Source organism: Tachyglossus aculeatus, chromosome 5 (assembly GCF_015852505.1).
Source record: "Tachyglossus aculeatus isolate mTacAcu1 chromosome 5, mTacAcu1.pri, whole genome shotgun sequence".
Taxonomy (NCBI): Eukaryota; Metazoa; Chordata; class Mammalia; order Monotremata; family Tachyglossidae; genus Tachyglossus; species Tachyglossus aculeatus.
Window position 1 is genome coordinate 92,804,153 of NC_052070.1, and position 144,179 is coordinate 92,948,331.

General features: G+C 41.5%; 1 pseudogene; it reads left to right on the forward strand.

Annotated features, from left to right (window-relative positions):
* Positions 1 to 18,878: 18,878 nt before the first annotated feature.
* On the forward strand, positions 18,879 to 95,092 carry LOC119928837 (annotated as a pseudogene).
* The last annotated feature ends 49,087 nt before the right edge of the window (positions 95,093 to 144,179 follow it).

Here is a 144,179-nt window from a genome sequence, read left to right on the forward strand (position 1 = left end):
GCTTAAAAGGCACTGATGCAGAGATGATTACAGACACTTCATCTTAAAGAATGTATATAAGGAAGGAATTGATTAGATTACTGAGACTGGGAATTGTAGTCCATCAAGTATTCAGTCTGGATCACTTTGCAAGAAGTAAGACTCACTGTTTAATTCAAAAATATAACCAAGAATACAAAACTTCAGGTGCACCTGAGGAGTCACTGCCTTTGAAAACATCCTATTCTCTGATGCCTGGAGCCTTGAAATCTAAAGCTTTCTAGAACTGCCAAGTTAGTAAGAAGGAGAATGTCTTGATGTGAGGATGGTGAAATGTAAAAAAATGGGAGAGAAGCGTCCAGCATATTATGTACAAATGTTGCTTACGGTCTTTCACATTCATCAGTTTCTTTTCCAAGAGCAAAGGACAAAATGTGAATGTTAAGAGCATTGAGTTGAAGGAAAATACTTTGGATTAAATCCTGAATCCAACAATCAATCAATCACAATCAATCTGCATCACTCTTGCACTCGGATTTGCCCTGTTTATTCACCCCACCATTAGCCCCCACAGTACTTATATGCTTATCCGTAACTTATTTAATGTCCATCTAGATGAGAATCTAGACTGTAGCTAACCTGTGGGCAGGGAATACATCAACTCTGTTATATTGTACTCTCCCAGGTCTTAGTACAGTGTTCTGCGTGCAGTAAGCACACAATAAATACCATTGATTTATTAATAGATTGAGCAATTACTATGTGCAGATTACTATACTAAGCACACCAGAAAGAAGCTTGGGAAAATCGGGCTTTGTGGCTGGTGTGACTGGTGTATACTTAAATCTTTCTACATCTGGATTTTCACTGGTAAAATGGACATGTGTTATGCAGTATTGCTGCTCTTTATTTATTTTTAGAGCATAGGAACAGATCTTATGACTCCTCAGAAACTTTCACTTATGATAACATAGCCCCAGTAGGCAAACCTGGGACTCACACCCGGTCTTCTGACTTTCAGATTCAAGTTCTGTCAGAAGGAGAACATCTGCTGAGACCATGCTATCAGTGGTGGTGTTTGACCACAGAACCACCAAAGGGGTTCCTTGAGATGGACAAGTCTGGGAGAAATCCTGAAAAATAAAAGTTAATATTAACTGCTGTCAAATACTTCAGAAACTTCAGCTATTTGCTGCCTTATGTTGTATAGCACTGGTACTCTGCTGCAATCAGTTGTTAATGGGCCCTGCCTGTACAAAAATGTTCACGTACACATTGAGAAATGGTGAGTCTCATCCCACTCCACTTGGTCACTCACCGTACTTGTGCCTAAGCATACTTGTGCCTCAGCAGCATGTCCTAGTTAGAAAGAGCATGGGCCTGGAAGTCAAAGGACTTTTTGGTGTCTTCCAACTCTGTTGTATTGTACTCTCCCAAGCACTTTGTACAGTGTTCTGCACACAGTAAATGCTCAATAAATACCATTGATTGATTGATTTTAATCCCAACTTTTCCACTTGCCTACTCTGTGACCTTGAGCAAGTCACTTTACTTGTCTGGATCTCAGTTTCTTCATCTCTAAAATGGACATTCCACACCTATTATCCTACCTACTAAGACTATGAGCCCCAGGTAGAACGGGGACTGTGTCCAACCTGATTATCTTGTACCTACCCAATTTTTAGTACAGTGCTTGGTTATTTTGTTAAAGATGTGTATATATCTTTAATTCTATTTGTTCTGATGATTTTGACACCTGTCTACATGTTTTGTTTCGTTGTCTGTCTCCACCTTCTAGACTGTGAGCCCGTTGTTGGGTAGGGACCACCTCTATAGGTTGCTGACTTGTACTTCCCAAGTGCTTAGTACAGTGCTCTGCACATAGTAAGTGCTCAATACATTCTACTGAATGAATCAATGAATTTAACAGATATTATTATTATCACATGCTGTCGAGTTGTTTCCTATTCATACTGGATACAGACACACCACAATCATTATAAATTACATGATTGGCAGCATCTAGAGCTAGAAAATGGTGAGGTGCAAACCACTGTCAATATGATCTATTCCTTTTACACATGCTGTAGGTCCTGAACTCTTCTTGACTGATTCTTCTGATAACCCATGCCTATCTGGATAGAACACAACATAATGTTAGAAGTACTGGTTGTAGTCATCTTGAGTGGCATCAGCCAAGAAGTGAGCACTATACTGAGAGTTTTCCTTAACATGGAGAAGCTGTGTGGTTTAATGGTTAGAGCACAGGCCTGGAACACAGAAGCCTGTGTTCTAATCCCAGCTCCACCACATGTCTGCTGTGTGACCTTGGGCAAGTCACTTAACTTCTCTGGGCTTCAGTTTCCTCATCTGTAAAATGGGGATTAAGAGTTGAGCCCCTTATGGCACAGGGACTTTGTCCAACCTAATTAACTTGTATCTACCCCAGAACTTAGAACGTGCTTGGCACAAAGTGCTTAACAAGTAATAATAATAATAATGATGATGGCATTTGTTAAGCACTTACTATGTGCAAAGCACTGTTCTAGGTGCTGAATTAGTGCTTAGCACTGAATAAGTACTAAGAGCTAAGCACTGCTGTAATTATTATATTATTGTTTGGCAAGAATGTAAGGATGTGCCATATGAAAATTGATTATATAGAGTTCTTGGTTTTTGGCTGGAGCACTATGGGAAATTCCAAAAAAAATATATACTTTTTGCATTCTAGGAGTTTAGAAGCTAAATTCATAAAAGTAGATTTTTCACTGGCTCATACCAAGCTTGCACAGTTCACACCTAGGTAATTTACTTCTGGATCCGGAAGATGCAGTGCTTGAATAGTTTTTTGTTCAGACCCCGGGACATATACTCCCTGGACCTGGAGTGCAAATGAGCTTTTTAGGCCCCATGTGTTCCACTGCCTGCTCTGAATTCATTTTAGCTGGCTTCTGACAGCCCATGCCTGAGAATCAGTATGGCCTCATAGATAAAGTACAGGCCTGTGAGTCTACCATGTCTACCAACTCTGTGTATTGGACAGAGCATGGACCTGGGAATCAAAAGGACCTTTGTTCTAAATTGGCTCTGAAATTTGTTTTCTGTGTGACCTTGGGCAAATCACTTCACTTCTCTGGCCTCAGTTACCTCACCTGTGAAATGGAGATTAAGACTGAGCCCCATGGGGGACAGAGACTGTGTCCAAGCTGATTACCTTGTATCTAGCCCAGAGCTTAGAACAGTGCTTGGTGCATAGTAAACACTTAACAAATATGATTATTATTATTGTTATTATTGTATTATACTCTCCCAAATGCTCTGCAGACAGTAAGCATTCAACAATAATGACAATAATAATAATTGTGTGGTATTTGTTAAGCACTATGTGCCAGGCATGTACTCAGTGCTGTGATGGGTACAAGCAAATAGGGTTGGACACAGTCCCTGTCCCACCTGGAGCTCACAGTCTTAATCCCCATTTTACAAATGAAGAAACTGAGGCACAGAGAAGTTAAGCAGCTTCCCCAAAGTCACACAGCTGGCTAGTGCCAGAGCCAGGATTAGAACTAAGCACTAGGGTAGATACAAGATAATCATGGCCCACATGTTACTTGCAGTCCAACTAGGTACTGAATCCTCATTTTGCAAATGAGGGAACTGAGGCATATGGAAATTAAATGGCTCGCCTAAGGTCACACGGCAGTTATGTGGCTGAGATGGCCCATGCTCCTTCCACTAGACCCCACTGCTTCCCCACCCTGGAGAATCACACTGGCAGGTTCCATGCCCCCTTAATTCTGCACCATGTCCTCTCAGGTTTTCTAGAAAATGTATTTGAAAGAATAGCTAGATGTGCTTAATGGAAAATGAATTATTGTTCCAGATAAACCACCAGATCATATCCACTTACGTTGCTGGTCACAGAGGAGGACTAGCTCCTGGTGAGAAATGGGCAATCTTCATAATGTCAAAGCAACAAGAAACAGGACCTGGCAGATTACCTGTTCCACCAAATTCATGTATTTTATTGTTAAAACATCACACAACTTTCTAGGCCACTGTCAAAAACAATGTATACCCTTGTGCTATTTTTGAGGCCAATGCAGCTATTAGCCAGTTGAAGTGGCTATCATGATCCTAGTAAGATGATCTAAGATGTTACTTTAAAATAACATTCAGCCTTCGTGAAAAACCCATACCAGTGTTTAATTTTGTGAGGTAATAGGTTCAAGGGAAACACAGCTGAGGCCTGGAGGTTCCACCCACTGTGTTGCAAGTCTTGCATTTTAGACCGAACCTATCAATAATACAAATTTCACAGTCCTCCATTTCAGTAGTTCTCTTTGATAAGTGGAATTAACATTCCCACATGAACTGGAAATGCTAAATTGTTAATAGCCTCCCTGGGGTTTTCAGCTTGCAATAACGCTTTCAATGATTCCATCATAGTTGAGGCATAGCAAAATCCCATAATTTAGGTTCATAAGCATGACACCCTTGAGCTTGAATCTGCCATTTATAAATTCCAAGTATTTGGCTATATGGAGCAAGAGGATGCTTAACTAGAATAAAGTCATGAAAGGTATGAGTTTACAACACATTTCCCCCTTGCAATCCCTTAGATGGAAAATATTTTATCTTTATCAAAGAGTTGACTCATTTAGATATTCATCCATAATCAAATCATGCTAATAAAAAGTTGGTCAAATTTAAAGTCACTATTTCATAGTCTTCCAATTTATGTTTATCAAGATGTTAATTATGTCACATCAATTGATTATTAAAATTCTTCTATTGTGGGGAATAGTAGATAAATGATATATCTTTTTCATGTCCATAGTTGTTCAAACTAATTATATTTTAAATAATTATCAATTCATATTTAATGCACTCAGCAGCCTTATTAAGCTGAAATTGTAGTTAAATTCTTATTAAGAAACCAACTTAGTGTTAACCAAGATATCTTAACATTGTCCTATGAATCTGAATAAGTAATTCATCTAAATGCTTCAAACTTTAAATAAGCCTATTCTCTCTCTACCTCCTTCCCTTTGTTAAGACCTTTACATTATAAACAACAGATCCCACTTTCTAATTAACCATATTCTACAATAACTGAATTACCAAATGCAGCAGGCTTAAATATAACTCATTTGGTTGTAGAAAATGTTAAAAAAGAGCATTCATAATGGTATGTTTTCTGAACCATCATCCCCTTATGCCCTCAATTTTAAATCTGCACCCTTTGTGCAGGCCTTGGCAGTTAATATTAGTGTGACTAATATGTTTTTTCTTGTCTCAATGCAATGTTTTTCTTATGAGCATACCTATGCTATTCAGTGTTAATATCTTCTAAAGTGCTTATGAATGGACTTTGGGGACAAAAACAATTCTAGTAAAATAATGTTTCTTTTCAAATGACATTTCTTATTTTTAAGCAAGTGCCTGCTCACAGCATTTCCATCCAAGAAATGCTTTTTCTGTTTGTGTGAGCCACAGGTTTCTCTGGGCACCAGCTGCAACAAATGAAACTAATTATCACCCCAGACACTAGAAGTTAGATAAGGTAGTGGCAGATATTTGGGGTAAGAATGAATGATGAAAAAGGGAAACTTCTCAAAGAAACCTCTGGAGGGAGAGGACATAAAAAGGGAAGGAGGAAGGAAGGGAAATAGGGAGAGAAGGAGAGGGATGGAGATTAAAAAAACAATGGAAGGAGATCAAGAGGGAAAGAGGGAAGGAAGGTGGGAGGAAGAGGACAGATGAAAAAGGGGAGGAGAAAAGGGGGCAGGATTGGTATGTGGCCAAAGTGAACTGTAAATATTTGATAACCAGTTGGTAACTTTAGAAAAAATCACAGCTACCTAGGAAATAAATGCATCTGAAAACAAGGTTTTTCCTCCTCACAATCCAAAGTGAATGCTACGATCAGCCCAATGTAGCTAGTTTGTTTAATTGAGTAAATAAATAGTGACACAATGAAATTGGGAAAATAAAGCAGACTTGTCACTTTTTGCAAAAAAAAAAAAAGCAAACTATGAATTGTGATCCTCTGCATCAGAGGTCTGGGAAGAGAATATAGGCTGTAGTCACTTTAGCACAGGCAAATTCCCAAGACATATCAGAGTACTGTGATACATTCTTGAATAGCGAGGAGGGGAAAAAGGAGAGGGGAGGGGAGGATCCAATTAAAAGAGCTGCCTGAAAGAAAGAAAACATCCTGCTTCCTGGGGATAAGAAGGATGAAGTGACTTTATGCTTTAGAAAGGTCAGATTTTAAACCCTCTGCAAAAGGTCTAATTTAATATGAATTTGCCATACTTTTACAAGAAAGCTTATTTGTGGAGCTGGACATGGGTAAATAAATAATGACATGAGAAGAATCTATCATGTATAAAGTTGAACATTCAAACTGTCCTGACCTTAAATGAGTATGATTATACGACCCTAAAGTAAGTACTGAACACTATGCACGTATGATATAGCTCTCCTGGCTCCCAAAGGAGTGATATGTTTTCATTAGAAGCTCTGAGGGAGAGCCAAAAAATACCATAAACTTCCTGGCATAGACCTCTGATGTTACATTTTCAAGTTTGGGATATTAAATTTTCCCAGTATCAGATTAGTATGAAGAGGGATTGCTGTTTTAGACAGGTCACAAACTTCATAATTACCCTAACAGTTCCCTACTGACTGGTCATCAGAGAGAGTTCTATGACACCCTCACAACGTTTACCTGCTGATGGCATGAGATGGATGTAATTTTATTTGATGATCCTACCTGCTACCCAGGTAAGACTTTTATATATATATATATATATATATATATATATATATATATATATACATATATATATATATATATATATATATATATATATATATATTTAACTTGTTCCCCTGTCTCACCTGCTCTTAATTAATTAATTGCATTTAGTGAGTGTTTATTGTGTGCAGAACACTGTATCAAGCACTTAGGAGAGTATGATACAATAGAGTTTGTAGACATGTTCCCTGCCCACAAGGAGCTTACAGTCTAGAAGAGGATCTTACAGTCTTTTGGCACCCACTTCTCTCCTCACTTCCTTGTCCAATCATCCCAAGCCTTTCCCAAAGCTCTAATGGTCCCTCTCCTCCCCAACTCATCCCCTTTGACTCCTTTCCTCTAAAGTCCTCCTGAGCCCCATCCACTCCCCAGTCAATCTGATCCTGAACCCTGTTAACTGAACCAGCATGACCCAGTTGTTTCATCTGATCTTGTCAGCCATTACTCCCATGCCCTTCCCATGACATGCAGCTTCCTAACGACCCCTGCCGGGGGCCTCATAGCAGCCATGGAACGGACATAAATGGGGGAAGAAGTCATGGAGGAGCCCATCACTGAGTTTCTGACTTCACCTTACCCTGGATCATCCCATCTCCACCATTCTGTGGCTTAAAGGAATCAGGGAAGGAACTGGGGTGGCCACAATGAGACAATTTAAAAAATAAAAATAAAAACAAGCTGAGCTGCTCAAATCTGGGACACATGGCTCAAGACAGGAGCAGAAGGCACAGGTGAACTGTGGGAAAATGGGATGACATTAAAGGATGTCTGGAAGAATGAGTGTAGAGGATGAAGATGGAATAGGGTGAGCATGGGCAATTAAATAGGAAAAATCATGAAAGAATGTACCTGGATGGCAGATAGAGCCATAGACTTATGCTCAGCTCAGGTCATCAGCAAGTAAATGTTACTTCTCTATGCCTCAGTATCACCATCTTTGAAATGGGGAATTAAATACTGTATCTCCCTCCTACTAAGACTTCAAGCCCCTTATAGGCCAGGAATTGTGTCTGACCTGATTCTCTTATATCTGTTCCAGTACTTATTACAGTATTTGTCACATAGGAAGCATGTAGCAAATACTATTCTATTATTTGTATTATTATTAACAACAATAATAAGTAAATATCCCCAAACCACTCTTCCAAGGAATTCAACTTCTACCCTTGAACATCCTTTTATAGCACCCAAATCTTGCCACTACATATTCAAAATATTACCTTCTGCTCATTTAGGAATGCCATAAATGAAAATCTCATACAAGTGAACTAATTATTTTGCATTTTTAGGCATCTTGGTGGTAATAATAATAATTCTGGTGTTTGTTAAGTGCTTTACTTACTATGTGCCAGACAATGTACTAAGTGCTGGGGTGGATACAAGCAAATCGGGTTGGACACAGTCCCTATGCCACATGGGGCTCATAGTCTTAATTCTCATTTTACAGATGAGATAACAAGCACAGAGAATTGAAGTGACTTACCCAAGGCAACACAGCAGACAAGTAGCTGGGATTAGAACCCATGACTTTCTGGCTCTCAGGCTGATGCTCTATACACTACACCATGTTGCTTCCTCTTAATCACTAGATAAATGGGGAACTCCCCTTTCATGATTTCACCTGAAGAGTTTCCAGTATGCTACCAGCTTTGGCAGTGGCTAGTGAGCAGAAGAAGGCAATCTGCTACAAGTCCAAATTCCTCTATCCTGGGCAACAGCGGCAGGGGAGAGAATTGTGGGTAGAGACTCAAGTTTACTGAGCGAGAGGGGGCAAGGGTAAACCACTTCTGTATTTTTTACCAAGAAAACTCTATGGATACACTACCAGAAAAACTGCATATGGAGGTGGGGGATTCTGTGAGAAATGTGTCCATGGAGTTGCTATGGGTCAGAGAAGACTTGATAGCATTAGACAAAACAAACTGGGAGCTAAGTTGAAAAATCAACATCATTAGGAAATTTGTCAGAGGACTCCATAGGTTCCAGAAAAATTTTACTAGTCCAGCCAGAGTAGTTATCGTATCACATACAAAGGACAGGACACAATTTTAGAAGTCTCAGCAATGCAGAACAGTCACTTTCAAAAAAAAAGAACTGAATTGTGTTATGCTATAAAATCCTAGTTCTTGCTAATTAGTCTGATTCTAAGTAACCATTTTTTCTGAATCTGTCACATTATGTCTAATCCAAGGAAACTCAGTAATACTACATGTACTTTCAACCCATGGTATCAGTTTTTCTCAAAACTAAAATAGGTGACAAGTCTCCAGCTTTTTTGGATGCTGAAGACTGTACATTCCCCTGTTATACTTTAAACTCCTTAAGGTCAGGGCCTAAGTCTCTTATGCTATTGCATTCTCCCAAGTACAGTAGTACCTCGATCAGTACTCACAATTGACTGATAATTCAGCTCACCATTATTTGGCTCTCAGGAAACTGTACTGACTCACTAAAGAGCTGGTGACTGGGTGGTGATTAGGTGAAAAGAGTCATAATTCTTCAGCAATCTTAGTGGCTCTTGTACCCAGTAGGAATCATCCTGTTCTATCATTGGTAAGCTGACTTGATCAAACATCCAGGTAGGGAATCACAGGCACTCTATGTGGAGCTAAATTGAAGAAATGGGGAAAACACACAGACCTGACTCCAGCCCAACAGGTGACACTTTGCACTAAATGTAATAGGATTGTCTGTAGCAACACTGAACTGTGGAGATGTTAGATTTGATCACAACCACCACCCCCATAATAATTTTCTTTACTGCCACCCCAGCTCTTGAGGAGAACTTTTAGATGAGTGAATACCAAACTAGGAGGAATTTTCTTTGTCTTTTCCTTTTCTAATGATTGACAGGAGAGAGACAAAGCAAGTACTGAGAAAATAAAACCATTCCTACATCACTGTCTTTTCCAAGATTTGGTAGGGGATCATTTCTACCATGCCCTAAGTCAGAGAAAATAGATTTGCTCAAATTGAATATTTCATGGTAGGTACCTGATCTGTCCACTACTGTAAACAGAGAGATGATTCAAGGAGAGAATTTAGCTATTATCTAGTTTGTCTTCAGTAACACTCTTGGTGCATACAGGCTCTGTCGAAGTAGAAAAACAATCCAATGGGCTTGCTCTGAATGAAACATCAGTTGAATCAGTAAATAGGGTTGATATGTTCTTTGTTGACAGGGAACATGTTTAGCAACTCTGGTATATAGTACTCTCCTAAGTGCTTAGTACAGTGCTCTGCACACACATAGTAAGCTCTCAATAAATATGATTGAATGCTTGATTGATTCTTGTAATAATGTGCCTATCTGTACTTTCTCCCAAACCACCTCACAGCATTTCAGGACAAGAGGAAAAGCATTGCCTAGGAGCAGAATACTTTATCAGTGCCTGGATCTGAGTTAATGGCATGATCAATGGACAGACTGATGTCAGTGAAGGCACCATTTTGCTGAGTGCATCCCAAGCCTTGATTTATGATGGTCACCTGTAAAGTTGAATGCATTTCCTGTATGCTCAAAATCAAGTTCCAGCAGTTCCTGAGTATAAGAATCTTAGGAGAAAAAAAAAACTTAGATCCCCTAAAGTGAATAGACAAATTCCTCTGGGAAGACATTGCCATGGCTTTAATATAGCAGAGGCTGCTTCCTCCAGGGGAATAAGCTTCTGGACACCCATTTTTCTTTCTCTAAGGTCGGTCTCTCTCTCTCTCTCTCTCTCTCTCTCTCTCTCTCTCTCTCTCTCTCTCTCCACAATCTCTTCCTTAACTATATTTTGTGATGTATGGGTGTCCATCCCCCAACTCTCCAACATGTTATCAGAGTTGAGTTCTTTCTGCTGCCTGTGCCTCCCCTCCCTTACCTCAGACATGGCCCTGGCTGAAAGGGCAAATCCTGGAGTGATGGGGAGTGAGAGACTTGTCTCACCTATCATCATCATCATCAATCGTATTTATTGAGCACTTACTGTGTGCAGAGTACTGTACTAAGCGCTTGGGAAGTACAAGTTGGCAACATATAGAGACAGTCCCTAACCAACAGTGGGCTCACAGTCTAAAAGACTCACCAATGTCTCAGTGTACCTTCCTGAACTTGAAAAGAAACATTGACCCAACTCATCTTTCATCCTGCATTCAGTTAAAATGACTCTCTTGGAATACGTGATTTGATCTTCCACCACAGGGTCTGTCTAATTCAATTTCATCAAGAAATTTAGCTATTCACAGACATCTCCATCTGGATGTCTGTCCGCCACCTAAAACTCAACATGTCCAAGACTGAACTCCTTGTCTTCCCTCCCAAACCCTGCCCTCTTCCTGACTTTCCCATCACTGTTGATGGCACTACCATCCTTCCCATCTCACAAGTCCACAACCTTGGTGTCATCCTCAACTCCGCTCTCTCATTCACCCCTCACATCCAAGCGGTCACCAAAACCTGCTAGTCTCAGCTCCGCAACATTGCCAAGATCTGCCCTTTCCTCTCCATTTAAACCGCTACCCTGCTCGTTCAAGCTCTCATCCTATCCCATCTGGACTACTGCATCAGCCTCCTCTCTGATCTCCCATCCTCCTCTCTGATCTCCCATCCTCGTGTCTCTCCCCACTTCAATCCATACTTCATGCTGCTGCCCAGATTGTCCTTGTTCAGAAATGCTCTGGGCATGTTACTCCCCTCCTCAAAAATCTCCAGTGGCTACCAATCAATCTGCACATCAGCAGAAACTCCTCACCCTCGGCTTCAAGGCTCTCCATCACCTCGCCCCCTCCTACCTCTCCTCCCTTCTCTCCTTTTACAGCCCAGCCCGCACCCTCCGCTCCTCTGCCACTAATCTCCTCACCGTGCCTCGTTCTCACCCATCCCGCCGTCGACCCCCAGCGCAAGTCATCCCCCTGGCCTGGATGCCCTCCCTCCCCAGATCCACCAAGCTAGCTCTCTTCCTCCCTTCAAGGCCCTACTGAGAGCTCACCTCCTCCAGGAGGCCTTCCCAGACTGAGCCCCCTCCTTCCTCTCCCCGTCGTCCCCGTCTCCATCCCCACCGTCTTACCTCCTTCCCTTCCCCACAGCACCAGTATATATGTATATATGTTTGTACATATTTATTACTCTATTTTGTATTTATTTTACTTGTACATATCTATTCTATTTATTTTACTTTGTTAATATATTTGGTTTTGTTCTCTGTCTCCCCCTTCTAGACTGTGAGCCCACTGTTGGGTAGGGACTGTCTCTATATTTTGCCAACTTGTACTTCCCAAGCGCTTAGTACAGTGCTCTGCACACACACAGTAAGCGCTCAATAAATATGATTGATTGATTGATTGATTGATTGAAAACAAGTAACCACTCGGCATCATTTGTGCTTTAGGGGTTCTAGGGATGTTTCCCTGGTTTAGGATGCTGCATAATCCATCTGTCTACTTTCCTGATGCTATCTAGATCTGCCCAGTAGAATGAAAGAACTCTGTGGGCAGGGAATGTGTCACTTTTTTATTCTGTATTTACACACTTTTCCCCCTTCAAAGCCCTCCTGAAAGCTCACTCCCTCCAGGACTTCCCAGACTGAGCCCCCCCTTTTCCTCTGTTCCTCCTCCCCTCCCCATCACCCCTACTCCTTCCCTCTGCTCTACCTGTCCCACAGCAACTGTGTATATGTACATATTTATTATTCTATTTATTTTATTAATGATGTGTATATATCTATAATTCTATTTGTTTATATTCATGGTATTGATGCCTGTCTACTTGTTTTATTTTGTTGCCTGTCACTCCCCTTCTAGACTGTGATCATGTTGTAGGGTAGGGATTGTCTCTGTTGCTGAGTTGTACTTTCCAAGTGCTTAGTACAAGTGCTCTGCACACAGTAATTTCTCAGTCAATATGAATGAATGAATGAATGCACCCAGAACAGTGCACTACACCAAGTGGGTGTTCAATAAATACTACTATTTCTACTACTACTACTACTACTACTACTACTACTACTACTACTACTACTACTACTATTATTTTGGCCATACTGCAGGTTTTCAATAAACATTTTGTCAGGAAAGTAATTTTAAAAATTAGGGACCATTCTTCAATCAATCAGTGGTATTTATTGAGTGCCTACTGAGTGCAAAGCATTGTACTATGCGCTTGGAAGAAAACAACAGAGTTGGTAGACACATTCCCTGCCCACAACGATCTTACAGCCTTCTGCAGCCGAGTCTGTTAGCTCTGGCCTTGCCACGTTATTGTGCCCAAGCATTGTGGTACTGAAATGGAGATTATAAGATTATGCAAGGACACAACTCTCACATTATAGGAGAACTGAATGTTCTCTTCTCTGGGGCAATAGTCCAAGCATGCTTATATGAAAATGCTGTCTTGGTTTTCTGAAATTCCCTTCATTTCCAAGGGAGTCATTTGAATAACATCAATGATTAAACATTTATTTAATAAAATACCTGCCAGGCTTTCCAAAAGAAAATTCAGAATAGATGACACTTCTTAAATATCATCCAATGACATTCTTCACCATTCCAAAAATGATAACACGTTCTGGTTCTAACAAGTCTAAGACATTTAGATTATTATATTATATCCTTAGGAAAAAAAGTCATATGCCATTAACTCTCCATGGGAAAAATAAACCTTGGGACAAAATTCCTTCATTTGTACATATGACTTAATCATTCACCATTGGTTCAGAGATAATACAATCATTTTCTTCTCAGCAACAGAATATTTCCGCTCTGGAAAATTTTCAAAGGAAATAGTTCAAAACCTTGTCAGACTAAAGCTTAAGAAATAATAATCACAGATTCTTCTTTTTCAGCCATTTGTCCTCTTGCTCCTGATTTTCATCCATTCTGTTGTAATTTTCATCCACTCTGTCTCAGGATCATGAGTTATCATTCGTTGCCACTGGAACACTGCAGTGCAATTTGTCTTATTGAAACATGGTCTAGCCCCATGGCTGTGAACAATCATTCACTTTCTAATATATCAAACATTCACTAAAATTCTCTCTTCCTCCTGACACAAAAGGGAAAGCAGATAATAATGTCCTATGGGCTGAAGAGGACATAAAGTAATTGTTTCCTTGTGACTTGAAAATGACCATACTCTGTTCTGACAAATTCATTTTTAAACTTTGCATCCATTCAGAGGGCATTTCCTGAAAAGTCAAGTGGTCCATACACATCTTCACTGGTTCAAAAGGAAACGAAGGACCCTTTGAGTTATCCCCAGTTTCTGAGTCCCATTCCTGCTGTCCATTTTTAAATGCCTTTGGAAAAAACTCAAGAATCTGAGCCATTTTAAGGTAGAAAATGAGAAGCTGTCAATACAGCAAATCCAACTTGTTTTTGGCTTCGGATAGATCTGCTGAGAATTTGTTGAGTAACTGTGGATCTGTTGATTTTGAGCAGGCACAATAGAGAGTTTTTAACTGCCATTATTGGATTTCTGACCAACTGGTCACTTAGCAGTGATACTTACTAGTCAGCTGTAATATGAAAGGGCTGTATTTACTTTTACTTATGGATATTTTGGAACCTCTGTTGGGTCCGACAGAGGTTACAGGCCTAAGAAGACTATTAGAGATAGAGGAGAGACTTGCTAAGTTTAGAGCCTTCTTGCATCTCATGGTTCCTGGGAGTCAAACCAAACTTAAAATACTTAGGATTTCTTTTGGATTCATTTACACACAGGTGAAGATGAGATTTTTAAAGAGGCACTGTGGATAGAGATTTCACAAAACCCTATGCTCATCAAAATAGCTCTTCTAAAGGCTACATTTTGATGCCTGCAATGCAAATGAATCCCAAACATATGGATTAACTTTTCCTTAAAATACACATGGGTTTAAACATGATGGGAGTAAGGGCACAACAAGGTTTTGCCAAACAACAAAAGAAACCCACTGGAAATCTAGTTTCTGATATTCCCTCAATGTCAAATGAAGTCAGACTTTCCCAGGTAACAATACTACTTGTGATATTTGTTAAGCACTTACTCTGTGCCAATCATTTTGTAGTAGATACAAGACAGTCAGATGGACACAGCCCCTCTCCCACAGTCTAAGAAAGAAGTAGACCAGATATTGAATCCCTATTAAACAGATGAGGAAACTGAGACCCAGAGAAGTTAAGTGATTTGCCCAAGGTCAAACAGCAGACAAGCAGCAGACCTGGGTTTAGAACCCAGGACTTTTAACTTCCAGGCCTGTGCTCTTCCCACTAGGCCACATTGCTTCTCAATCCATTATCCAACAATCATGGCAATGTCACACTTCTTTACCATTACACAGTCTCCAAATTGATCATGGATAGTGCAAGCTAATTTGGTTTTAAAGCCACCACTCTGTAACCTTGCACCTACCACAGTGTCAAAAAAAAAGTAGGGCAAAGAGCAACTCTTACAAGTTTAATGAAAACACAACCACAAAATAATTCCTCCATTCCCCTCATTTTCATTGCCTCCAAGGAAGGGTTTAAAACTCAAGCTCATCTGAGACTGCTACTTCACATCATTGCAGTCTTTGGGACCAATTATGGAAAGGAAAAGCAGCAAGGGAATGACTGTAGGGTGTGCAGTTATCCAGCCCTTCCCTCTCTGATCAGCTGTGAGCAAGGGGAAGCTGCCAGTGTTTATGTGTTTCTGTTGGCATCAAGGATTCCTCTTCAAGGTCCTTTTTTAATGTTGACTAATTGATCAATTAATCCACATGGCAACATAGGGAGGTAAAAAACAAACAAAAAAAGGACTCCAGAACCAGAATGTTTGAAACTTTGCACACTGAACAAATTACTTGGAAAAATCATCCTGTGTGAGAAGAAACTACAGTCAATGTGGTGATGCTCGTAAGATTAGCCCCACCTCTGCTGGCTACTGGTATCCTGATTTTTTGTGGAAATAGAAGAGAACATCCAAATTTGACCTGATTCTGAATTTCAAGTTTCACCAAGTTGTGTTCCACTACAAACTTGGACCAGATCTTGTGAAATAGGATAAGACCACCTAAGTGGAAACCAGAAGCTTAGACTTCACAAGTCATCTCATCCCAGTTGTACACTTTTTATGCTGTGTAGTGATGGCTATTTACCCTAGAAGAGTACTAATACAATACCTTAGTAACCTTAGCAACAATGTGTAGTGTTTGGTATCTTTCTGACACCAAAGAGGATCCCGACCTGTTCTCCTCCACTTTTTGGATCACATGAAAATGTCCCAAGGACATTTGAGAGGCTCAGGTTAGCTGAAACTGCTTTCAAAACAATGCTCCATTTGCCCCAGTAAACAATAACCTTTAACCCAAGCACTTAGGACACTGCTCTGTAGACAGTAAGCATTCAGTAAGTACACCAATGGGTAGATTCTTTATAACCTAAGTGAGGCTGCGGTGGTCTTCATAGGGGAAACCTTGTAGAGCTGAAATGGTTCTGGCATGTTCCGCAGGATTTAGCCAAGACATACAGAGGAGCAGTGTTCCTTAGTGAGAGGCAGGAAACCTCTCTCCTCCCCCCTGCCTGCTGTGTGACATTGGGAAAGTCAAATGACTTATCTGTGACTCAGTTCCCTAATTTGTTAAATGGCAACTAAATACCTGTTTTTCTCCCTTAGGCTGTGAGCCCACCAGGGCAGGGGCTGAATCCTATGTGATTATCCTGAATATGCTCCAGCATTTTGCATATAATAAATGCATAACAAATACCATTATTATTATTATTATTACTGTCTTCTCCCTACTCTATGACTTTCATTTCATTCCAATGAGTTCTTCATTGAAATGGAATGGCACCCTGAAATCACATCGTTCTTATGGGAGGGTCTCTAAACTGGAAATGTTTCCACCCTGGTCTGCCATGCCCCTCACCTTCCTGGCCCCCAGAACACTTGCAGTTCTTCCTGAATAGATCAATCCTCTGAGCTTCCATTCAGGGTATCCCCAAATGCCAGAGGTTGGAGGAGGTCTCTTCCTGATACATGCTTACTAAACTGAATACTCTGCATCTACAGTTGTGTTTTAATTTTGCCTCCTCCCATTTCACTTATTTTCTGCAGCTATAAGGTGGAAGTGCCATGTTTTTGAACTTGGTATGCTAGCCACTATACTATTCAAGTTTAAACATAGTAAATTAGGTTAGAAACAACCCTGACATTATTTGGAGGACAGTTAAAATACTTAAATCTGCCAGAAAAACTCCACTCAGGATTTGACTGGAAATGATCTGTCAGTTGCTTCTGAATTATGTCAGGTTCTGCTTTTCTGGTCTCAAGTCCTTAGCTCCAGAGCAAATTTTTTTTAGTTTATGGGTCAAAAAATATCTGAAGTGAAAAAGCAACAACTCAATTTTTCTCAGATTTTTGGCCCCCATTAGGACGTGGGCCAAAATGTGGGTTGCAATTTAATTGCATACACAAACGAATCCAGCCTAACGGGATTGATGGGAGCCTTTTTTTTTCTTTACAAAAATGTGTCTTGGTGTATTGAAAACCTTTTAGTGCAAGGTAGGGGTTCTTAGTCTTTTTCAAACCATGACACTACATTCAGACACACACAAGCAGCCCTCTTCAGATGTGCCGCAGAATCTTTTGTTCTCCTTCTGCTTCGAAAGACATGCCAGCTGAATCCTACCGCGATACACAGAGGGTGTCATGGGAATTAGTAAAAAGGTTATGGGGTGCTCCTGGCACATCGAGAAGACCTAGCTGCAAGTGACTGAACAAATCCACTTCAACAGAAGGCAGGTCAGAGACGGGGAATAGGTGTCAGCCTAGTGACACCTCACGCCCCAGAAAAGCGTAGAAGGGAAACCCTCAGATCGCAAATCACCATGTTAGTGCACATCAGCTCTGTGGCTCTACCTCCTTACCATGGTTTCCCAGCATGTGTTTAATTACTGGTAGTGAAACACTTTGCAGCTGGCAATGTTAAGTGTCAGGGATAGTTCTCAGTACATGGTCTCTTCTGGTCTGAAGAGAAGAAGATTTAAGTCTTAAGACTAAGATCCTCTCAGTGTTGTTTGCATCTGATGCAAACGTTTCAGAACCATGTGCTTTAGTTTCCTACAATTGTTTATTAAATAGGATTTTGCCTATGTAAGCGGTCTAGGGCCTGGGGAGTATCATTAGCTCGCTATTTCACTGTGCTGGGTGGAGGCACATGGGGAAGAGGGAAGGGAGTTGAGGGGGTGACATGTTGGCCCCTTATAATTTTCCTGGAAATGTGGGGGACACTTACTATCACCCTCTGATTGCATCTAAGCAGAGCATATCTCCAACAATCATTTTCTTTTTGGAAATGCTAGCAATATTTATAGAAGTGTTAAAAGCCAGCTTCTGATGTAAGCGGGTGGGTTGGCAAAAAAACAGACTTTGATTTGTTCTATTTATATTCAATACCATGCATCACTCAGTTTCTAATTCAAACAACTTGCTTTCACATGCTTTAGATTGGAGAACTCCCGCATTTGCAATCACTTTTAAAAATGTAAACTGAAACTTTTATCTCCCCTGCTGCAAGTAGGGACCAAATCCCTCTTCATTCAAAATATGTTCTTAAGAGATTCCCTAATCCTAAAAAGTTTGCATTTAGGATTATGAATTTAGAGAGACAGAGTGAAGAAATGATGGAAGGTAGCACTGCGGAAAACTGCTCACCCTTTGCATTTGAGAGGCATAAAAGCAGATTTTAAAAACATGCTGGGCATATTTACATATTAATACTCAAAATGCTTTTTCTAGCTCTGAATTATATCATTACAAGACTGAATTACTTGGGCATCTCTGTGCATAGGATATTCTTCTTCTCTCTCCCTCTGTCTCTCTGTCTCTCTCTTTTTCTCAACCACATGAAGGGATGAGAGTTCAGTGCATTTTTCCCCTCCCAGGAAACAGCTTTGGGGGTAGGAGTATTTCATCTACTTATTCAATCAATCAATCAATTGTACTTTATTCAGTGAACATCTAAAAAATTCACACTCATGGATTCAATGTCAGTCTTCGCAGTGTCATATCCTTGTCTTCAAAATCCTAATCATATCACATCTCCTCCAGGAAGCCTTCCCTGACTATGCCCTGACTATGGGAGGCCCAGAGGCGGAGGTGGCTATGATGCTTCCCCGGCCTGGCCCTGGCAGCGGTAGAGCTCCGGGGTCGAAGAGATATTCAACACCGCCACACCTTCATCGTCTGATGATGGTCATTCCCAAATCCTTCAGCCATGTGTTGGCAGAATTGGAGTCCCTGGACCCCTTGTTCTCTGCTCTCAGGTTGGATTCCAGTTGCCTGAAGTGCACATGTGTAGCTGTGTCATGGAAATGACTGGCTCTAGGAAGCTCGGGAGGAGGCCTCCAACTCGTCCAGAGAGAAGGCTGGAAACAGAGGCTCTATCTGACCCATAAGGAAGGTGCTGTTTCCCAGGTGGCCTGGTGCCCCCATGATGAGGATTACATTGCTGTGGCAACCAGCCAGGGCCTCATGGTAGCCTGGGAGCTGAATCGGGAACATCAGGGGAAGTCCGAATGGATCTGTGTGTCATCTGAACACACAGGGTGGACCGTTACGGCCCTCTGCTGGGACACAGCTGCTTTCCGAGTCTTCGCGGGCAATCACGTGGGGAAAGTGTCCACCATGAAGATCAACACATCCAAACAAGGAAAGGCCGTGGCTGCCTTTGTGATGTTCCTGGTCCAGGTTATAACCACAGCTGACTTGCAAATTGTGCAGCTTGATTACTTGGAGGGGAGACTGCTGATATCGTCACTTACTCGTTCCTTCTTATGCGATACTGAGAGGGCAAAGTTCTGGAAAATTGAGAACAAGGAATGAGACAGTGACTATGGAGCATGTTTCTTCCCGGGCCGGAGTAGCGCGGGCTAGGAGTCGCTCATCTACTACGACCGCCCTGGCTCACACATGTGGGAGATGAACCTGGAGGGCAAGGTTCTCAGCATGCACCAGTTCAAGCAGCTGCTCACATCCCCTTCTCTTCCCGTGGTTTCACTCAGGACTGACCTTCAGTGTTACAACATTCCCGGATCGCCCCAGTCTCTGTCCTTTGCCAAATTCTTGTACTTGAGTGAGCATTGTGTGATGACCTGGACTGAAAGGGGCATTTACATCGTCGTGCCTCAGAGCATCCATGTTCTGCTGTGGAGCGAAGTCAAAGATATTCAAGACGTGGCCGTTCACAGGAACGAGCTGTTCTGCCTCATACAACTTGGAAAATGTCACATTTGTCATTGCTGTCTGTGGAGTGGTGCATGGACCACCTGCTCAGGAAAGGCTTCTGGGGCCTGCCACCCGCGGTCTGCTGGCTCTTCCAGAACTCCATCCTTCCCTGCAGAGTACGGAAAACTTTACCTGTCAACAAGCTGGAGCACTTGAAATCCCAACTCGACACATCCACCCAAGGCAATCTCATCGCTCAACTGGATGAAATGATTTCCAAGCTGGAACCTCTAGGTTCTGCCTGCGGCAGCAGAAGGAGCTCCATTTCATCACATGTAAGTTTCAGCATCCTGGACTCTGGAATCTATCATCATCATCATTAATCGTATTTATTGAGCACTTACTGTGTGCAGAGCACTGTACTAAGCGCTTGGGAAGTACAAGTTGGCAACATATAGAGACAGTCCCTACCCAATAGTGGGCTCACAGTCTAAAATCGGGTCATTAGTTGAAAAGGCAGCCAGTCCGACAACAACTCGCTCCCTACACAGCCAAACACTTTTGGAACATGAGTGACTTAAAGAGTTTACCTGCCATCAGGAAGAAGACCAAGCCGACCAGGACCATGTTTCATGCTTCAGCGCTGGCCAAGACCGATTGGAACGAAACTTTCCTCCCATTCAGTATTCCATTGTCATTTCGTTCTCCATCTCCTCTCGTCTCCCTCCAGGCTGTCAAGGAAAGGAGCCAGAGTTGGTGTTTGCACTGGTCCTTTGTGTTTGAAGAATCCAAAGTAGAGGCTGAACTTCCCATCTCTGACTGACCATTTTGATGCTAGCAATGGCTGTCTACTTCTTTTGTTTTTTATCTGTCTCCCCCTTCTAGACTGTGAGCCTGTTGTTTAGTAGGGACTGTCTCTAACTGTTGCCGACTTGTACTTCCCCAGCGCTTAGTACAGTGCTCTGCACACAGTAAGTGATCAATAGATATGATTGAATGAATGCCCTCATTCCCTGCATTGCATTTCCCCCCACAACTGCTTCTCTCCCATGCACTTCGTCACACCAATAAGAATTTAGATTATTCCTGCCATCCTCTCCCCTATGGCCCTTATTTACAAATCCTTATACTTGGTTTGCTTGCTTACATGTAATTCCTCTTAACGTCTGTCTCCCCCACTAGACTGTAAGCTATTTGAGAGTAGGGATCATGCTTAATACAGCATTCTACACGAAGTAAACACTCAATAAATACCACTGATTTATTTGTGGACTGAAACTCTATCTCTGGGTACAGGAAATGGATCTAAGTGCCTGGGACGGTGCCATAGAGGTAAAACAGACAATTGTCAACCTCAAAGAGCAGATCATCTAGTGGATGAGATAGACACACAATGATTTAAAGCTAGGAGGAAAAAGAGACTAGAAAGATGGTAAGTGTAATAATTCCTGAAAGAGTAGAAAATGTAAATAGATATGAGCACAAGTGCTATCAGTGACTGCAAAGACAAATCTGCTGAAATGGTAGTAGATACAGTATGACTTGGGTAGGAAATTAATTAGGAAAAGCTTCCTGGAGGAGGTAAGACTTCAGGAGAGCTTTGAATATGGGCAGTGTTGTTATCTATGAAGACAATTAATAAGGAACTGCTATAAACCATTTGTTTACCAAGTCATCTTGAAGTATTTCACCTGGTTAAAGGACTGTAGTGCAAAATGTGTCAATCCATCATGGGACTGCATGAGTCAGGAGGCACCAAAGGCCAGAGGTGGGAGGGGCGAGAGACAGTGAGAAGATTCATTAGGTAGGGCATAGAAAATGAGCTGGAGAGTATTAGGTGTATCAATGGTAAGGAATTTTTGCTTGATGAAAAGGGAAAGGTAGATTTTTGAGGAGAGGGGTGAAATAGAAGTGGCTACACTGTACATAAAAACAGTAGTGAAAATATAGTAATCCAGCTAATTTCTTGAATCTTGAAAACTCAAGGAACTCACTACATATCCAATTGGTTATCAGGGGAAGTAAAATAGCCAGTGAACCACTATGTAACATTTCATAGATAAGTGAGAAAAAATATGCCACTTTGTTTCTATGAAATTGGTTTTTTGTTAGCAAAATCCCACACAACCAGGTGAAGCTGCAGGATATCAATTTTTTATTAGGTGCCTTGGCTGGCAATTTCACTTGGAGTTTCAATAACGTTAGACATTTATAATCATGAAACTGGATTCATATTTTCTTTCACTCCCATTCATAATTTTCAATACTCCAATTCAGTAAATATCACCCTACATAGACTTACTTATTTTGTGGATTTGAAGTAAATGAGGTTGTGGATAAAGTTAGCTGAAACATTCTTATTATAAGACCTACAAGAAGGAATTTAGTTTTCTCTAGTTACAGAGATGCTAGGTTGAAGATAAAAATAATAGGATTCACCCATACAGGATACCCACACTGCAAAGGGCCCAAAACAGAATGTTCCAAAGATTCTGGCCCTATCTCTGGGCACTAAGAATCTAGGGAGGAGCTTGCAATTCAGTTACTTTTAATGCAATGAGGAGTGCATGTTTATAAACGTTAAATCAAAGGTATCTACACATTCATCGAAGATTACAATACCTTGAAGAGTATTCCCTATGTATACTTTTATACTCTCAGCACAGATTTCAGAATTAAACACTGCCATACCGATGGGGCCCCTTATTTAGCTTTTACATCAAGAGTGTAAAATAATTTTCCCACAGTAGAAGCCTGGCCACTACCAAACAAGGATGCATTATTGTTGGCAAATTACAACAAGTAGTCCTGGATATAGAAATTTATGAGGGAGAAGATTCATTTTTCCCTGTTGGAACTAACATCACCATCATTTCCACAAGGGATTGTCAAAATTTTGAACTACAGAATTGTAGATCTGGTGAAGTCCTCCAAGATGAGCATGCAAGCTCACACGGTTTCTCACTGCCTCATGCATAGTCTAAGTGGTTTAAATTTATTTTCCAGTTTAGCATCAAGAGGGCGAGATGGGAGAAGGAAGGTGGGACCACTTTCTATCCTTCCCAGAGTGGCTTCTCTGGAGCCCCTCCCAGAGCACCCCTCCACTTTCTCCCTGTCCCCCTCCACTGACACACACCTACAGAGCACCCCTCTACCTGCTCTTTATCCTTGAGAGGGTTGGCAGTCATAGGGGCCAGGGGTTATGAAGGCAAATAGCCTGGGTGTGCATGCCCCCTTCTGAGGAACCAGGACAGGGATGCCTTGTTTATTCCTTTGCTTCCTCTCTGTCCAGAGTGGTGGAGGCATATATGAACTTCCCTATCCCCCAAGGGTGAGTCCAGTGTTGTGAAGTTTGGGGGAAGAATACTGACTTTGATTTTTCTTTCAGTATCTTTTTCAGTCTGTGACCCACTATGATTTCATTGCATCAGAACACTGGTACATTTCCCTACAGAAACCAGTCAGGGGCACAGCTTAATCAACACCTTCAACTGGGTGGAGAATGAGCAAATAGGAGTGCCATCATCCATTCAAATGTTGTTTAGGCAGTTCGCACCTGTATCCTATATCCTCCTTATCCATTAGATTTTTAAAAATTCATTCCTCATCCACACCTCATAATTCTACAATTATCACCAAATAACACTTAATCTTCATGAATCCTACTGAATCTTAGAATAACTCTGAGAGAGCTATTTCATGGAGGAACAGGAAGCCTGACTACCCAACTTAGATTCCCTTATAAATGATTAAATCCTATATAAAAACATTGTATCTGTTTAATAAAACATTCAGTGCCTGTATTGCTTCCAGAGGAAGGTACACAAAAATGAGAAACTTCTTTAAAGTGACCATCCTTTTACTGTGCATTTAATCTGATTCAACCGTTCACAATTCAACATAATACAGCTCAACTCACCCAGATGCCTGAAGGCATTGACACACTTTTAAGAACGTTTTAAGACAACATTTTTAAGAACTGAGTGACCCAAGTGATATTACCATCACCTACAATAAACATGGATTGCATACACGTGTGTATGCAATGTGTATGATTGCATATGTGTATATACAAATATCTTCGGCATAAAATGCCTAAATATTGTATATCAATACAAAATAATAAATGAATGTACATATATAAAATAAGATATTTTCAAAGTGATAGGTAAACCTCAGGTAATAATCTAAAACTGAGTGTAAATAACTGACTCTAGGCTGACACTTCATGTTTTTTTCTTACCTTGAACTAGCTATTAGTCTTAGCATTAACTTTAGCATTCCCTCTAGACTGTAAGCTCCTTGTGGGCAGAAATAGTTTCTACTAACTCTATTTATTATGCTTGCCCAAATTTTTGGTACAGTGCTCTGTACACAGTAAATGCTCAATAAATAAATATCACTGATTGACTGATAGATTGATAAATTGAAGCACCTTTCTATTCATAGAGGTCAGAGCAGAAAAAGTGAGTTACTCCACTGCCCCTTTACCTTGGCTTGTTTTAGCTGTCATCTAGCTCAGAAATGATGGCAAGAATCAAAAGCAGAGGTGGACAATTATCAAAGGCACCAATGTCTTAAAGAATATTGTTTTTCACATTTCATCCTAACACTGTTAGTTCTATTGTTCAGTTTGAAGAACTTCCACAGATCAAATCTTGGTATCCCTCTGGAGAAAAGGAGTGAAAGTAATATTTAATCTTACTGTTATCCAATGGCATGACAAATTAGCAAGCCAAAAATTGTGAACTCTCCCTCAATGTATGGTAAATAAACAAATATGCCTCTTTATCAGTAGGGTATGGACTTTCACCAGTGCAAAATCTCCTAATAAATCCCCGGCCTGTTCTGCATCATCTATACATTTGGATCTGTGACCTCAGGGCATCTGATATTTACCCCACCCTCATCCCCACAGTACTTATGTACCTATCTTTAAATTAAATACTACAAATCATCCATTTATATTAATATCTGTCTACCCCTCTAGACTAGAAGAAGCAGCATGGTATAGTGGATAGAGCACAGGCCTGGGAGTCAGGTCATGGATTCTAATCCCCACTCCAGCACTTGTCTGCTGTGTGACCTTGGGCAAGTCACTTCATTTATCTGGGCCTCAGTTACCCCATCTGTAAAATGGGGATTGAGAATATGAGCCCCATGTGAGGCAAGGCCTGTTCCCAATCCAATTTGTTTGCATCCACCTCAGCGCTTATTATAGTGCCTGGCACAGGGTAAGTGCTTAACAAATATCACTATTATTATTATTATTATTATTACTATTATTATTTTATTATTAGCAGGGAACATGTCTGCCAATTCTGTTGTACTCTCCCAAGCATTTAGTATAGTGCTCTGCACATAGTACTGCATAAATATCATTGATTGATTGACTGATTGACAAGTGTGCATTTGAAAAACAATCCAACTAAAGCATCATAATGAGGCTCATTTACAATTATTTGGCTAAACCCTTTCCAAGAATGTAGTCTTGTGACAAGATGTGTGAATACATATGAGATGAAGATTTATTTAAGATTATTGGTCCAGCTATATTTTCTGAAGGTATTATAAGTCTACAGATGTATAATAATTTACTTGAGAATATTGTGCCTTGGTCTTAATTTTAAAGATCCTGAAACATTCTTTATGCAAATTTGATTTAAGAAAATATTTAGGTTAAGTCTACAGTTGTAAAATGAAGAAGGGAGTTAAGACAATTTTACATATAACATAGGAGTTGTTTGGACCTAAGTACTTTGAATATTTCAAGAAAAAAGGTTTTGGCTTGAATCATCAAGATTCCCCAAATTATCCACTTAACTTTGCAATATGGACCTGACCTTAGTATTCTTTTCTTCAACAAAAAAGTAGCTAAAGACTTCCTTGCTGAATGCTAAATTCTTCTTTTTTTTCAACTTTGCTTCTCTCTTCCTCCATTTTGAAAGTCAATATTTGTGACAGATTTAGTGCAGTGCTCTGCACACAGTAAGCGCTCAATAAATACGACTGAATGAATATAAAAATGCTGCTCTTTATTCAAGTGTGTGCGTGTGTTTCTCTTGATTGCTTACACAATTTAGTAACATTTAGAACAGTGTGTGGAATCAAAGCTTTTTTCTCCCTCTTTAGATCTGGGTCTTTAACAATGCTTCCTACTTTGGGACTTGGGGAGTTCCTGGCCGGTTGCAAGGGTTCTCTGCCTCTCTCACTCCAGGGAGTTTTGAAATGTCAAAATCTTCTGTCATCTCAATTGTCAAATTCAATCCTACAACCAACATGAAAACTGGGAGATGTGCTACTGCTTATTGCCATGAAAGCCCAAATACATTCACTCTCCATAAAAGCATATACCCAATTAAAGGCCTCTTTGCCCAGTCTGATCATTTTCAGACATAAGTATTGATTAATTCACCTATGGGTACTGCATAGAAACATCCCTTAATGAGAATTATAGCAACCTCTGAACTCTGCTCTTTAACCTTGTAATACACTCTCTCAATTTTCTTTTAAGTGGTCTATGGTGCATCGGCCGAGATGGAAAGACACTCTGTTTCTTTAGTGTCAACACCAGAATGAACAAAGGAAATGTTCAAATCTTCGCTGTAATTTGGAGTGGTGAATAAAAAGGTCACTTAAAGAGAGCTTGTTTGACAAGACTATTTTAATGAGGAAAGGATTGTTGGGGTACACATGATTTTAGAATGGCTCAAGCAGGTAGAAGACACACAACCAACTAAACCAAACCTAAATTGAGCTCCTGTTTTTGCAATTCTTTCAGGAATGTTATATTGCAGTATTGCTGAATTTGAATTTATTTCACATCTCTCCCCAACTCAAATAGTCCCCAATAATGGTAAAAGTAAACTTTAATTTTAGTCTGTTCAGAAACATGAATATGTAGCACTACATTTCTACTCTTGTCTTAGCTTGACAATTAAGTCAGTACATCACTCCAGTACAGTCTGCACTTGCACTCATCCGTCTTTCAAGTTTGTCATTTGATACACAGCACTTTGCTGACACAGGTTACTATGATGCCCCTTATGAAACAGATTACAAATTTTGTTCAGAGTGTATACATGATTCTTCCAAGATAAATGCACACAAGAGAAAATCCTAACAGCTTTTAATTTCCATGCTTTACAGTTTTATTGTTGTAAATGCAACTGTTTATAGAACTAATGACCCAGGCTGGCTCTGTTGAGTCAATTACACCAGTAGGTACTTGGATCAGATACTTTGCCTATGTTCCATTTTCACTGTTTAGATGCCTGATATTTGACTAAATTGAATTGCCCCACAGTGCCTTGGCACTTTCTGTACATTGCATTTTAAAGCACTTTATGGAACCATGAAAAACACACACACACACACGCATGCACACACATATACACACAATGTAGTCCAGCGATTGTATGCAAGCAGATGTGATGACCGCTCCACGTTGAACAATATTCATCTAGGGCTGGGCTTGTTATATAGATTCTCATCTCATCTATGGTAGCGCAAAATGAGTAGACATTTTGGCAAGGGGACAAAGTACATTTATTTCTTTACCTCAAATACTGAGCTTAGGTTTTAGTTGGTTTTCTGGAGGGGAGGGCAGGATTGTGTGAGGAGAGGGACAAGAGATTCAGTGACTTTTAGTGCTCATGAAAGTGAAAGAATAATAGTACCATCTGGTCTCTGGCATAGTGCAGGCAGATGCTGTGTGTGTGAGCTTCCCCCACATATATATATATGCCAATGTACTTCTAGCATGACCCAAAACCAACCCTGCAATTCCAGTAATGAGGCACCCATTGTGCAGAGACCATCAATTGTTCTCATTTATGCTAAATTGTGAGATGGTGTATAATGCGTAGAACCATCCACTAGGTGTAGCCTATAGCCCTCAAACTCATTTCATCTGTGACCTCTGAGCCAGTTTGTTTTCAGAGACTTAGTGTGAGTCGAGCCAATCAGCTTCATTTTGGTGAAATCTACATCCCTCTCAGAAAAGAAAGTGAGCTACGGCCCCTAAACCTCCCACCCAAGGAGGGCTTGGGTTAGCGTCTTTCCCTTGCAAACAGTAGCAGCGAACAGTCTGATCTGATGTTAGTGGAAAAGAACCATTCCAATAGTGGATTTAAAAAGAAGGCTGAAGGCAGATCAAAGCACGCATTGCAAACTTAGATGTTTCATTAACATTGCAAAAAATATTAGTGCTCTTCATTCCCCCTGAAATATGTGTGAATTTCCAACAGAGTATCTAAAACCCAAGCTAAGATTTCACTGCAGTATTCGTTCATTCGTATTTACTGAGGGCTTACTGTGTGCAGAGTACACAGTACTCCCCCTCCCTCCAGGCTCGCATCTCCTCCTGCCTTCAGGACATCTCCATCTGGATGTCTGCCCGGCACCTAAAGCTCAACATGTCGAAGACTGAGCTCCTTGTCTTCCCTCCCAAACCTTGTCCTCTCCCTGACTTTCCCATCTCTGTTGACGGCACTACCATCCTTCCCGTCTCACAAGCCCGCAAACTTGGTGTCATCCTCGACTCCGCTCTCTCATTCACCCCTCACATCCAAGCCGTCACCAAAACCTGCCGGTCTCAGCTCCGCAACATTGCCAAGATCCGCCCTTTCCTCTCCATCCAAACTGCTACCCTGCTCATTCAAGCTCTCATCCTATCCCGTCTGGACTACTGCACCAGCCTTCTCTCTGATCTCCCATCCTCGTGTATCTCTCCACTTCAATCCATACTTCATGCTGCTGCCCGGATTATCTTTGTCCAGAAACGCTCTGGGCATATTACTCCCTTCCTCAAAAATCTCCAGTGGCTACCAATCAATCTGCGCATCAGGCAGAAACTCCTCACCCTGGGCTTCAAGGCTCTCCATCACCTCGCCACCTCCTACCTCACCTCCCTTCTCTCCTTCTACTGCCCAGCCTGCAACCTCCGCTCCTCCACCGCTAATCTCCTCACTGTACCTCGTTCTCGCCTGTCCCGCCATCGACCCCCGGCCCACGTCATCCCCCGGGCCTGGAATGCCCTCCCTCTGCCCCTCTGCCAAGCTAGCTCTCTTCCTCCCTTCAAGGCCCTGCTGAGAGCTCACCTCCTCCAGGAGGCCTTCCCAGACTGAGCCCCTTCCTTCCTCTCCCCCTCGTCCCCCTCTCCATCCCCCCATTTTACCTCCTTCCCTTCCCCACAGCACCTGTATATATGTATATATGGTTGTACATATTTATTACTCTATTTATTTATTTATTTATTTTACTTGTACATTTCTATCCTATTTATTTTATTTTGTTGGTATGTTTGGTTCTGTTCTCTGTCTCCCCCTTTTAGACTGTGAGCCCACTGTTGGGTAGGGATTGTCTCTATGTGTTGCCAATTTGTACTTCCCAAGCGCTTAGTACAGTGCTCTGCACATAGTAAGCACTCAATAAATACGATTGATTGATTGATTGATTGCAGAGCACACTTGGGAGAGTACAATACAACAATTGACACATTGCCTGCCCCCAATGAGTTTACAGTCAGTATGCATCGTCAACATTAAAAATATCTCATTCTTTTAATAAAATGCCTGAAACATGTGGATGGATACTTCATGGGAACAGAATAACCCCAGTAGTATGGCTTAGTGGCAAGAGCATGGGTTTGGGAGTCAGAGGTCATGGGTTCTAATCCTTGGTCTGCCACTTGTCAGCTGTGAGACTTTGAGCAAGTCACTTCGCTTCTCTATGCCTCAGTTCCCTCATCTGTAAAATGGGATTATGATTACCTTGTATTTACCCCAGCACTTAGAACAGTGCTTGGCACAGAGTAAGTGCTTAACAAATACCATCATCATCAATAAGAAAGCAATCATTCAGTAGTATTTATAGAGTGCCTACTGTGTGCCAAACACTGTACTAAGTGCCCGGGAGAGTACTGTTAAGTAAAAAACCTGATTCCCCCAACCTCAAGGAACTTATAACTGTACATGATAATGAATTCTTTGAGTTAAAAACCATAAAATAATAAAGTCAGACCTCAAGAGATCAACTACTCCAGCCTCCTGCCTCCATAAAAGTAGTTGTGTTTGCCTTTCTCAAAATTCCCCAAGGAAGAGAACTGCATGACCTCCCTTGAAAACGTATTTCAGCAAAACTCCTCAAAGCTCTCCATCACCTTGCCCGCTCCTACCTCACCTCCCTTCTCTTCTTCTACAACCCAGCCCACACATTCCACTCCTCTGGTGCTAACCTTCTCAATGTGCCTCGTTTTTGCCTGCCCCGCCATCAACCCCTGGCCCACATCCTACCTCTGGCTTGGAATGCCCTCCCTCCGCACATCCGCCAAACTAGCACACTTCCCCCCTTCAAAGCCCTACTGAAAGCTCAACTCCTCCAGCAGGCCTTCTCAGACTAAGCCCCGCTTTTCCTCTGCTCCTCCTCACCTCCCTATCGCCCAGACTCCCTCCCTCTGCTCCACCACCCTCCCTGCCTCATACCACTTGTATATATATGTGCATATTTATTATTCTATTTACTTTATTAATGATGTGCATATATCTATAATTCTATTTATTCATATTGATGTTATTGATGCCTGTATACTTGTTTTGTTTTGCTTTGCTGTCTGTCTCCCCTCTTCCAGACTGTGAGCCTGTTGTTAGGTAGGGATCGTCTCTATTTGCTGCTGAATTGTACTTTCCACTTGCTTAGTACAGTGCTCTGCACACAGTAAGCACTCAATAAATATGATCGAATGAATGAATTAATGAATTTCAGGACTTTCTACTTCACTTGTAGATATACAGTGGGGAAAGTGCATATTGTGATGCTTGATCCTTGATTTTTAACTCTTACTTCAATAACTAATGTACCAGTTGTCATAACTGTTTCATGACAGCTGTGGATAACTAGGTCATTAATGTAAATGAACAAGATATCACTGACTAATTCTGTAAGGTGGCTTTATGTCATCATTTATCTGGCACTCTTCATTATCATTTTGACTATTTAAGTGAGTAAAATTTTGATTATTAAAAATATGACTAACAAGGAAGAAAGTAGAATGTCCTTATTAATCTCCCCTTCCCCCCCGACCTCACCCCATCTCCCAGTAAAAATAACTGGAATATTCTTATCAACTTCCCTCCTTGCTTCAGATCCAAGGTTCCTTGTGAACTTTAGTTTCTCTAGTTCCTTTAACCTCTTACTTAAAACCATGGCAGTGCTATCCGAGGTTTAACCAGCCAAGAAGAGCAGACTCATTTAAATCTGTCTTTTCCAGCTCTTTTTGATATTTATTCTCCTAGACTGTAAACCATATAGGAGGTGTGGAAAATACTACGAATCTTGTATCTACTGCAATGCTTCTCTCAGTGCTTTCATACATAGCAGGTGATTAATAAATGGCATGATTATTAACTTACACCATCCCTCCCCACACAGGGCTTATAGACTGTAATATATTTTGGGTTGTATTTGAAATTCACTTCAATGCAGCTAAATCCCCCATTTTTTAATTTTCTGACAGTTCAACAGTTGTGGGGTTTATTTTTAAAAAATGTCATATTTCTCCCAGTCCTCACAATTTGAATCACCCTGTTGAGAGCAGCAATGGGCACTGGGGAAGGTAGAAAAAGTGAAATTGCAAGGAAGTGTGGAGATTATTCCGAGTTTCGTTAGGCTATAATACCCTGAACAATGTCTTCACAATTTTCAAAGTTATCTCATTTTTACTTTAAAATATGTAATAGAAATATTTGACAATTAAACCAATAATTTTCTTTGACAATCTTAAAATTCTTCCTTTCAGCTTGAGAGATAGGCAGAGAAAAGGAAGTAGTGGCCTGTTTAATAGATGGTAAATTATATCTTTCTATGGTTCATGGTAAATAACAGAATTGGATTAGAAAATGTAGGCTAAAATAGCTAATGAGTATAGATATTAGAAAGATGAAATAATTTGTTAAAATTAAAGGAATTGGGTAGAAATTTAGAATAAAGAGGAAATGTCATCGGATAACTAATGAGGGTTATAGAGTATAATGCAACACTTTGACTGAAATCCTGAAACGTTCCAACTCATAAGACCCCGAGAGGCAAAGGTAGAATTGGGGGAAGGAATAGTGTCATGGGAACTGAAAAATATTTTGTAATAAATCCCATCCCGAGGACAGGGTGTAGATCACATTCGAGTAGTGGGGTCACCTGTGGGATCACAGCTGGGTTGCCATACAAAGCCAGGTCCCTTGATATTTCTTCTCTACAAGTGGTTGCCACTTCTTCACTATGATCACTTACGATATTTTCTACTTTAAACCATAAGATTCAGTATCAGTCCAAAGAGACTGGAAATGACAGGTTGAGGAAAACTACTATTTTGATATCTCACATGCACTCTTATGCTCCTATTGGGATACAAGGTGAGTAAATTGCCTCTTTCAAGGAACCAAGATATTATTTGGCATATTATCTCTTCCAGAACATTATATGGTGCCCTGTACACTGGGCAAGATCATTTATCTCTCGCAACTTAGCAATATGTTCCCAGAAGTTATTTCACTCACCTGGTTCACTATTTGGATGATCCAAGACAGAACATTTTGGGGGGAGCTAGATATAATGCAAGAGAGAGTAGAAGCCAAGGTAAAGAATAAGATATCTTGTGAAAATGCAAAGCATTGATGATCAGCGCATAGAACAGTGCTTTGAACATAGTGAGCGCCTAACAAATGCCATCATTATTATTATTATATTAGGGAAAAAAGTAATGCCTTCTTTTTGCTTATTTTAAGGACAGTCTCTTTTTCAAGAGTAGAGTAGGATTTACATTTGCACTAGGACAACTATGGTGAAAAAATGTAAAATAACAGGGGGCGTTTCTAAGTTTTATTATACATTTGTAAGAATAAGCTGCACAGAACATCCATGGACATGATAATTAACTAAGAAAGGGATTTTATTTAAAAACTAGGATTTCACATTTGGCTCATTCTACACAAAACTGACCAAATACATTTCCAGGAATATGTCAATTAAAATGTTGCCCTTTGAGGAAGGGGAGAGTAACATGAATTCCAGGCTATTAGACACTGGGAAAAAAATCAGAATGCTGACTTCCAGCTGGCATGGTAAAGGAGGTTATAATTTACAAAAGAAAAAAAATGGAATTAGGCAGTAGTTCAGTGTAGGCAAGCTGCTACTGGCCCTCTACTACACATTAATGTATCCCAATCAGCTGTTCTATATTTGTAGCAGTTAGGGTTGGTGTCATCTCTCAAAAAAAGGTGCCTCATCAGGTGAATTATTAATTACTGCAGCCTTATCAGTCTTATGGATACTAATTGTAGTCATTTCAAAACAATGATAAAACCTAAGTTCAGTATATGATATGGAAATAGTTCTAAGTGTGCATTAATGCATAAAATAATGCACCATATTAAATCCTAAAATTGGGATCATAGGGAACAAGAACATGGTAGGGCCAGACACAGAATCAAGTTTGGGCATTTGGATTTAATGATTTAAATTTGCACTTCTTTTACTTTAATTTTCATCAATCCAATTGAGACAGGATTTTGAATAAAATTGTTTTGAGGGTAAGTCTTCTTAACCCATTAAGAATTCTTACTTTGAAGGTGTTTTTTAGCTGTTTGGGTTAAAATGGCACTTACCCTTCCCACCTCTACCTTTTTAACCTTACCATCTGTTGGCAGGATTTTTAAGAGTATTTCATTTGGAATTTGAATTCTACTCACCCACATTGCAAATTTCCATTTTATTTTATAGGCAAGAATAAAAGTTAAATTCCACATTAGCCTCTGCTACCATTAATTCAATTGGAGCTTAACTGTAACAAAGCATCTGGCCAGCCTGAAGAGACTACAGTAGCATCTTACTTCAAAATTCCTCTATTACAGAGGAATTAAATCCTTGCTGTAGATTTCACTGATGAAAGTCTTTCCACAAAATCGTCACCATTCTTAACATTCTGTTTTATGTAATACTGCATAATCTCAGTTCCACCACTTGTCTGCTGTGTCACCTCAAGCAAGTCATTTCACTTCTCCGTGCGTCAGTTACTTCATCTGTAAAATGGGGAATAAGACTGTGAGCCCTATGCAGAACAGGGACTGTGCCCAAACCAATTTCCTTGCATCCACCCTAGCACTTAGTATAGTGCCTGGCACAAAGGAAGCACTTAACAAATGCCATAATTATTATTATTATTATAAGACCTCTTTCCACTGTATATATTAATTCAGAAAAAAACTACAAAAGCTCAGTTGAGGAAACAGAAACTCTGGAAGGCTGAAGAACCTGATATTTCACTGTGTCAATAAGAAACTCTAAATTGGATCAATTGCAAAATTATATGATTTCTTTCTACATCTACATTTATAGCACCATATTTTTTTAATCAAAATGCCTTTGTCTTCTAAATATGTCATATTCTTTTTTTTCCTCTTTCCTTTCATCTGGTGGCAGCTGTTTCCTCTGACCTCTTACATCTAAAACTGCTGGGCTGTGCAGTTCCAGAATACCTCATGGGGCTTCTGTAGAAATTGTGATGTCTGCTATCTCAAAGAAACCCTGGTTTGTCAATAGATCACGTATAATGATAATAGTTGGGAGCTTACATGCACTGATCATCTTGATTCTAAATTCAGAAGACAATTGAAGATACAATTTTTTTTGGTCATAAGTGTTGTATAATGTCAATTCCATTCACAACCCAACTAGCTACACTTTTTCTTCAGCACCACTTTTCTCAGTCCTGAAACTTGGTTCATTTATTGTCTGTGAAGATTGCTTTGCAATGGGGACCATTTGTGTTTATGGATGCTGTGGAAGAGAAGAGCTAGCCCTTCTTTGAAGAAGAGTCCTGAATTGGAACAGTATACTAGTAAAGTGGCAGGATGCTTATTGTGCAGGTGCTGGACTCAGAAATGCCTCCAAGCAGCATAACAGGGTCAAACTCCAGTGTATATGAGATGAGCTCTTCTCTGTAACAAGATAAGGTAGCCAAACTGTATCGTTTAAGGCACATTTTATTTTTGTTTCAGCTGCCCTCTCACCTCACCGATGTCACCATCGGCTCCAGTCCCAAATGACTTCCCAAAAAGTATGGGAGGTCTCTGTTAGCTTCCTTTCCCTGACTTATAGCAGCTTTAATGCCTCAAACGGGGTGGGGGGGGGGGAGAGAGAGAGAGAGAGAGGATGAAAAATCAGGGCTAGCCTGCATTCCTGAGCATTATTCACCTCTTCATTATGTAAAGTGAGTTTATTTGGCTTGAGGCATTTTAGAACATTATTGTTACTACTGACTCAAAGAGTAAAAAGAGGAAACATTTGATTAATAACATTAATTGCAAGGAGTTTCTGAGCTTATATTTTCATTCAACTCTTTCAATGATTAAATCCATTCTTTCTTCCTTTCAAAATTTTAGGCATACTATAGATTAATTCTTCAAATACTTTCCCACTAGCACTGCTAGTCCTCATCTCTAGAAATCTTCCCTGAATTAGTACTATTTCAAGCTTTTCAGAATGGAAGCCAATTGCTCATTTTAACCACCTTGACCAAACTGATAAAAACAAAAAATGAAAAAAAAGTGAAAAAGATTTGCACGAATATGGTTTGGAAAATATCATGGAAAAGAAGGTCATTCAAATGTACATCTAGGGCTGGGGGTATGGGAGAGGGGAGAGGGGTGGAGAAAGATTCCCAAAGGCATTTTTTGGTTTTTATCCCAAATTCATGGCTCCTTTTATAGTGGGTTTTTGTGCTTGTTCATTCATCAAAAGAATAGATCAATTCAATCTAGTTTTAATTTCAGATATCTGAGGAACAGGAATAACTAAGTGAGCTTATGGGGATTTGAGGATTTTGACCAGAAGACTAGGTGATTATTGTAGGTGGTCTCTTATGATAATAAACCAGACAAAAACACCAAATTGTACATCTTGGCCTTCCCATATTTCTCTGTAAAACTCTATTACTATATCCTCAAAGGGTTAATGGTACTCTTGGCCTGGGGACAATTCATTCTACTGCTAAATGCAATGACAAATAACCATTATTCTTTCCAACTGCACTGATAATCGGGACAGCTTAAACATTTTCGCCAGTATAAGTGAAACCATTAATCCTCTTGGATTTCACGATAAGTGGTGACTGTGAAATAATGACTGTGTCATTGCAGGGAAGAAAAAATGTTAACAATTAAAACAAGTTAGCCATTATCTTACAGAGTACTGAATCGCTTTCACATTTCATTAGCAATATTGTAAGTGATATGTACCTTATTAAAAAGCTCTTATTATCCAAGAAACCTAATTAGTCAAAATCTTTCAGTCACTGGTTTAATTTTGTAATGATGTAAATGCAATGGTGGGAACTCTGATGTGGATAAAGTATCTGTTTGTCCAAATGAAAGACTGGCAATATATAATTCTAGTCTCTGTAACATACTTAGTGATGTCCAAGGGAGAAACACCTCTGGTTTGCCTTGGAGCAAAAGGATTTTTGAAGCATTCCACCTGGACATCACTAAAACAAAAATGTTTACCTTCTTCATTTACAATTTGTTTTTGCCAAACTTTAAGCACTTTGCCAAAATATGTAAAGTGCAGAAAAATGCAACTTTTTCCAGCAGGCTTAAGGGACATTTTTATTCTCCTCACATTCAAACCTGAAGCTTCCTATAAATGAAACTGATGAACTGACACCTGAGGCACATCTACACCTGGAAACCTAGGAGATGATGGCCCTTGATTGCTCCGTAGGAATGCCAAGGATCACAATTTGAAAGCCTTTAGCCTTTAAAGTCCACAGAAAAGGAAAAAATGTATATACTGCTTTAAAATATATACAATCTACTATACACCCTATGGAAAAATCACACATCCTCTCTCTTTAGAATGTATCATGCCTAAACTGGGCTCTGCCACTTGTCTGTTGAGTGACCTTGGGTAAGTTACTTAACTTCTCTGTGCTTCAATTACCTCACCTGTAAAATGGAGATTAAGACTGTGAGCCCCATGTGGGACCGGGACTGTGCCCAACCTGGTTATCTTGCATATCTGTCCCAATGCTTAGTACAGTGCATGGCTCATAGTAAGAGCTTAAGAAACACCATGTAAAAAAGCAAAAAGAAAAGATAACTAGATTGCCTATTGTATGTAACTGTTTAGTACAGTGCTCTGCACACAGTAAGTGCTCAATAAATTTGACTGAAGATGTGAATAAATATGTACTGGTTAAAGGCCAATGGTAAATTATTTGTCTTTAACATGTTCTCATCTACATTTATTATGTTCCCACATGAAATATCCCTTTGTGTAATCCCTACAATAATACTGGGGATACAAAATCAGTGATCAAGATTTGTGACCATGCATTCTGACACTTTCTCTAAGCGTTTTCTCCTGCCATTGTAAAGAATTTTAAAATGATCTCTTTCCCAAACCCTCATTTTTATCCTTACTTATTTTTCCTCTTCTACACCAGCCTTTGGTTCCTTCCAATAGTTCAGGTTATAAAGAATATTATATGTTTTCAAAGTCTTTGTTCAGAACTTCAGACCCTTCAGAAGTAAGGTGCTGTTTGAATTTAATTAGGAAATAAATGATCATTTTAAAAGTCTACGTTAACACTTCAAAAATACATTTTAAAGGGCAAATTTGAATCATTTTGTATGACATGGTATGTGATTCTCCACATTATCATCACAATTGCTCCTAATCAGAAGATGAACCTATTCAACTAGCAACTAAATCTAACTGATTGTAATAAAGGTACTTAGTTTTGGTAATCTAGCATCCCCAAATGCACATTCTCTTGGTATTGAAAAAAGCAAACTAGACTCTGTTGACAAAGAAAGCAAGGGGAATTGTCTCCAGGAGAAATACAATTGTGTGTTGGTTCATAGAGATTTTGACTATTCAAAATGTTGAGGTTCACCAGGGCAGTCTTTTTCTGGGGATACTTTCTTTAAATTTAAGTAGCATTGGAAACTCGGTGAATTTCGGGAAGTGTGCTAATGCCTCCCTCCCCTGAGTTTCTATCAAATATTCTTCTGGAAACATTTCCTCTTTAACTTTCCACTAATGCCTCACATCACGTCTGTGTGTCCCCGCTGCCGAGAAGACTGGCAGCAATTCATTTCAAATGTTACAATCTCTACTACTCTAGATCTGGCTCCAGGGGCTTCTGTTGGCTTCTGTTGGCTTCCCTAGGATTTGCATCGCTGCCGGACCTGGGGTGCAGAGATCACAGCAATCTAAAGCCCATGATATTCACCCTCAGCCCCACAGCACTTAGGTATAAATCTTTACCTCTGTCATTTCACTTTTCTGTAATTCATTTAATGTCTTCCTTACCCTCTAGTCTATAAGCTCCTTATAGACCAGGATTGTGTCATCTTTCAACCCTATTGTAATGTATTTTTCCAAGCACTTAGTATAGTACTCTTCATTCATTCAATCATATTTATTGAGTGCTTACTGTGTGCAGAGCACTGTACTAAGGGCTTGGGAAGTACAAGTCGGCAACACATAGAGATGGTCCCTACCCAACAATAGACTCACAGTCTAGAAGACACACAGTAAGTGCTCAATTAACACCACTGATTGATCCAACTCCCAATAACGTTCATTACCTGTGTAAATGTACAATACATGAGACAGTAGGATTTATACACTAAGTCCTTTTTTGTTTAAGAAATGATCTTGAGTAAAACTAATAGAAAGCAACCCCTTCTTGGGAACATCCTGGGAGAACCCTTTGAACCAGGGACACTTGATGCCATCCTTACCTTTGCCTTTCAAATTCACACATGGGTTGAAGTGACTTCACATTCTATTTCAAATGCATCTTTAGCAAATGCAAGATGAAAAACCAGTAGGTGTTAAACACATGAAGGGAAAAAAACTGCAAGGGGAAAACTGGTCAGGATTTCTGAGAAATGTCGGCTTGGCTTTTTTGCATAGCATCATTTGCAGGAGGCTTTTAAAATTAAGAAATAATTGCTCTTTTTGCTTATTTGATTACTTGCTTACCAAGCTATCAATTAGTCTGTGCTTCTTACAGCTCCTCACTCTGATGTTGAAAAGGAAACATCAAATCTATAGTCTTCTTGCCAAATCAGTGTCACTTTTCCTCTTGATAGAAGAGCTCTGTGTTCATATGCTACAATCACAGACAATACAGTGTCACTATAAGATTAGACAGGCCCACAAGTAGAAACAACAGAAAAAAATGCATGAACTAATCAACTCTAATGTACCAGGAGCACTGCACTAATAAACTTTAACCTACACTTTAAGCAGTTTTCATTTGGGTATTTTCAGCCCTACTGTAACCCTTTCATATTTGTAATATCCTTTATGCCAAAAGGAAAGATTCTCAAGGGTTTTTGGGGTTTTTTTTTTTTTTTTAGATCTGAACCTTATTCAATTCAATTTACTTTGGCCCTTCCAAGTTGCTAGGGGAAAGTAATATATATATATATATATATTTTCCCCTTTGGGCTGGACTGTTCTTAAACACAACCAGGGCTTCCTGAAAAAACTAACCACATCTCAGGCAAATGCTTCCAGGAGAGGAAATTTAAGTCTATTCCGTTGCGTGGCAAGTTGTCAACTGAAATGTTGCTTCAGGATGGGTCAGAGCAGTTGAAAGTCGGACCCTGGCTTTGTCAATGAGTCACAACTTCATCAGGCTCTGCCTCTAGCTATTATTCCTGCAGTGGCCATCTTGTAACTAAGGAAATGCTACTGGAAAACCTAGCCTGTCTTGTTCTATATAATCTCCAGTCCTCAGCCTGTGTCTGCAGGTGTTGCTCTGTATTGAATCTCCCTGGGGAATCCTCGGCTTCACAGCAAAAGCCAGCTGAAGTGAAAGTGATTTGATTTGGATCCTATTACAGGCACTTTACCTCTTCTATTTCCGTGATAATAGCAGATTGGAGTCGATTATTGTACCGGGAGGGAAGTTAATGTGATGTCGAGAAACACTGGTAAAACTGGCACAGGAAAAGGAGGATAATACAAAGTTGAGAGAAAAGTGAAAGGAATGAATGAATGAATGAAGTGAAAAGAGAATGTCCAGTATAGTGCTGAGTGGAGTTTTCCACAATGCTCCAGATGACTTCCCTTGTTTATTCTGGTTAAGGAAAAGAGAAGATGACCGTTTGGCTGAAATGAACCAAGGTTTCATGCCCTCGTAGAGCTCTGACCTATCTCTCCTTCACCTCCCCCTCCTTCAAGGGACATTTCTCTGAGCCAGAGGTGTTGCAAGCCCCAAAAGCTGATCAATTGCCTTGCTTTGTATTCTCAGGAGTCCAAAGTTTGCCAGCCTTAACTAATTCACCTCTGAGAGCCACACAAGCAAGCAAGAAATCTGAGCTGGGTTTAAAAGAAGCACTTTATGTTCTTTCACAAAAGAAAAGAAAAACATTGAAAATTTTCCAAGAACTCCTGCTAGGTAACAAAGTAGCATGTGCAGGGATGCCATTCAATCTCCTTCACTTGATGCCCAAGCCTTTTTGTTCAGCTTGAGATGGAAGTGATACTGGGTTAGAAAATCGTGTACATTGAACAAGGCACTACTAATAAGGTGTTCTGTTTGATTCTGGGTTTACTTAATATGGGTCAATTTATCATTAGAACTTTCACACACATTCATTTAAATATGATCCACTATTAAACAAATCCATTTATCTGGTTGTAGATTTGAATTCTCATTTTGGAGTACTGCTTTTTTTTTCTTGTTTGTTTTTGGTATTTGTTAAGCACCTACTACTATGTATCAGGCCCTTTGCTAAGCCCTGGCCAAGATGGAAGATAATCTGGTTGGACACAGTCCCTGATGGGGCTCACAGCCTAAATTGGAGGGAGGAGGATTTAATCCCCATTTTACAGATGAATTAACTGAGGCACAGATAAGTTAAATAACTTGTCCAAGGTCACACTGCAGACAAATGGCAGACCCAGGATCCCAGGTCCTCTGATTCCTAGGCCTGTGCTTATTCCACTAGGTCACACTGCTTCCCCACTTGCATTTCAGCTTTTGAGGAGTGCTTTTATGAATGACTTGGGCTGCACATATTAAGATTTGCATTCCTGGGAATTCTATATCTGTCTAGTCTACTTGTCTAGCTATAGTGATAAGAGAACAACTTACAAAAGCATTGCGCATTTTCAAATAGGCTTAAAATAGAAATGCATACTGACAAACACCGGTATTTGGTAAATGGTTGGAATATGAAATCTGCTGTAGTACAGTCCAACTACTAGTAATAGTAATAGTAGTTTTTAAGTGCTTACTGAGTGCAGAGCACTATAGTGAGTGCTGAGAGAGAATACACAGTTCCAACTCAAATGATGGGAAAGGAGATGGGAACTTAAAAAAAATGAAAATAGAAGTGTTAGGTGAAACGCCTTAGAAACGCAGCAGACCAGTAGCAATGGAAAAAATACTATTTCTGAATTAGGGCTAACGTTGTAGAAATCCATTTGCATTAGTAAGAGTAGCAGCACTGTTGGGTAGGGACTGTCTCTATATGTTGCCAATTTGTACTTCCCAAGCGCTTAGTACAGTGCTCTGCACACAGTAAACGCTCAATAAATACGATTGATGATGATGATGATGATGAGTAGTTGTAGTAGCAAGAGCATTTATTGAGTGACCACTTAGTGCAGAGCAATTATCCCACAGAACAGGATAATGAAGCAACATAGTCCCTGCCCACAAAGAACTTTCATTCCAAAGGAAATAAACATAAACATGTGTACAATAATAATAATAATAATAATGGCATTTATTAAGCACAAAGAGATCAAACATATATAAATTGAGATGTATATGTTTGGGTTAAGGAAGGTATAAATAATGTCATAATTGATATAGTTGGCTAAAGTGATGATAAGGTTCAGAGTAATAGGAAATAAATTGAGAAAAGTTTGATGGAGGAGGTACAATATAAGGAGGGATTTGAATGAGGGATTTAAATGGGAAGCAGCTTGGCTCAGTGGAAAGAGCTTGGGCTTGGGAGTCAGTGGTCATGAGTTCGAATCCCACCTCAGCCACTTATCAGCTGTGTGACCTTGGGCAAGCAACTTAACTTCTCTGTGCCTCAGTTACCTCATCTGTAAAATGGAGATGAAGACTGTGAGCCCCACATGGGACAATCTGATCACCTTGTGTCCCCCCCAGTGTTTATAACAGTGCTTTGCACATAGTAAGTGCTTAACAAATGCCATTATTATTATTATTAATGTGGGAGAGATGTAGTCAGTATGATGTGGAGAGGAAGGGAGTTCCAAGCCAGGGGAACAGTGTGAGTGAGGGAATGGAAGTGGGAGATCTGAGAATGAGATAGAGCTCTATGATTGGCTTGTGGGGAACAAAGGCAGTGAGTTGGGGAATAGTGAATCAAGAGAGTAGATAGGTAAGGTAGGAACAAACAGTGAAGAACTTTGATGCCAATTACCAGTTGTTTTCTTTTATGTGAAAAGACACAAATTTATGTGAAAAGGCCCACAAGGCCATGCTGCTCTGCACATAGTAGGCATTCAATAAATACTACTGATGATTGCTTGATTGCTTCTCCATAAGTCATTACCTCACAACACATTTCAATGCTACAGAAAGGAGAACAACAAAAGAGGAATTATGGAGGATAATTAGAGAGAAGTTTGGCCTAGTGGAGAGAACATGGGCCTAGGAGTCAGAAGGACCTGGATTCTAATCTTGATCCACTTGCCTGTTGTGTGACCTTGGGAAAATAATTTTGCTTCTTTGTGTCTAAGTCAATTTATCTGTAAAATGGAGATTAAGACTGAGTCCCATGTGGGACAGGGGCTGTGTCTAACCTGATTATCTTGTATCTACCCCAGCACTTAGACCAGTGTTTGGCACATAGTAACCACTTAACAAATACATTGAAAAAGGGAATAAATTAAAGTAGGCATGTTTTTGAATCATGCAAATGTAAACACAGAAATCCCATTCTCACAAGTTGTATGGGATTCAGTGGAGGATTTTAAGAAGAGAGATGGGTTGATGCTTCAGGAAGATGATCTTTAGTACAGATTGGAGGGCAGGGGAGGTTAGAAGCCAGGAGATCAGTGAAGAGGGCAATGCAATAGTCTGGCCATAGAAAGATCAGTGCTTCTACCAGGATGATAGCAGTTTTGAGGGAGAGGAAGGGGAGGATCATAAAGATATTGTGCAGGGGCTGGATGTGAAAGTTGAACTGTACATCAGCTGTAGATTCAAGGAGGACACCAAGATGTCGGCTTCTGAGACAGGGAAGATGGTGGGGTTATAGATTGAAATGGGAAAGTCAAGAATGTTGAAGTGGGGTTAGGGGGAAAATTGAGGAGTTTGGTTTTTGACAATGCTGACTTTACGATGCCAGCAGTTCATAATAATAATAATAATAATGACAATATTTGTTAAGCACTTACTATGTACCAAGCACTGTTCTAAGCACTGAGGTAGATACAAGGTAATCAGGTTGTCCCACGTGGGGCTCACAGACTTAATACCCATTTTACAGATGAGGAATTGAGGCCCAGAGAAGTGAAGTGACTTGCCCAAAGTATCGGCATAGATGTTAGCCAAAGTCATGCTAATGGATGAGCTTCTTAAGAGAGGGTGTAAAGCCCGAAGAGTAGAGGACCTAGAACTGAGCTCAAAGTGAGAGGTGAGAGAAAAAGGAGGAGAGAGAGAGGGAGGGAAAGAGAGAGAGAGAGAGAGAGAGGGAGAGAGAGAGAGAGGGAGAGAGAGAGAGAGAGGGAGAGAGAGAGAGAGAGAGAGAGAGAGAGAGAGAGAGAGAGAGAGAGAGAGCGAGAGAGAAACCTGTTTGTATGGAAGATCTCTTTTGGGACTGAAGACTGAGCCCCACGTGGGACAGCCTGATTACCTTGCATCTACCCAAGCACTTAGAACAGCACTGGACACATAGCAGGCACTTCACCAATACCATAATTATCATTCTGATTATTATTAAGAGAACCTGCTTATCTTGTATCTACCCCAGGGCTTAGAATAGTGCTTGGCACATAGTAAGCACTTAATCAATCAATCAATCAATCATATTTATTGAGCGCTTACTGTGTGCAGAGCACTGTACTAAGCACTTGGGAAGTACAAGTTGGCAACATATAGAGACAGTCCCTACCCAACAGTGGGCTCACAGTCTAGAAGGGGGAGACAGAGAACAAAACCAAATACACTAACAAAATAAAATAAATAGAATAGATATGTACAAGTAAAATAAATAGAGTAATAAATATGTACAAACATATATACATATATACAGGTGCTGTGGGGAAGGGAAGGAGGTAAGATGGGGGGTTGGAGAGGGGGGCAAGGGAGAGAGGAAGGAAGGGGTTCAGTCTTGGAAGGCCTCCTGGAGGAGGTGAGCTCTCAGTAGGGCCTTGAAGGGAGGAAGACAGCTAGCTTGGCAGATGGGCAGAGGGAGGGCATTCCAGGCCCGGGGGGTGACGTGGGCCGGGGGTCGATGGCGGGACAGGCAAGAATGAGGCACGGTGAGGAGATTAGCGGCAGAGGAGCAGAGGGTGCGGGGTGGGCTGTAGAAGGAGAGAAGGGAGGTGAGGTAGGAGGGGGCGAGGTGATGGACAGCCTTGAAGCCGTGGGTGAGGAGTTTCTGCCTGAAGCGCAGATTGACTGGTAGCCACTGGAGATTTTTGAGGAGGGGAGTAACATGCCCAGAGCATTTCTGGACAAAGACAATCCAGGCAGCAGCATGAAGTATGGATTGAAGAGGGGAGAGACACGAGTATGGGAGATCAGAGAGGAGGCTGATGCAGTAGTCCAGATGGGATAGGATGAGAGCTTGAACGAGCAGGGTAGCGGTTTGGATGGAGAGGAAAGTGCGAATCTTGGCAATGTTGCGGAGCCGAGATCGGCAGGTTTTGGTGACGGTTTGGATGTGAGGGGTGGATGAGAGAGCGGAGTCGAGGATGACACTAAGTTTGCGGGCTTGTGAGACGGGAAGGATGGTAGTGCCGTTAACAGAGATGGGAAAGTCGGGGGGAGGGCAGGGTTTGGGAGGGAAGACGAGGAGTTCAGTCTTGGACATGTTGAGTTTTAGGTGGCGGGCAGACATACAGATGGAGATGTCCTGAAGGCAGGAGGAGATGCGAGCCTGGAGAGTGGGGGAGAGAGCAGGGGCAGAGATGTAGATCAGGGTGTCATCAGTGTAGAGATGATAGTTGAAGCCGATCGCCCCATATCCCTCCTACCATTCCTTTCCAAACTCCTTGAACGAGTTGTCTACACACCCTGCCTCGAATTCCTCAACAACAACTCTCTCCTCGACCCCCTCCAGTCTGGCTTCCGTCCCCTACATTCCACGGAAACTGCCCACTCAAAGGTCACCAATGACCTCCTGCTTGCCAAATCCAACGGCTCATACTCTGTCCTAATCCTCCTTGACCTCTCAGCTGCCTTCGACATTGTGGACCATCCCCTTCTCCTCAACACGCTATCTGACCTTGGTTTCACAGACTCCGTCTTCTCCTGGTTCTCCTCTTATCTCTCCGGTCGTTCATTCTCAGTTTCTTTTGCAGGCTCCTTTTCCCTCACCCATCCCCTTACTATGGGGGTTCCCCAAGGTTCAGTGCTTGGTCCCCTTCTGTTCTCAATCTACACTCAGTCCCTTGGTGACTTAACAAATACCATCATCAGTATCATTATTATTATTCCTGCAAACTACGAGAGAACGAACCTTGAGGAAAATTGAGATAAAGAGTATTCTGCAGCCTTAAGAATACACAGATTGTAAGCCCCTTGTAAGATTCTTACATCTTGAGATATTCTAAGATTGGAAGTCCTTTGAGGGCCAGGAACTATGTACTTTACCACACTGCCTCCCTGGGAATTGGCACCAGCTCTCCTCCATGTCACCGAGGAGACCCCATCCCTTCCTGCCTTCCAATACCCCACAGGAAAGAAGAAAGCACTCACAGTATGAGGCCTCCACAAAACCCCAGGAAGACTGCTGCTGTAGTGGTTGCTGTAGCTACATGTAGGTCCTAAACTCTGATTCCTGAGGAACCTGAAATTCTGCTCTGCAAGTCAGAGCAGATTTTGTTTTTATTTTTTCATTTGTCTGTGATGTTTTTTAATGTGTTTTCAATCCTGATGTCTTTCCATTCCCTTCTCCCCACTTATACTCTTAGCTGTGATCCTCCAGTGGGCAAGGACCATAACTAATTCCCACCTATGTATTCTCTCCCACTGCTTAGTCCTATGTATTCTCTCCCACTGCTCATGAAAGGCCTTAATAAATACTGTCACTATTACTACTTGCTTCTTTTATACTCCCAAATACAGAACGCTGGGCTTCACTTTACTTCCCTGTACCTCAGTTACCTCATCTGTAAAATGGGAACTAAGACTGTGTGCCCCTTATGGGATAGGGACTCTGTCCAACCTAATCAACTTGTCTCTACTCCAGCACTTAGTACAGTGCCTGACACATAGTAAGTGCTTCACAAATACCATTATTATTATTATTATTATACAATGTTTTGAAAACTATTTCTAAAAAGAAGCAAAATTTGACAATAATCATATTCATTCATTCATTCAATTGTATTTATTGAGCACTTACTGTGTGCAGAGCACTGTATTAAGCGCTTGGGAAGTACAAATCGGCAACATATAGAGAAGGTCCCTACCCAACAATGGGCTCACAGTCTAGAAGCAGGGGAGACAGACAAAAAAACCAAAACAAGTAGATAGGTGTCAATACCATCAGAATAAACAGAATTATTGCTATATACACATAATTAATAAAATGAATATAAAAATATGTACAAATGAAATAGAGTAATAAATATGTACAAATATATACAAGTGAGGAGGGGAAGGGGGAGGAGAGGAAAAAAGGGGGGGCTCAGTCAGGGAAGGCCTCCTGGAGGAGGTGAGCTCTCAGTAGGGCTTTGAAAGGAGGAAGAGAGCTAGTTTGAAGTGAACTAATATAACCATGAACTAATTATGATTGGCATGTATTTATGCCCCAAATATTTAAAATATTCTGAAGCAATGTTTTCCCTCTCAAGTGTAAGGATGCTTCCTTCTTGGACCAGGCAATGGAGAGAGATTAGAAGTGGTCATTCATTAATGGATTTTAACCTCAAATACTTTGCCATTTCACATGCTACACCATTTTATAGCAATTTAAGAAGAGAAATCACATCCACTGCATTGAGATCATACACTTCCAATACTGAAGATCATTCATCCTGGAGCAGGAGTGGACTGCTGGCACTCTCTCCTACGTTCTTCAGGTGGAGAATAAGGAAGACATTGGGACAAAGTGGAGAAGGATGGCTTTCTGATGTGGTTAAAAATAAAGAAGCTCCTCCTACAAAGTCACAGAGGAGCAAATGTAGCTTAATTTGTTGAAAGGAAACATGGTATGCCAATTGGATGGAACTGGTTTACTGACCTATTGGAAAGTGAAAAGCACTTCCAAACATGAAAATAATTTTTTTCCTTTGGAAGTAAATGGGGGAGGAAGAGTCAGAAGGAAGGAATGGGATGTTCCCTATTGGCTCACATGTACAAATTAATTACTGATTACAAAAGTGATAAGCATAATGTACAGCACAACATCCAGGAGGATGCACAGGTTTTGACAAATACAATAAAAACATTTTCAATGTGCATTTTTACCTCCTTCTCTATGGCACATTTTCTGTCTCATCTCACTGGCCTTTCCTCCTGTGCTCCTCTCCACAAAATTTACTAGGTAGATTTCTACCCCAGGGAGCAACCCCCTTTCAATTTTCCATACTGACTGCTGTTCCTTTTTTAATATCCCTCTTCAAAATCCCTTTCTATTATGGAATTGTTAGACATCATCCACATTACTCAAGCAACTCCTATTGTTTTGTTTCACTGAAAGATCACCTTAGTTTCACATAGGTTACATCCCAGCTGGGAATGAATGCTGAATTTCCATCCAAAACTATTAAATAGCAATGTTCTAGTTTATAGGGTTTTTTTTTAGTTTTCAGGTGGGAGTAAAACAGTTCCAGAGAATGCACAGATAAAAGCTAATTTCATTCATACAAAGACTTCATATGCCCCACTGGGACCCCATTATAGCCTTCAAGAGACTTTAAATATTTAGTAATATATTTATTAAAAAATTCATTAAAACAATGAAGGATTATAAATCCATGTCTATTCATAACATGAGCATCTGGACTGTCCCAAGTGGGATCATCACAAATGTTACCCCACCCAGCTAAAGCCAGAGCACTGGAAACAATATTGTTTTCAATCATGGCAGTGGCAAAAATTCCAAGGAACCCAGCCCAGAGTTAGCCAGCAATGATAGAAGAAGCTAAACACTGATGCCACAAAAGACCCTGAGGCTCCAATAAAAACAAAGATGGATGACCATGACAGGAACTCTGGAAGTGGTGGCTGCTTCATTGCTACTGTCTTTTATCTCTACCTACCCCAGTGCTTAGAACAGTAAATTTTACACTTATATTTGTAAGTGCTTAACAAATACCATTTAAAATGTGTCAAAAAATTCAGTAGGGTTGAGTATGTGAGAGACTGAGTGTGAATGTGTGTATGTGTGAGTGTGCATATGTGTAAATGGGTGTGTGTGATTGTTTTTGTTTATCTGGGTGGGTATGGATGTGTGCTTCTCTGGCCTGTGTCTGTGTCTCATTTTCTCTGTCACTTTCTTCTTCTCTGTATCACATCTTTCTAGCTTGACCTCTCTGGTTCTGTCTCCCTGTTGAACTTTTTCTCTTCCTTCCATTCCTTTCTCCAAATGCTCAGTTATTGGCTCTGACTCAAGAGAGGTCCATCTCTCATCACAATTTGAACTTTGAAAGCTATGGCCACTTTTGTCTACCTAGCCAAAGTAAAATATTTATCTAGTGAATTCAGACAGGGAAATAGAAACTAAAAGTCCATCTTGAGGACAGAAAAATATAACGAAACTATCCACAATCATACTGATAAGCCAGATAATAATAATCAGTGCCTAGTATAGTGTCTGACACGCAGTAAGTGCTTAACAAATACCATTAAAAAAAGATAATTGTTCAATGGTCAACTGTCCACTTTCCTTTGGGTATGGACCAGGCCTAAAAGTGAGCCTGTTGAAGTTCAAAGCAATTCCCTGGTTGTCCTGTGAAATAATAGCCTATAGACTCTTGGCAGACCTACAGGACTCACAATTTTCCCATAGAAGAGATTCAACTAGTTGCAAGGAGAGGATACTTTAGGATCAGAGTATTGGTCTGCAGAAATGTTCTCCAGTTCTGAGCATCTGGGGCCTTTTCCCATATGAATGCCTATACAGAGCTGTTTAAATACAACATTTAAAGATGCTATCACATGTTTTGCAAGACTATGGATTTGCCCTGAAATCACACTTTTTCTTTTCCATAGCACGTTAGCACAACTGGAGAGCATGCAGGGAAAAGAAGAACAAAAAATTCATTTCAGGATAACCATGTGGCTAAATTTAGGGGAGAAATATCTAGACTATATCAGACAGGTCCCAGTTATCCTGCTTAATAAACTGATTGTAAATCTGAAAAAAAAATCCCACATCAAACCCTCTCAACAAATGCTTTGGTTAAACACCCTCTCTTGTGATCTGAATACCAACTACTGGGTTGTGTATTCATTTATAAAAGGATTTGAAGGGGAGGGGTCATTAATTTCAGCCCACCCAGAAAGGTGTTAACTATGCCCATCCTTCTGGCTAGAGATAATTAATCCTGTTCTTTTGTGCTTCTCCAGGGGAGGCCTATGTACTGTATTATTATACAACAAAGTTCGTACAGTACAATCGTAGCAAATCAAATCTTGTCTATCCTAAAAATGGTACATTGTCTTTGTTATGGGCCTTAACTTTAATTGGGCTTCTCATTTAAGTAAGACCTCTTATCTGAATATTTTCCATGTTCCCAGGACATATTTGGTTAACTCTTTGCCTGCCAGCTCCCATCACATTTTCTCAATACCCTAATCATTGTTTGATAGAACATTAGTTGATCATTTCCTCCTTCCATTCATTCATTCATTCAATCATATTTACTGAGTGCTTACTGTGTGCAGAGCACTGTATTACGTGCTTGGGAGAGTACAATACAACAATAAACAGACACAGTCCCTGCCCTCAATGAACTTACATTCTAGAGGCTTCACTATTGGCTTCAAAGCTCTCCATCACAATGCCCCCTCCTACCTCACCACCCTTCTCTCCTTCTACAACACACATTCTGCTCCTTTGGTGCTAATCTTCTCACTGTGCCTCGCTCTCACCTGTTCCACAGTCGACCCCTGGCCCACATCCTACCTCTGGCCTGGGACACCCTCCCTCCTCAAATCTGCCAAACACTTCCCCCCGTTGAAAGCCCTACTGAAGGCTCATTCATTCATTCATTCATTCATTCAATTGTATTTATTGAGCACTTACTGTGTGCAGAGCACTGTACTAAGCATTTAGGAAGTACAAGTTTGCAACATATAGAGGTGGTCCCTACCCAACAGTGGGCTCACAGTATAGAAGAGGAAGACAGACAACAAAACAAAACATATAAACCAAATAAAATAAATAGAATAAATATGTACAAGCAAAATAAATAGAGTAATAAATATGTACAAACATATATACATATATATAGGTGCTGTGCAGAGAGGAAGGAGGTAAGGCTGGGGGGGTGGGGAGAGGAAGGAGGAGGCTCAGTCTGGGAAGGACTCCTGGAGGAGGTGAGCTTTCAGTAGGGCTTTGAAGGGAGGAAGAGAGCTAGCTTGGCGGATAATAATAATAATGATGATGATGATGGCATTTATTAAGCATTTACTATGTGCAAAGCACTGTTCTAAGCGCTGGGGAGGTTACAAGGTGATCAGGTTGTCCCACGGGGGGCTCACAGTCTTCATCCCCATTTTACAGATGAGGGAACTGAGGCCCAGAGAAGTCAAGTGACTTGCCCAAAGTCACACAGCTGACAATTGGCGGAGCAGGGATTTGAACCCATGACCTCTGACTCCAAAGCCCAGGCTCTTTCCCCTGAGCCACGCTGCTTCTCCTACTGTCGTAGCCCCTTCAGCCCTCCTGCTCTGGAAGGGGGACAGTGAGGAGAGCGCACATTTGTGGCGAAAACGTTGTCAGGTCCTTTCTCCTCTTAACCAAGGTCACTAAAGAGTCAAACCTCAAACCCCCTCCGAGATCCGGTCAGATACGGAGAATCCTCCGGACCTTAAGCTCCTTGTGGGCAGGGGACATCCCTACCAATTCTGCAATCCTGAACTCTCCTAAGCTCTTAGTACAGTGCTGTGCACCCAGTGGAAGGGACAAAGAAGGCTGGCTGGAGACCTTCTTTTTGGGACTACTGTCATTCTGTCTCATTTCCATCCCCAATAAAATAAATATTTATTTATTTTACTTGTACATATCTATTCTATTAATTTTATTTTGTTAATATGTTTTGTTTTGTTCTCTGTCTCCCCCTTCTAGACTGTGAGGTGTGTAGAGGGAGGGCATTCCAGGCCAGGGGGAGGACGTGGGCCGGGGGTCGACGGCGGGACAGATGAGAATGAGGCACAGTGAGGATATTAGCAGCAGAGGAGCAGAGGGTGTGGGCTGGGCTGTAGAAGGAGAGAAGGGAGATGAGGTAGGAGGGGGCAGGGTGATGGAGAGCCTTGAAGCTGAGGGTGAGGAGTTTTTGCCTGATGTGCAGGTTGATTGGTAGCCACTGGAGATTTTTGAGGAGGGGAGTAACATGCCCAGAGTGTTTCTGCACAAAGACGATCCAGGCAGCGGCATGAAGTATGGATTGGAATGGATACAGAAGGATGGGAGATCGGAGAGGAGGCTGATGCAGTAATCCAGTCGGGATAGAATGAAAGGTTGAACGAGTAGGGTAGTGGTTTGGATGGAGAGGAAAGGGCGGATCTTGGCGATGTTGCGGAGGTGAGACCGGCAGAATTTGGTGACGGATTGGATGTGAGGGGTGAATGAGAGATCGGAGTTGCGGGTGACACCAAGGTTGTGGGCTTGTGAGACGGGAAGGATGGTAGTGCCATCAACAGTGATGGGGAAGTCAGGGAGAGGGCAGGGTTTGGGAGGGAAGATAAGGAGTTCAGTCTTGGACATGTTGAGTTTTAGATGGCGGGCAGACATCCAGATGGAGATGTCCTGAAGGCAGAAGGAGATATGAGCCTGGAGGGAGGGAGAGAGAGCAGGGGCAGAGATGTAGATTTGAGTGTCATCAGCGTAGAGATGATAGTTGAAGCCATGGGAGTGAATGAGTTCACCAAGGGAGTGAGTGTAGATAGAGAACAGAAGGGAAGGGCTCACCTCCTCCAAGAGGCCTTCCCAGTCTAAGCACCCCGTTTCCTCAGCTCCCCCTCCCTTCTGCATCACCTAAACTTGCTTTCTTTGCTCTGCCACCCTCTCCCCGCCCCACAGCACTTGTGTATATATGTACATATCTATAGTTCTATTTATTTATATTAATGCCTGTTTACTTGTTTTGTTGTGTATATATCTATAATTCTCTTTATTTATATTGATGCCTGTTTACTTGTTCTGATGTCTGTCTCTCCCCTTGTAGACTGTAATCCTGGTGTGGGCAGGGATTGTCTCTATTGCTGAATTGTACTTTCCAAGCACTTAGTACAGTGCTCTGCACACAGTAAGTGCTCAATAAATATGACTGAGTGAATGAATAGAGGGGGAGACAGACTTTAATATAAATGAATAAATCAGAGAATTGTACATAATTGTTGTGGGGCTCCCTTCACTATTCATTCACTCAAACAGAAAAAGGAAAAGAAGGAACCATGGCAACATTCCTTGACAAGTATCGTGTCACTCTGGGGTATTTTGTTGGGCAAACAGCAAGCAGGAGACATAGATAAAGATGAGACATAAAGGCTCACAGGAGCTGAAACGCTATTTAGGACATCTTTTGGAGGTAATGGGTAAGGGTATCTTTTTGTTAGGTGTGATCCCTAAGGGATAAGACCTTCCCCTCTGCTTTCCCTTTCCTCTTGCCCTCTCACCTCTTCTCAGCCCCCTTCCCAAGCCCATGGTTACCTTAAGGAGCTGGAATCCCTTCTGAGACTCCTCTTTCCACCTTTGGGCATCCCTTCAGAATTGTTTTCCCACTGAAGACCTTAGCCCAGAAAGCTTTCATTGTACTTAAGGCCTAGGTTTGAGCTTCTCATATAAACTGAAATTTCTATCCAGGCTTTTTCTTTAGAAAAATTCAAAACAATCCACAACTCACAACATTTATGTATATAGCCATAATTCATTTGTTAAAATAGGCCTGGTGGGAAGAGCATGGGCTTGGGAGTTAGAGGATGTGGGTTCTAATCCCAGGTCCGCCATTTGCCTGCTGCTTGACCTTGAGCAAGTCACAACTTCTCTGTGCCTCAATTACCTCATCTGTTAGATGGGGATTAAGACTGTGATCGCCCTCATGGGACAACCTGATTACCTTGTATTTACCCCAGTGCTTAGAACAGTGCTTGGCACATAGTAAGTGCTTAACAAATATCATTATTATTACTATTATTATTATTATCTGTTTCTCCCCATAGACTGTATGCTCATCTTGGGCAGGGAACATGCATACCAACTCTGATATATTGTTGTACACTCCCAAGTGCTCTGCAAACAGTAAATGCTCAATAAATACAACTGATTGATTAACTGATTGGTTAACTGATTGACCTCATTTGGTCTTGGAAAACCACTACACAGGGCACATAATCTCCATTTAACAGATAAGGAAACTGAGGAAACTGAGGCTCAGAGAGGTTCATCGGCATACCCAATGTGATTTGGTAAAAAGTAAGAAGGAGGTATAGCTTAGGAGCTCATTCACTAGTTAAACTGGATAGATGTCTCTGCCTCATCTTGTTATAAGTGTTGATTGGGGGTTTGGTATCTAGTCAGTCATTCATATTCATTGAGTGCTTAATGTGTGCAGAGCACTGTACTAAGTGCTTGGGAGACTACAATACAACAATAAAAAGAAACATTCCCTTCCCACAAAGAGCTTATAGTCTAGAGGGGAAACAGACATTAATATAAATATACATCTGAACACCTACCGCATAATAGCTACAGAGCCCTGACATAATGATGGTAGATGCTTTGTATACATGATTCCATGAGAGACCATATTCAGAGCTGTGGAGTTCCTGTGTCATAAACCCATGGCATTCCCTAACCCTTGGGAGTTAACAGCAAATAAATGGAGAGTGCTGGGTCATATTTTTTCAAACTAGGAAAAATGGAGAAACCGGCTCTTTGAATAATCCCAGATACTGTAACATCAATCTAATCAATCAGGAGAAGGAAAGTGTGGGGTGGATGATGAACTGTGTGACTAATAGCCTAAGTCAAGTGTGGATGTGGTCATTCATAGGATGAAGGCAGTGTAATGAATCTGCTCCAGGGCTTATGGGGTTAAGTGGCTTGCCTGAAGACAAGTTAATGATGTACTGCTTCATTCAATGAAGACTGATTGAGAATGGTATCAATGGGCAGTGGGCAAGGACAAAGGGGCTGACTTTTAGGGATAAAGCAGAGTGGGTTGGGGAAAGACAGATTAGTATTATAGGTGGTGGGGATGGAGAGAGGAGGGAGGAAAAGTTAGAGAGAGAGAGAGAGAGAGTGAGAGAGAGAGAGAGAGGGAGAGAAAGAAAATGAATGTGTGCTTTCCCTCATGTTTAGTGTGCAATGCTTTTGTACTGTTTCCTTGTCTTATATAGTCAGTTGATGAGGGGAGAGATGGGAGCCTCTTGACATAGGAAGCTACTGGTAAAATAGTCATTTATTAAACAAGGACAAAAAAGGAACAATTACCTTCCCTTAGAAACTGCAAACTCCCCTAGTGACCATCTTCAAACCCTTAAGCCTAGCTGCAGATCTCAACATATGCATGCAACTTAAAGCAAATGTATGAGAAACAGGAGCAAGCAGAGCAACTGTGAAAAGCAAGGCAGGACTCCCCTTTGACAAAAGGGTTTTGCTAGGGTCTTGTACCAAACACCAGTTATGTTTCAGAAATTAGGGAAAGGCACTTGCAAAATTGCAACCCAGAGATTCCCTCAGCCAGTGGAACAGCTATTAGAGAAGGAGGTACTTGGAAAAGTGAATGGTATTCTCAGAAGCAAATTCAACAGGTAACTGACCTAAAGATACAGAAAAGATCAGTAGAATTTAGCTACAGAAGACTTTTCAGAGATGAAAGAATCAGAATTTTCATTTCTGGTTCTAATATATCCCCAGGCTCATCAAAACTCTTCCTAAAGACAATGCACTCACATTTTTTAATGGATATAGTTAACACCATGCCTTGTATAAATTACAGTGAGAAAAGTATTTCAAGTCAGTGAATAAAAAACAAAATAAAATCAATCTGTAGGAGATATCACAGGATATGGACAAATGGGTAAAATACCTAGCTGAGTGGGATGTGACTTAATAGATGTCTCAAAGTTATAATTTTTATTTCCCCATATGATAATTTAATTTAAAATATTTCTGTATTCCACCTGCCTGCTCATCCCTCTCCTATACCCAACATATTTATTCTTATTGTTTTGGGGTCTTCCCTTTGCATGCAGATAGCAAACTTTTTTTTCTTTTGTCCAAATGTCACTCAACCTGATGGATATTTGCAAAGGAAGAGATGAGAATGTCAATTTTATAAGACTATAGTGTCCAGAGAAACATATCTAGGGTGTTTATACAAGTAGTTTTATTGGGACAGACCCTCCAATTGTACTCCTCCCTACCTTTCTGTTTGATCTCAATGAATATCATACAATTGGTAATGTGTACTTGAACCTGGCATCCTCAGTTTTGTAACAAATCATATGCTTGAGAACCCTGCATTAAGGAAAACTCACATTGTAGTACTCACACTTTGATGCACTGCACATTCACAAACTGCACTAGGTGCTTGGGAGAGTACAATATAACAATAAACAGACATATTCCCTGCCCACAATGGGCATCTAGTCAGAAGGGTTAGCTCTGGATGACATCTTTCACTCATTCATTCATTCAATCACATTTATTGAGATCATTTGTTTAATCACAAACCCATCTCAACTGACATGACATTATATTCCATAGAAACAGGAGCTTGCTGTAGGAAGAAAATTCCCTAAGTCTGGGGTCACTTTCTAGCCAATATGCATAGCAAAAATAGAGAAGCAGCATGGCCCAATGGGAAGAGCATGGATCTGGGAATCAGAGGACATAAATTCTAATCCTGGCTCCACCAATTTATTCAATTGTATTTATTGAGCACTTACTATTTGCAAAGCACTGTGCTGAGGGCTTAGCACTGTCCTAAGTGCTTAGCATCATACTAAGTGCCTAGCACTTGTCTGCTGTGTGATCTTGGGCAAGTCACTTCATTTCTTTGTGCCTCAATTACCTCATCCGTAAAATATGGATTAAAGCTGTAAACCTCATGTGGGACATACACTGTGTCCAACCTGATTAACTTGTAAGATGATGATGATGGTATATGTTAAATGCTTACTATGTGCCAAGCACTGTTCTAAGTGCTGGGGTAGAAACAAGGTAATCAGGTTGTCCCACGTGGGGCTCGGTCTTAATCACCATTTTACAGATGAGGTAACTGAGGAACAGAGAAGTTAAATGACTTGCCCAAAGTCACACAGCTGATAAATGGCAGAGCTGGAATTAGAACCCATGACCTGGGACTCCCAAGCCCGTGCTCTTTCCACCCTACTGCTTAATTCAGTGCCCAGTACATAATAAGCACTTAACACATCTTAATAAAATAAAATTAAAATAAAATATGTGCAAAGCCGAACTAACCATACTTCATTTCAGCAATCAGAAATTTCTTTATGAGTACCTATTCATTTCAGTCACTGACACTTATTGAGGTCTTACTGTGTGTAGAGCAATATACTAAGTGCTTGGGAGAGTACAACAGATTTGGTAGATATGTTCTCTGTCCACAAGGAATTATCAGTCTAGCAGGGTGTTCATAGGAATACATAGTCTTTGTCTGTTTACAGGTTTACATGTACCCACATGCATCTACAGATATATTCCCATATCCTTACACAATTGCACAAATTATCATATACACACATGTTCCAATTCACATAAATTACATGTACTCTCTCTCTCTCTCTCTCTCTCTCTCTCTCTCTCTCTCTCTCTCTATCTTTCTTTCTTTCTCTCTCTCTCTCTCTCTCTCGCCAGGCTGAGCTGGGCTGAGTCAAGTAGGGGGAACACACTGTTGCTGTCAACAGGTGAATCACCTGGAAGAAATTCAAGTAGAGAGATAGAACATCTCGAGACTCTGGTCATGGACTTGAGGGGAAGATTCAGCAAAACTGAGGCATTGGAATCCTCTTCTACAGGTAAAATCAATCAACCAACCAATTGTATTTACTGAGTGCTTAATGTGGGCAGAGCACTGGACTACAAACTTGAGAAAGTATAACAGAATTGGTAGACACATTCTCTGCCCATAATCAGCTGAGGTCTCAGTTAAATGCCTCAAACCCTTTGGTTTCATGTCTCTTCCCCAACATTGCCCTGATTTAATTCCTCTTTGGCTCCCATGTGTTGTAAGTACACTGACAAGTGCTACACAGGGATATTCCTAAATCTGTAGTCAATTTCCTAGGAAGCTGGGAATTTAGTTAATTATTTATCTGACAAAATGTCTTACTTGCCAAGGAGACTAAAGAAGAAACAGGAAAGCACCCCAGTAGTTATCAGGTTGGGTCCAGACTTGGACAAAGGGAGCCTTGTGGTGTCTTACAGAAGGGAAAGATGTGACCCATGTGGAATGATGATGGAAGGTCCAATTCATTCATTCATTCAATTGTATTTATTGAGCGCTTACTGTGTGCAGAGCACTGTACTAAGTGCTTAGGAAGTACAAGTTTGCAACATACAGAGATGGTCCCTACCCAACGGTGAGCTCACAGTCTAGAAGGGGGAGACAGACAACAAAACAAAACATATAAACCAAATAAAATAAATATGTACCAGTAAAATAAATAGAGTAATAAATATGTACAAACATATATACATATATACAGGTGCTGGGGGGATGGGGAGGGGGAGTAGGGGGAAGTAGGGGGCGAGGAAAGAGGGGGCTCAGTCTGGGAAGGCCTCCTGGAGGAGGTGAGCTCTCAGTAGGGCCTTGAAGGGAGGAAGGGAGCTAGTTTAGTGGATGTGCAGAGGGAGGGCATTCCAGGCAAGGGGGAGGACATGGGCCAGGGGTCGACAGTGGGACAGGCGAGAACGAGGCACAGTGAAGAGATTAGCGGCAGAGGAGTGGAGGGTGTGGGCTGGGCTGTAGAAGGAGACAAGGGAGGTGAGGTAGGAGGGAGTGAGGTGATGGAGAGCCTTGCAGCCAAGGGTGAGGAGTTTTTGCCTGATGATTGCCCATTCCCTTCTACAGTAGAAACTCCTGACCATTGACATTAAAGCACTCAATCAGTCAGTCAATCATATTTACTGGGTGTTTACTGTGTGCAGAACACTGTACTAAGCATTTGGGAGAGTACAATAGAACAATGAGCAGACACATTCCCAGCCCACAACAAGTACCTCAATCTGTCCACTGTGCAGCGTGGCTTAGGGGAAAGAACACAGATCTGGGTTTCAGAGGACCTGGGTTTTAATCCCAGCTCTGCTGTGTGATTTTGGGAAAGTCACTTAATTTCTCTGTGCCTAGTTTCCCCAACTATAAAATGGGGATTCAATGCCTACTTTCCCTCCTATTTAAACTGAGAGCTCTATGTGGGATGGGAACTGTGACTGAACTGATCAATCATATCTACCCCAGCACTCAGAACAGTGCTAGACACATAGATCTTAACAACTGTCACCATAAGCTATCATCTCTCTTCTCCGACTACACCCCAGCTCACATTCTTCATTTCTCTGAACCTGAACCTAGGCATTTGTTCTTCATTCTCGCCTCTCCCAACACCAGCCTCATGTTCATGCCCTCCCATCTGCCTGAAACTCCCTCCTTTTCACAGCCAACACACCTCAGCTCTCCCCATTTTCAAAGTCTCTGAAATTACTTCTCCTCCTGGAGGCCTTCCCAGAGTAACCATTAGTCTACCACTTTCTAACTCCAAACTACTGGTTCATTCATTCAGTCATATTTATTGAGTGCTTATTGTGTGCAGAACACTGTACTAAGCACTTCAGCATCACCTAGCACTTAAAGTACTCACAACCAACCACAGCACTTGTATACTCTATTTCTATCAATCTGTACTTCATTTTAGTGTCTGTCTCCCCCTCTAGACTGTAAACTCCTTGAGATATTATCTAGTAATTGTACTGTATTCTCCCAAGGTCTTAGGACAGTGATCAGTAAGTGCTTAACAAGTATTATGCACTGTTTGGTTGATTGACTGGAATCTCCATGATGGAACTGGGCGGAGGAGTGGGAAGATGGCAGCTCCCTACACTGGCACATCGAGGTCAGGCAGCTATTGTTGGAGCTTTGTTCTATCAGCCATTCTCCAGGAAAGTGTGGGAGAGCACATGCATTGACTCTGTGATCTCCCAACTCCCACTGTCTTCACCATAAGGGAGAGGAGAAAGTGTGGAGGTAGGGTGGCTCAGAGGTCCATTGTCATGCCTGACAGTCTGATTTTCAGTGGCCTGCCCCCTCCTCCAGCAGCATCAGGGAGAGACTCCAATTTGATACAGCACTACAGGGACCAATCACATTTGGAAGAAGCTGCTCCTTCCCCCTGCCCCACCTAGGCTTACAAGGACTCCCATTGGCCTTGATCCAGAAGCAGCATGGTATAGTGGATACAGCACAAGCCTGGGAGTCACAAGGTCATAGGTTCTAATTCCAGCTCCATCACTCATCTGCTGTGTGACCTGGAGCAAGTCACATCACTTCTCTGTGCCTCAGTTACCTGTAAAATGGGGATTGAGACTGTGAGCCACATCGGGACAGGGACTGTGTCCAACTTGATTTACTTGTATCCATCGCAGTGCTTAGTACAGTGTCTGGCACATAGTAAATGCTTAACAAATACCATCATTATTATCCAGCCTGGGAAGGACTGAAACACTTACAACAGGGTGGGCTGGAAAGCAATTCCCAAATAAACTACATAGGGGAGAAGCTGACTCTGCCCCATGCCTCCTGGATGCCCATTGTCCCCTATTCCAGCCCAGGAAGGGCTGAATCACTGGCAGTAGGGTGAGCCAACAAGTGGTCTCCTAGTAGACAAGGAGTTAGACCAAGTGGAAGAGAAGCTGACCTTGCCCCATACCCCCTGAACTCCAATCAGCCCTTGGTTCAATCCAGAAAGGACTTGAACAATGGCAGCATGTGAACTCATGGAGAATCAATCAATCAATCAATCAATCGTATTTATTGAGTGCTTACTATGTGCAGAGCACTGTACTAAGCGCTTGGGAAGTACAAATTGGCAACACATAGAGACAGTCCCTACCCAACAGTGGGCTCACAGTCTAAAAGGGGGAGGCAGAGAACAGAACCAAACATACCAACAAAATAAAATAAATAGGATAGAAGTGTACAAGTAAAATAAATCAATAAATAAATAAATAAATAGAGTAATAAATATGTACAACCATATATACATATATACAGGTGCTGTGGGGAAGGGAAGGAGGTAAGATGGGGGATGGAGAGGGGGACGAGGGGGAGAGGAAGGAAGGGGCTCAGTCTGGGAAGGCCTCCTGGAGGAGGTGAGCTCTCAGCAGGGCCTTGAAGGGAGGAAGAGAGCTAGCTTGGCGGAGGGGCAGAGGGAGGGCATTCCAGGCCCGGGGGATGACGTGGGCCGGGGGTCGACGGCAGGACAGGCGAGAACGAGGTACAGTGAGGAGATTAGTGGTGGAGGAGTGGAGGGTGCGGGCTGGGCAGTAGAAGGAGAGAAGGGAGGTGAGGTAGGAGGGGGCGAGGTGATGGACAGCCTTGAAGCCCAGGGTGAGGAGTTTCTGCCTGATGCGCAGATTGATTGGTAGCCATTGGAGATTTTTGAGGAGGGGAGTAATATGCCCAGAGCGTTTCTGGACAAAGATAATTCGGGCAGCAGCATGAAGTATGGATTGAAGTGGGGAGAGACACGAGGATGGGAGATCAGAGAGAAGGTTGATGCAGTAGTCCAGATGGGATAGGATGAGAGCTTGAATGAGCAGGGTAGCGGTTTGGATGGAGAGGAAAGGGCGGATCTTGGCAATGTTGCGGAGCTGAGACTGGCAGGTTTTGGTGACGGCTTGGATGTGAGGGGTGAATGAGAGAGCGGAGTCAAGGATGACACCAAGGTTGCGGGCTTGTGAGACGGGAAGGATGGTAGTGCCGTCAACAGAGATGGGAAAGTCAGGGAGAGGACAAGGTTTGGGTGGGAAGACAAGGAGCTCAGTCTTCGACATGTTGAGCTTTAGGTGGCGGGCGGACATCCAGATGGAGATGTCCTGAAGGCAGGAGGAGATGCGAGCCTGGAGGGAGGGGGAGAGAGCAGGGGCAGAGATGTAGATCTGGGTGTCATCAGCGTAGAGATGATAGTTGAAGCCGTGGGAGCGAATGAGGTCACCAAGGGAGTGAGTGTAGATTGAGAACAGAAGGGGACCAAGCACTGAACCTTGGGGAACCCCCACAGTAAGAGGATGGGAGGGGGAGAAGGAGCCCGCAAAAGAAACTGAGAAAGAATGACCGAAGAGATAAGAGGAGAACCAGGAGAGGACGGAGTCTGTGAAGCCAAGGTCAGATAGCGTGTTGAGGAGAAGGGGGTGGTCCACAGTGTCAAAGGCAGCTGAGAGGTCGAGGAGGATTAGGACAGAGTATGAGCCGTTGGATTTGGCAAGCAGGAGGTCATTGGTGACCTTTGAGAGGGCAGTTTCCATGGAATGAAGGGGACGGAAGCCAGACTGGAGGGGGTCGAGGAGAGAGTTGTTGTTGAGGAATTCTAGGCAGCGCATATAGACAACTCGTTCAAGGAGTTTGGAAAGGAATGGTAGGAGGGATATGGGACGATAACTAGAAGGTGAGGTGGGGTCAAGAGAGGGTTTTTTTAGGATGGGAGAGACATGGGCATGTTTGAAGGCAGAGGGGAAGGAACCAGTGGAGAGTGAGTGGTTGAAGATGGAAGTTAAGGAGGGGAGAAGGGATGGAGCGAGAGATTTCATAAGATGAGAGGGAATGGGGTCAGAAGCACAGGTGGCCAGAGTAGCACTTGAGAGGAGGGAGGAGAGTTCCTCTGAGGATACCGCTGGGAAGGATGGGAGAGTAGCAGAGAGTGTTGAGAGCCGGGGGGTTGGAGAAAGGGGGGAAGAGACTTTGGGGAGGTCGGACCTGATGGATTTAATTTTGTTAATGAAGTAGGAGGCCAGATCGTTGGGGGTGAGGGAAGGAGGAGGGGGAGGAACCGGGGCCTGAGAAAGGAGTTGAATGTATGGAAGAGCTGGCGGGGGTGATGGGCATGGGTGTCAATAAGGGAGGAGAAATAGTTTTATCTGGCAGAAGAGAGGGCTGAGTTAAGGCAGGAAAGGATAAACTTGAAGTGAACGAGGTTGGCATGGTGTTTAGACTTTCGCCAGCAGTGTTCGGCAGCTCGAGCATAAGAGCGAAGGAGGCGGACAGTGGCAGTGATCCAGGGCTGTGGGTTAGTGGTGCGAAAGCGGCGAAGGGAAAGGGGAGCGAGTGAGTCTAGCTGAGTAGAAAGGGTAGAGTTGAAAGGGTTGAAAGGGTAGGGTAGAAAGGGAGAACTCATTCACTCCCATGCCTTCACCTACCGCTACATCTCCAGCCCTGATTTTTCTCCTTCTCTGCAGTCTCTCATTTCCTCCTGTCTTCAAGACATCTCTACTTGGATGTCTTCCCATCACCTCAAACTTAACATATCTAAAACAGAACTTTGCATCTTCCCACCCAAACCCTGTCCTTCCCCTGAGTTTTCCATCACTGTAGACAACACCACCTTCCTTCCTGTCTCACAAGCCCGTAAGCTTGGCACTATCCTTGACTGCTCTCTCTCATTCAACACACACATTCAATCTGTAAATCCTGTCAGTTCAACCTTTACAACATCCTTAAAAATCTGCCCTTTCCTCTCTATCCAACTGCTACTGCATTTATCTAAGCATTTATCCTAACTCTCCTTGATTACTATATCAGCCGCCTTGTTGACCTCCCTGCCTCCTGTCTCTCCCCTCTCCAGTCCATACATCACTCTGCTGCCTGGATCATTTTGCTACAGAAACATTCATCCCATGTTTCCTCACTCCTCAAGACCTCCAGTGGTTGTCAATTCACCTCCACATCAAACAGTAACTCCTTATCATTGGCTTTGAAGCATTCAACCAATTTGCCCCCTCCTATCTCACCTTGCTACTCTCTTGCTATAATAATAATAATAATGACGATGATGGCATTTATTAAGTGCTTACTATGTGAAAAGCACTGTTCTAAGTTGCTGGGGAGGTTACAAGGTGATCAGGGTGTCCCACGGGGGGCTCACAGTCTTAATCCCCATTTTACAGATGAGGTAAGTGAGGCACAGAGAAGTTGAGTGACTTGCCCAAAGTCACACAAAGACAATTGGCAGAGCTGGGATTTGAACCCATGACCTCTGACTCCAAAGCCCGTGTTCTTTCTACTGAGCCATGCTACTATGACCCAGCCTGCACAGTTACCTCCTATAATGCCAACCTACTCACTGAAACTTGATCTCTTCTACCTCGCTGCCAACCTCTCTCCCACATCCTGCCTCTGGTCTGGAACACCCTCCCTTTTCATCCTGAAAGACAATTACTCTCCCCATGTTGAAAGCCTTATTGAAGGCACATCTCCTCCAGGAGGCCTTCTCTGATTAAGCCCTGATTTCCTCTTTTCCCACTCCCATCTGCACTGTATTGACTTGTTCCCTTAATAACCACCACTGCCCTCAGACCCACAGCAATTATGTGCCTATCCCTAATTCATTTCTTCATGTTAATGTCTGTCTCCCTCTTTTGAATATGAGCTTGTTGTGGGCAGGGATGTGCCTGTTGCACTGATGTGTTGTACTCTCCCAAGTGCTTAGAAGAGTGCTCTACCCACAGTAAGTACTGATTGATTGATATGACTTTCTCAACTTTAATAATGTTGGGAAGTACATGATCGTGCCTTAATTTCCTTGACTATTCAACTGAGACAAGAGTATCCTGAAATCTACTCCTCTAGTCACAAGGTCCTACTGCTCTTGTTTTACGCATCATTATTCTAGAACACTCACTGTGTATATACTGAGGACTTACTATGAGCAGAGCACTGTACTAAGCATTTGGAAGAATACACTACAACAGAATTGGTAGACACATTCTCCACCCACAACAAGTTTACAGTCTAGAGGGCTCCAACAACATCTCTACACAGATGACTCTTATTTACCTCTCCAGCCAACCTCTTTGCTTCACTGCAGGCTTACATTTCCTCCTACCTTCAGGACATCTCCACTTGGATGTCCTACCAACACCTCAATCTGTCCAAAACAGAATTTCTTTTCATCCTATCCAACCCCTCTCTTCTACCTGCAATTTCCCCAGAACTGTTGACAATACCACGATCCCCCTTGTCTCACACACTAAGTAACTTGGCATCATCTTCAACTTATCTCTTTCGTTCCACCTGCATAGTCAGACTGTCACCAAAACTTATAGGTTCTCCCCTCACAGCATCTTTAAAATTCACCCCTTCCTCACAAACCAAACTTCTACTACACTGGTCCAAGCACTTGCCATATCCTACCTTGCCTCTGGACTCTCCCTGATCCAATCCATACTTCATTTTGTTGCCTGGATCATTTTTCTGAAAAATCATTCTGTGCATGTCTCCCCGGTACTCCAAAACTTCCTACGGTTGCTCATTCATCTCATCAAACAGAAACTCCTTTCCTCTTGATTCAAGGCATTCAATCAACTCTCCCCCTCCTACCTAAACTTTGTCCATCTCCCATTACCAGCTCAGCACACTCTACTCATCTAACACCAATCTATTTACTGTACCTTGATCTCACCTTACTGTTGACCCCTTGCTCATGTTCTCCCCCTGCCTGGAATTCCTTCCCCCTTCATATCAAAGAGACCACAGCTTTCCCCATCTTCAGAGCCTTACTAAAAGCATGTCTGTCCCAAAACGCCTTCCCTGCCTAACCACCACCCGACCCATTTACCCTTTCTGCATCACCTACGCACTTGGGTATGTACACTTAAAAAGTTTATTCACCCCAGCTAAGACCCACAGCACTTAAGTACAAATCTTTTTACTCTGCCATTTCCCATATCTGTAATTTATTTTAATATCTGTGTTCCTAGCCATGTTGTAGGTTCCTTCGAGGCCCGGATCCTCTCTATCAGCTCTATTGTACTTTACTCTCTCAAACACTTATTACAGTACTTGGCACACAGAAATGCTTAACAAATGCCAATGATTATTTGATTGGCTGATTGATTGATTGTCAGCTAACCCTTAGACACTTGAGCAATGCAAACAGCCTATAAATGAAATGTAAATCTAAAGATACACTGTTTTTTCAACGTTCTCCAGTTTTTGTGGGAATGCTCACGTCAAGATCAGGGCAAGGCCACACCTAGTAGACTAAGAAGCAAATAATAATGATTACATTTATTAAGCGCTTACTATGTGCAAAGCACTGTTCTAAGACTGTCCAGTGTTCGATGGCTGGTTTTGCAGTGATCTCCTCCTAAGGAAACCTAAGTATTGACCTGCCTCAATGACCAGATTCTTAGAAAAATGCCCATTTTGCCTACCGACGGGAGTAATGGGTGTTTCACAATCTTCCAATGTAGGGTATTAGATGTGCAAAGCAGATCTTATCATTATGACATCAATAGCAACCTCTTTCCTGACAGCTCTGTGCCTTTGCTAGATAAAGCATTTCCTATTTCCCTAGCATGTGAGAGGTTAACCCTTGCCCTGCTCAGAGGCACATCACAATCACAGCCAAAGAAATCCTTTCTCAGGGAAAGGAGCAAGGACAAGCTGTTTTTCTTGATCTCTGAGGCCAGTTATGGAGGGCTGCTCCACCTGAATCAGAAGGAAAGGGGTTTTTTTTACAGGTGAAAGTCCCTGAGGAAAAAATGCAATTGGTGTCATACAGATTCTTTTAGTAACCTTGGCTGATCCACAGAATGTTGAAAAAATGTGGGTTCCTTTTCTCTTTCTACCCTTATTTGGGGACTGTAGCCTTTCAGACTATTATTACCTGCAAGAATATATGGAAAATCATCACACAAATAATTTTGCTTCCCTGCTTGCCAATCTCACCTTCCAATCTCTCCCTTCCTTCCATTCAGCAAATGAAATACATTTTTGTGTACTGGACTTGACTTCATGATTTTGATTTTCTTTTTGTTTCTAAATACCTAGGTGTTTCAAGCTAATAGGTTGAGGGCTCATCTTTTTTTAATGTGTTCACAAAACTACAGAAATTACACCATTTTTTTTCCCCAGTGAGCTGCTTTCTCTTCTGTATCCTCCTAATTAGTGAACACTCACTAATTAGGCTAACTGGAATCTAAACATCTCAGATCATCCTCTATAAAAAAAACAACAACAATAAAAAAAATTGGGATTGGGAGGTGGAGGGAGAGGTGAGCCAGAGGGCAATTTGTAATGTTCAGCTCAGTCCAGGTGAGGACCTGAGGTCTGTGGATTGTGTGTATGCATGAGTATGTGTGTGTGAGAAAGAACCTTTCCTGAATTTTGTTTTCTGTTGCAGTTCATTTTAATATTTGAAATAAAATATTCAGTTATTTGGGGGCTGGAGGGGGGACTCCTCTGCAGAAGGGCTTAATTCAGTAATTGCAGAAATAAAAGATGCCTTTCAAACATGGCATTAAAAATCTCTAATAAAATGGGGAAAATGAAGGTCTAAGATGACAGTCCTTATCAAAGTGTATATAGAGACATTATATGTTCCAGTAATTGTTTAGGCCAGTGAATTAATGAATCCGAGCTGTAAGTCTCCATTTGAAATGATTTCAGTGGTGTCTGCTGCTCTGCTGCTTTGGAAAAGCCTGTTGTCTGAAGCTGTAGAGAAGGGCCTTGAACCCTGCCATTCAATCCCTTTCAGCCCATCAGCTGAGTCTAATTGCCAGAAAGCACACGAGACCCCTAAGCCTGATTGTTCCTCGACCTCCTTTGAGGTTTTGAGGCATGAAAAGCTAAAGGGAAAAAAAAAGCTCCCTTTTGATCTTCTGTTTCTCTCTCTCTTTCTCTCCCTCTCTCTCTCTCTCTCTTTTTGTCTGCCCACTCCTACTTTAAGAATGACACATTTCTTTATATGGCTTCTTCTTCTTTAAAGACAATAATTAATAAGGCCTTTATAAAATGAGGCTTGAATTGGTGTCACCTCAAGGGTGGTCTAGGTTTCTGAAGTGAAGCCACGGTGGGCCTAGCCATTGCTTGGCCTTTGCACGGGTCAGGTTTAAATACCCTGACCCCAATTTTCTGTCTCTTTCCCTAATGAGCCGATTCACACAAGGATACAAAATTATTCAGGAAAAAAAGAGACAAAGGCGGCAAGGTATAGTTGACACCACACTAGCCAAATTTCTTTATTGTCTTTGTGCCTATGACATCACAGCTGTGAATGTTCTCAAAGCAATAAAATCTCTTTTTTGTTCCAGCCATAAGCTTGATAATAATTACTCTCCCAAACCCACACCCTCTGCCTGATATTTGTTCAAGCATTAGGAAGGAATGGCATGAGGTGGGAGTAGCTACTGGTTGCCACACTTTTCAGAGGCGACAACAGACAAAACTGAGGTGCCTTTTGGAGGGCCTGCTTATCCGCCTCACTGTCACTTGTAAAGCCAAAGTGGCATTATTTCTAGCCTTTCGATTTCACAGACTTATCATGTTGACATCAAAAGTTTAAACAATTCCACCATGGACACTATGTGTAGTGAGCACCCACCTGAAAAAAACAAACAAAAACCCTCCAACTCTGAATGAAGAAATAAATGCAGCAGACTGTAGCCTTTGCCTCTTTAACAAGATGGTCAGATAACTGATTAGCCTTACATAAACAACTTCATTCATTACAGAGTTTTCCACCAGGAGAAAATGAGAACACTAGACACATCCTGTAAGCAGAATTATCAACATTTTAGTTTACTTTTAAACATAAAAGGAAAGGAGAAATTGGAGGAAAGGCCATCTTAAATTAGTGGAATTTTTGTTCCCCTCTATGGACTATATTTTCTCTTTGATGCATCGCTATTGGCTATCACTATGTCTGAAAAAGATTCACAGGAAATAAATATATAGGGAGGGGAGATGAACAGAATCTGACTGACATAACCCAGCAGTTCTCTGCATCACAATAGAACAGGATCTTGTAACAAGCACTTGGAATATATCATGTCTATGAATCTAATTATAAAACTCCAGAGATCAGAATGCCATAAAAACCTGAACACTCTTGGGCATCTGTCCAATTTAAGAACATCCTTCTCCTTTTAGCTCATGTGCAGATCAATTTTATTTCTAGTTTATGAGGGAATGGCTTGGAGAATTTGAATATGAGTGTTTTTTCTAATTAGGTTATCACTTATCGCCTCATCCTGTATAGGTGCTCAAGTGATGAGCACTGAAACTTCAAAAATGTGTATAATTTAAATAAGGCTAAATGATTTTTTCTGAGGAATCAAGGAAATCATTTAGGAGCTGTGTGAAGAAAATGGGGTGGGATTATTGTGATTTGGGCTTTGCATTGTATAAAATGAGAACTCTTAATAAAGTCCTATATAATGATTCCTACCTCATCATTTTCTCAGCTTTGTGCAAAAGAGTTCCAAGAATAATTTTGAGGGTTGAAAAATCCACATTGCTATGACAGAATGAAAATTAGAAAGATTAGCAAATATTGAAGAAGATACAAAGGCTAGGTTATACATCTATATATAGATATATGTGTATGTGTATGTATAATATATACACACACAGATAACTTTTATCTACCCCAGCACTTAGAACGGTGCTTTAGACATAGTAAGCACCTAATAAATACTACTACTATTATTATTATTATCATGTTAATAGATGCTATAATTTCCCACAGTGGGATAGAACACCACTCTCTCCACCTTCAAAGCCTTACTAAAATCACATTTCCTCCAAGACGCCTTACTTGACTAAGCCTTCATTTCCCCTGTTCTCTCTCCCTTCTGCATCACCTATGTTCTACTGGATCTGTACCCTTTGAGCACTTGATATTCACCCCACCCTTAGCCCTGCAGAACTTTTGTACATATCTATATTTCTTTTTAAATGTCTGTCTCTCCTTATAATAATAATAATAGCATTTATTAAGCGCTTACTATGTGCAAAGCACTGTTCTAAGCACTGGGGAGGTTACAAGGTGATCAGGTTGTCCCTTGGGGGGCTCACAGTTTTAATCCCCATTTTACAGATGAGGTCACTGAGGCACAGAGAAGTTAAATGACTTGCCCGAAGTCACACAGCTGACAGTTCGCAGAATCAGGATTTGAACCCATGACCTCTGACTCCAAAACTCAGGCTCTTTCCACTGAGCCACGCTCCTTATAGTTCATAAGCTCCTTGAGGAAAGGGAAAATGCCTTCCAACTTTGTTGTATTGTATTCACCCAAGTGCTTAGTACAGTGCTTTGCACATAGTAAGTGCTCAATAAACAAGTGCTTAGTTCAGTGCTCTGCACACTGTAAGCACTCAATAAATACGATTGAATGAACACCACTGATTAATTGATATGTCAGTTGAGAAGTAGCATTGCCTAATGGGTAGAGCACAAGCCTGGGAGTCAGAGGATGTGGGTTTAGTCCCGGCTCCACCACTTGTCTGTTGTGTGGCCTTGCACAAGTCACTTCACTTCTCTATGCCTCAGTTACCTCATCTGTAAATTGGGGATTAAGACTAGGAGCCTGATGTGGGACAGGGACTGTGTCCAACCTTATTTGCATGTATCCCTCTCAGTGCTTAGTTCACTGCCTGGCATATAGTAAATGCATAACAAATACCATAAATATTATTATTATTATATATTAGTATTAGAAACTATTAAGTCTGTCAAGACTAGGAGAACATCAGTTTATCCAACCACTTGCATGTTAGTGGTATATAATATGAATCGTAGGTCCAGGACTAAGCCAAAATGTATTTTAAAATCTGCCTCATGCTTTAGACTGTGAGGTCCTTGAGGGTAGGGATCATGTATATCAATTCTATTGTATTGTACTCTCCCAAGCACTTAGTGATAATAATGTTGGTATTTGTTAAGTGCTTACTATATGTTAAGCATTCATTCATTCAATCATATTTATTGAGTGCTTACTGTGTGCAGAGCACTGTACTAAGCACTTGGGAAGTACAAGTTGGCAACATATAGAAACGGTCCCTACCTAACAGCGGGTTCACAGTCTAGAAGGGGGAGACAGGCAACAAAACAAAAAATATTAACAAAATAAAATAAATAGAATAAATATGTACAAATAAAATAAATAAATAGAGTAATAAATATGTATGAACATATATACATAATACAGGTGCTGTGGGGAGGGGAAGGAGGTAAGGTGGAGGGGATGGGGAGGGGGAGGAGGGGGAGAGGAAGGAGGGGGCTCAGTCTGGGAAGGCCTCCTGGAGGAGGTGAGCTCTCAGTAGGGCTTTGAAGGGAGGAAGAGAGCTAGCTTGGTGGATATGCAGAGGGAGGGCATTCCAGGCCAGGGAGATGACATGGGCCGGGGGTCGACGGTGGGACAGGTGAGAACGAGGCACAGTGAGGAGATTAGCGGCAGAGGAGCGGAGGGTGCAGGCTGGGCTGTAGAAGGAGAGAAGGGAGGTGAGGCAGGAGGGGGCGAGGTGATGGAGAGCCTTGAAGCTGAGGGTGAGGAGCACTGTTCTAAGCACTGGGGTAGATATAAAGCAATTAGGTCGTCCCACATGGGGCTCACAGTCTTAATCCCCATTTTACAGATGAGGTAACAGGCACAGAGAAGTTAAGTGACTTGCCCAAAGTCACACAGCTAACAAGTGGCAGAGCAGGGATTAGAACCCACAACCTCTGACTCCCAAACCTGTGCTCTTTTCTACTAAGTTACGCTGCTTCGCTAGTAGAGTGCTCTACAGAAAGTAAGCAAGCAGTAAATACCATTAATTGATTTGATAGTTGAAACACTAAAATTTGATAAGTGAAAATTATGCATTCATTAAGTTACCTGTCTTCGAAGGGCTGAGACTATCCATATTTATTGAAGAAATAGTGACCAACAAAAATTATAATAAAAACACAGATTAAAATAATCTATGAAAAATATCCTACATGTTAAGCGGGTGCTATTCAATCAGTGAGGCACTCAATTAGTTCTTCCCATCCTACTTATCCTTACTCATGTGCAACTAGAAGCAGTGTGGCCTAGAGGAAAGTGCATGGGCCTGAGAGTCAGGGTACTTGGGCTGTAATCCAGGCTCTGCCACTTGCCTACTATGTAACCTTGGGAACGTCACTTCACCTCTCTGGGCCTCAGTTTACTCATCTGAAAAATGGAAATTTAATTTCTGTTCTCCTTCTTACTTGGACTGTGAGCTTCATATGGGACAGGGACCATGTCCAACCTGACAATCTTGGATTTGCACCAGTGCTTAGTATAGTTCTTAGTACAGTTCTTAATGCTGCTGCTTAGAGAAGCAGCGTGGCTCAGTGGAAAGAGCATGGGCTTTGGAGTCAGAGGTCATGGGTTCAAATCCCGGCTCCGCCAATTGTCAGCTGTGTGACTTTGGGCAAGTCACTTAGCTTCTCTGTGCCTCAGTGACCTCATCTGTAAAATGGGGGTTAAGACTGTGAGTCTCCCGTGGGACAACCTGATCACCTTGTAACCTCCCCAGTGCTTAGAACAGTGCTTTGCACATAGTAAGCACTTAATAAATACCATTATTATTGTTATTATTACAGAGCTCAGGACATAGTAAGTGCTTAGCAAATGTCACTATTATGAACTACAACTCAGCCAACACACTTTGGTCCTCTAACACCAACCTACTTACTGTGCCTTGATCATATCTATCTCTCAGTCAACCCCTTGCTCATTTCCTCCTTCCTGCCTGAAAATCCTTTCCCCTTCATCGACAAAAGATGATCACCTTTCCCACTTTCAAGAGGCCTTCCCTGACTAAGCCTTCATTTCCCCTATTTGCCCTCCCTTCTGTTTCGCCTATGCACTTGGGTGTGTATCCTTTAAGCACTTTGATAGTCACAGGAAACACTCAATACATACGATTGAATGAATTAATCCCACCCCCAGCCCTTAACACTTGTGAACATATCCTTATACTCTGCTGCTTCTCTTACATGTAATTTATTTTAACGTCTGTCTCCCCCACTATATTGTAACCTTCTTGAAGACAGGGATTGTGACTACCACTTCACTCCACAGAAACTGCCCTCTTAAAGGTCACCAGTGATCTCCTTCTTGCCAAAACCAATGACCTCTACTCCATCCTAATCCTCCTCGACCTCTCTGCAGCCTTCAACACTATCGATCAACCCCCTCTCCTGAAAACAGCCTTGGCTTCACTGACACTGTCCTCTTCTGGTTCTCTTTCCATCTCTCTGGCCACTCAATCTCAGCCTCTTATATGGGCTCCTCCTCTGCCTCCCACCCCCTTACTGTGGGAGTCCCTCAAGTCACAGTTCTGTGTCCCCTTCTATTTTCCAGCTACACACACTCCATTGGAGAACTCATCCATATCTTTGTGGATGAGTCCCAAATCTACATCTCCATCCCTGATTTCTCTCCTTCTCTGCAATCTCACATTTCCTCCTGCCTTCAGCGCATTGCTAATTGAATATCTCACCAATACTTCTAATTTGTCCAAAACAGAACTCCTTACTCTCCCACCCAAACTCTATCTCCATATGGCTTTCCTATCACTGTAGACCACACCACCATCCTCCCTATCTCACAGGCCCATAACCTGGGCATTATCCTCTATTCAGCCCTCTCATTCAACCCACATATTCAGTCTGTTACCAAATCCTGTCGGTTCAACCTTCACAGCAGCATGGCCTAGTGGAAAGAGCACGGGCCTGGGAATCACAAGGGAGTCAGAAGGATTTGGGTTCTAATCTTGGCTCTGCCACTTGTCCACTGTATGACCTTGGGCAATTCACTTCACTTCTCTGTGCCTCAATTACGTCTTCTGTAAAATAGGGATGAAAACTGTGAGCCCCACATATAACATGGGCTGAGTCCAAATTGAATAGCTTTTATCTACCCCAGCGCTTAGTACAGTGCCCGGCACACAGTAAGCAGTTAACAAATTCCATTAGAAAAAATCAAAAAGCAAAACAAAAAAATCACTTAAATTAGCTTTTTCCTCTCCCTCTGAACTGCTTGTCCTATCCTGCCATGACCACAGCATCTACCTCCTTGCTAACCTCCCTGACTCCTGTCTCTTCCCACTTCAGTCCAACTCTGCTGTCTGGATCATTTTTCTACAAAACTTTTCAGTCCATTTTTCCTCCCCTCAAGGACTGCCAATTGTTGCCCATCCAACAGAGAGAAACTCCTTACGGTGAGCTTTAAAGCCCTCAATCAGCTTGCCCCCTCCTACCTTACCTCCCTGATTTTCTACTACAACCTAGCCCACACACTTTGCTCCTCTAAAGCCAATTTGCAAACTGTACTTTGATCTTATCTAGCCCTTGTCCATGTCCTGCCTCTGGCCTGGAATCCCCTCCCTCTTCATATTTGGCAGACTGTCACTCTCCCCAGCTTCAAAGCCTTATTGAAGGCACATCTCCTAATAATAATAACACTAGTAATACAATAATAATAATTATAGTACTTGTTAAGTGCTTATTATGTGTGAAGCACTTTTCTAAGTGCTGGGGTAGATACTAGTTAATCAGGTTGGACATAGTCCCTGTCCCACATGGGGCTCACATTCTTAAATCCCCATTTTACATATGAGGTAACTGAGGCCCAGTGATTTTCCCCCCTGATTTAGACTGGGAACCCACTGTTAGGTAGGTACTGTCTCTATATGTTGCCAACTTGTACTTCCCAAGCGCTTTGTACAGTGCTCTGCACACAGTAAGCGCTTAATAAATATGATTGATTGATTGATTGATTTTCCAAAGGTCAAACAGCAGACATGTGACTGAGCCGGGATTAAAAGCCAGGTCTTCTGATTCCCAGATCTGTGCTCTATTCACTAAGCCATGCTGCTTCTCCTCTGAGAGACCTTCCCTTACTCAGCCCTCATTCCCTTTTCTTCAGCTCTCTCCTGCATTGCCCTTGCACTTGGATTTGCACCCTTAATTCTCCCCTCCCTCAGCACCACAGCACTTACGTTCATATCCATAATTTATTTATTTATATTGATGTCTGTCTCCCTGTCTAGACTGTAAACTCATTATGGGCAGGGAACATGTCTACTGTTATATTGTACTCTCCCAAGTGCTTAGTACAGTGCTCTGCACACAGTAAGAGCTCAACAAATAAAATTGACTGATATCAACTTTACCCTTCCAAGCACTTTGTACAGTGCTTTGCACACAGTAAGTACTCAATAAATATTGTTTGATTAACTGATCAATTGATACCATTTAATCTCACCTCCTCCACCAATTAACTTGCAAGACCTGCATCATGTGGTATGACACCCACCCTTAGCTCTTGTTTACTTTAATGCAATCCTCAGCATTTGTGTTCATACATATCTTTATTCATTTATACTTTTTCACTTGTACATTCGATTACTGGTTCAGCTGTTTTGTCTTGATGTCTTTGGATTGCTGCCTGTTTTACTCTTATACTTCCTCTGGTTTCTCCTAATCAATGTTATTTATTGAGTTCTTACTATGTGCAGAGCACTGTACTAAGCATGTGGTAGAATACAACAGAGTTGTTAAACATGTTACCTCCCCATAAGGGGCTTGTAGTACAGAGAGGGAGAGAGACACCAATATAAATAACATATGTACACAACTGCTGTGGGGCTGAGAGTGAGGTGAATATCAAGTGCTTAAAGGGTACAGATCCAAGCGCATAGGTGACACAGAAAGGAGAGCAAGTAGTGGAAATGAGGGCTCAGTCAGGGAAGGTCTCTTAGAGAAGATATGATTTTATTAGTGTTTTGAAGGTGGGAAGATGCGGTCGTCTGGTGTGTATGGAGGGGGAGGGAGTTCCATGTAAGAGGTAGGATGTGGGCAAGGTGAGACATCAAAATAGACAAGATTGAGGCACAGAGAGCAAATAGACATGCAAAGTGCCCTGACTGGACTGTAGTAGGAAATCCAAGAGATAAGACAGGAGGGGGTGAGCTGATTGCATTTAAATCAATGGTAAGGAGCTCTTATTGATGTGAAGGTGGATGGGCAACTAGCAGAGGTATTTGAGGAGAGGGGAGCTATGGACTGATTTTTCTTTAGAAAAATTATACTCATTGTGGGTTATTTTTGTCTTCTGTCCCCATTAGACTATAAGCTCCTTGAGGACAGAGAACATGGTGTCTGGTTGCTGTTAAACTCTCCCAAATGCACCCGGTAGTACTCAATAAATGCCACTGACTGATTTAATAACTGTTGCTTATACATTCTTTCCCACTAGGAGAGCACCTCTTCTTGCTGTCAGAGACAGAATAATAGGCTGGGGTGGATCATTGTTTGGCCCCATAATGGAAATTTTTAATCATTGAAAGGTATCATTTGTTTTCTACTGGTTACTTGGGAGAACAGATTGATATTTGATGCCCACCCAAAATATTTCACTGCCTAAAACAGCCCATTTTTTCCTTATATCCATGTCTTTCCCTATAACAATAATAATAATAATGGTATTTTTTAAGCGCTATGTATCAAGCACTATTTTAAGCACTAGGGTAGACTCAAGGTAATCAGGTTGTCCCATGTGGGGCTCACAGTCTTAATCCCCATTTTATAGATAAGGTAACTGAGGCACAGAGAAGTTAAGTGGGTTGCTCAAGGTCACACAGCAGACAAGTGGTAGAGCTGGGTTTAGAACCCATGTCCTCTGACTCCCAAGCCCGTGTTTTTTTCACTAAGCCACACTGCTTCTCTAAAACGATAGTATAGCTCTCTTGTCCACAAATTTACCCAATTTGTTCCCAAACCTACTGGTATTTTTGTACAGCATAACTTTCTGTAGTGAGTAATTCCATGTGCTTCCCTCCTACTGTGTGAAAACATATTTCTTATTTTTTAGATATTGCAACAACCATCTTTATACTTCAGTGGGTGCACACTTCCTGCTGAGATGGGATTTAGTGAATAGCAAGTTCATATTCACCCTGTCCACAACCATCGAGGTTATGAATATTTCAATCCCATCTCTTCTCAGCTTTCTTGTTCTCAACTCGAGTCTTATTCATTTCTCTCCCTCTCTCTCTGTACCCCTGCCCACTCTATCTCTCTCTGTCTTTATGTGTAAGCTTCTACAAGCCCTCTATCATTGCAGTTGCCCTTCTTTATATCCTCTTCATTGTTATCCTCATTCCTAGGAAAAAGAGTTCCTCTCTTCAAAAGTCCACTCCAATTCTCCAGGGATTGAATATGAAGATGTGTATCTTATGTATTATTATCTACTCTGCTTTCTATGCACTGAAGGTTAATCTTTCCACTTTGAGTTCTTGTGCTAATTGAACCCTGGTCATTTTCTCAACAAAGGCTAGCGGCTTTGTTCTTCGAAGTTCAGGTCCTACAGTGTTTGAATCCCTAAAGTTTTCTGTTCATTTGTGTAATTCTGATAATTTATTGCTCTTTAACTTTTTTTTGAAATGTTTTATCTCGTTTGAAATTCTTGATATCTTGACAATATCACAGCTTCACTTCCTGCAAACACTAACCAAGGGTATTTATTTCCCTATCCACCTCAGGGGTGAAGGATTAATTTAAAGAAATCATTTCGCTTCACCACAAACCCACCACTCTTAGATTATCCACTTTACTCCCCAGTGTCTAACAGGACCATCTGACCCTCCTTGAGGCTTCTGACAGCACTTTTGAAAGTATTTTTTTCATTTTTTTTGTTCTTCAATTTTCCTTTGCTTCAGCTATCCAAGTAAACACCCCTTTCCCTTTCAGCTTTACTAATACTGCTTAAAGCTAGTTTCCCAATTCTTAAAGGACAATTTTTTTAACTGAATAAAATGATACATGCAGTATATTGTTAGAGATTGTATTTCCTTCTCACTTATGAATCTCTAGGATTTTCAAGCAGAGCAGAAGGAAGAGAAGGGATAGAGGAAAATTATAAAGAGATGGGTGAAGGAGAAGAGCTGGAAATTCTGGACTGAGTAAATCCCTGGGGACTACTAAGATATTTTGAAGCAAGTCTGTATTGATTCTGTGGAAATTAATTTCCTGAACTTCAGGCAGTTTCTAACTTTTTTTTAAACGAATTGAAATCCCTCTAGTGTTGAAGCCCTATCTTTATTATTCTCCTCTCACCCCTGCCAACTCCTGGTAACAATGTTAAACTTAATTAACTTGTGGCTTAACCACATTTACAATATTCCTGAGCCAATCCTAGTGAGCTGAGATTTAGGGTGAAGGTTGAGGATTTCTTTGTTGCTATGTGTGAGTCACAGTAGATGGTTTCTTTGCCTTGGTTGGAGAAGATGCTGCAAAAATTGTCCTCCTTGCTGACTTTGGTCTTCAGGTATGACCATTAGTGGATTTCCTCCAAAGATACCTAGGAAGAGATTAATCAAAGGAGCCAGATCAAACTGTGCATTAACCAGATTTTGGGAACCCACTGAACCAGGCCTAGATCCTCTTCCCTGATCTGGTTCTGGCCCGAGATCAAAAGGTATTCAAGCACTTGGGAGTCCGGCCAGCAAATTATCAATTTGTTTAAAATTCGTCTGCAGATTAGGGCCAACTTTAACAGGAGATGTAAGCCCTTTAAATGCAGGCTATTTTTGAGGCAGTACTGGTCTAGAATTACCAGTGGGAAACCTTAGTTACAAAGGTAGTGCTGTGGTGGAGAGGAAAATTGACCAGCTGTGCTGTGCACTCTGGCTCTTAGTAGTCTCTTACTTGCTTGGAGCTTGAAGCTAGCTCAAGGTCATTTGGATTCAGTTAGAGTAGCTTCATGCAACAGTCTGCCCTGGACCACAAAGGGTTTACTTCAAATCCTGGTGGGTGGGGCCATATTAAAACAGGGGCTTGTGGAACATAAATCCTGGGCTCTAGGCTCAAGAGGATCCATGGGGATTCAGAAAACCCTATTCCCACCATTACATTGTGACCACAAGGGAGTCCAACAAAACACTGTCACAGTTGGTGCCACTTGGGCTCACTTTCTACTGCCATTGTCCTTCTCTCATCTTCACTTCCCATTATCCACCATGGCCTGCTGCTACCATCACCACCTTCCTCTCCCATGGTGTCTTCCTAAGCATCTGCCAGCTTCCCATACCTGGAAATGTTTGGGCTACCACTGCCATGGGAGTCTTTGTATCACTGCTGCCATAGCTGCAGCCACAGACACATGGCCTGGGACAAGTGCTGGGGCTGCACTGAAATCTTATGCCGCTGCGACTGTGGCTGCAGCCAACAAGGTTGATGGCTGATGCTCATGCCATCTTCCACTGCCAGCCATGATCTCCTGGCCCACCACAACTTAGAGTGTCCGAAAGAACTCACATTTCATGAGCAAATCTTCTTCCTTCAGTCTCCAAAGTACCTGGAGCCATGGGGGGTGGGGGGTGGGGGGGAGGGGTGTGTGTGTGTGTGTGTGTGTGTGTGTGAGAGAGAGAGAGAGAGAGAGAGAGAGAGAGAGTTTCTTTATTGTTTCTGAAGTGCTTTGAAGCTGGGTACAGCTGTAATCTGGGATACCAACCCTTTCTATGGCATTTGTTAAGCACCTACTATGTGTCAAACACTATTCTAAGCAGTGGGGAAGGTACAAGTTAAATAGGTTGGACACAGTCTCTGTTCCACATGGGTCTCATAGTCTAAGTAGGACGAAGAATGGGTATCCCCATTTTACAGTTGAGGAAACTAAAGCGCAGAGAAGTTAAATGACTTACCCAAGGTCACACAGCAAACAAATAGCAGAGCTGGGATTAGAACCCAGATCCTTCTGACTCCCAGGCCCGTGGGCTCTCCACTAAACCATGCTACAGGGAACATGTCTACCAACACTGTGATATTGTACTCTCCCAAGTGCTTAGTACAGTGCTCTGCATAGTCAGAACTCAGTGAAAATGATTAATTGATTTAGATGGAGTTACATTCTGATTGGAGAGGTACATCACAGTGTGTTGATGCAATCAAGTCACACCACATGTGTTGTCATTATACAGTGGTGCATAGGATATCACCTAGGTCGAAGGGTCCCATGGGAAACTTGCAAGGCCCTGAAACCCAGGCCAATACTACTACTACTACTACTAATAATGGTATCTATTAAGAGCTTACTATGTGCGAAGCACTGACATTCCTAGATCCAGCCCTCCCTGTTTAGCCCCACAGTGACACACACACACGGAGGAGAGTAGATTTTAGCATCTACCACAAGCTGACAGGATCTCGCTCTATGCTAGCCTCACTTGCCCTCACATTGGGATGTATAATCTGGAGGGTCTCTACCATGAGGGAGAATTAGTTTTTGTATTTTTTTCCCTCCTCTGTCATTATCTCAGATCCAAACCTGCACAGAGATGCCATTACTTGTCCCTGAGTAATAGTTCATTCATTCATTCATTCATTCAATTGTATTTATTGAGAGCTTACTGTGTGCAGAGCACTGTACTAAGCACTTGGGAAAGTACAATACAACGGTAAACAGTGATATTCCCTGCCCACAACAAGCTCACAGTCTACATGGGGGAAGACAGACATTAATATAAATAAATAAAATTAACAGATATATGCATAAGTACTGTGGGGCTGGGAGTGGGGAAGAACAAAGAGAGCAAGTCAAGGCAATGCAGAAGGGAGAAGGGAGTGGGAGATGAGGAAAGGTGGGGCCTAGTCTGGGAAGGCTTCTTGGACAAGATGTGCTTTCAATAAGGTTTTGAAGGTGGGGAGAGCAATTCTCTATCGTATTAGAGGAGGAAGGGCATTCCAGGCCAGAAGCAGAATGTGGGCTAGGCATAGGAGAAGAGACAAATGAGATCGAGACACAGTGAGAAGGTTAGCACCAGAGAAGTGAAATGTACAGGCTAAGTTGTAGAAGGAGAGAAATGAGGTAAGGTAGGAGGAGGCAAGGTGATGGAGTGCTTTAAAGCCAGTAGTGAGGAGTTTTTGTCTGATTTGAAGGTGGATGGGCAACCATTGGAGTTTTTAGAGGTGGCAGCAGGTGACATGTCCTGAACATTTTTGTAGAAAAATGATCTGGGCAGCAGAGTGAAGTTTGGACTGGAGTGGGGAGGGACAGGAGACCGGGAGGTCATCAAGGAGGCTGATGCAGTAATCCAGGTCAGATAGGATGAGTGATTGTATTACCATGGTAACAGTTTGAATAAAGAGGAAAGGGAGGGTTTTAGCTATGTTGTGAAGGTGGGGCCAACAGGATTTGGTGACAGATTGAATATGTGGGTTGAATGAAAGAGAGGAGTCAAGGATGATGCCAAGGTTACAGGCTTGTGAGACAGAAAGGATGGGAAAGCTGTCTACAGTGATGGGAAAATCAGGGGGAGGACAGGGTTTAGGTATTATAATCTGAGGCACTGGATAGGGAATGTTATTCAATGCAATGCTTCACCATTAATAGTAATTAAGGACAGAACAGTTGAACAATAAAGTCATGTGGTTAGCCAGTAAGTCAAAAATTTTAAAGCCCCCACTGTGAAGGGATTTCAGTACTAGGCACTATCAAGAAATACAACCCCTCTTGTGAAAAGGTTCATTAGGCTGTATTTAATCACCAAAGAGCAAGACCTTGGATTTATTTCTCACCCGAGACTAGCCCCCAATATCCCCCATTGAAATAATTTCCTTCGGAACACTGGGTAGAGAGTAAGCAAAGCATGCATGGTAACTGCCATCTTCCCTTCCACCACAAAGGACCTCTACTCCTGATATATTCCATACATGCCAGGCTGGGGATAAAAGCTGTTCCCATGTGCCCTAGGCATCTTCCCCACAAGACGGACAGTCTCAATGCCTCCCCAAGGATTGGCATCTTGTATTGTTTTAAACTATCCCAGTGGGAAAGAGAACAGCACCCACAGCATGAGGCTGCCATAAAACCTTGGGAATCAGTCATATTTATTGAGCCCCTACCATGTCCAATCTCTGTACTAAGCATTTAGGAGAGTATATTATATCAGAATTGATAGACACATTCCCTGCCCACAATGAGCTTACAGTCTAGAGGGAAGACTGGAGGATCCTGTAGTGGTTTCTGTGGCTTCAGGTATATCCTGGACTCTGAGCCCTGAGGAGCTTCAAATTCTTCTCCTCTAGCCACAGGACCCTGCTGATTTTGTTTGTATTTTGTGTTTCTATCTGTGTTGTATTTTATTGTTTCATCATTCCTAATGTGTCTGTCTCCAGTCCCTTCTCCCCACTCATACTCTTAGATTTTGTACTCCCAGAGGATGAGGGGCCATGTCTAACTCCCACCTGCATATTCTCTCCCAGGTCTAGTACAGTGCTCTGTCAACAGTAAGTCTTAATACATAGTATCCCAACAACTACTACTACTTTCAAATGTTCAGAATTTTCTCTAGTCAGGAGCTTGATGGTTTCCCATTTAAATGGTGAAAACCTTAGTAGATCTTTTCTTCAAACATGCACCCTCATGCAAAAGTTTAAGAGTCAAATGACTTGCCTGGCCATAGCACTGAACACTTTTTTTTCTTATTTTAAGCCATATTTATATCAGTGGTTTGTGAAAGATAGAAAGAGATATTCCTATGAGACTGAAAATGCAGAAATATCCGTTAGACCTAAAAGAGAATTTTTATATCCTTATTGTTCTAAGAGTCATTAGCACTTAAAAATGCTGTCAAATTAGCATTTCTGTTTTACTTCAAGTTATGTGGGGAGCAGAAAGATAAATTATGATAATTCATTGGACTTCAGATACAAGTGTTCTGTGGATGTTCTCACATAATGGAAAGCACATGTTGAAGAAAATGTTTTTAGGGCCTGTTTTGGAGCAATGTTTCATTTTTAATGGCACATTTTTTATCCCCCCACCCCAATGCACAAACACAAATCCTAAAAATGTAATAATGGCAATATCTTTTCCCTACTTTTAAGGGTGGCCACCCACAACTAGCACAGTAATGAGCACATGGGCATCTCACAGATTAGGAATCAAACTGCTAATTCCAAACAGCTAGGATACCCTCAAGGGAAGCTGCTTCGACTCAAGCCTAATAAAGACATCTGTGCTTATCTTTCATGCAGATGCAGTTCCAAAGCAGTGATTTTTGCCAAAAATAATTTTGAAAGAAGACATTCTAATACGTGTCACATAGCTCTTAAAATATAAAAACTGTTCGTTGTATAGGCTGAAACATTTACATATTCAATTTTTCTGATCTTAACAAATCTCTCAGCTAAAATAACTACCATAACTCACCCTAGGGACTGCACTTTCAGAAAAACTAGCTAAAATTTGTGTATTCATTTCACACAGGTTATTGTTATATCCCTATTACTCCAATAGTTGGTGAACATGCCCTCTAGTAATTAGACAGGAGGGGAATTTTGTCCTTGAAAACACAACCGTTTAAATGTTCTGAAACACTAAGCAGCATGGCTCGGTGGAAAGAGTATGGGCTGTGGAGTCAGAGGTCATGGGTTCAAATCTTGGCTCCACCAATTGTCAGCTATGTGACTTTGGGCAAGTCACAACTTCTCTGTGCCTCAGTTCCCTCATCCGTAAAATGGGGATTAAGAATGTGAGTCCCACATGGGACAACCTGATCATTTTATATCCCCCCAGTGCTTAGAACAGTGTTTGCATATAGTAAGTGCTTAACAAATGCCATCATCATTATTAGTATTATCATTGTTATATATTTTAAATATATATTTAAAATTTGAAATCATCTTTATCCTTGCATTTTATATATAACATTTAATAACAGTACCTGGGGTGGGGATAGGGAAATATTTGTAGCTACAACCATATATCCCAAAATACCACCCCATCCGCCTTCCCCCTGCACACACACACACACACACACACACACACACACACCCCTTTTGTTCTGATGGACCATTCAGTAGAGGTATGATCTGAGGATCTGAACTGGAATTACAAGACTTTCTGTTTCCATTAACTACATAGATAAGACTCTGAGGGTGTGTAAATAAACCTTCTCTTGTCATCATTTTGAATCCTGACCCTTCCTCTCAGGCCTTGATTTGAAGGTAATAATAATAATAATAATAATGATGGAATTTGTTAAGAACTTACTTTGTGCCAGGCACTGTGCTAAGTACTGGGGTGGATACAAGATAATCAGATTGCACATAGTTCCTGTTCCACGTAGAACTCAGTCTTAATCCCCATTTTACAGATGAGGGAATTAAGGCACAGAGAAGTTAAGTGACTTGCTCAAGGTCACACAACAGATACGTGGCAGAATCTGAATTAGAACCCAGGTCCTTCTGACTCTTAGGCCCATGCTTTCCCCACTAGGCCATACTTCTACATGACACTGCAGGATACAGGCATGAGATTGTGGGAGGTAGAATTGAAGGGAAGAAAGGATAGAGTATTTAAAGGGTGGAAGTTCTGCTTCAAATTTCTTCCCTCTTCCCCTCAATTTATTTTGGGCAGTAGTGAGTTCTGTCCCCGACTCCAACCACTGCCTATAAATTCCATAAGGGTTACACCCCTCTACAACCACTGATTAGGGGTCTCTAGACACCCTCTACCCCAGGCAATCATGCTGCACCTTCCCTCTCTTGAACCAAAAATCCCATATCCTCCAAACCCCCTCTCTGCTGAACAAAACTCCCATGACCAATATCTGGTTGTTGACCCCATCCACCTCAAATTCATCCTTCTGTGCTTTAACTCTGCTCTCTCCTCTGCCTGGAAAATTTATTTCTCCATCCTGATTGACACCCATGCCCACTGCCCTCACTAGTTGTTCCAGATGTTTAACTTCTTCCTTCAACCCCGTCCTCCCCGCCTCCCCAAACCCTCAACCTTAACGGCCTGGCTACCTATTCTATTGAGAAAATTGAAATGATTAGGCATGATCTCCCCTTATTGAAGGCACATCTCCTCCAGGAGGCCATCCCTGATTAAACCCTCATTTCTTCTTTTCTTACTCCTTTCTGTTATTGTGACTTACTCCTTTTAATTACAACCTCCCCTAGTCCTACAGCACTTATGTGTGTATATGAAATTTATGTATTTATGTTAATAATAATAATAATAATAATGGCATTTATATGTTGCCAATTTGTACTTCCCAAGCACTTAGTGCAGTGCTCTGCACATAGTAAGCGCTCAATAAATACGACTGATGATTTATTAAGTGCTTACTATGTACAAAGCACTGTTCTAAGCACTGGGGAGGTTACAAGGCAATCAGGTTGTCCCATGGGGGGCTCACAGTCTTCATCCCCATTTTACAGATGAGGTAACTGAGGCACAGAGAAGTGAAGTGACTTGCCCAAAGTCACACAGCTGACAATTGGCAGAGCTGGGATTTGAACCCATGAACTCTGACTCCAAAGCCCGGGCTCTTTCCACTGAGCCACGCTGCCTCCCCCTCAAGACCATAAGCTCATTGTGGGCAGGGAAAGTATCTGTTGTGTTGTATTTTCCCAAGCACTTAGTACAGTGATCTGCCAACAGTAAGCACTCAAAAAATACAACTGATTGATTGATGTCTTGAAAGCTGGAACCACGTGTTTTACTACTTTGCAGTCTTTCAAATGTTTCGTGCTGTGCTCTACATATAGTGGGGGCTTAATAAATATAATTGATTGATTGACTGATTGACTGATTTTCTGTCTAACCCTGCAACTGGCATAAGTGGGAGGCTTTGCTCTGAGTTTTGGCCTGGTTCAATTTGTGAGTCATCGTCTCTAAATCAATTATTGTGGGAAAGGCAACCAAGGCAATCAAGGTAACCAGGGCTGCCCTCTTACGGGTTTGTGGGTTGTTTGGGTTTTTTAAATTATATGTAGCTTAAATCATAGTTTTTCTTTTTCATACCTGCTTCAAATGAAAACTTTACAGAGAAATATTATTGCTAGTGCTTGCTGTGTCTTGAAAATCTTTATAAGGCAAGTTCAGTCAAAGTTTTGTAACTCTTCAACAGGTTTAAGCAGTGTTTTCCTCTGAACCCTGATCAGAATCATTAGCTTCTTCATTTTTGAATGTCCTCTTTAAGAAGACAGTTCATTTATTTTGGCAAAATAGTCCCAGTCTCAGAAATCTGAGGCCAAAAGAGAGTTCATAATGCATTTGTGGGGGTTGTTTTAATCAATCAATCATAATAATTCTATCAGCAGTATTTATTGACTGCCTACTGGGTACAAAGAACTGCAATTAATGTTTGGAAAAATACAACAAAATCAAAAGGCGTGGTCCTTGCCCTCAAGCATTTTGCAATAGAACAACAAACATTCTTCTCCATTTGACAAATTGGAAGCCTTCAGTAAATACCATAAGAATTACTATTGTAATTCATCTTGACTTTGGCCAGCTCAAAGTTCCTATGACTTTCGTACCCAGATGTCTTATTGATTGGAGCCTGCACAGCAGAATCTAATCAGAACTACTGGGTTGGTTAGCTTGATTCACCTAAGCAGCATGGCCTAGTGGATAGAGCATGGGCCAATAAGTCAGAAGGACTTGGATTTAAATCCTAACCCCAACACTTGTCTGCTGTGTGAGCTTGGGCAAGTCATTTCACTTCTCTGTGCCTCATTTACCTCATCTGTAAAATGAGGATTAAGACTGTGAGCCCCATGTGGGAAATGGACTGTGTCCAACCTTGAATCTACCCAAAAGCTTAGTATAGTACCTGGCACATAGTAAGCACTTCATACTATTAAAATGGATAATAATAATAGTAAGTCTCCCACCCTCAGTTCCAGAGAGCAGGGCTCAGAGTCTGCTGCTTACAGTGCCTGGACTCTGCCTTTGGATCCTACCTGTCGGCAAGGTGAAGAGGCTGCTCAGTAAAGGACCTGTGAGCATTGGGAACAGAGAGAAGCAGAGAGGAGCAGGCTACAGTTCAGTAGAGGCACGGGACTGACTAGGATAGAGTCATGACAGGGAGGGCTCAGGGGGAAATAGGGCAGAATTAAGAGTTTCAGGGCCAGAGATCTAGAGAAAGGACTGACTGCCAGTTCAAGGTTGGTGTTGCCCAGCCCCCTGGTTAGGGCTTGCCATGAGTTCAGGCCAAAGAGGATTGAACTGACTCTTTCTGCCTCAGCTTCTGGTTGTCTCTGGATCGAGATGGCCCTGAGAGCCAGAAGGTCATGGGTCCTAATCCCGTCTCTGTCACTTGTCTGCTGTGTGACCTTGGACAAGTCACTTCACTTCTCTGTGCCTCAGTTACCTCATCTGTAAAATGGGAATTAAGACCGTGAGCCCCATGTGGGACAGGGACTGTGTCCAACCCATTTTGCTGTATCCACCACAGTGCTTAGTACAGTGCCTGGCACATAGTAAGTGCTTAACAAATACACAATTATTATTATTATTGTTATCATTATTATTATCAGCCTTGTCCTAGGCAAGGACCTGACCTTGTAGCTACAGCCTTCAGCATGGTTCTGGCCTTGGCCCCAGGGGCTTGGCACAAAGGGGAATAAAGGAGAGATTGGGGACAGGAGAAAAGGGAGAATTTTACAGATTTGGGAGCTAGAGAACACCACATGATGAAACAGCTCACTCTGATGACAAAGGGTCAAGGTGAATGATGTCATCAATCAATTAATCAATCATGTCTATTGAGCATTTATTGTGTGCAGTGCACTGTACTGAGCATTTGGGAGAGTTCACTATCTGCCCACAATGAACTTACAGTCTAAAGGGCAGATAATCAGGTTGGAAACAGTCCATTTCTCACATGGGGCTCACAGTCCTAATCTCCATTTTACAGATGAGGTAACTGAGGCACAGAGAAGTGATGTGACTTGCCCAAGGCCACACAGCAGATAAGCGATGGAGCCGGGATTAGAACCCTGGTCCTCTGCCTCCTAGACCCATCCTGTTTCCACTTGACATGAGTTGCATCATGGGCCGTAAGGTGGGGGGATCTGCACTTTGACCTCTCATTTCAAGGAGCAGTACCCTCTGAAGCTGGCCCTTAGTGCAGGGAACAAAGGCAGGAAAGAGAGATAGATTCTTGAATGAGCATGCCTGACACAAGGCCATAGCCAAAAAGAATACAGGTCCTGAAGAAATGGAGAAAGGGAGTTCTCTGGGACTTGAAAATGCCAAATAGCAACGGAAACAGAGAGAGACAAAATAATTAGATGCAGATTGGCTGAATGAAGAGGGTAAAATCAAACCAGAAGTACCTTGCAATTTTTTTTAAGGATCTAGTAGTATCCAGGGTTACAGCAAGTGTACTCTGTTCATTCAATCATATTTATTGAACACTTACTGTTACTGTGTCCAAAGCACTGTACTACTCTGCTCTCCTGGGCAACATGTATAATCTCACACAAATGAGGGAGCATAACTGATGCATTGGCTAAGCATGGTTGATCAATCAAAGGGATTTATCGAGAACTTACTGTGTCCAGAGCACTGTACTAAGCACTTGGGAAAGTACAATACAACAGAGTTGGTAGACATGTTCCCTGCCCACAATGAGTTTACAGTCTAGAGGGAGGAGGTGTTTACTCCAAAAATACATCACAATTGTCCCTGAGATCATCTATAATACAAACCATATAATACAAGGAAAAAAAAACCCACCTGTGAATAACATTATCGTATTGCTTCAGCTACATTACTCATGAGAGATATCCCAGCTAAAGCACAAAACATACTTAACATTGCATTATAGATGTTCCCTCTGGATACAACATCTGGTCTCAGAGGAATGTTAGAGATAGTACCAGAAAGTTCAAGGGTCGCCATACTCGATGGTTCCAGAAGGCACACATAACTAACTGCTGTTGGCTCAAAGCCATAGGTGAACTGGGCAGGGAGTGGGAGGGGTATTACGATGAAAATTCCTATTTTCACTCACATGTTATCCCTTTTGTTACATTTTCAAATCTCACTGAATTTAATAATGAGAAAGGGACCATAGGGCCTCAGAGTTTCTCCAGGGTGGTGAAGACTTGATGTAGGTGAGAAATTACAAGGTTGATGTTCAAGAGATAGTTTTGGGAACATTCTTAACACTTTTTTTCAAAGGCATTCCTGAGACTTCACCTAATGTGCTGCGGTGGCAAGATGGAGGTGGGGTGCAAATACATCAGCAACAGCATATGCAAGGTATTGTTGAAAAATTCTTGGACCACCTAATGGAACTAGTGGAAAGATTAGTAGACTAAGTAGAAAGATAGAGGATAAGAAAAGGCTTAGGAGAGTTAGAAAAAAAGTGATCTAATTTGAGCTCTGCCTCTGGTCCACTGGATGACCTCAGGCAAGTCATTCAACCTTTCTGTATCTCAGTTTCCTTATCTGTAATATGGGGTAGGGATACTTCAGGGGGATGTTATTCTCATGAAATGAGACAACTGATTGTACAAATGCTTTGGGAAATTGAAAGAGCTATACAATTCAAGGTATGATTCAAAAAGTGACCACCTCAAAAGAGGTTAAGAGCAATTCAAGCCAATTTACATTGAACTTTGATCAAATTAATACAAAGTGTATTTTTGAAAAAGCCATAAAGACTCAAGGAACAGAGGAAGTCCAAGCTGCAGTCAGAATGGCCACAGCAGCAGGAAAAACACTTTTAGGCCCTCTACAGCTGAGACTGGGTGCTGCAGAAAATCGTAAATACTATTTTTGGGCCATTTTATAATTGTCTAATTCATTCATTCAATCATATTTATTGAGCGCTTACTGTGTGCAGAGCACTGTACTAGGCTCTTGGGAAGTACAAGTCCGCAACATATAGAGATGGTCCCTATTCAACAACAGGCTCACTGCAGTGTGGCTTATTGGTTGGAGTATAGGCCTAGGAGTCAGTAGGACCTGGATTCTAATCCCGGCTCTGCCACTTGTCTGCTGTGTGACCTTGGACAAGTCACTTCAATTCTCTGTGCCAGTTACTGTAAAATGGGGATTAAGACTGTGAGCCTCATGTGGGACATAGATTGTGTCCAACCTGATTAGCTTATATCTACCCCAGCACTTAGTACATTGCCTGGCACAATGTAAGTGCTTAACAAATACCATAAAAAATAAATATTGTTCAGTGGGAAGTAAGCTGTGAGATTGCACAAATAAATAAACATTAAAAAGAAACCTTGAGTCCTAGACAAACAAGACTTTCAATGGGACCCATGTTTATGGTATACCTAACAGCAAGATCTCGGAACATGCATGTACAATTACTTTCCTGTTACGGACAGGGAATGTGTCTACCAACTCTGTTATAATGTACTCTCCCAAGCGCTTAGTACAGTGCTGTGCACACAGTAAGCCCTTAATAAATCCTATTGATTGATTGATCAGTTAATATCACTTTTTATAAAGTCCTTCATTGTCCAGAGTAACTAAAATATGAGATATTAACAAAGATACAAATGATGAACTAGTGCAGGAGAAATCCCAATTTTAAATTTGTTCTGTATGAGGAAGGAAGAACAAGATACTGAAGGATGTATCATAGGGTAATCAATGTTTTTTCAATCAATTCTGATAAAAGTCATTTCACATAGTTTGTGACAGTGAGAGCAGCAATAAAATATTCCATCCAAGATTCTGCAAGATGGATAGGCATTTACAATTTAGAGCATGTTGATTAGGATATCTTCATTTTAAAAAAGGGATATTAAATGGATTTTTTAAATACCCAAGTGGAAAATGCAGTTAATCAATACATTTTTAGATCACATTATTTGAGTACATATTATATTGTGGAAGTTTATTAGTTGTAAGTTTTTAATCACTGAAAATCTTAACTTTCTCACTGAGAATCTTATGACTGCATTGTTTAATCTTACTAAAGGTCAAAGTGAAAGAAAGGACTATGAAATTATCCAGGCAGAATACATACAGTAGAGAAGATTTCATTGCATTTTGATTTGGATCTGAATAGATTTTTATCATCTCTCAAAGAACCTGATATTTAACAAAATATATGGCTTTCTTCTTTTTAATTCTCTGCTCAAGAATGCAATTTATTATAGATAATTCATTCTTTCCCATTCCATAGAATAGCAATTCCAGAACCATCATTAACCTCTTGCTTTGAAACAAAGGGGTTAAATTGAAGATTTAACTATTGAGAAGCAATTCCAAATATGATTTTAGCCTGACTGGTCCTTTTTCAAAATCAGGTAGAGTATTTCCTTTCTCTGGTTCAAGGCAAATGAATCAGAGCTTGTTCTCCTCTGGACCAAGTTAAGATTCAATATAATAGTTGTCAGGTTTATGACCATTATGTCCTCCTAAGGAGCAGGAGGAAAAAATTAAAGTCAATCCTTGAGGGAGGAGAAGAAAAGCAGTGGGTCAGCTTCAGAGTCAGGTGTTCGAAGAAGTTGGCCAAGCACCCAGAACTGTTTTCAGCATCGTAACTGTGCCAAACAGTGATACTTTTGTCCTTCTGCTCTCTTTGAAAAGTAGCATGGCCTAGTAGAAAGAACATGGCCCTGGGAGTCAGAAGACTTGGGTTCTAATCCCAGCTCTGTTTTTCGCCTGTTGTGTGGCCTAGGAAAAGTCATTTTCCTGGGCCTCAGTTTCCTCATCTGTAAAATGGGTACTCAGACCTTCTCATCCCCACTTAGACTGCTTCTAACCTGTTTATCTTAAATCCACCCCAGTGTTTAGTACAGCACATGACACATAGTAAGCTCATAACATGATGATAATTATGCATTATTATGAAGACAAGAGGAAGGGGCAAATTATTTCTTTGGAGCAGTCCCAGCCCCATGCGGGGCTCACAGTCTAAGGGAGAGGGAGTAGAATTTAATCCCCATTTCACAGATGAGGAAACTGAGGTACAGATAAACGAAGTGACTTTCCCAAGGTCACACAGAAGAAATGTGGCAGAACCAAGATCAGAACTCAGGTCCTCTGACTCCCAGGACCAGGCTCTTTCTATTAGACCACGCTGCTGCTTCTCTTATGCACTGAGCCACCTTTCTAAAGAGCCCAGCTTCTGCATCAAGAGGGTTTTACAACTCACACATATTGCAGTGCTCTAATGAGGCATCTTTGAACTGGGCCAGGCTATATTTTATCACAGATGTGACACTTTCTGAGGAGGAGTCACCTGCACAACAGCTAATGTGGGGGGATGGAGGGCCAGGTGGAAAGTCAAGGAAAATGCAGTTGGACATTTAAAAGCCCTTAAGAGCTAAGAACTTCATGTGGGAAGCCCATATACAAAAAGTCATCTTGGTCTTCAATCTCTCTCACCCAGGAGAAGAAAGGCAAAAGGCAAATCCCGAATTTTCAAAGGCTCTTTTAGCATCTCCCCTAAATGGAAAATTTTTTTTTCAAGTCACAAAAAACAAGAGCCAATCCCCATGTAACCAATTCTCTTTTTATCTGAGATGGCTCACAGTCACCACAATTTTTCAAGAGCCCATGTTTGAGTTAGGTCATCCTTTCAATATGACTTAATGGTTAAGGTGAGAAGAAGAAGAGACCAAAGGGAAGCCACTGGGGAAAAGAAAATTTTAGAGTAGGTTTTTGAAAATAAATTTTGTACTCATTTGATCTCCTGAATGGAACATCTGGAAAGCCATGCCCTGACAGGGTCTTTTCACTGCTCACCCAGAGTCAATGCTAACACAAAATTTTAGCAGACAAGCGAGCACATCACATTTCATTGCTTATGAAATGCCTAGTCAGACATATGCAAACACTAAACCTGCTCAACTTTTGGAAGGAATGTAGTCTAATAATTCTAACTCTCTCCTGGGATTACATGTACACTCAAAGCCCAGCCAAAATTGTGAATTTCAACTCTGGTACTTAATTATTGGTATTGGATCAGGTAAACTGAACCCTTCCTTTTATGAACTCTAATGATAATAATAATTCTAATAATTGTGGTATTTGGTAAGCACTTATTCTGTGCAAAGCACTGTACTAAGCATTGGGGTGGGTACAAGCAAATCAGGTTGGACAAAGTCCCTGTCCCATGTGGGGTTTACAGCCTTAATCCCTATTTTACAGTTGAGATAGCTGAGGCACAGAGAAATGAAGTGACTTGCCCGAGCTGGAATTAGAACCCAAGTCCTTCTGAGACCCAGGCTCATTCTCTATCCACTAGGCCATGCTACTCAACCAACAGTCATCTCATGAAACTCCTGTGGATCATCCCTGACTATCCTCTAGACAGCAAGCTCCTTGTAGGCAGAGAACATGTCCACCAAAATACCATTGATTAATTGATACCAGAGAGGATATTTTAGCTAATGCAGTGAATGTTATGTCTCTTGGACAGGCTTAAAAAGGGCTTGTCCAAACCGTCTGGTTCCTCTCATCTGCTCTAACTTCTCCTTTCGTATTCAAAGAAGCTTTGCAACACAAAAAACTTGTATTTTTGTATGGGGGACAGTTGAGAGAAAGGAGAAGGGAATAGAAAGGAGGGTGCCCAGTGGTGCCCTAATTATCAGCAATATGTGTGCTGAGAAGCACCATGGCCTAATGGAAAGAGCAGGGACTTGTGTTCACATATCGGCTCTGCTATTTGTCTGTTGTGTGACCTTGGGAGAGTCACTTAACTTCTCTGTGCCTTAGTTACCTCATCTGTAAAATGGGGATTAAGACTGCCAGACCGATGGGGAACAGAGACCGAGTCAAATTTGATTATCTTGTATCTACTTCAGTGCTTAGTACAGTGCCTGGCATGTAGTAAGTACTTAACAAATACCATTTAAAAAAATGGAATGGAACATCTGGAAAGAGTTGAAATTCTACTTTCCATTTTTTCCAGACCCCAGCACAATACACTCAGTTACCAATCTACCAATCAATTAAAGCATTTACTGGGCATCTACTGGGTGTTAGGCACTATACTAAGTGTTTGGGAGAGTAGAAGTAGCAAGTTTTCAATCAGCTAAAACACAATTAGGGAATTAGGGAATGTTTTTCTGAAAATGCAAGCATATTGGGATTCATCATGCCTTCTTATTGAAAGAAGTGCAGTGCTTTGCACACAGTAAGCACTCAATAAATACGAATGAATGATTGAATGAACTGCTTGTACAGCTGTTTGAGGTGTCTGAGTGGGTATTACAGCATGGAATTCCCTTAACATGAAGTTTTTCAAGAAGGCAACTTTTGTCTTATAGGAGAACAGGGTAGTTTATGAGTTTATCAGTTTATGAGTTTCTATAAATGTTCTGTTGTATTGTACTCTCACAAGCACTTGGTACAGTGCTCTGCACACAGTAAGCACTCAGTAAATGATTGAAAACTCTTTAATTATACTTGCAAAAGTCATCCAATTTTTAAATTATTTTTCCAAGAGCAGAAGAAGCTCTAGATAGTCTCTTCTCTTTCACAATTTGGAGAGATCTATCATTTTTTGGAAGACATCATTCAATGGATAGAATGTTATGTAGACTTTAGCAATTTAAATGCTTACTATATGCCAAGCACTGTTCTAATTGCTGGGGTAGACACAGATTGATCAGATTGAACATAGTCCTCGTCCCACCTAATACTCAATCTAAGTCAGAGGGAAAACATGTATTGAATCCCCATTTTACTTATGAGGAAACTGAGGCACAGAGAAGTTAAGTGAATTGCCCAAGGTCACACAGCAGCCAAGTGAGGGAGCCAGTATTATAACTGTGGTCCTAGAGAAGCAGCATTGCCTAGTGGTTAGATTATGGGCCTGGGAGTCAGAAGGACCTGGGTTCTAATCCTCATTCTGCCTAATAATAATAATAATAATGATAATAATTGTGGTACTTGTTAAGCACTTACTATGTGCCAAACATTGTTCTAAGCATTGGTGTAGATACAAAGTAATCAGGCTGGTCACAGGCCCTGTCCTACATGGGGCTCTTGTCTGCTGTGTGACCTTGAACAAGTCACCTAACTTCTCTGTTTCTCAGTTATCACCTAACTTCTCTGTTTCTCAGTTACCTCATCTGTAAAATGGGGATTAAGACTGTGAGCCCCATGTAGGACATGGATTATATCTAACCTGATTAACTTGTATTTTCTCCAGTACTTAGTACAGTGCCTGGCACATAGTAAATGCTTAACAAATACCATTTAAAAAAAAAGTCCTCTGACTCCCAAATCCATAGTCTTTCAATTGACCTAAGTGAAAGATAATTTCGAAGGGCAGGGTTGTATTCAAACATGCAATTTGCTCCATCAATATATTTATTTTCTTAAAAGGGAGAGAGGTTATGGTTTGGCTGAGATTTAACATTTAGTTTAAAAATTCTGGAATTCAATAATCTTCAACACACACCCAAGCCAAATTATGAAAGCTCAACTTTGTGAATGAAGATGCTACTTGCTGAGATTCCTGCTTCATGGAAAGCTTGAGACACATCCATTGAAAATGCTACATTGAAAAACAAAATGGAAGAGGTGACGAAGTCTTTTTTGGAACTCCAGCAAACTGACTCCATTTTGGAACAGGCTGGTCCCTGAAGTTTTCTACTATAAGTCATAAACATTCTTTGTGAGTTTTTTTTTTAGCATACACAGTGCATAGATGTTTGGTGAATATGCCCCATAGGCTTCTGTGTGTTATTACTTCAAAGGCACTGATCTCTTTTTAAATGTCCCTTTTGACAGCTCAAATCTCAGATTCGGAAGTTGAAATTGACTAAACCGAGATCTGATAAGCCGCAGTTTTCTGTCCACCATTATTCTGTGCCAGCAGTAATAAATGCAGTGATTATCTTTGATATGGCTGAAGAGGCTACCAGGACACCAGCCATTCCAGCTGGTTAATTTCATTTCAACTTTCCACGATAACATCTAACTCCTGTTTTGTTGGTGCTACAGATTTCATTTAGTGGTGACCAGTGATACACTGAATGCTTTCTCAACTGACCCAAGTATGCACTGAAAATTTCCTTTTAGTAATAATAATAATAATGGTATTTGTTAAGTGCTTAATATGTGCCAGGCACTGTACTAAGCGCTGGGGCACTGTACTAAGCACTGGGGCACTGTATTAAACTAACTTTTAAAATGTTAGCCACTGAGTAACTGCTCACTTTGTAGGAAAGGAACGCTACACAGCACTTATGTACATATCTGTAATTTATGTATTTATTCATATTAATATATGTCTGTAAGCTTGTTCTGGGCAGGGAATGTCCATGTTCATTGTTATGTTGCACTCTCCCAAGTGCTTAGTACAGTGCTTTGCACACAGCGCTCAATAAATATGATTGAATGAATGAATGAAACAAGGAAAACTTGGGACTCAGCTTCCCCATGGGTGTGTGTGTGTGTGCGTGTGTACACGGATGTGTTTTTCTCAGTAACATTCTGAACTCTTCTCCCTGAAAAGATCTGGATTTGGAAAATTATTTCCACAACACAAGACAAGATTTTAATATTGCCCTCCCTTCCTTGGGCCATGAGGTAGAAAATGCTCTCCATGTAGTTAACTGCTGATGATTTTTGGAAGGAAAGGAACAAGCCAAAGCTCACTGGGTGTGATGGATATTTGCTCCCAGCCTTCTCTCTCCAGGGCCCTAGTGGACTGGCTGCTTGGGGGGTAGTGCTGGCCACGTTATGCAGAGAACTCACAGAAGTTCCATTACTTCCACAGTACTGCCGCTCTTGTCCCTGGCTCCAAGCCAAACCCATGCTGCTCTAATTGGCTCTCAGTCAATTAGAGCAGTGCGATTTGGCTCCCAGCCAGAGAAGAGAGTGCTGAAAATATAAACCCATTTATTCCACAAGTTCCCCACTACCACCACCCACCCAACACTCTATACTTCAGTCTGACAGGAACTAGGTCTTTTCAGGCTCCCACCCCTGTAAATCTGGTTTTAAATATGAGTAAACCAAAACTTTAGCCTTTTATATTTATTGTGAAATTATTTTCTCAAACCCAATTATGCATGTGGCTCAGAACTCTTAATTTGCTTTAGATGGGCACTGCAAGTTTCCAGTGCATACCAAACATACCAACATCACCTTGATTCTAGGAAATTTTTTCAGTCCCAGCCTCTCTAGCTTAGGGTCAGGTTAGTAATTTGAGTGGCATGAAAATCAAAATCAGTTACTAAATAGTGAAATGGATGTTCTTCCCTTCATATGTAGTCTGGTTTGGGTTATTTTGAATGGCTAAGGAGTTTGTTCTTTTATAAAACTCACTTCAGTTTGTATTTCTACTTTGTGCTTCTTGAGTAAAACAAAATTTAAGGGTTTAAGGATGACACTGATGCTTGGGGAAGTAAATGACTATTCTTCATTTATTTTTTCCTCAATTCTTCATTCTGAGTTAAATAGTTTCTGTGACCAGAACCCCCATTCAGGAATTCTGGCCCCAAGGTAACCTTTTCCTCCTTCAATCTTCCCTTCTCCTATCCAAGACTCCTGTGGGAGGTGGGCAGGGAATGTAACTGTTCCATTGCTATATTGTACTCATCCCAGAGCTTAGTACAGTGCTCTACACACAGTAAGTGTTCAATAAATGTGAATGACTGACAGACTGTGAACAGTGAATTTGAAGAAGGAGTTAAACATCTGGAACAGCTGGTGAGGGCAGTGGGTGTGGGAGTCGATAAGGATGGAGAAATATTGTTGTCAAGAGGAGGAGAGGGAAGAATTAAAATAGGCGAGGCTGAATGTGAGATGGACAAGGTCAGGCTGGTGTCTGGATTTTCACCAGCAGAGCTCCCCAGCTCAAGCACTGGAATAGAGCAAGCATACAGTGGAGTTGAACCAGGAATGCAAGTTAGTGTACAAGAGGTGAAGAGGGACAGGGGAGCGAAGGAGGTAAGTTCAGTGGATAGGGCGATTTTGAGTGTGTCTGTTTGTGTGTTGAGAAGGTAGTTTGGGTATGGAGACCAAATGGGATTTGCTGCCATGGGTTTTGTCCAAGCATCTCCCAGGCAGCACAGTGCTCTTCAGCTGAAGCTCATCTCCCTGAAGTCCCTTGAGAGGGCTAGAATGAAGAAAGCCACAGGGGTACAGGAGGGAGCGGGATATGACAAAGAAGTAAAATCAAGTTAAATAGGAATCTGGCATGGGGGCCCACTGCCTTCACTGCAATCTCTGGAAAATGGCAAGGAGGAGGTTATTGAGTTACGGGGGTTGGTTATGTAGTGGACACAAGAAGGACAATTTGCTCTTTTGTTTGCTAAGGTGAGTTTTTAGCCTCCCTATATCATTGATTGTGACAAGACTAACAGAGAATGCATGCAATCCATGGTGCCTGTTCAGTTATAGTATGTGACAGACATAAATCTCTTGAGTCTTAATACTCACACATAATAGGTTTTTCTTAGAGTCAGTCAATTAAACTACAGGTGATGATTTTGTTCCTTATGACAGATTTTTTCATCTGGAATGGTTCAGGGATTTACGGCATTATCTCTCACGGTTCTTTTCTTCTAGAAGCCCAGTGTTTTAGGCAAATCATCACTAGTTTCTCACCTCTAGAGCTTTAGGTTCAAATTAAACTAAGTCTTCAATCATAAATGAAAATGAGTTTGCTTTAAGTGTGTTCTGGACAACACCAAACAGACTGTGGAGTTTGACACTCAACAATCTGACTGAGATCAGGCCAAGGTTTAACCTCAAGGTGTTTAGGACATGAATGGTGTGCATTTGTGGAGCCATGTGGGAAATCTTACTTGGATATTTATCATGAGTATTAGTCACTCAGCATTGTGAACACTCAATTTGCTTGTCCATATTGAAAAGGGTGGATAAAGGTAAACTCCTTTCAAGAGCCACATATGTGCATTTCTTTGGTCAAACAGATCCCATTTTCATGAACCTTTGGGGGATAATGGGTGTGGGGGGGTTGGATTATTTTATTACCCTTAATCATTGCAGAAGTTCATACCTGTCATGTAGTTTAGCTGAACAGACCTGGTCCTGAGTGCCTCTTCTTTGCCCGGCTAATCAATCCATCAAAAAATAACAATAACAGTAATAATTAGGCACTGCACTAAGCACTGGGGTTGATGCCAATAAATTAGGTTGGATACAGTCTCTGTCCCACATGCGATTAACAGTTTTAATGCCCATTTTACAGATGAGGTAACTGGGGCACAGAGAAGTTAATTGACTGTGTGTCCAAGGTCACACAGCAGACTAATGGCAGAGCTGGAATTAGAATGCAGGTCTTTCTGATTCCCAGGCCTGTGCTCTATTATTGAATGCTTACTATATGATGAGCACTTATTGAACACTTGGGAGAGTACAGTACAGTAGAATTGATGGACACTGTCTCAGCCCAGGAGGATCTTACACAAGACCAACCCAAGACTGGGCCCAGAGCACTGTTTATGCAACCAAGTATCCCAGATAGTTTCAGCCTGCTTTAGCCTCTTCAGAGTATCATAATTGAGGACCATCCTCTTTACACTGCAGACAAGAACAAAGACTTGAAAATGGTTATCAGTTGTTATGTATAGCACCCTGCCTTTGCAAAACACTTTTAATCCTAAAAATTTGAATATTCCTACACTTCCAGTTCCTACCCATCATGTCAGGGAGCTGAGACCTAGTCAAGCGGAAAGGACAGCAACCCCTCCACCCGCCCTGTACACTTCAGGGGTTTGGGACCAAACTATAGGGAGAGTCATCTACCCTCCCCAACCCCACCCTCAACACACCAGAATAGTTAATATGTCCAAGTAAAATAAATAGAGTAATAAATCTGTACAAGTATATATATACTTGTACAGATTTTTATATATATATATATATATATATATATATATATATATATATATATATATATATACAGGTGCTGTGGGGAGAGGAAGGAGGTAGGGCGGGGGGGAATGGGGAGGAGGAGAGGAGGCTCAGTCTGGGAAGGCCTTCACTCTGGGGATCTCCCCCTTTTAGGAGCTGCTGGAACCCCACCCACTAGAGGAACCTACATTGCTCGCTGGGTCCTGTACGTTTCTTGAGTGTCTTAGCCTCACCATGTCATCTCAGTCCCCTCCTTCTAGTAGACCTTTCCTTCCCCTCTCACCCAACATCCCCAGACATTCCTTCCTTATACACTGGCCCACCTCAGTTCATTCTCATCAAACTTCTACCTATTGCTAATGCTGTCTCCACCCCAACTCTGTCCTCTTTCCCAACATCACCCCCCTACAATGGTCCCCACCAGCTCAATGCCGTCCAACCCTTTCCTACAGCTTGCATCGTCCCTTTCCCTGGCATTTCCCTCACAGCCTCAGCCAAGTGGAGCCCACGGAACTCTCACTCCATCACAGGAAAACTTCCCTTCATACTTGTCCTGTTTCTGGCCCAGACACTGCTCTTCCTGAAACCTGGCTCACTACAGATGGGACCGTCACCCCTGTCATTCTGACAGGATGAGGTCTCATAGTCTACCACCACTCAAGATTCACCGGGAAAGTGGGAGAAGTTGGCTTCCTTCTTGCTCCCCAATGTTGTTTCATACCATCCCACACTTCCCATCCCTCTCTTTCCTGATAATCAATCACACTAACTGTGTGCTTACTGTGTGGAGAGTATTGTATTAAGCATTTTAGAAGAGTACAGAATAACACAGTGTAGCTCAGTGGAAAGAGCATGGGCTTTGGAGTCAGACATCATGGGTTCAAATCCTGGCTCCACCAACTGTCAACTGTGTGACTTTGGGCAAGTCACTTAACTTCTCTGTGCCTCAGTTACCTCATCTGTAAAATGGGGATTGAAACTAAGCCCCCCCATGGGACAACCTGATCACCTTGTAACCTCGCCAGCACTTAGAACAGTGCTTTGCACATAGTAAGTGCTTAACAAATACCATTATTGTTATTATTATTACACTCTGGAACATTCTGGTACAGAGTCATGGAAGCAGTATGGCCTAGTGGCAAGAGTGTAGGCTTGGAAGTCAGAGGTTGTGGGTTCTAATCCTGGCTCTGCCACTTGTCTGCTGTGTGACCTTGGGCAAGTCACTTAACTTCTCTATGCCTCACTTACCTCATTTGTAAAATATATGCGCCTCATGTGGGATATGGACAGTGTCCAACCTGCTTAACTTGTATCTATCCCAGTGCTTAGTATAATGTCTGGCACATAGCAAATGTTTAACAAATATCATAAAAATGGAAAAATTGGCTCATTTAGCTTCCATTCCTAATATCAAATGGCTAGTCAGAATGGCAGAGTCCATATCTTAAATAAGCATTGATATAGTCTTCATTGGTCAGATTCCTGTTGCTACCTTTCAGTAGGCTGTTACTCTGCCATATCACTTGGAGTTCTGTTACACTGCATTTTTAAAATTCTCCTTCCTTCCTTGTTTACGGGTGACCCATTTCGACAGGCCAAACTACAGTTCCTGTCAAATTCTACCTAGGACTGAGTTATAAGTGCAGTGGGCTGAGGAGCGAGAAAGGGTGAAAATCCAAGTGCAAGTAAGTGGAAGAAGAGGAAATGAGAGCTCAGTTTGGGAAGACCTCTTGGAGAAGATGCACTTTTAACAAGGCTTTGGAACAGGAGAGAGTAACTGTCTATTGGATATAAACAGGGAAGGAGTTCCAGGCCAGAAGCAGGACATGGGTGAGGTGTCATTAGACAGACAGACAAGTTAGAAGTACATTGAGAAGGTTGGCTTTAGAAGAATGAAGAGTATGGTCTGGGTTGTAGTAAGGGAACAGTGAGGTGAGGTAGGCGGGGGCAAGGTGATTTGAGGCTTTAAAGCTGATAGTAAGGAGTTTCTGTTTAATGCAGAGATGGAGAGACAGCCTAGTAAAGAACAATTTTTATGTCAGATGGACACTGCTGGTCCCAGAATGGTCATTTCAGGCTTACAATAGACATGGCTACACTAACCATTGGTAACATCATCTTTTAATAAAGACAGCATCTGTAAAACATAGTCGACGTGGAAATTTACAAGGTAACACAAACAGACTATGAACCCTACGCAGATTCAGGAAGACAGCAGTCCTGAACAATAGCAGGTAAAATACAGACAAAATTTCAAACTACATAATTCAACAATAAGAACCCCACCTTTTTTCTGATTGAAATAGTTGACAATTTTTCTCTCCTGGGATTGATAATCAATAATAAAGGAAATAGTAGCCAAGAAATATGCCAAAGATTAATGTTAGGAAGACTTGTTATGAAGAGCCAGGAAAAAGTCATGAAATGTGCTGATGTAACTATTGCCATAAAAACACAAATTTTCAACTCTATGATGTTTCCAGTGACAATATATACATCCAAAAGCTAGACAGTGAAAAAACAGGATAGAAAGGAGATCGACTCTTTTGAAATGTGGTATTGGAGAAGGCTTTTTGCAAATATCATGGGCTGCCCAAAAGAATTTTAGAGCACATTAAACCAAAGTGGTCTTTGGAAGGCCAAATAACTCAACTTAGACTAGCATATTTTGGACCCATAATCAGGAGGACTAGTTCTCTGGAGAAGACACTAATGCCAGGAAATGTCTAGGGAAAACATGGAAGTGGCATACCAGCAGCTAGATAGCTAGAAACCATAACAACGATAATGGAAGAACCATTAGAAAGGTTGGAGATTATGGCAGAGGACAGGACATTCTGGAGAAAGTATATCCATGGAGTTGTTATGAATCAAAAATGACTTGATGGCACTTAATAATAATAATAATAATATGTTAAGATCTTACTAAGTGCCAGGCACCATACTAAGTGCTGGGGTAGATACACCATAATGCAAAGCTAAACTTTGAAGTCACTGTGTGATTGTGTATAAGTACCTCATTTTATTTTTGCCTGTTGCATTAATGTTTTAATATTTATCCCTAGAATTTGTGTATTCAAATATATATTAAATGTTTTCTGATTGTCCATCCTGTTATCTTCATATCTTCAGCCACTTGTCTGCTGTGTGACTTTGGGCAAGTCACTTAACTTCTCTGGGCCTCAGTTCCCTCATCTGTAAAATGGCGATTAAGACTGTGAGCCCCTCATGGGACAAACTAATCACCTTGTATCCCCCCAGTGCTTAGAACAGTGCTTTGCACACAGTCAGCGCTTAACAAATACCACCATTATTATTATTATTATTACCTATTTTTCCTTATTTTTGTCCTGCTCCCACTCCTTGTATTTTTTGTTTGTCTGACTCCATTAGATTATAAGGTCCTTGAGGATAGGAAATGAATGTTTTCCTTCTGTAGCACTTTTCCAAGCACTTAGTATAGTACGAGTGCAATATAGGTGTGGATTGATGAAGTTACATTTGATAGGATTATGGCTGTCTCTGGGAACCCACATCTGATCATCCTCCACCTAGCTGAAAGGATTGACTTATGGCAAGCTCACGAGCCATGTTTCCTGATTCATTCTTGCCGACAGGATATGATTGACTGGAAGCTCTGCCAATCTTCCGATGCAGTAAAATCATAATGGGAGAGAGATCAAGAGAAAGACAGAGAGAATGTTTCTGAAAAATCTAAATCAGTATCATTCCCCATCCTCAGCTCCTTTTCCCGCCACACTAACCTCAAGTGAACATCACAATCTCCTTGTCTGGACCACCACAGCTATCCTGGACAAATAGGAGGAGCAGGGCAGAAAACTGAAGCTACAGCTACCTTGGCTTCTTGGCCACACGGGGCTATGAAGAAGACAGAGAGGCCACTATGGGAAGGGGGTGAGTCAGGGATCTCCCAACCATGCACGGAGAGCCCCTAGCTCTGCTACTTATCAGCTGTGTGACCTTGAGCAAGCCACTTAACTTCTCTGCGCCTCAGTTACCTCATCTATAAAATGGGGATGAAGACTGTGAGCCACATGTGGGACCATAATAATAATAATAATGATGGCATTTGTTAAGTGCTATGTGCAGAGCACTGTTCTAAGTGCTTGGGAGGGGGGAAATACAAGGTGATCAAGTTGTCCCATGTGGGGCTCACAGTCTTAATCCCCACCTGATTATCATATATCTACCCCAGCACTTAGAACAGTGCATGGCACATAGTAAGTGCTTAACAAATACCAACATTATTATTATTATTATTATTATTATTATTATTATTATCAGCATGCCTGCACAAGAATCACAATCTTCCTGTGGGGGAACACAAGATTTATGACTCTACATCCTGAATCCTCGAGGAGGGGTCAGTATTGTGCCTGTTGCCACTGCCCTGGATAGAGAGGAGACAGGATTTACAATGTCACCTGCTGGCTCCCAGTCATGCCCATTGCCACTACCCTACACAGAGGGGAGGTGAAAGAAAAATCAAGGTGGATATGCCCTGGCTACTTGGATGGGGTCTTGCCTACCCAGAACATTGCCCTCCATATTCCTGGGGGTGGGGGCAGGGGAGAATGGAGATGGGGACAAAAAGGAGACAGTGAGAGGCTCTGGGAGGGCAGGTGTTAGTGAAGGGGGACAGAGAAACTGTTCCAAGAGAGGTGGGAGATGGCTCACTGGAGTGTCCCACATCCACCTTCTTGTCACTAGGCCAGCGACTGAGATAGTTTAGGCCACTCATACATTGGATGAGATGACAAGATACTGAGACATCTTTTCCACTTATCTTGGAGGACTCATCCAGAAAAAGCAGATCATAGTTCAAAATGGCAATAATCCTTCATGTAATCATATGCACTATTTCAGGAGCACTCAATAAATACCATTGACTGGCTGATTGATTGCTAAATATCCTGCCAATAAAAACGAAATTTACACACCTGGTACATACCATCAACATGATCACCACCTCCGTTGCAATGTACTCTCTAAAACAGTTATTATAGTGCTCTATAAACAGTAAGCACTCAATACATATCACTGATTAATTGATTTCAGAGATCAACATCAAGTTACTTTGCCTTGGCCAATTCCAACCCACTTATAAATAATGAAACCAGTGTTGATTACAGGCATTACAAAATGCCATCCAAGCCTTTCTTCTCCATAGCAGTGACTCTCTCAAAATCCTGCCTACATCCTCCTCCCTGTGGCAGACAGAAGGGAAAGCAACAGGAGAGTTCAAGACCTAGGATGTGGAAAGTCATTGGCTGCAGTGAGAATGTGTATGGTAAGGAAGAAGAGCATTTTTCATACTTCATTCAGGGCCTGACCTTCAGGTCTGGTTGAGCTATTTCATTTCCTTTTCCTTTTAGTCTTAATGTATTCATCTGTCATGACACATTATGGCATAAAGCCCATAAGTTTCTTTCAATTGATCTATGGTATTTATTGAGCTCTTACTTTGTGCGGAGCACTGTACTAAGGGCTTGGGGGAGTCCAATACAATAAATTTGGCAGGTACATTCCCTGCCCACATTGAGCTTACAGTCTAGCAGGAACTTAGCTTAGGGGGCTGTCACCCATTGTCCGGGGACGGGTTTGTTCTGTAATCAGCGGGGAGAGGGAGAGAGGGAGAGAGAGAGAGAGAGAGAGAGAGAGAGAGGGAGAGAGAGAGAGAGAGAGAGAGAGAGAGAGAGAGAGAGAGAGAGAGAGAGAGAGAGAGAGAGAGAGAGAGAGAGAAAGGCTTGGAATGGAAAGCCTGAGTTTAAGACAAAATTTATTCTGCGAGGTGAATTGAATTATTTAATTGTTTAGGCGCAATGAATTGAACTTCTCTTTAGGGAGGAATGTAATCAATTAGTAATATTAGAGCTTTCCTAATGGGAGGAACACACTCATATGTTACTCGTGCATGGGTGAGGTGGCTAGCTCTCACCCATGTGCACTTCCCACTCGGGAAGAATCCACATGCTTTCCCACACGGGAAGAATCCACTTACTTTCCCACATGGGAGGAATCCATTCCATTACCTGCACATGGGGTGGGCAGCTAGCTCTCACCATGTGCTCTCCCTACACGGGAGGAATCCACTTGTGTTACCCGTCCACAGCGGGGCACCTGGGTCCCACCCACGAACGTTGGGTGAGACACTCACCCACCTCGTGGCCCTTTCATCAGTGTGTTGGTTCTGGTTGAAGAGCGGGCGTCTGGCCTTCTGGGCAGAGAAAGACATGTGGGCCGCCACTGCTGCTGTTGCTGTGGCAGCTGCTCCTGCTGCTGCTGCACATCTCAGTATTCTGCCACAGAAGGTCAGAGGCAGCAGGTATTTATCACCTGTGCTCCTAGGCCATTCCAGCTTCCAGGCTCAGTTTATCCAATCTCTGCCCTCCCCCTTCCTCCATACCTAATTTGATTGGCACTGGGGTGAGGGACACCTTCTGTATTCCCAGCTTGGGCTGTCAATCTGGCAGGTTTGGTTGTGGGAAGGTAACCCACCCTCACTTCTGAGTTCCATCTGCCGGCTCAGGTGGTCACGAGATAGCATTTGACCTTGAGGTGGCCGGTACCCCAGGGTCACCCTGGGACAGGGGCCAAATCTCTTGCACCAGAACTTGCTAGTGTAGAGTATCACCCTGAAGATACCCAGTGATGCCAGTGGGCAACTTGTCAACCAAGCTCCTGTTGGCACTCATCAAAAATAAGACACCACTTCGTTTATCTACACACCTACCAACACCTAACAGTTGTGGCTACAAACAAAGAAAAATAATGTCTCAATGGTGGTTCTTTGACCCATTAGACAAAAGCATAAATGCATTGCATGAGAAGTGACAAATCAGATAATCAAGTTTTAAATATAATCTACAGACTCTGGATGATTTCTTCTTGCCCACAGTATCTTCTACCCAGTTTGGGTGTCTGACACTTGGGTGTCTGTTACAGAAACCCACATTTTGCACTAAAACTCCCCAGGTTAAGATGCATTAATGGGCACGCCTGAAAAGAAATCAGGCCAGTGTAATGCCACTTACCTATAATGGTTAAAAAAATGGAAAAAAGCTTTAATATTGTGTGTGGGGAGAAAAGAATTGTGCATGGCTAGGGTTCAGGCAGTATCAATAACTGCTTAGCAGGCAACCCAAACTAAGAATTGGAAAGATGGGTTGTGAAGCCTTAATGTTATTTACTTCTTAATGGAATATGTGAGATGAAAATGGTAAAATAAATATTTAATTTCACCTAGCTTCAGTTAAAAAGTAAATAAGCCCCATAGTGTTTCTAAGACAAATTGGCATGGTATGGGGTAGGCTATAATGGACTTCAAGCTGCATAAAGTTTAAGCTAATATTCTTGGGCTTAGTAGTTTATATCTTTTTCTCCCCTGTAACTGTCTCCTATATGATTCCCATAGGTAAAATCATCTTGGCAGGTTTAGCAAACCAGTGTAAATAAGCACAAATACACATTAAAGCTCTGACTTCTGTATTAAAGCCAAACCAACCCCCTTTTCTAATAGAGATATTCAAAAAAGACAAAACCCTTCAAAGCAAAGCCTCTGTGTTTGTGCTGCTATTTCAAGTAAAGGCAATTACTGTGATGCTATTAGGAAAGATCAGGGAGGGAGCAGTGTTGTCATATAGGAAGAAGAGAAAACAAGCCTTTAAGCAATCATGTAGAGCATGCAGAACATCTTAAAGCTGGTGAAGGAACAAAGCTTAGCACTGTCGGAGTATCGATTTGTTCCAGAATGTGCAGAGTTCTGCACCATGGTGATTGCCTTCCCTGCTGGGTTTAGAGAAGTCTGAAAGAATATGGTATTGATCTGGCCCAGTTCCTGAGAAGTAACTTACAGATAAGGCCTGACTGGAGGCCACCAGCCCACAAAGCAAACTGTTGTGAAACAGTATGATTTTCCCCAAGTCAAACAACAGAGCTAATGCTCTATAAATGATTATTATAATATTTTAAATCTGGGCCACGGAGGTGGATAAGTGTTTGCTCTCACTCCATCCTTCATCACAGCGATCTTGTAATCATAAATAAAACAATGCCAACTGGTAAGTTAAGCCAAGAATAAGTTTATGACCCATTATTGCACAGTATTTGGTAGAGGAGGAAAGGTGTTGCATTTATGTTTCTGAACAAGTGCAGGGAGTCAGTTTGTACACTCCATCAGTTCACTCCCTCCTACCTTACCTTGCTGATTTCCAACTACAAGCTAGCCTGCACACATCGCTCCTCTAATGCCAACCTACTACTGTACCTCAATCTTTTCTACCTTATTACTGACCCCTTGCTTGCACATCCTCCCTCTAGCCTGGTTCCCTCCCTCTTCATATCTGATAGACCACCACTCTCCCCACCTTCGAAGACCTACTAAAATCACATCTTCTCCAACAGGGTTTCCCCTACCAAGCCTTCATTTTCCCTACTCCCTCTCCCTTCTGTGTCAACTATGCACTTGGATCTGTACTTTTTCAGCACTTGATATTCCCTCCACCCTCAGCCTCCCAACATAATATCCATAATTTATTTTAATGTCTGTCTCCTCCTCTAGACTGTAAGCCCCTTGTGGGCAGGGAACCTGTCAACAAACTCTGCTTTATCATACTCTCCCAAGTGCTTACTACCATTCTTCGTGCACAATAAGCGTTCAATACATACCAGTGATTGATTGCTTGACTGATTACAATTCACTGCGTGTGACTGGAGAGTTAAATACTGAGAGGGAGTGAGTCGAGTGGTATAAGGTAATGCATACAAGATGGTTCTTGCTCTAAAAGAACTTACATTCTGAAGGTGAAAGTCATGCCCACATATAAGACAAAGAAGTATTGACTAACAGAATACTTGAGCAGAGAAAAACAGAATTAGTCCAATCAGATGAATAAATAAATAACAAACTGCTAAGGCATTGAGTGCTGAAAGGGATGGTCTCCCACAGGTGGTGGGGAAACTAATTCCTTCAGTGGAATTTACTGAGCACTTATTGTGTTCAGAGCACTGGACTAAGCACTTGGGAGACTTCAATAAAACAATAAATGGTATTCCTTGCCCAGAGTGATCTTAAAGTCTAGAGAGTTAATCAGGGAGTACATCTTGGAGGAAGTTGGTTTTAGAGAGGTAAGCTCACTGTGGTCAGGGAACGTGTCTGCTAACTCTGTTGTATTGCACTCTCCCAAACACTTAGTACAGTGCTCTACACATAGTAAGCACTCAATAAATCACATCAACTGATTTATTAGGAGGAAGGAATGTGATTTGGAGGTGCAGGTCAGTGATATGGCTTGAGCAATCATTCAAGGGTGGTAGAATCCAGGGTAAAGGACTAGTAAGAGATTCCCCAAGTGGGAATGATATTCAGCTAAATTTTGGAGAAATCTTTTTATTCAATCTTGTCTGCACAGTTTCATTCATTCACTCATTTCAATCAATTCTATTCATTAATAATAGTAATAATAATAATTCTGGTATTTGTTAAGCACTTACTATGTACCAAGCACTGTTCTAAGCCCTGGGTTAGATACAAGGTAATCAGGTTGTCCCATGTGGGGTTCATAGTTTCAGTCCCCATTTTACAGATGAGGTAACTGAGGCCCAGAGAAGTAAAGTGACTTGCCCAAGGTCACATACAGACAAGAGGCAGAGCCGGGACTAGAACCTATGACCTCTGACTCCCAAACCCGTGCTCTTTCCACTAAGCCACGCTGCTCCTCCTTGAGCGCTTACTGTGTGCACAGTACTGTACCAAGCACTTGGAAACTACAATTTGGCAATAAAGAGAGACAATCCCTACTCACAATGAGTTTACAGTCTAGACAGGGGGAGTCAGACATCAAAACAAGTAAACAGGCATCAATATAAATAAGTAGAATTATAGATACATAAATACATATACATATAAGTGCTGTGGGGCGAGGGGGAGAGCAAAGGGAGCAAGTCGAGGTGACACAGAAGGGAGGGGGAGCTGAGAAAAAGGGGGCTTAGTCTGGAAAGGCCTCTTGGAGGAGGTGCACCTTCAGTAGGGCTATGAAGGGGGGGAAGAGTGATTGTTTGGTGGATTTGAGGAGGGAGGGCATTCCAGGCAGAGGTAGGACACGGGCCAGGGGTCGATGGTGAGACAGGCAAGATCGAGGCACAGGGAGAAGGTTAGCACCAGAGAAGCAGAGTGTTCAGGCTGGAATGTAGAAAGAGAGAAGGGAGATGCAGAAAGAAGGAGCAAGGTGATGGAGAGTTTTGAAGCCAATAGTGAGGAGTTTTTGTTTCTTATGGAGGTGGATAGGCAACTACTGGAGATTTTTGAGACAGGGAGTGACATGCCCAGAACTTTTCTGTAGAAAGATAATCTGGGCAGCAGAGTGAAGTATGAACTGAAGTGGAGAGAGGCAGAAGGTTGGGAGGTCAGAAAGGAGGCTGATGCAGAAATCCAGTTGGGATAGGATGAGTGATTGTACTAACATGGTAGCGGTTTGGGTGGAGAGGAAGGATGTTGTGAAGGTGAGACCGGCAGGATTTGGTGATGGATTGGATAGGTGGGGTGAATGTGGGAGTGGAGTCAAGCATGACACCAAGTTTGCAAGCTTGTGAGATGGGAAGGATGGTTGTGCCAGCCACAGTGACAAGAAAGTTTGGGAGTTGACAAGGTTTGGGAGGGAAGATAAGGAGCTCTGTCTTGGACATGTTGAGTTTTAGGTGGAAAGAGGACATCCAAGTAGAGATGTCCTGAAAGCAAGAGGAGATAAGAGTCTGGAGGGAAGAAGAGAGAACAGGGCAGAAGATATGGATTTGGGTGTCATCTGTATAGAGATGATAGTTGATGCATGGGAGCAAATGAGTTCTCCAAGGGAATGAGTGTAAATGGAGAATAGAAGGGGACCAAGAACTGAACCTTGAGGGACCCCTACAGTTAGAGGATGGGAGGGGGAGGTGGAGCCAATGAAGGAGGCTGAGAATGAATGGCCAGAGAGATAAGGAGAACCACGAGAGGGCAGAGTCAGTGAGCCAAGGTTGGATAACATATTGAGGAGACAGGAATGGTCCACTCTGTCAAAGGCAGCTGAGAGGTCAAGGAGGATTAGGATCGAGTAGAAGCCATTGGATTTGGCAAGAAGAAGATCACTGGTGACCTTCATCACCAATTACTAGGTTCAAACTAGTAGAAACCTTTGAAACTTTCATTGTATTTTAATATTCACTTGCTGACCATCTGTGCCTCTCATTTCTTTCTCTCTGTGTGTTTGATTCCCAGGCTTTGCCTCTCTGTCCCTCTTTATTGCTGTCAACCCTCTATCTACTTTTGCTCATCACTCTATCCATTTATATCTATCTGTCTCTCTGCTTCTATATCTCCACGGGTCTCCCTGAAATCCACTGGCCATGGTTCATAGGACCAAAATGGTTGTGATTGAGTATTCTTCATTCATTCATTCATTCAATCATATTTACTGACCACTTACTGTGTGCAAAGCACTGTACTAAGCTCTTGGGAAGTACAAGTTGGCAACATATAGAGATGGTCCCTACCCAACAACGGGCTCACAGTCTAGAAGGGGGAGACAGACAACAAAACAAAACCTGTGAACAGGTGTCAAGTCATCAGGATAAATAGAAGTAAAGCTATATGCACATCATTAACAAAATAAAATAAATAGAATAGTAAATATGTACAAGTACAATAGAGTAATAAATCTGTACAAACATATATGCAGGTGCTGTGGGGAGGGGAAGGAGGTAGGGTGGGCAGGGATGGGGAGGGGGAGAGGAAGGAGGGGGCTCACTCTGGGAAGGCCTCCTGGAGGAGATGAGCTCTCAGTAGGGCTTTGAAGGGAGGAAGAGAGCTAGCTTGGTGGATGTGCAGAGGAAGGGCATGCCAGGCCAGGGGGAGGACGTGGCCAGGGGTCGACGGTGGGACAGGTGAGAACAAGACACAGAGAGGAGGTTAGTGGCAGAGGAGCAGAGGGTGCAGGCTGGACTGTAGAAGGAGAGAAGGGAGATGAGGTAGGAGGGGGCTAGGTGATGGAGAGCCTTGAAGCCGACAGTGAGGAGTTTTTGCCTGATGTGTAGATTGACTAGTAGCCACTGGAGATTTTTGAGGAGGGGAGTAACATGCCCAGAGCATTTCTGCACAGAGATGATCCGGGCAGCAGCGTGAAGTAGAGACTGAAGTGGGGAGAGACAGGAGGAGGGGAGATCAGAGAGGAGGCTGATGCAGTAATCCAGTTGGGATAGGATGAGAGATTGAACCAGCAGGGTAGCGATTTGGATGGAGAGGAAAGGGCAGATCTTGGCGATGTTGTAGAATTGAGATCAGCAGGTTTTGGTAACGGATTGGATGTGAGGGGTGAACAAGAGAGCAGAGTTGAGGATGACACCAAGGTTGTGGGCTCATGATACGGGAAGGATGGTAGTGCCACCTACAGTTAAAGTCAGGGAGACGGTAGGGTTTGGAAGGGAAGATAAGGAGTTCAGTCTTTGACATACTGAGTTTTAGATGGCGGGCAGACATCCAGATGGAGATGTCCTGAAGGCAGGAGGAGACAGGAGCCTGAAGGGAGGGAGAGAGAGCAGGGGCAGAGATGTAGATTTGGGTGTCCTCAGCGTAGAGATGATAGATATTGTTGATTTATTTAACATATAAGAAGCATTTAACAATCAAAATAGATTGTTAAATTTTGACAATCTACCATAGAATTATTGTTTTTATACTACAGATGCCGCTACATATTGTTGCTATTCAGCCATTTATTAATATCTGTCTGCAAATAAGTAGAGTTATGAGTCTGTTCATTTCTCATTTGTGTTTTATTCAGCACCCAGAACATTGAGGGAGTGCCATGAATAGTCTAAAAATTATGTCTAGTCTAAAAATTGTGGAACCCTGCTTTATGAAAGAAATAAGAGAAGTAAAGAAGAATGCTAAAGGTCTTAGAGAGAATGCACACACTAAAGCCTTGCTCCTTTCCACTAAGACTGTGTTCTCGGTAATACACTACCTTTATTTTAATTCTTCATTTAGGTCCACTGTCTTTCTCCAATTCAACCTTCTATCTATACTTTTATTAGTCATTACTCTCTTCACAACATTCTATGACTTGCAAGAGTCTCCGATTTCTAAATTTTCATATCCCCAAACAGGAATGCATATATGCTCAGATCAGAGATACAAGGCTGATTTCTCCACCCAAAAAGATGGCAAGACCAATATAAGTAGTAAGAACACAATGTTTAATAATCTTACGATTTCCTTCCCTCCCTTTCAATCTAAACAGTTGTGGATCTTTGTATACTAGGTTGGTATTACCTAGATGTAGTTAATGGATAGTTCTTCTTCCTTGTTCTGATGTTCTAAGGAAGGTCAAAGAGAAGTATCTAATATCTCCAGAGGTGGAGACAAAACAAACAAACTCTAAGCTTCTTCACTGCTGGCAGATTAGACAAGGCTAGAGCTACAATGGAGTTTCTGAGGAGAACAATCTTGATCTGACCAAAAGGGGAGAATTTTACTTTCAGGAGCTCCCAACAGGCTTCTCTTTTGGTTGCTAGGCTAGAGAGAGGTCAACCACACAGAGACAGGGCATCCTTCAAAGTACACAGCCTGAAAGCCAGCAAACAGGTTCCGCCTGAATGCTGCTAGTTTGGATAACTCCACAGAGATGTGAACTCTTTGACCAGATAGGTGTGAACCAAAGCAAGGCTGGGATCATTTCATTTCAAAGTTTTCTTTGTTTCACAAAGGGCAAGAATGGCTTTCAAACCTAGTTTTTGCTAAACACCTCATGGCTATGAAAGTAAGGATATGAAAATAACAGAAATAATATTCTCACATGTAAACTCATGAAAGACACTGAAAATTGCTAATGACATTTCACAGACAGTAGTGTCTTTATACTGTTATTCAGCATTGAAAAGCTGAAAAGAAGATGGTGACTAAGCTTTTAAACCTAGCATACATTTCTAAATTTGAATGATAATCATAATAATTGTGGCATTCGGTAAGTGCTTACTATGTGCCAAGCACTGTACTAAGCATTGAGGAAATACAAGATAGTCAATTCAGACACAAGCTCTGTCCCACATAGGGTTCAGTCTAATTAGGAAGGAGCACAGGAATGGATTTCTCACCTTACAGATGAGGAAACTGAGACACAGAGAAGTGAAGTGACTTGCCCAAGGTCACACATTCAATCGTATTTATTGAGAGCTTGCTGTGTGCTGAGCACACAGAGGGAAAGGGACAGTGCTGGGTTAATTTATTTGACTCCCAGGCTTATGCTCTTTCCACTAAGTCAACACTGCTTCTAAACAACTTCCCCACTTTCCCAAATCTATTTCAATTCTATTTAAAATATTCTAAAACTTAAAAGTTGTTTAAAATAGTCTATATCCTCCATTTGTAATCAAAGAGAGGAGCAGGTAATCTAATTTCTATGCTAAATATCTTCATCTTGGTCTGTAAGGTCAGGACTTGCATCATTCACTGTGATCCAGCATATTTAGGTGCTTTAAATACGAGAAGTAGCTTGACCCAGTGGAAAGAGCACTGATCTGGAAGTCAGAGGACCTGGGTTCTAACCCTAACTGTGCCATTTTTCTGCTGTGTAGACCTGGGTTCTAACCCTAACTGTGCCATTTTTCTGCTGTGTAACTATGGGCAAGTCACTTAACTTCTCTGTGCCACAGTTACCTCATCGGTAAAACACAGATGAAATACCTGTTCTTCCTCCTACTTTGACCCTGAGCTCCATGTGGGACAGACACTTTGTCTGATCTACTTGTGCTGTGTCTACCCAAGTTTAGTACAGTGTTTGACATATAGTAAATGCATGAAAAATACCACTATTATTATTATTACTACTACTCAACTAATAATAAGAAATATGATACCAGGCATTCTCCAAAAACAGCATCAGAGTCCTGGTTCTTTGATTCACTTGTCATAACAGCAGGGAGTAAATCTAATATCAGGCTGACTTTTTTTTTTTGAAGAAGATGCTATATATTTCCAAGGCCTTAATGATATCTGACTTATTAAATATATAATTTCGGGGGAATAAATACAAAAAGAAGGAGATTCCATTGTTTCCGGGCTACTTTTCCCTCTGCTGCTCTTAAAAGTCCCAGAGCAAAAAGAGAGAAAGCAGAGAAACATAGAGAGAAAAATAGATAAAAAGAGAGACAGAGACAGAAGTGAGAGAGAAAAAGAGAGCAATGAGAGGGAGGGAGAGAACTCAAGGGAGAAGACAGAGAGAAAGAAACACGAAAGGGGGAAAAGAGAAAGAGAGCAACAGAAACATACACGCAGAGAGACAAGTAGGAAGTGGGAGAGGGGAGGGAGAGAGACAAAGACAGGGATAGAGAGAGAAACAGAGACATGCAGGGCACAGACCTTGGCCCAACATAAGGTCCAGAAGCTGGGCAAGAAAACTGATCAATCAATCAATCAATTAATCAATGGTAGTTAGTGCTTACTAGGTGCAGAGCACCGTACTAATCACTTTGGAGAGTACAACAGAGTTGGCAGATGTGTTCCCTATCCACAATGAACTTACAGTATAGAGGGGGAGACACACATAAATATAAATACTTTACAATATATAATTTAAAGATATGTGTATAAGTACTGTGGTGATGGAGTGTGGGGCAAGTATCAAATGCTCAAAGGTCACAGATTCAAGTGCATAGATGATGCAGATGGGAGAGAGGGAGCTGGGATAAATGATATTTATTGATTGATTAGTGATCAATCAATCAATCACTAGCAGGCCCCAAATCTCTTTTCAGTTTTTGTCATTTTGCATATAGAGTAGAAAAGTGAATGCTACCCATCATTGGTCCCTGGTATATAAATGCACTATACAAATATGTATGCATAGTTTCTCTATAGCCTAGAAGCATTTTTTCTGCTCATTCAGTACTTCCCTCGCAAACAGAGGTGCTAAACAAAATGCAAACAAGAGTAGCAGATCAGGCAGAAAAGAAACTCATTGGATCCAAACACAGAGAAGAAGTGGTAACTGTGGGCAGTGCACCAAATATTCCTCTACCGTCTCAACTTTCAGGCCAAAACCTCTTTTTTTTTCCTCTGCAAAATAATCTTTCTTGACCAAGATCTTGCTTCATGGCTCAAACAGTTCTGAAGCCAGAACTATTGCAAAATTTAAGCTTCTTGAGGGCAGGGGATCATGTTTAACCACTCTATTCTATGTATTCTCCCAAGTGCTTCGTACAGTACTCTGCACATAGTAAAGGTTCTATAAATATCACTGTTGGATTGATTGATTAATTAGCAATACTTGCTTGCCTCCTCTTTCCCCTCAAGACAATTAACTACATTAACTACCACATTGTCCCTGATACTCCAAAATCCTCAGAAGAAAACTGCCATATAACATGTCAATATTGTTATGATCTGAGCAGCTGTAGCTGCTATTTCTTATGGGGGGATAGGAGAAGAGAGATTTGGGGATTATAGACTGGTGATCTGCTAAAAGCTTAAATCCAACGATTCAAGCTATCAATCAACCAATTGCATTTGCTGAGCACTTACTGAGTAAAAAGCACTGTACTAAATACTTGAGTATTCACTGCCCACATCAGCAGCACATTTTTTGTCTTTGAACAATTTATAATTGATAGGAAAGTGTTAAACTAAATCACAAAGATGAGTTTGTGTGCAATAAGTTGTGGATCAAATGGTGACTGCTTTGAGTACAAGTGACACTTAGTAATTTCTCTTTCCCAAATCTTTTCTAGCTTTTCACATTCTATGTTCTCTACTGAATGACAGTGTCAGTAGTTTTCAGTAATGATACAAATCAGTAATTATTTGCAATAATCATGTGGCATTTTATGGGAAAGGAAGGGGGAAAAGGGAAGGGTTCTAGGCCTCAGAGTCCCCCAACAACCAGCCCTGGTGGTAGAGGGTTCAGGCCTTCTACTTTGTCACCCATTCACCACCCCTGGAAGCAAATCAGTCAGACTCCTTTGGAAACTGCATTCACTCTTTAAGGCTATTAGTGAACTATTTAGCTACCACATTAGTCATTTCCCAAAGTATAAACTTTGTGGCCAAAGAGTTTCAGCAGCTACTAAAGGAGTCTAGTTGAGAGAAACCCCCCAAATTCCTTACTCATGTAGGTTAATCTAGTTGATAAAATACACTCCCATTGGATTGAAGCCATTCTTGTTTTCAGCACTATCCTGAGAGTTCAGGTTCCTAGATCCAGGATGAGCATTTTTTTATGAATAAATGGCTAACTTTATGATACTTACAGTAGCAATCCTTTTGTTACCTTAAGTGGATGCTAAAAAATAGGCCTTGAATTAGTGGCAAAAACTTGTAAATGATAGAAGCCCTAACAGAGGAAGAGATTCTAGTTCTGCCGCTGGATCACAGTCAGTTAGGAAAGGACATAACCTAAAATAGCAAAGGTGGTAGTCATCCTTGTCTTTGAATTAGGTCACATGGTGCAAAGCAACAGTTCAGTTTTCACCATTACTAATAAAAGGTTAAAACTTGAAGCTATTTTTAAAATTTAGATGTGTTGGTTGGTAATTGGAATAAACATTCAAATTTGAGCATCAAATTTCTCATTAGTTTCACATCAATACCTGTGAAGAAACTATGGATCACTGCTCTGAGCTTCTTGCTGCCCAAGTGAATTCATTAATCATTCTCACTCTAAGATGGCTGTTTAAGTAGACAGCTGTTCTAAGCAGCTGTCTTCTGGTACTGGTCTCTCACCTAGCCTGTTGGAAACTTTGTTTCCACAGTCTATGGTTGTTTTTTTGAAGGACAGCTTTCTGGTCTGGAAGGCCTGAAAGGACCTGGATCTCAGTTCAGATGTGTATTCCAATTCGTAAATGGTCCTTTTAGGTTAGTAGGTTAAATTTTTTTTTATCCAAGAGAGCTCAGTTACCATGCCTTATCTGAGATATCACAAGAAAAGAGAAATACAAAACCTCAAGTGTTAAATCCCAAAACAATGCATTCACATGAACAACTGCAAACTTCACTCACCACACACTCATATTTTCTCTGGGCCACAGAAGCCAGGTCTTGGCTTCTCACCCTAAGCCCTCATATATTCTAATTACAGAAATTTAGCTTTATCTTCATAAATTTTCATGAGTTCTCATAGTCAAAGAGATTATAATTCATATTAGGCACCTATTTTTCACTGGACTCTAAACAAGTTCTCAGGTAATATAGAGCCAATCCTATTTAGGTTCAGTATATGCAATCAGGAAATTTGAGACTATGTCCATGGCCCATATAATATTTCCTTTCAATGCTTTCTGACATGTACTGTCTACAGTTCATCCACACAATAATAACCTTGTGGGCTAACTCTTTTCCAGCAGCTAGTACACTTAGGGGTAACAGGAGAACCTGAAAATCATTTTTGGAATACATATACATAAACAGATATTTCTGGAAAATTAAGATATATTAATTGTAACTGAAGAAAAAATGTTAGTCCTTTAATTAATTTATTCTAAGAAGGAATGGTGCCTTTGTTGTGTTTTACTGTTTTGAAATATAAGGCCTATTTGACAAACTGTAATGTAAAGTGAAAATCTAGGAAATTAGATAGTTAATTAGTTTAGAAAACCGTCATTTAAATCCAAATTTTTGTTTGAATTATTCAGAGCAGCGATTCAACTAGAGCAAATTCAAAAGAAAATCACCAGCTTTCCAGTTCAATTTGAAAGACTTAAAACTTGCCTAAGAGGAGCCTGCCTGATAGTCTATAGCTCAAAATGTTTGCTGTGCCTGATACTAATATTTACCACATTTTCAGGAAACTTTTGAAAAGCAGCTTTTCAGCCCAATAATTCCATGGATAGTAAGAAACATCTTACATTCTATTTAGCCAGCTGTAGTTTAAAATAAGGTTAGTGTATGTTAGATCACTTTAGAATTGGGATTTTGCTTGTATCTAAGCTGTCTGCAGGGAGATAGCATTCCTATAAAGTGAAAAATGCTGAGTGCCAAAGAGACACCCTAAAAAACCTTGGAGAAGATGCCCAATGGGGCATATTAATGGAAATTGTTCAGTGAATGTATACTGAAGTAATTAGCTCTTAGAATACCTTGGATCTGCACAGTAACTTTTATCCTTAAGGATTTCCAAATGCTTTTTCTGAATTCATGCACATGGGATTACTTCACCTACTGTGAATTGCAGCCACTGCTGGAATAATATGCGTTACTCCTTCACAGGGACTTCGTTCCTCAACTCCGCCCTTGGCATTCAAAATAGTTTTTTCTTAAATCTGACAAAATGACCCCAAGAGGCAGGAGGCAGGTCTAAAAAATGTGAGCAAGAACTGAGTTCACAATCAGAATGCTGAGATTCTTCTGGATGTTTCTGAAGGAAAGGTAAGAAAAGTCATTGTTTATTTATAAAATAATTTTTATTTGTTGCACAATTTTAAGGAGCTCACTTTTATTTGATGATTTTAATTGGTCAAAGTTACTATGAAATGCATAACTTTTCTCCACATGTAGTCATGGAACACAGAGTAGATGAAGGGTCATGAAACCACTTGACTGCTGTGTGACCATGGTCAAGTCACTTGACTTCTCTATGCCTCAGTTTCTTCTCCTACAAAATGGAGATTAATTCAATCAATCAATCAATCAATCGTATTTATTGAGCGCTTACTATGTGCAGAGCACTGTACTAAGCGCTTGGGAAGTACAAATTGGCAACACATAGAGACAGTCCCTACCCAACAGTGGGCTCACAGTCTAAAAGGGGGCGACAGAGAACAGAACCAAACATACCAACAAAATAAAATAAATAGGATAGAAATGTACAAGTAAAATAAATAAATAAATAAATAAATAGAGTAATAAATATGTACAACCATATATACATATATACAGGTGCTGTGGGGAAGGGAAGGAGGTAAGATGGGGGGATGGAGAGGGGGACGAGGGGGAGAGGAGGGAAGGGGCTCAGTCTGGGAAGGCCTCCTGGAGGAGGTGAGCTCTCAGTAGGGCCTTGAAGGGAGGAAGAGAGCTAGCTTGGCGGAGGGGCAGAGGGAGGGCATTCCAGGCCCGGGGGATGACGTGGGTCGGGGGTCGACGGCAGGACAGGCGAGAACGAGGTACAGTGAGGAGATTAGCGGTGGAGGAGCGGAGGGTGCGGGCTGGGCAGTAGAAGGAGAGAAGGGAGGTGAGGTAGGAGGGGGCGAGGTGATGGACAGCCTTGAAGCCCAGGGTGAGGAGTTTCTGCCTGATGCGCAGATTGATTGGTAGCCACTGGAGATTTTTGAGGAGGGGAGTAATATGCCCAGAGCGTTTCTGGACAAAGATAATCCGGGCAGCAGCATGAAGTATGGATTGAAGTGGAGAGAGACACGAGGATGGGAGATCAGAGAGAAGACTGGTGCAGTAGTCCAGACGGGATAGGATGAGAGCTTGAATGAGCAGGGTAGCGGTTTGGATGGAGAGGAAAGGGCGGATCTTGGCAACGTTGCGGAGCTGAGACCGGCAGGTTTTGGTGATGGCTTGGATGTGAGGGGTGAATGAGAGAGCGGAGTCGAGGGTGACACCAAGGTTGCGGGCTTGTGAGACGGGAAGGATGGTAGTGCCGTCAACAGAGATGGGAAAGTCAGGGAGAGGACAAGGTTTGGGAGGGAAGACAAGGAGCTCAGTCTTCGACATGTTGAGCTTTAGGTGGCGGGCAGACATCCAGATGGAGATGTCCTGAAGGCAGGAGGAGATGCGAGCCCGGAGGGAGGGGGAGAGAGCAGGGGCAGAGATGTAGATCTGGGTGTCATCAGCGTAGAGATGATAGTTGAAGCCGTGGGAGCGAATGAGGTCACCAAGGGAGTGAGTGTAGATTGAGAACAGAAGGGGACCAAGCACTGAACCTTGGGGAACCCCCACAGTAAGAGGATGGGAGGGGGAGGAGGAGCCTGCAAAAGAGACTAATTATCCTTTCTCCTTCCCTGTGAGCCGGAGACTGTGTCTGATCTGATTGTGTTGCATCTAACCGAGCACTTAGCAAAATACTTGGCACATAGTAAGAACTTAGCAAATACCACAATCAATCATGTTAATTGAGTGGTTATTGAATCCTTCCCTGAATTAGAAGGCCTTCCCCAATTAAGCCCTCTTTTCCCCAGCTCGTTTTCCCTCTGCGTCATCTGTGCACTTGCAACTGTGACCTTTGGGAATTTGATATTCACTCCACCCTCAATCCCATGAAACTTTAAACCTCACAATATTTTTAAATTATTCATTATAAATAATTTATTTATATTAATGTCTCTCTTGCCCTTTAGACTATAAGCTCGTGGTGGGCAGGGAATGTTCATGCTTCCTTTATTGTATTGCACTCTCCCAAGTGCTTAGGACAGTGCTCTGCATGTAGTAAGTGCTCAATAAATACCACTGATTGATTGATTACTGTGTGGTGACCACTGTACTAAGTACTTGGGAGAGTACAAAATAACAGAGTTGGTAAAGATGTTACCTGCCCACAAGGAGGCTAAAGACTACAGTCTACCAAAATTATTACTATTTGTTATAAATATTAAATTATAAGTAGAAAATGTTCAAGGACTATTTCCTTTTTTGAAACATATACTTTTCCTAACAAATTCTTGCTGATAATCCTTCTCCTAATAAAATGAACCAAATTCTATTCCATTAGATTTTCTGGTCATTTCACAAAACCTCAAAACATGATATCCAGCTCTATTAGTTGCTATCTTCACCCTAATTCCAATTAAATGGAATCTACATGTCTGATATATTGGCCCCATACAAAACTTGTTGCACTGCATCATAAAGATAAGAGTTATCCAGGATATTTTGTCTAAATGAAGTCATGATAAAATAAATACATATGCGTAAATTGTAAATAAGCAAATTGCATGCATGACTTTGAATATAATTACCATAAATTTTCAAAAATGCACCATTTGCCTCTTGTATACCAGTTGCCATTTTTGTTGATTGGCTGTAGTTATGTTAAACTGTAAGAAAAAAAATCTATGCAGCAGTAGGAAACATCACTGTGAGAACAAGAAAAACAGCTTCCTTTAAGGCACTGGACTGGTATAACATTATAGATACTTGTATAATAAATATATAGTATATAAATATATAATAAACCATTAGTTGCTATTCAATGAAATATCTTTAGAACAGATTCAAAATTCACTTAAAGAAATTATACCCAGGTGCACCGAAGAATACACACACACACATGTGCACACACACACAAAGTCTTAGGGATAGAGGAAGTTTTCGTGGTTTTTAGACTTTGTCTAGGCTAAAAATATTTTTTTCAATTGTCCCCAAGAAAATATTTCTGTAAAGATTTTTGAAGTGAAAATCAATCAATCAATGGTATTTACTGAGCACTTACTATGAGCACAGCACTGTACTAAGTGCTTTGGAGAGCACAGTACAACAGAATTAGCCTGCCCTATGATTCCCACACACAGTGTTTCAAAAGTACTTGTCTTACTTTTATTTAGTCCAATTAAAAGCAAAAGAGAGTTATGTGTGTATAAGCAAATATATGCATGCCGTTTATGCATACGATGGGATAAGAAATGGAGAAAATATTAGGCTTTTGGACATTTTTAATTATAAAAAGAAAAGCATGAACCATAGAGAAATTACATGTGGGACCGCATTTGAAGGGCTGATGAAGTCACTGCTAAATAACTGAAATTTTTGATTTTGCATTGTTACAGTGATATGGTTTTGGAAACTGGGGCAGGTAAGTTGTAGTGCAAGACAAATCTTGAAAATAGTGTTGATTTTTAAGTCAATCTAGTACCAGGGAGCCAAACAGTGTGATAGATCCAGTGGCATCTTGCATCCTTTAGCTCTAGGCCAAATTCTCTCTCTCTCCCAGATACGAATATACTCCAGATACTTGGCTCTGACACTGCAAAGTCTACTTTGGCCCCATACTAAGCCATAACCAAATGAAGAGTAGAAAAAGTTGGAATTTACATTCTGGATTACTTTCACCACCCCAAACTCCCCCAAAGACAATAAACTTCAGACAGCCATGGAGGGTCCGGTGAACCTGGACAGATTCCCCTTTGGTCAAATAGTAAAAGCAGATTTCAATTACATGGTAATTCCTGAAACAATGGGCATTCTATTATGGGTGACAGGTTAGGCATTAACATTGGATGGTATAAGAGAGCCAATTGTTAGTGAAAGCTGAGAAAACTCAGGATGAGGTTATGAATAGGAGGGGTGGTGGCAAAGCTTTGGTGAATAAAAAATAGTGACATGGAGTTGATATAGATGAAGAGGTAGTGACATATGAGATAGCAGCTGCTGTAGAAGCAAAAGCAAAAAAAAAAATAAGGTCAAAGGGGGATGTCAAGGTAGGGAACAGCCAACAGCAGGGTTGTCATTAGGTCCTGCTTTAATTTACCATCCAATTGAATGATGTCAGTTAATGCAGTCAATAGCATTGTGAGATTTAAAAATATAATGTAATACCCATTATAGCAATATGCTTTTAGATAATAGATATAATGAGAATTTACTAATACGTATAAGGGAATAAAGAACACTGCCTACATATCTGGCTTTACAAGTTTAATATAAAAGCAACAGACATTGTACCAAATCAAAATTAAAATTCTCGGGTGTTGATCATCATCAACGAATTTGATTAAACTACCAAGTGTAGGTGTTGCTATAAAAAGAATATTGCACACAGACCTCTGGAAGAAAGAGGGAATGGTCCTTCCTGGACATTTTGAGAATATATGGAAGGTTTCATGCCTTGCAATAAGTAATCACTGGTCATTGTTTGAATTTGTAATTAAATATGTAAGTAAAATTTACTAGGACAATAAAGGTGAATGAAAGACATTTATTCATTAACAATGGGAAAATCACCCTGCCAAATCACTTTACTCAGATATCTTTGGGGAAATCATTAATGATAAGTAATGTGAAAATCTCTGTCTTCAATGTCCCTGGAAGCAATCTTGTGAAATTTACATGATCTCATTGAACAATCTTAATATGTAGAGGAAAAAAATGGCTATCCAAACGAGGTCACTGAGCAAAACATTTTCTATTCTTGACTCTAAGGGGAAGATTGCAGAATGTATCCAATATCTCTCTATGTCACTATTTTGACCAAGTCGACCTTTTCTTCATTGTTGAAATCTATACCAATCTTCAGTACAGAGTGTCATGAAACAAGTTAAGAATCACTTCATGCCAGGAGCTTATTTATAAAGGCAACATTTAAATACTTTTAAATATCATAGTTTTGCTATTCAGCCACTACTCTTTAGAAAATATCTTCTCTAGGATCGAGATTGTGATAACAGGAATGAAAAGACCCTCTTTCTTAAGTGCAACCCTATACTCTGCCCTACTTCTCTGTCTAGGCCCCTGAGCTGAGACTTTTCTGATTTTACATGGATAAGTGCCTTCACTGGGCAACAACTATCCTATCTACTATGTAAGAAAAGGAAGGAAATACCTTTACATTCAGCAGGATTATCTCCCTTGCTAATAATCTCCAAACCCACTTTACACAAATATGCTCACATATGTATCTACCCACTTTCCATTATTTGTAGTGAAATATGTCAAGAAAACATAGTTTTAGGATTTAAAAAAGTCTACCATACAGATGTATTAATCCCATAATTCCTTAGAGAAGCAAATAACCTTTTCTCTTGATATAGGAATCAGGCATTGATCTGTCACACTGTTTGTTCTAGCAGAGCTCCCAGAGGTGCATTCAGTTTGAAACGTTAAGGCTAGTTCATTAGTCCTCCCTAGCTCGTTTCTCTGAGAGAATCAAGATAATACTGTGGTTAGTTAATGGCTTTCTCTTGTTTCCCCTAGAGCCTGCCTGTCTGAAGCCTACAGGCCCAAGAAGCTTTCTTTCCCTGTTTTCTCTGCTATTAGTCACAGCTGGTAAGGCTCACAGGAGCCTAGTCGTACATAAACAGTCAGATTGCACAAACGTTTGAGCCTTTCTTCTGCAAGCAACAAATTTGCCCCATGATGCCTTGGGGGAGTGAAAAGCAGGGGATGTGGGGTTGGGAGAAAAATGTTATTGGCCTTATTAACATAATATCAAGATGAAGAAAAGAAATTGCTGACCATCTCCTCTCACAAAATACCCTCTTTGGGGGAAATCAGAGAGATGAAACTTTACTTGGAAGCTAGAAGGATGAGCCCAGAGCTGATGTCTCTGAATTCTTAAAATGATGTTGACTGCTAGGACGAAGATAAGAGTGATGTTGCTGGCTTTTATGGTCTATTTTAGTGGTTGCACCTAGAGCAATGACCTTACGTGGTAACTTCCCAGAATACAATATTATTTTCTCTCTCTCCTTATTCTAGCACTGGATAAAAGCCAAACCAATAGCAATGCTTCCAAATGCACAGAAAAAAATAAAAACAATAAAATCATTTAGTACTGTGGCTTGAGAAGCAGCGTGGCCTAGTGGAAAGAGCCCGGGCCTGGGAGTCAAAGGATCTGGGTTCTAATGTCAGCTCCTCCATTTACCTGTTGTGTGACCTTGGGCAAGCCACTTCACTTCTCTGTGCCTCATCTCATCATCTGCAAAATGGGAATTAAATCCTACTCCTTCCTACCTAGACTGTGCACTCCTTGTGGGACAGGAACTATGTCCAAACTGATAGCCTTGCATTTACCCCAGTCCTTAGAACAGTGCTTCAATCAAGCAATTGTATTTATTCATTCATTCATTCAATAGTATTTATTGAGAGTTTCCTTTATGCAGAGCACTGTACTAAGCACTTGGGAAGTACAAATCGGCAACGTATAGAGACGGTCCCTACCCAATAACAGGCTCACAGTCTAGAAGAGGGAGATAGACAACAAAACAAGTAGACCGGTGTCAATACCATCAGAATAAATAGAATTATGGCTATATGCACATCATTAATAAAATAAATAGAGTAATAAATATGTACAGAGAAAGGGGGAGGGGAGGGGAGGGAGGGGGGCGATGAGGCGGGTAGGAGGAGGAGGAGAGGAGAACCTCTCCTGTAGGGTTCAAGGAGCAATGATTTTCCTCCACCATGGCTAACCCACTTGGGCACACCACAGTTCAGATTTGTTTTTGCCACGGACAGTGACCAAATTCAGCTTTGTGGAAACAGCTCCACAAGCAGTCTGCTGCCAATTGGCAGTGCAGAGATTGAGAAGCAGCGTGGCCTAGTGGATAGAGCACGGGCCTGGGAGTCAGAAGGATGTGGGTTCTAATCCCAGCTCTGACACTGCGGTGCAACTTTGGGCAACCCACTTCGCTTCTCTATGCCTCAGTTACCTCATCTGTAAAATGGGGATTAAGACTGTGCGTCCCATATGGGACAACCTGATAATCTTGTATCTATCCTAGCACTTGGAACGGTGCTTGGTACATAGTAAGTGCTTAATAAATACAATCATTGCTATTATTATTATTATTACTGTGTGCAGAGCACTGTACAAAGTGCTTGGGTGTGCTTATTGAGTGCTTACTGTGTGTAGGGCACTGTACTAAATGCTTAGGAGTGTATAACAAAACAATACAACAGACACGTTCCCTGCCCACAGTGAGTGCTTGGCACATAGTAAGTGCTTAACAAATACAATAATTATCATTATTATTATTATTATCATAATTCCGAAGTTGGGTCCTTAATTATTATTGTTATTTTTCTTGTTCCAAAGTGGGGTCCTTCATGCTGGACTTCCCTTGGTGTTGAACCTCATTCATAGAAATATAATATTGAGATGTGATACAATCTCAGGTTTTGGCCTGAGATTAGGGTGCTATGTATCTAAAGATGGGAGGGGTATGTTTCATTCATATTTTGTAAAGCATCATAATGAACTGCCACAATTATGGCACTTTCATCAACTGTATATGATACTGAGGTAGATACAATCAACCAATCGTATTTACTAAGCACTTACTGTGCCCACCTCCTCTAGACTGTAAGCTTGTTGTGGGCAAGGAATGTATCTACAAGCTCTGATGTATTACACTCTCCCAAGTGATTAGTACAGTGCTGTGCACACAGTAAGCACTCAGTAAATATGATTGATTGGATGGATTGCAGAGCACTCTAGTAAGCACTTGGGAGAGTATAATGTAACAGTTTTAGTAGAAATGTTCCCTGCCCACAAGGGATGGATTTTGACATCAGACATAGTGCCTGTGCTACACAGGGCTCACAATCTATCTTAACCCCATTTTACAGATGAGGAAACTAATGACCAGAGAGAGTAAGTGTACCTTGCACAGCCAAAAGTCACCCAGTAAGAAACGGTGGAGGTGGGACTAGAACCTATGTATCCTGAATCTCAGTCTTTTGATCTTTCCACTTGGCCATGCCTGTGACATCTAAGAATCATGTTCTTCATCAGTGGAATTTATTTACTCTGGGATAAGCACTGCAATAAATTCATGTGAAAGTCAGAAGTGGAAGAACAGAGTGAAAGGTACAGTTAAGAGAGTTTGGGAGGATCTAAGATTGTGACCTGAGAGTTGCAAGTAAAGAGAACAATCAATTGTATTAATTGAGCGCTTACTGTGTGCAGAGCACTGTACTAAGCGCTTGGGAAGTACAAGTTGGCAACATATAGAACAGATATATAAGATGGGAAAGGCTAGTAAAGAGCCTTTTTGCAGTGGTAAGGAGTTTCTGCTTGTGTTTTCTCAATATTATTAGATGGTGATAATGCCATAGAAAATTTTTTTTTCATTTATTGTATCGCACTGATCTTTGAAGTCTAAAATTTGTTTCATTTAATTTTGTGTCCAGTTTAATTGAAGATGTTGATGGGGTAAAATGGCTTCACTGACGTTTTTTGAAGAAGTATTACAAGTCCTTAAAAGTCAATATGGGGGAAATCTTATTTCAAGAATGAACAGGTCACATTTGAGAAAGTTCTAGTGATTTATAACTTTTCTTAGGATGAGAATTAAAAATATATCATCCTTTATCTGGCCGGTAATAATGATCAAGATTATTATTATGATAGCATTTGTTAAGAGCTTACTATGTGCCAAGCACATTTCTAGGCACTGGGGTAGATACAAGATAATCAGGCAGATACAAGATACAGGGATTACAGTTTAGGTAGGAAGGAGTAGAATTTAATCTCCATTTTACAGATGAGGAAACTGAGGCACAGAGTAGTGAAGTCACTTGCCCAATGTCACATAGCAGACAAGTGGCAGAGCTGAGATTTGGAACCCAGGTCCTTTGGCACCCAGGACCATGCTCTTTCCATTAGGCCATTCTACTTCTCTACTGACAAAAATCCTTCACATCTCTTCACAATTCTTTTGGCTAAGTATCTACATTAGGTTCATCTTTCAAATTTGAAAAAATTTGCAACTCCAGTTCTCAAGCATCAACTGAAGTTTAAGTGATTCTTACTTTAATTCAGAAATCTGATTTACATCAGTACACCAGTTCTTCCGTTTACTTCACTTTAGTGGAAAACTGAACTTCCTAAAAGAAAATGTAAAGTTGTCCTTCAGGTTCAAGGATAACATTACTGTGAAGAATGGAGGTTTGCCTTATAGTATCTTTAAGGCATTCTTCTGTCCTTCCTAGTCACCCCATTTTAGCAGCACAAAACCTGCTGTTTATACTGCTGCAACAAAGCACTTTTTTCAGGTAGTCTGCCCAGCGACAGAATGACCTCATTGTTTGTGATTCCAATTGTCACATGATATTAAACATGGCATGACAGTAACTGAAGATGGTTTTATTTTCATCTCACAAAAAGAGGAAATCATAAAGGCATCGGTCAAGTAAACAAGCACTTATCCTATCCCACCTTAATTATAGTATTAACCTCCTTATTGACCTCTCTGCCTCCTGTCCATATTCCACACTGCTGCCTGGATCAATTTCCTACAAAAACGTACAGACCATGTTTCCCCACTCCTCAAGAAACTACAGTGGTTGCCCATCCTCCTCCTCATCAAACAAAATCTCCTCACCATTGGCTTTAAAACACTCAGTCACCTTGCCCCTCCTACTTCATCTCGCTATTCTCCTACTACAATCCAATCTGCACACTTCATTCCTCTAATACTAACCTTCTCACTGTACCCCGATCTCATCTATCTGGCCACTGACCTTTCACCAACATCCTGCCTCTGACCTGGAACACCCTCCTTCCTCATAACAGATAGACAATTTCTCTTCCTCCTTTCAAAGCCTTATTGAAGGCACATCTCCTCCAAGGAGACTTCCCTAACCTTAGTTAGCCCTTCTTACCCCTTCTTCTGCGTTACCCTGATTTGCTCCCCTCATTCACCATCCCCCCACCACCCCGCCCAGCCTCATGGTACTTACGTATATATCTGTAATTTATGTATTTATTTATGTATATTAATGTCTCTCCCTCTAGACTGTGAGCTTGTTGCGGACAGGGTATGTGTCTACTTATTATTATAGTGTACTCTCCCAAGTGCTTCGTACAGTGCCTTGAACACAGTAAGTGTTCAATAAATATGACTGAATGAATGAATGAATCATACGTTTTTCACATGTTAGCAGGCAGTGTCCTCAGTAGTCATCCCAAGTGGTATAAAGTACTTTTAAGGAGATTATTGAAATGCTGTTGCCACATCTTGCCATACACCTTCACATCAAATAGAAACTCCCTTCTACAGACTCTAAAACATTTAAAACATTCAATCAGCTCACCCGCTCCTACTTTACCTCACTGATTTCCTACAGGAACCTAGCCTGCACATTTTGCTCCTCTGGTGCCTGCTTGCTCATTGTGCCATTATCTTGTCCTTCTTGCTGCCAGCTCCATTCCCATGACTTCCCTCTGACCTGGAACTCTCTCCTCATCCATATATAACAGACCTTCAATCTCCCAATCTTCAAAACTTTATTAAAATCACGTCTCCTCCAAGAAGCCACTCCTAATTGAGCCCTCTTTTCCGCTACTCCCTCTCCTTTCTGAGTTACCTGGGATCAAAATACCCTTAAAGCTCTTGACAGCTACCCCAAACTCAGCCCCACAGAACTTATGTACATATCTGTAATTTATTTATTTATGTTAATATCTGCTCCCCTCTCCAGACTATTTAATAATAATAATGGCATTTATTAAGAGCTTACTATGTGCAAAGCACTGTTCTAAGCGCTGGAGAGGTTACAAGGTGATCCGGTTGTCCCACGGGGGACTCACAGTCTTAATCACCATTTTACAGATGAGGTAGCTGAGGCACAGAGAAGTGAAGTGATTTGCCCAAAGTCACACAGCTGACAAGTGGCAGAGGCTGGATTTGAACCCATAACCTCTGAATCCAAAGCCCGTGCTCTTTCCACTGAGCCATGCTATTTCCCCATTCTCTATTTAATGAGAAGCAGCATGGCATAGTGCATAGAACATGGGATTGGGAGTCAGAAGTTTGTGGGTTCTAATCCTGACTTTGCCATGTGTCTTCTTTGTGACCTTAGGCAAGTCACTTCACTTCTCTGTGCCTCAGTTACCTCATCTGGAAAATGGGGATAGAGACTGGGAGCCCCACTTGTGTCAGGGACTGTGTCCAACCCAATTTGCTTGTATCCTCCCCAGCGCTTAGTACAGTGCCTGGCACACAGTAAGTGCTTAACAAATACCACAATTATTATTATTATTACTATTAGGTTCTTGTGGTCTGGGAAGATGTCTATCAATTCTGTTGTATTTTACTCTCTCAAATGCTTTAGTGATCTCCCTAAAATCTTCCCTGCCTCTCCCCAGTCTCTCCCTTCTCTTGCCCCTAATTCAACTCTCCCATCTTATCCAGCAGTATCTTAGGAGGAGATTTTCTGCCTTCTCTCAAAATCCACCCTCTCCACCTGTGCATCCGATCCTATCCTTCATGCCTTATCAAAACACTTACCCCCCTCCCTTCTTCCCTCCCTAGCCACCATCTTCAACTGTTCACTCTCCAATGGCTTCTTCCCCACTGATTTCAAACATGCCCATAACTCCACTATCCTAACAAAAGCTTCCCTTGACCCAACATCTCCCTCTAGTTATTGCTCATCTCCCTCCTACCATTCCTCTCCACACTCCTTGAGCACGAAATCAATACTCACGTGCTCTAGTTCCTCTCCAGTTCTCTCCTTGACTTCCTCCAATCTGGCTTGGGCCTTCACTGCACAAAAACCACCCTCTTAAAGGTCACAAATGATCCCCTTCTTGCAAAATTCAATGACTTCTACTTCATCCTAATCCTCCTTGACCTCTCAGCTGCTTTCAACACTGTCGACCACCCCCTTCTCCGAAAGATTATTCAACCTCAGCTTCACTGACACTGTCTTCTTCTGGTTATCCTATCTCTCTGGCCACTCAATCTCAGTCTCTTTTGCAGGCTCCTCTTTTCCATCCCAACCTCTATCTGTGGGAATCCCTTAAGACTCAGTCCTGGGTCCTTTTCTATTCTCCATCTATACTCACTCCCTTGGAAAATTCATTTGCTCCCATAGCTATGCGGATGATTCCCAAATCTACTTCTCCAGCCCTGACTTCTCTCCTCTTTGCAGTCTCACATTTTTTCCTGAAGGCAGGATGCCTTCAGGACATTTCAACTTATATTCTTGCAAACATCTCAAACTTAAAATGCCCAAAACAGAACTCCTTATCCTCCCACTATCTGCCTGGTCTCACAACCCCATAACCTTGGCATCATTCAATCCACGTATTCAATCTGTTCCCAAATTTGACCTTCACAACATCTCTAAAAACCTGCCCTTGCCTCTCCATCTGAACTGCTACCATGCTGATCCAAACGCTTATCATATTGTGCCTTTGAACTATTGCAATGGCCTCCTCTCTGACCTCCCTGCCTCCTCCCACTCCAGTCCATATTTCACTCTACTGCCCAGATACTTTTTCTCAAAAACATTAAATCCACATCTCCCCATTCCTCAAGAATCTCCAGTGTTACTCATCCACTTCTGCATTAAGCAGAAACTCCTTACCACAGGCTTTAAAACACTCAATCAGCTCTTCTCCATCTATCTTACCTCAGTGATTTCCTACTCCAACCCAGACTGCACACTTCACCTTTAATACCAACCTACTCACTGAACTTTGAACTCATCAGGCAGAAACTCTTCACCCTCAGCTTCAAGGCTCTCCATCACCTCGCCCCCTCCTACCTCACCTCCCTTCTCTCCTTCTACAGCCCACCCCGCACCCTCCGCTCCTCCGCCGCTAATCTCCTCACCATGCCTCGTTCTCGCCTGTCCCACCATCGACCCCCAGCCCATGTCATCCCCTGGGCCTGGAATGCCCTCCCTCTGCCCATCTGCCAACCTAGCTCTCTTCCTCCCTTCAAGGCCCTACTGAGAGCTCACCTCCTCCAGGAGGCCTTTCCAGACTGAGACCCTTCCTTCCTCTCCCCCTCGTCCCCCTCTCCTTCCCCCCATCTTACCTACTTCCCTTCCCCACAGCACCTGTATATATGTATGTATGTTTGTACATATTTATTACTCCATTTATTTATTTATTTATCTTACTTGTACATATCTATTAGAATAGATATTGTTTTATTTATCTATTGTTATCTATTGTTTTATTTATCTATTGTTATCTATTGTTTTATTTTGTTAGTCTGTTTGGTTTTGTTCTCTGTCTCCCCCTTCTAGACTGTGAGCCCGCGGTTGGGTAGGGACTGTCTCTATGTGTTGCTGACTTGTACTTCCCAAGCGCTTAGTACACTGTTCTGCACACAGTAAGTGCTCAATAAATACAATTGATTGATTGATTGATCTATGTCACTGTTAATTCCTTGCCCATACCCTCTCCCTGGCCTGGAACTTTGTTCCCCTCATATGCCCCCTACTCTCTCTCCTTGCACTTGGATCTGTAGCCTTTAGGCACTTTATATTCACATCATTCTCAGCCTCAAAGCACTTATGTATATATCTGTAAATTATTTTAATATCTGGCTCCCCATCTAAACTGTAAGCTCCTTGTGGGTAGGGACAGTTTCTACCAACTCCACTAGATTGTACTCTCCCGACAGCTTACTACACTTCAATAAATATCATTGATCAATTAATGAGCAGAAAATAACTTTGGGCTCTCTTCCTCTTCTATATCCCATCTAAGGTTGTTACAGAAATTTGTATTTCTCAAGTCCAGTGATAAACTGGTGTTTAAATTGTTTTATAATGGAATGGACAGCAATATGACTTGGAGGACTGGAAATGAGGACACTGGAATACTACAATGACGCAGGTTGAAACTTTGGTTTCCTTGCCTATGGAATTATTATTTTCCATAGGGTATTAGCCAAAGGAATAGTTTATTTAAGCTTTGAAAGTGCATGTATCATAATTACTTGTCTACATAATATTTTTATCTAGTTATATGGAGTTATGTGTCATTTCCAATGATTAATTACTCACTCAAAATTTGTGGAAGTGATTTACAAAACCTGATTCTGCAGCATTATCAGTTTCCCATTCTCATCGACACATAATTTGAATGCCTTTAGTCATTAATGAGGAAAAAAAAACTTAGCTTAATGAAACATTCCAGACTTAAAACATAGCTTTTTCCGATGCATTATTTGGTAATCATAATTCTTTTCAAAAATACTTCAAAAATGGGTCCTATTCATATTTAGATTTATTATTCAATACCGGTAACTAGATTTATTATTAAATACCTGCAACCTTTATGAACAACTGCCTACTAAACTTCAGTAAAGATATATCAGATCCAGGAATAATCAACACTCCCACTCTCCCTCTCAGTCATAACATTTCATTAATTTGGGACTGATTTTTGTACAGCTTGGTACACTGAGTCCCTAAGTCTGGAACTGATGCAAATAAGAAGCAAAGATGCTGTCAGGAAATCTGTGCACCTTTTCTGAAGAAACAAAACATCCTTTTCAATTGCTCCAGGGAATGTACAACCTAATATGGCAGTTTTCCTTCAGATTCTATGATCAAGGCATTTTTAGAAGATCTGAATTCAAAACAAAATTAAGGAAAAATTCAGCACATTCAAGTCACTCAAATATTCACTTTTAGATTTGATCTCTTTTCATGATTGCTGAAATTTTGCCCAAGTAGTAAGGGTAAGATCTACATCTTCATTAGGGGACTAGGCCTGCTAGCTAAATACTAGCAGACATCTTGCACTAGTAGAGAAGTAAATAATTCGTTGGATGAAAGGTTTCTCTTCTTCAACTAGAAGTCCACCTCTGGCTTCTGGAACAGGAACATATATGGCTAACACTAGTTAGATTCAACTTCATAAGATTAGGTAATACAGCTATGACTGGGTACATGTAGATATTTTGCCTGACAATTCATTTGTAAATTAGCACATCTTTATGTTTTTCCTTGCACATATCACAGTCCATAGTAGGATAATGTAATTTAAGAACTGCAGTTTGGAGACTAGCAAAGGGTTTAAGAGGAATTTAGAAACCACAACAGCATGCTTCCATTTCACTTTTAACTTCAGAGGATCTGAGTTTGAAGGAAACACATCTTTATTTTATGAGCACAGCCTTAAAAGCACTGAATGATCTAGAAAATGTACTTAGGATGAAGAAAATCTCTCATTTGAACTCATAACATGCTTTTTCTTGCAAAGTCACACAGTCATAGCCAGCTCTATACAATACAGAAAAGTTGTCATTTTAGTTCTTTATGAAGGCTGAATTTTTCACCTGGGAATATATCGTTCCTAGAGTTCAAACGTACCACTCATGTTTATTTTTGCCTAATTCCTTAGCTCATTAATGCACATTTAAAAACCTGCCTGTGCTCACTCAGAGACCTACCTTTGCTTTAATATTCTTATGGCCAATCTCGAATAATGTATTTATATTTGCTTTTTGGGACTGAGATGATTCTGAGTTGTGGGCAAACTTGTAAAATAAAACTTGTAGTGTCTAGAAGAACTTCATTTCACATATGACCTTTTACAGTAATTGGATCTGAATTATAATCAGTCACCTGAGCCCTGAAATAGATAAAATAGTTTTTTAATGTTAAAAAGTTTTAGCCCTTCGTTGATTATCTATCAGTGCTTACAGTCCTGTGAAAATAAGATAAATGAGAAATTTGGTCTCTAATTAGACTTCACTAGATTTACAGCTTTTAATTTATACGCCGATGGAGCTCAGGCGGGCACTAACACAGATAGAGATGGAGCCTCAGTTTTCAATTGATTTAACAATTTAATTGCAGCATTAACATCCATTAACATTTAACTAACCTTTTAAACTAACCTCAGGCACAACCTTAAAGACTAAATGAAGTAAAATTGCATATAAAAAGGTACTAGCATACAGCTGTAAGAAGCTAGAGTGAATCTTTAGGGAGATTTAGAACGCTTTCCCACAGTGTCAGGAGGGAGTCTGTTTTCCTTCTTGCAAAATTCAGTAGGAAAGCATGGTCTAATTTATAGGAAAAGGAAATAGGCACATTTGATGGTTATTAACTCTCATTCTTGTCTATACGTGATGTCTAAAAGATGCAATATCCCTTACAATGGTCAAAAGCTATGTTCTCTTTTATTACAAAGAAAAGTAATTACTGGAATACATGTGGTGAAATCCGAAATAAGGGAACACACCATAACCCAATGTAAATTTGATATAAAGTGGAAACATAATATATTTTCAACTCTACACTGTGTCCACGATGCATGAAGAATAGATAAATTAAATCTGGATTGCAATTCCAGCATTGCTCATTGCATTATGTGTTAGAATCGGGGCAACTTCACCTTTTAAATTTTCTTCTTTTGCCAGAAGGAGGATGCTAACCAAGTAATATATTGGGTTTCATCTTGGAATTTTGCAAGGGCCCTGAGGATGTCTTTTAAAAAAAATACATTTTACATTGACTTCATCCTGGCTTTTAAGATAGGAAGTCACAGAGAATGAGAAATTGAAGCATTGTGGGTATATCATTCATTTATTTTTGCTTAAGAATTTTTTAAAAAATCAATTGTGGACTGAGTTGTCTGACTTGAGCATTGCTTATCCAAAAGAGAGCTCAGTCACCACACTTTCTGAAAATACGCACCAGTGTCAGAAAAGGTGCCTATTGTTTTCCTTATGCTGCTGCTGCTTCTCTGGGTTTGTTTTCATTTAGAATATTTCAGTCTCACCACACCCTTGTGATAATTTATTTAAGGTCATTCAGTGGTATGGTATGATCCTATTGAGTTCATAACGCACAATTGGGATTGTGCTCTGCCAAGATACAGTTACAGTGGATATAATGCTGTCCGATTAAAGATGAAGAGTTCTGACATTAGCACCATGCCCTGTAGTCAAACAATCAATGTATTTATTGAACGTGTATTGTGTGCAGAGGTCTGTATTAAATGCTTGGGAGAGTAATAATAATTACAGCATTTGTTAAGCGCTTACAATGTGCCAGGCACTGTACTAAGAGCTGGGGTGGATACAAGCAAATCTGGTTGGGCACAGTCCCTGTTCTACATGGGGCTCAGAGTCTGAATCCCCATTTTACAGATGAGGTTACTGAGGCACAGAGCAGTGAAGTGACTTGCCCAAAGTCACACAGCACACGTGACAGAGCTGGGATTAGAACATATGAGTTGGTAGACACATTTCCTGCCCACAAGAAGTCTGTATTATCTCCAATGAGACACTTGCCATGCCATTCAGCACACAGCACTTCTCATTGACTGGCTATATAAGAAATATATTAATTCAATAATCCAGATTTTAAAATATTTTTTTATTTGTTTGTTTTTGTTAAGTCCTTACTATATGCCAGGCACTGTTCTAAGCCTTGGGGTAGGCACAAGCTAATCAGGTTGGACACAGTCCATGTCCCACATAGGACTCACAGTATTAATCCCCATTTTACAGATGTGGTAACTGAGGTCTAGATAAATTAAATGACTTGCCCAAGGTCACCCATCAGACAAGTGGAGCTGGAATTAGAACCCAGGTCATTCTGACTCCCAGGCCCCTGCTCTATCCAGGAGGCCAAAATTTCTACTTTATATCAAATTGTAATCAACATCATAGTATTTTGTCATTTCTCCAGATCCAGAACCAGGAAGGAAAAGGGCAGCAAGCAGGATAAAACATCACTTCCTTTATGTTTGCTTGCATTTTGCTTGCATTAGTTTAGACAGAGTAGGCTCAGGAGTGGATTTCTATAGAAGCAGTAGTTTCTTATCACCGACCTAGTGGTTAATATGGGAAAGAGCTGGAAGGTTCAGCTGCACTAATTTGCATACTGATCCTATATATTTTCATTTTATTTTTCATTCACTCTCATTCACTATCTACAGCAGACCTGTCAGTTACCACACCCCTTCTAATTGCCAATACTCTGCACATCAGTCGTGAGTCACCCTTAAAATTGTGGTAATTTTAAGCACTTACACTATGTGCCAAGTACAATAATAATAATAGTAATAATAATTATGGTATTTGTTAAGCACGTACTATGTGCCAAGCACTGTTCTAAGCACTGAGGTAGATACCGTAATCAGGTTGTCCCTCATGAGGCTAACAGTCTTAATTACCATTTTACAGATGAGGTAAACGAGTGACAGAGTAGTTAAGTGACTCCCCTAAGATCACACAGCAGACAAGTGGTGGAGCTGGGATTAGATCCCACGTCCTCTGACTTCCAAGGCCTATTCTTGCCACTTGCTGCTTTTCATAATAATAATGATGGCATTTGTTAAGTGCTTACTATGTGCTAAACACTGTTCTAAGTGCTGGGGTAGATACAAGGTAATCAGGTTGTCCCACATGGGGCTCACAGTCTTAATCCCCATTTTACAGTTGAGGTAACCGAGGCACAGAGAAGTTAAGTGACTTGCCCAGTCACACAGCTGATAAGCGGTGGAGCTGGAATTAGAACCCACAACCTCTGACTCTCAAGCCTGGGCTCTTTCCACGAAGCCACGCTGCTTCTACCAAGTATTAAGCACTTGGTAAATACGAGATAACCAGGTTGGCCACAGTCCCCCTCCCACATGGATCTCGTAGTCTAAGTGGGAGTAGTAACCAAACTAGAAGTTAACAAGCAAGGCTTAGCCATTTCTGTGTTTTGTGTCTTCCAATGGTGTGATCCAGAAATGGAATTTCTGGGGAAGCAGGCATTCCCATCATCTAGCTTCTCAGCTAATGTGATATCTTTTCTATTTTTTAGGCGTTCAACTTTATCTACCACACTTCATTACCACACGTGCCATTCCCATATACTATCCATTCCGAACAGGGTACCGGGTGACAATGAGAACAGTTATTGTCCAGAAGGGATGGCATCGCTGGTAGAATATGGGCTGGCCAAACGTGGAGTCAGTATCTTTCAGTAGTGGTCAGGCTAAATGTCCTGTTGAGGGATAGTTCAAACAAGATTGATGTTCATACATCTGTTTTGGAGGAGTCACTGATGGGGAGTGGTTTCACAATTCCTGGGAATGGTCTGCCCAAATCTTCCCAGAGTTATAAGTGATTGTCTGATGATGTTCTACTTCTCCTTGAAATAGTCACCCTGGTCTTCAAATGCCCTCCCTGTTACGATGCTCTTACTGTTTTCTGGCTCTGATATGTCTAGTTGTGCAGAATACAACTGCATACTTCTTTTTGCTGATGTTGTTCTTTGGGTTTCATTTGTTGTTTTGAAAAACAGTGATCATACTCAGAGGTGGCTCACAAAATGGTGATGGCATAGTAATGTCAGCTGCTGTACAGTCTCGGAGATATTCAGCTCTGGAACAGACCACACTTTTGCTCCCTACTATCCATCTCACAATAATAATGATGGCATTTGTTAAGCTCTTACAATATGTCAGGCACTGTACTAAGTGCTGGGGTAGAACAAGGTAATTGGGTTGAACACAGTCCCTGTTCCACATAGAGCTCACAGTCATAATCCTCATTTTACAGATGAGGTAACTGAGGCACAGAGAAGTGAAGTGACTTTCCCAAGGTCATACAGCAGACAAGTGGCAGAGTCAGGATTAGAAACCAGGTCCTTCCGACTCCCAGGCCCATGCTCTATCCACTAGGCCATGCAGTGTTGCTGTACACAGAGGGACCACGTGAGATAGTGAGGGTAGATCAACCTAAACTATCAACAGTACTGCAAAAATAACTCAAGTGCATGTCCTGCTGGTTGTAAATCACAATTATCTTTTAGATTGTGGGCCCCGTAAGGGACTAGGACCATGTTTTTTCCCACCTGTGTATTTTCTCCCAGCACTATATAATAATAATTATCATAATAATAATAATAGTATTTGTTAAGTGCTTCCTATGTGTTTAGCACTATTCTAAGCTCTGGGGTAGATACAAGCTAATGAGGTCGGTCACAATCCCCCATCCCATATAGGGCTCACAGTCTTAATCCCCACTTCACAGATGAGGTAACTGGCACCCAGAGAAGTTAAGTAACTTGCCCAAGGTCACACAGCAGACAGGTGGCAGGGCCAGAATTAGAACCCAGATCCTTCTGACTCCAAGGCCTATGCGCTATCCACTAGGCCATAGCACTTAATAAATACTATTACTACTACCACCACCCCCACCTTCTCTTTTAATTATTGGTGTCTAAGCAATGCTGTCCTCGATTGGCAAGATGCACTAATGTGTCCTTGCATTTTCAGGGATGAAAAGTGTAAGTGCACAAACAACTCAGCTTGACACTCATATTCACAGGTACAATCTCCCAATCAGCAATCTTGCCTTCAAATCAAGGATAACCCTACTACTGTCATTCCCCACAGATTTCCTATACTTCCAAGCAAGTTTAATTTTATGATGAATTTACTCTATTGAAACTGTGTCACTCCAGTATTTTGGCCTCATGAGAGTTAACTTGTTGTTCCTGATTCTTGACAGTACCATGTCAAAGGATAAGCTAAAAATACCTGTGGCCTTTAAGCAGAATGATTGTTTATTCGCTAATGTTTGAAAACAGGGAAAAATAAAGGAAAGCTCTGAAAATAATTAGACAATGCCCCAGAACTGGCAATGCATCATTTGAAGTGATGTATTTCGTGATACGAAATTAGCTCTATAATTTGAATGTTGTTCTATTTTACTGCAAGACTATATGAATTCAAGAATAGCTGTTATCAGAACATCCTCAGAGACCTAGTAGACCAAGAATCATACGCTGAGTACCTGCTGTATGCAGAATACTAAACCAAGTGCTTGGGAGATTACATCATTAAGGTCACATTAATGAAAGCATTGTTAAGGTCACATCTCCTCCATGAACGCTTCCTCTCCTTTCTCTGGCTCCATCTCCCTTCTTTGTCATCTGTGCACTTGGACCTGTGACCTTTCAAAATTAGTTACTCTCCCTACCCTTAACCCCACAACACTTATGTACATATCTTCCATTAGATTTCTGTAATGTATTTATTCATACAAATGGCTGTCTACCCCTCTAGCCTGCAAGTTTATTGTGAGCAGGGAACATATCTGTCAACTCTGTTGCATAGTACAGTACTTATTACAGTACTCTGCACATAGTAAGCATTCATTAAATACCATTGCATGAATTACCGTGAATAGACAAAATGCCCCCCTGCCCAATTTTACAGCTCAGCAGGACAGGCAGACATTTAAATGAGTTACATTCAAAGCAGAGACTACTCTTTGACCTTGGACAAGTCACTTAACTTCTCTCATCTCAGTTTCTCCCTCCTTAGATGGTGAAACCTATGTAGGATAGGGACTGTGTCCAATCTGATTATCTGGATGATCTCACATAAGAGCTTAATAAATGTCATCATTATTTTTAGTTTTTTCATACTCAGAACTAATAAAGAATATGATTTGTATGCCTAAGTTCTATGGGAGGTTATGAATACTTAAGTGTTGAGGTGTCACGGAACGGCTGAAGTGGCATATGGGGGTTACAATGTGGGGAGATTAGATATTCATTTCCTTCTGGAGGAAAAAATATATTTCAGAATATCTGAGGTTGTCAGATATAAAGTGAGGAGGGGGGAGTTCTAGGCAGGAAGAAAGCTGTGAGGAATAGATGAGCAGCAGGAGTGATGAGAAATGAGGGGCAGTAAAGAGGCTGGTTTGGGAGGAACAGTGAGTTCGAGCTGGGTGTTAATGAGCAAAGAGAATGGTTTAGTAGGAGGGAGACAATTTATGGAGAGCTTTCAAGTCAATGGTCAGAAGTTTCTGCTTGATACAGAGAGAGAGGGATGGGCAACCACCATTTATCTGCTGTGTGACCATAGGCAAGTCACGCCATTTCTCTGTGCCTCAATTTCCTTCCCCTTAGACTGTGAGCCCACTGTTGGACAGGGACTGTTCAACTCTTTTGTAACTTCTCATCCAGCCTGTTCAGTTCTGCCTGGCAAGAACTAGGGAAACAGTCTTGCACTGGCTTTATTGACAGCAACTGAGAAAATCCGGTTACCTTCAGGAGATGACCCTACTAGACTTTGCATTATCAATCAGTCAATCAATCAGAGGATTATATTGAGCATTTACTGTGTGTGGCACACTTGGGAGAATACAAAACAATTGAACCTGTAGACACGATTCCTGCCCATCAGGAACTTGCAGCCGACTAGAGAGAGAGACAGACATAGAAATAAATTACAGATAGGGAAATGGCAATGTAAAAGAATATGTACATAAGTGCTGTGGGGCTGTGAGTGGGGTGAATATCAAGTGCTTAAAGTATACAGATCCAAGTGCATAGGTGATGCAGAAGGGAGAGTGATTAGGGGAAATAAAAATTTAGTCAGGAAAGACCTCTTGAAGGAGATGTGATTTAAGATGGCTTTGATGGTGGGGAGAGTGGTGGCCTGTTTGATATGAAGAGGGAGGGAGTTCCAAGTCAGACCAAGGATGTGGTCAAGAGATTAGAGATGAGACAGATGAGATGAAGGTACAGTGGGTAGGTTGGTGTGAAAGGAGCGAAGTGAACAGACTGAGCTGTAGTAGAAAATCAGTGGGGTAAAATGTGAGGGGGTAAAGTGATTGAGCACTTTAAACTCAATGATAGGAAGTTTCTGTTTGATGCAGAGGTGGATGGGCAAGCATAGGTGGTTTTTCAGAAGTGGGGACACATGGTTTGAATGTTTTAAAGAAAAATGATGCAGTTAGCAGAGTGAAGTATGGATTGGAGAGGGGAGAGACAGGAGGCAGGGAGGTCAATGAGTAGGTGGGAAACGATTAGTGCTTGCACCACCATGGTAGCAATCTAGATAGAGAGGAAATGACAGATTCGAAAGATGATGAATAGGTAGAATTGTCAGGGTAACAACCTGGAAAGGCAGACCCCACACTCCAGTCTTGACCCAAGTCCCAGATGCTGTCCTTGGCTGGAGATATGTGGCAGCTGATGTCCACATCCCAGCTCCCCTCACGCTCTGTGCTAAGAGAGGTGGTATTCCAGTCAGGCGTGCCCATAGACAGCTGGCATGGCGGTATTGGCCAGAATAATAATAATAATAGTAATAATGATAATGGTATTTGTTAAGCTCTTACTATGTGCCAGGCATCATACTAAGCATTGGGAAAGATACAGGACAATTGGGTTGGACACAGTCCCTGTCCCATACCGGGCTCACATTCTTAATTTCCACTTTACAGATGAGGGAACTGAGGCACAGAGAAGTTAAGTGACTTACCCAAGGTCACACAACATTCAAGTGGTGGAGCCAGGATTAGAACCCATGACCTTCTGACTCCCAGGCCCGTGCTCTATCCACTAGGCCATGAGGGCCAGGGTGGTAGAGGAAGGGGGATGGACTGGCACTCTTGGGGAAGGGGCAGTCTACAGTTCCTTGCTCCGTTCCCATGGCTCCTCCCACTGAGTTCTCCATGCTGCCAGTCTCAGTGAGTCAGCCCACTGGACAACCCAATCCACTAAGACCCAGACAGCTCCCTCAGGGTACTGCACAACAAGTATTGCATATGGCCTGGATCTCCCCCCACAGCAGGTCCTCGGGGTGGGATCAGGCCCTGCAGCTTCTCTCAGTTCAGGCCCCCAAGGTGGAGCTACCACCCCAAAGTGGGAAATAGTACCACCATAACCCTGGTGGAAAAAAGTCTAATTCTCATCCCCACCACATGTCTTTTATATAGCTTTTGTGTACAGTGCTCTGCACGCAGTAAATGCTTAATAAATTATATAAATTAATGATGAGAAGCAGCTTGGCGTGGTTGATAGAGCACGGGCCTTGGAGTCAGAAGGTCACGTGTTCTATTTCCGGCTCCACCACATATCTGCTGGGTGACCTTGGGCAAGTCACTTCACTTCCTCTCTGCCTGTTCCCTTATCTGTAAATTGCAGGTCAATCAATCAATCAGTCGTATTTATTGAGCACTTACTGTGTGCAGAGCACTGTACTAAGTGCTTGGGAAGTACAAGTTGGCAACATATAGAGACGGTCCCTACCCAACAGTGGGCTCACAGTCTAGAAGGGGGAGACAGAGAACAAAACCAAACATATTAACAAAATAAAATAAAGAGAATAGATATGTACAGGTAAAATAAATAAATAGAGTAATAAATATGTACAAACATATATACATATATACAGGTGCTGTGGGGAAGGGAAGGAGGTAAGGCGGGGGGGATGGAGAGTGGGAGAAAGGGGAAAGGAAGGAGGGGGCTCAGTCTGGGAAGGCCTCCTGGAGGAGGTGAGCTCTCAGTAGGGCCTTGAAGGGAGGAAGAGAGCTAGCTTGGCGGATGGGCAGAGGGAGGGCATTCCAGGCCAGAGGGATGACGTGGGCCAGGGGTCAATGGTGGAACAGGTGAGAACGAGGCACGGTGAGGAGATTAGCAGCAGAGGAGTGGAGGGTGCGGGCTGGGCTGTAGAAGGAGAGAAGGGAGGTGAGGTAGGAGGGGGGCGAGGTGATGGAGAGCCTTGAAGCCGAGGGTGAGGAGTTTCTGCCTGATGTGTAGGTTGATTGGTAGCCACTGGAGATTTTTGAGGAGGGGAGTAACATGTCCAGAGCATTTCTGGACAAAGACAATCTGGGCAGCGGCGTGAAGTATGGATTGAAGTGGGGAGAGACAAGAGGATGGGAGATCAGAGAGGAGGCTGATACAGTAGTCCAGACGGGATAGGATGAGAGCTTGAACGAGCAGGGTAGTGGTTTGGATGGAGAGGAAAAGGCAGATCTTGGCAATGTTGCGGCGCTGAGACCAGCAGGTTTTGGTGACGGCTTGGATGTGAGGGGTGAACGAGAGAGCGGAGTCGAGGATCGAGACTGTGAGCCCCAAGTGAAACAGGGACTGTGTCCAACCTAATCTGTTTTTATCCACCCTGGCTCTTTGTACGGTACTTGGCACATACTAAGCTCTTGACACTATTATTATTATCATTAATGCTATTAATATTACAGCTATTATTACCACTATTAATACTACCATTACTATTGCCAGAACAGAAATTACTGGACGTTTTCTTTTACCAGAACTGAGTTCTGGCCTAATCCAATTTACACACCTGATACAAAAACAAACCCAAACTCCAGAATCGAATCCCATTGCTCAAATCAGTTAACTACTGCAATTATTAAAGAGCAGAAAGTCCAGGGCATGCTGCTGATTGGAAATAAAACTGGAAATAAATCAATAATGGAATAATCTATCAAAGGCCTGAAATGCTCCATATTCTACCAATTTCTAATTCAAACTGTCTGAAAATAATAGTTTTACAAGCCTTTTGGGTGTTGTTCCTCTTTGAAGGCTCAAAGGTATTCAATTTTTGAGGACTGCCAGATTTCAATAGCTGAAACCACATCATTAATTTGGTGTCATTACCCTTGAAATGTTGGATGAGATGTTCCTGCCTAAACAGTTCGTATATTTATACATCTTAATCAATTTCCTAATGTTCCTGCACCAGAGTCTGGGCCCTAGAAAACAAGCATGTTTTTGTAGTGATCAACTCTACCTATAAATCATTGACTCTGTTTGGAACAGCCTGAAGAAGAAAAGTATTCTGTGGATCCCATATCTCATGTTTCATACAGTCTCACTTATATCAGGCACAATATTTTGATTGCGAAGTTAAGAGTAAAAGTTTACTTTAGACTGACAATATGCTGTTCTGTGAGCTGGAAAGTGTAGTGTATGAGGGAGAAT